The sequence below is a fragment of the Cupressus sempervirens genome, chromosome 3 (genome assembly GCF_028749045.1).
Source record: "Cupressus sempervirens isolate cs-2001-9-10 chromosome 3, ASM2874904v1, whole genome shotgun sequence".
Lineage (NCBI taxonomy): Eukaryota > Viridiplantae > Streptophyta > Pinopsida > Cupressales > Cupressaceae > Cupressus > Cupressus sempervirens.
The window spans coordinates 851,054,158-851,198,336 of record NC_143120.1 but is presented as its reverse complement, the minus strand read 5'-3'; the positions used below and the strand labels follow the sequence as shown (position 1 = coordinate 851,198,336).

At 34.2% G+C, this 144,179-nt stretch overlaps 1 protein-coding gene across 2 annotated transcripts; it reads right to left on the bottom strand.

The window, feature by feature from the left end:
- Positions 1–24,995: 24,995 nt before the first annotated feature.
- Positions 24,996–132,873, bottom strand: LOC149569454 (uncharacterized). Of its 2 annotated transcripts, XM_089822156.1 has the most exons (8): positions 132,498–132,873; positions 105,793–105,992; positions 105,622–105,694; positions 69,496–69,576; positions 69,309–69,372; positions 25,817–25,904; positions 25,562–25,646; positions 24,996–25,403 (listed from the first exon to the last, which is right to left on the bottom strand). In XM_089822156.1, the coding sequence occupies exons 2-8, from the start codon at positions 105,915–105,917 to the stop codon at positions 25,314–25,316; spliced, it is 606 nt and encodes a 201-aa protein (XP_089678282.1). In that variant the 5' UTR covers positions 105,918–105,992; positions 132,498–132,873; the 3' UTR covers positions 24,996–25,313. The 2 variants fall into 2 exon arrangements, 1 of the variants encoding a protein (XP_089678282.1); XR_016362747.1 differs by lacking the exons at positions 24,996–25,403; positions 25,562–25,646 and adding an exon at positions 46,922–47,208 and having other exon boundaries at positions 25,653–25,904.
- Between the last annotated feature and the right edge of the window lie 11,306 nt (positions 132,874–144,179).

Here is a 144,179-nt window from a genome sequence, read left to right as displayed (position 1 = left end):
TATGGTTTGGGCTTGAGGAGCTGAAGCCCTAAGGCATTAGTAGTATTGTATATATAAATATATGGTATTTATGAGACTCTCTTTGAAATCTTCAGGGGTGGTTTTTTTTTTTTTTTGAATAAAATTAAGATTTCTGATGGGGTAAATCTCAAGAGTGATGGTTTAAAACTCAGACTCATTACCAGCCCAATGCCAAATCATTTAGTAGCCAAATTTGAGGTATTAAGTCCAAAGGATATGATCAGTGATTAGTATTATTTATTTAGTTTATGTCTTCAGTGATAATCTTTCTATTTGAGACTAATCAAAGATGTTCAGATAGCAATTTCTAATCACCTCATTTGATGTGTACATTTAGCATTTCTTTTCATGAAAGTTGTATCCTTACATAGATATGGAGAGTAATTTTGAAAATGTAGATTGGAAAACTAGTTCTCTTATGTTTATTTCAGCATTTGCATCAAAGAATAGCTCTCTATTTTCTTATACCTTTTCAAAAGGGTATGAGGAATTAGGATTTAGATTCATTGTTAGTCCAAGGAAAGATAATTAAGCACCCTGGCTTGAGGTGTAGAGTTTAGAGGTGATGACTAATGCCAAATAATCATTTATTTAGTTTATGTTAATGTAGATCTATGGATTTAGTTCGAGACCATTTAATGATGCTCTCTATTCTCTGGCAGATTGAAACTAACTATATTAAACTTGTTGAGAAAATACAGATTCTTGGGTTTCTATTTGCATATTATAAGTATTGGCTTAAGGTTTCTAAACTAATATATCGAAGTTTAGATTTATCATCAAAATACAAGGTATTAGGCATTGCTAGGAAGCTACCCAACATCTATAACATCGAATTTTTTAAGGAGTTAGTGAAGGTATGAATATATTTATCATGTTGTAGGAATTTTAAATAATTAAGGAACTATTAGAAACATTCGGTTATTTTTTTCAAGGTTATTGTTAACTAATAAAAATGTTTGTAGTTTTTTCACTAACCATGTTGATTGATAAGCCAAGAAGGAGGGATGAGTGTTTCGCTTAATGTGGGAGGAGCGTAAAGCACAATCACAAGATTGGTCCCACTAAAATGGTCACAAATTATTTTCATGTACTATTGACAGTCAAACCAATCAATTTTGTAATTGTCTTTGTTGTAATAATAAAATATGATTTGACTGGGGTATGCCCCTTTTATGATGTAATAATAAAGGACGTTAGTCCCAAGCTAGACTAGAGGTTTTCTTCTCCATTCTTTCCTACTAGTGCCCGTTTGAACGAAGAAACATTGTTGTAATTTATTATTTTGATTTAATAAATATAATCAAGGCCTTGGCCATTTATCAATCAAAAAAATTAGATATATAATTCCATAAATAAACTTTTAATTAAGTTTTTTTTTTTAATTTAATAAAGGTATCTAATTAATTTATTACACTTAAATATTTTAATTTTTAATACCCCAATATTCATAAGACTTCATTATTCCTAAGTCATAATTAATCTTAGCAAATTTATTTGACCAAGTAAACATATGATAAATCTCACATGACTGAACCATATGGAAATAACTTAGAGGATATCATGCTCAAGGTTAGGTTCAAAAAGTCACATCACATTGATAAATTCAGATAACTATTTAGATAGATACTTGTTTGTATTTTGGGGCAATGATGGCTTAGGATAGGATTTGAGTTTATATATTATCTCACCACTTACCATTCAGCTATTTTGATAAGGCACACTCTTCCTTACAATCCAAGGAAGTTGATGTTGAGAACCTACAAACCTACACAAAAGACAAACATGTAAAATTATATTATATAACAAAAAATGGAAGAAAGTGGTACATCATGTAGATCTTGACTCGAATGTAACTATGACTGCCTCCCTTAACCACAGCAAATACGTCAAGAAAAATGTAAAATGAACACACACACACCATACACATGCAAGTATGGGGTAATTAATCCATAATCATAAGCATCATCATATGAAAATAAAAAATATATAAGTCATCATGAACACATAACCATCCACACATCATATTTCACCATATCTTATAGCTCCTAATAAAAACAAAATCATACTATAATTTCATACATCAATAACCTCCAACATCTCTAAAAAAAACAACACACACATGAAAGTGGTCTAAAAGAGTTTGGCAATATAAATAAAAAGAAAACTATGGGGTAGGTACTACAAGTCATCACTAAGTTGAAGACTAACTCTTGTTTGCACCACTTTGAGAATGTCCTGTCCTCTCATCTTAATTGAAACATTAAAGTATTGTCTTGAAAATATCCCAAAACTTGATTGGAAACCCAAAACTTGACCCATTTGTAGATGTGAGAGATTGGAGACTAACATTAAGACCTTAAATACTAACCTAAAAGGAATTGGGGGTGCTCATTTTATGTGGAGTGATGTATGAAACATGAGAGCATTTAGCACCAATTCAAATAAATGTTACTAAACACTTCAATGATAAAAATACTCCATGCCAGAATCTTTGGAAATTTCCTTCCAACCAAACAAAAGGCTAGAAAGTAGAATAAAAAAGGAAGAAGAGCCAAGTAGTAAGTCAAAAACTCTTTATTTTTTATTAGCTAGGAGTAAAGAAATGAATTTATTCTTGTTTTACAAATCCATTAAAATTCCCTAAGATTGATTGTAATGAGCTACCTTAGGCACCTTACTCCATAAGAATTGTAGATAGAACCTCAGTGCCAATCAAATATCCATATCTATGACGAGGTTATCATTGTAATTATCATGAAGATTTGCTACTCCTAGAAAATTCTATTTTAATAATTATAATAGAGATGTCCATAAGCCTAAAGCCAAATAATTGTGTTGATAACTTTTGTAAGATAATTATGGACGATAATTATCAATAGAATGGTGTAACTATATGCGCTCGCGCGTGTGTGTACATGTATGTATGTATGTATGTATACATGTATTCATATATATATATATATATATATATATATATATATATATATATATATATATATATATATATATATATATATATATATATATATATATATATATACACGTATTTATATATATACATGTATTTATATATATAGTGTATACTGATATATATACATACATATTTAAAATATTGAATTAATATCATTATATTGATCTTATTTGTAAATCCAGTTATCATCCATAAATAGATTGAATTATCATTTATTTTGTTCCACGTAAAATATGGAGTTTTTGGTATGCATTATGATTGATGTTGATTAAATATTATCATTGCAATATATAAGTATCAATGTCAAATCAATAGGATAAGTATAGTGTTGACTAATAATCAGATTTAATATGATTAGCATTGTAATATATATGTGCAAGCACGCACGTGTGTGCACACGTGCGCGCGTGCACACACACACACACAGGATAAGTATAGTGTTGACTAATAATCAAATTTGAATATGATTAGTATTGTGATTTATATGTGTACATGTACACATGCACACACACATGTATTAATGTACACATACATACATACATACATATATATATATATGTATATGTATATGTATATCTATACGTATATGTATATGTATGTATATGTATATATGGATATGTATATGTGTGTGTGTATATATATATGTGTATATGTATATATATACATGTATGTGTGTGTGTGTGTGTGTGTGTGTATATGTATGTATGTATGTATGTATGTATGTATACATTAATATATACATATATATATTATGTATATTGATATATACATACATATTTAGAATATTAAATTAATATCGTTATATTGATCTTATTTGTAAGTCCAATTATCATCCATAAATAGATTGAATTGTCATTTATTTTGTTCCAAGTAAAATATGGAATCTTTGGTCTGCATTATGATTGATATTGATTAAATATTATCATTACAATATATAAGTATCAATGTCAAATCAATAGGAATAAGTATAGTGTTGACTAATAATCAGATTTGAATATGATTAGCATTGTGATAATGTCAATAACTATTGGGCGCAATAGAAATCGTTATCTTCTTTGAAATAGTTGCTATCTATTTTGAAATGATGTATGTATTGCCACCGATAATGAAAGAGTATGTTTATTGGTGGATATCTTCACATGGAGAGAAATCTCTATCCACCAATACATTTATCCATACATGTACATATAATCCAATGCAAATTAAATGTATACAAGTATCAAGATCCATTAGTATAAGTCGAAGAATTTGATTCATATATTTAGAAAGTTTTTATAAATCTAAAATAACTAAAGTGTTATCAAAACAACAGTATTTTTATTGTGAAAACATTGTTGCACTCCCATTATGATTGTAATCTGCAATAAAACATCAGTCAATAAATATATATTGTGCAAGAAACAAAAATTAAAAGAAATGCATATTCAAATATTTCATAAGTCTAATCAACTTTAACATGGTATCAAAACCTTTCTGAGGAAGGTTTGATTAGAAATGAGAGTACAGGTTATTTATAATATAAATTTTCTCTTGATGCCCTTGCTCATCTACTCCCTTCTCGGGAGGAGTTGAACGGGCATGTCAAACTTGACATTTATAGGAAGTATATCACACGGACCTGGGTGGATCCTCCAGGGGGACTACGTCCAAGGATGGCTTTCTACGCTGAGCACTTCTTAGTTATCTGAGATGGGATTATTGTACGCCTTGAGTACTTACATAGATACTAGACTCACGCCTTGCATATCTCCCTTGGCTCCTTTAGGGTGGGCTCGCACAAACTTCAAATTTAGGTCAATCACCATATTGCTAGAGAGGATCGAGTGTGTACACTTTGTACCTTAGTAGAGGCAGAATCTGAGATTCATTTTCTTGAGGGAGATTTTACTATCTGCTTAGAGATAGCAGATCCCTCTCAGATTTTTTTAGGTACACCGATCAGCGTTGCATTGCACTCTATCTCCGCGAGTCCTTACAGCTTCGTGACCATACTTTACAGCTTTCATTTCCCAGGGGTCAGACCCAGGCACAACTTATTATGACCTTCTTCTCGCCCTTAACTCCAGCTCGGGGTATGAAGCGACCGTATAGTTTCCCTAGCACAGGTTGTTCCAGATGGTGAGACCCCGCAGGGGACCTTTTTGCCAGCGACACTCCTCTCGTAGCACTCAGCTTCATCACAAGGCTTTTGGTAGCCGCACAAATCAGTCACTGTTGGACTTTTTCCCTGTGATGACGGATATCTAATCTTTTCTGTGATGTTTCTTGCTTTCTTCTTCTTTTGTTGTGCTTGTTCTTTTTTGGACACCATTTGGTGCTCCGTTTCTCTGCTTTTTCCTTGTTGTAAGCTTCCAGTCCCATAGACCCACGTTGTGGTCTTTTGTTGGACATTAATAAATTCTTATCTTATCTTATCTTATCTTGAAAGAGCAATCACATTCGATTCTTCATTTTATCAAGTCTAATAAAATTTGAGGAACATCTTCAAGGAGCATCCAACTTTGTATCTTGGAAGCTCAAAGGTATGCTAATATTGAAAGAAAAATGGATGAGATTCATTTGTGAAAGGAAACACATATGAACATGAGAATGATCCTTAAGAAAATTTAGTGGATCAAGAGCAAGGAAAAGGCTATGAAAATAATTGTGGATGCAATAAGGGACCATATAACTCCAATTATAGTAAAATGTGATACTGCATGCCACATGTTTAAATCTATTGAAAATTCATAATAAATAAACAACACTAGAAGAACCCTCGCATTGAAAAGACATCTTCACATGGTGAAGATGAATAAGAGAAACTTTCATGGCATAATTTATGAGAATTACTATATTAAGAGATCAACTTTTGGCAATTGGTCATCATATTAACAATAAGGAGTTTACAATGATAGCTCTAGGTGGCCTCTCAACATCATAGGAATCATTTATTCATGGAATAAGTGCATGATCAAAACCCACTAAATTTTATAGGTTACAAATGGATTGCTTAGAAGAAGAATCCAAATTAATAACCAAAGGGAACAACCAAATCACTATAAATGAAGATATTCATGCATTAGACACTAATTCTCATAAGAAAGGAAAGAACAAAAAATTTCAAAAGGAAGAAAGTACCTATGGAAAAGGCTCATCCAAGTAGAGGAAGCACATATCTCACATACAATGGTTTACATGTGATCAATATGGACATTATACCATGAAATTTTCTGATAGGAAAAAATAACAATCTTCCCTTGTTGAAGTTGGAAAAGCTAGTAAAGAAAATTATTCAGAGAAACTTGTCTTCTACTCAACCTTGTCAAGTCAAGTTTCAAACAAACTCAACACCTGGGTAATTGATAGTGGATCCTCATGATATATTATAGGATTGAGAGAACATCTAGACAATTTGGTGGAAAATTATAACGAAGAAGTTACTATTAGGGATGATTTTAACTACCCAGTAAGAGGGATTGGAACCTCCACCATTAATTTGAAATCAAACATATCCCTTCAACTCATAAGAGCATTATTTGTGCCCCAAATAAAAATAAATCTAGTCTCCATTTCTGCACTTGAAGAAAAATGGTATAGAATAACCTTTGTAGATGGAAATCTCTAGCATGACCAGACATTTCCACTATAAAGAAAGCACATACTAAGGAATAAGACATGGATTCCTTTACAAACTTTACACTGATTCAAATCAAGCTCTAATCCATGAAACTTCTAACTCAAATGAGATTTGGCATAGAAAACTAGGTCATCTTCATTTTCACACCCTGTCTTTAATAGGGAAAATGGTGATTGGATTACCCAAACTAAATCTAAATCATGGAGGAGCATGCAAAGGTTATGCTATTGGAAAGAATACTAAGGGAGCTTTTCAAACTAGTATTAGTTAAACTAGAAATGTACTACAACTAGTTCATTCTAATTTATGAGGATCCATGTTTGTAACATGCATGGGAAAATTCTTGTACTACATAATTTGTATAGGTGATCTCTCTAGGAAAACTCGGATATACTTTTGTAAGTGTAAAGAGTTCGAATAAATCCTTAAAAAGCTCAAGGAATTGAAAGATTTTACAAAAAATATGTTAGAGTGGGGTTTTCATTGCACCAAAAGATCGATCTATCAATGCCCGATATAATCACTCAACTTATAGCACATAGGAGGCAATTAAGCCCTTTTCACGAATCCAAAGTGGAGAGTTGAACAAATTTCCAACAATCTCCCCCTCAGTGTTACCCAAGGGTTTGAGGATTTGAACATGGGACTAAGCTCTGATACCACTTTTTAAACTGGGGTTATCATTGCACCAAAAGACCGATCTATCAATGCCTAATACAACCACTCAACTTATGGTACACAGGAGGCGGTTAAGCCCTTGTCATGAATCCCAAGGGGAGTGTTGATCAAATTTCCAACAAAACATGTCTAAAAAATCAAAACACTAAGAACATATAATGGTAGAGAATATACTATTACAGAATTGAATGTGAACGTTCGGATTAAGAGGGATTTTACTACACGTTATAATCCACAAAAAAATGGAGTAGCTAAGAGAAATAATGGGATCATTGTAGAAGTTGTTAGAGTTATGTTGTATGATGAGAACATAGAAACTTCATTTTGGGTTTAAGCCTCTAGGACAATGGTCTACATCCAAAATGAATTTCCTCATTCACTTCTAGACAATAAAACCTATGAAGAAGCATTCACCAAAATCAAACTTGATATAAATCATCTAAGAATTTTTAGGTGCCCTGTCTATATTCATGTTCCTAATAAAAAGAGGTTTGAGTTAGAACTCCCAGGAAAGAAAGGAAATTTGTGTGCTAAAGTGAAACGTCTAAAGCCTACAAAATATACATACTTGGAAAAAAAATTGATTGAACTCAGTAGAAATGTCATCTTTGAGGAAGAAATTACTTTTAGGAGATCCAAGAGCTCTTCATATAGAGGAGGATCATGCTCCTAAGGTTCAGAGGGAGTCTCTTGAAGAGACTATAAATGAAAATTAGACTTCCCAATAGATGAACCCAACAATAAAAAAAAAAGACCACTTTGGGCCAAAAAGATGATTTAGCAAGCTGAAAAATTATGCAACACCCAAAGGAACCTTCAGAGAAAGTAAGAGAACCTATAGATTCTCTAGTTATGTTGCCTTAATGAGTGAGATCATAAAATCAAAACCAACCTGCATTGAAGAAGCTCTCAAACATCAAGAATGGAAAGACATTATGTTAGAAGAGTCTCAATCCATTGTAAAAATGATGTGTGGGATGTAGTACAAAGACCAAAAGGGAAATTTGTTATTTCTTCAAAATGGCTCTTCAAGATCAAAAATGTTGTAAATAACAGTATTGAGAAACACGAAACCTGCTTTGTTGCTAGAGGTTTCTCACAAAAAGAGGGTATTGATTCTAAAGAGACGTTTTCTCCTATTGTCTATTACACCTTAGTTAAAGCAATGATAGAAATTGCAATATCTAAAGAATGGAAGATCCATCAAATGGATGTGAAGAGTGCACTCTGAATGGGACGATTGAAAAAGAATTTGATTTAGAGAAACTCGAAGGTTTTGTCATACATAATGTTGAATCATATGTATGCAAATTAAAGAAGGCTTTATATGGACTTAAACAAGCCCCTAGAGCTTGGTATGAAAGGATTGATCACTATCTTGTGATACTATGATTTTCCCAGAATGATGTTGATCCAAATCTCTACTTTAAGGTAATCAATAGTGATATGTTAATATTTATTTTATATGTTGATGAATTTCTAATCAGAGGACAAGATTGCCTAATCTCTTGATATAAGAGGAATCTAGCTTCATAATTTCACATGAAAGGAATTGGGCATTTTACATTACTTTCTTGGAATAGAAGTCTGTCGGGAATCAAATGACATCACTCTTAATAAAGGAAAGTTTAATTCTGACATTTTGAAGAAATTTGAAATGTCGGAATATAGACCCACATCTACACCCATGGAAATTAATTTGCACAAATTGAATGAAGCAGTAGTAGGCTTGAAATTCACAGATCCCTCTCTCTATAGACAGACAATTAGATCATTAATGTATTTGGTCAACACAAGACCAAATATATGTTCCATAGTGAATTATCTTAGCCAGTTTATGTGTAAACCAAAGGATATACATCTTGTTGTTGCAAAACATATTATGAGATACCTTGGAGGTACAGTTGGATATGGTCTTAAATACAAAAATATAGAATTAGATCTACATGGATACTCTGACTCAAATTGGGTTGCAAGTGTAATTGCTCAAAAAAGTGAGACAGGATGTTGCTTTAGCTTAGGATCGACAATGATCTCATGGATCAACGGGAAACAATCATCACCTATACAAAGATCTATAGAAGTTGAGTACATTACAACCTCTATGGGAGAAACATATGCAATATGGCTCAGGAGATTGCTTGTGGGATTATTTGGTGAGCCCCTAAATCCTTCTATTATCCACTGTGATAATCAAAGATGCATCAAGCTTTCAATGAATCCAATAGTGCATGATGGATCAAAGAACATCAAGATTCCTTATCACTATGTTAGAGACATGCTAGAAAGAAATGTAATTCAATTAGATTATATTAGTACAAGTGATCAAACAACAAATATTCTCACCAAACCTCTCTCGAGGGTAAAAGTTGAACACTTATTGAATAAACTTGGTATGACTGAAAATGAAATTGAAACTTGAGATTGAATCTCAAATTATTCTTTAGTTGTACTAATTCATAAAATATGTTTAATGTGTAAACTCTTTTGTTGTGATGTGTGTGAATCCATAACTTTATGGGGCCTCTGTGGACATAATTGAAAGGTGATGACTTTTCAAATATTGAACACTTGTATTTAAAATCGTAAAGTGATGACTTTACAATGATTTGCTTCACTATAATGATGGATATCACGTGACTTGATATATGTGGACATGTCATGATAGTTATTATCTCTTAGAAATTTCGATAGATATCATGAGACTTCATATCATTTGAAGATCGTAATGATCTTTAAGAGATAATCATGGTGGATATTGTATCGATGGATATACTATGATTTTGCATCCATATGGTAGACATCCTGAGACTTGATGTCAGTGCACATACCATGGATTTCTTGAGTTATGAAGGATGTCATATGACTTGATATTCTTAAGTATCATAGCTCTTGATATTACAAATAAGGTGATAGCTCTTCTCACAATAAATGGATTTTTTGGGATATTTACTTCGATAGATTCTTATCTTCCATGGCTAGGAGGGAGTGTTGAAAATGATAGCTTCAATCAGATAATTATAGATGAAAATTATCAATAGAATAATATAATTAAGTACATGTATATATCAATATACATTGTGTATATTTCTTTTTTGATATTTTTTTTTGCCCATATATATATATATATATATATATATAGTTAGTTAGTTAGTTAGTTAGTTAGTTAGTTAAATGATTAAATTAATGTCATTATATTGACCTTATTTGTGAATCCAATTATCATCCATAAATAGATCGAATTATCATTTATGTTGTTCCAAGTATAATCTAGATTTTTGGGTCTGCATTATGATCAATATTGATCAAATATTATCATTGCAATATATAAATATCGATATCAAATCAAAAGAGATAAATATAGCATTGACTAATAATCAAATTTGAATCTGATTAGCATTGTGATAATGTCGATAACTGTTGGGCATAACAGAAATTATTATATTTTTGAAATGATTATTATATATTTTGAAATAGTGTATATATTGCCACCGATATATTATTTTGATAATTATTCATTGGATCATATATACATGTGTGGAGAGATGTATTAGTGGATGGACATGTATCTCTATAAATAAACATACTTTTTCATTATCGGTGGCAATATATACACTATTTCAAAATATATAATAATCATTTCAAACATATAATAATTTTTGTTATGCCCAACAGTTATCAACATTATCACAATGCTAATCAGATTCAAAGCTGATTATTAGTCAATGCTATATTTATCTCTTTTGATTTGATATCGATATTTATATATTGCAATGATAATATTTGATCAATATTGATCATAATGCAAACCCAAAAATCTAGATTATACTTGGAACAACATAAATGATAATTCGATCTATTTGTGGATGATAATTGGATTCACAAATAAGGTCAATATAATGACGTTAATTTAATCATTTAACTAACTAACTAACTATATATATAGTTAGTTAGTTATGTGTGTGTGTGTGTGTGTGTGTGTGTGTGTACACACACATATATATATACATACATAGATACATATATACATATACATATATATATACATACATATATATATATACACATACATACATACATACATACATGCATATATATATATATATATATATATATATATATATATATATATATATATATATATATATATATATATATATATATATATATATATATATATATATATACTAACTAACTAACTAACTATATAGTTAGTTAGTTAGTTAGTTAGTTAAATGATTAAATCAACATCATTATATTGACCTTATTTGCGAATTCAATTATCATCCATAAATAGATTGAATTATCATTTATCTACTAACTAACTAACTATATATATAGTTAGTTAATTAGTTAGTTAGTTAGTTAAATTAACATCATTATATTGACCTTATTTGTGAATCCAATTATCATCCATAAATAGATCGAATTATCATTTATGTTGTTCCAAGTATAATCTGGATTTTTGCGTCTGCATTATGATCAATATTGATCAAATATTATCATTGCAATATATAAATATCGATATCAAATCAAAAGAGATAAATATAGCATTGACTAATAATCAGATTTGAATCTGATTAGCATTGTGATAATGTCGATAACTGTTGGGTATAACAGAAATTATTATATGTTTGAAATGATTATTATATATTTTGAAATAGTGTATATATTGCCACCGATAATGAAAGAGTATGTTTATTTGTAGAGATACATGTCCATCCACTAATACATCTCTCCACACATGTATATCTGATCCAATGTAGATTGAATGTAGACAAGTACCAAAATCCATTTGTGCAATTCAAAGCATTCGATTCATATATTTAAAAGTTGTTCATCAGTCTAAAATAACAAAATTGTTATCAGATCACGAGTATTTTTATTGTGAAAATATTGTTGCATTCTCATTCTAATTGTAATCTTCAATAAAACATTAGCTAATAAATATATATTGTCCAAGAAACATAAATTAAAAGAAATACTTATTCAAATCTGCCATATGTCTGATCAACTTTAACATATTTTGATATTCCTTTCTTTTCACTTACTTTACTTTTGAGTTTTAGTTTCTTTTTTCCTTTGATGTTACTTTTTAATTTTATATTTTCAATTTTCACTTGTGAGTAATGAAGCTCATGAAGGATGTGGGAAATTACATTGGTATTGAAATAAGAGATGAGATTTTTCACTAGCCATTACTATCTCTAAGAAACTTCAATAAATTGGGAGAATTAATTATACTCGAGAGATATAGTAGTTATAGGATTTGAATGCTAAGACACAATAAATGATTAAACTATCAAGTTGAAACACATGTTACCCAAGTGATAAAATTAAAAAAGAAGAACCTCATATTTTAAAGAACTTCACAAATAATTATCCAAGAAACGGGTCAAACATAACTAAGTATAGATGCTAGATTGTGCTTAAGATGCACCACTTTCTCACAAAATGTGAACCCTATGAAGAAAATTAAAGCTGAAAGGAAACCTACTCTAACATAACAAAATTTTGAATGGACAAGAATTAAAAGGATCAAGTATATACAACTCCTAACGTGATTTCTCTAAATGTGCAATAGCCGCATAACATTTATCATAGTTTGACATCTTCCAAATTTATCTTTAAAATCAAAAAATAAAAAATAAAAAATGCACATTTTAGAATCAAGCAAAACTTTGAGAAAGATTAGCAACTGGGGTGATTCAATTGGACAATGATTAAAATCCATAAACATGTTTCCCCTCCAAGGCCTCTTTAATCAAATTCATAACCTTCAAAATCAAGAGAAAGTAAGAGACAACTTGGTGTTCTTTTTTTTCAAGAGAGAACTTTTGTGTGTCATTCGCCACTTCATCAAAATCTTGAACTTGATGAAATATCACCCCACTTGCATCCAAAACATGTAAATTCTCTTTAAATTTCATAGTAGCTTTCACTATGATGTGGACTAGATTCAATTAGAAATTTGGAAATATGGAACGTCCCACTAGCTATTGTTGCTTGTACCTTTAGTGCTTGTCATAGCACCAACCCAAATTGTTCTTTATATCATGCCTTTGTCATCGAAATCTTAGCATCACCTAGTGTTTATTCTTATGAATTCTACTAAAATCTCTTCTTGGAACTTGAGTAGTGAATCTATCGCCAATTTGAATTGGTTGTGCAATTTTGCTTGCATTCTAGAAGTTTGTCCATAATATGATATTTCTTCTTATCTCGAGATGCTTAATAGTACTTGTATCGTATCAATATGTGAGTTACTTCTTTGTTAAGGATTCCTTCTTTTGAATACTCCTTTTGTAGGAAGCCCAAACATTGATCATTTTTTTCTCTTTCGTGAGAGGTACTAAAATGATTATCTATATCTTGCAGTTGTCTATCTTTACTTGCAACAACAATGTAATCCTCATTTGTTGATGCTTCTAAGCATTAGATACGACTTGTCAATTCCTTAAGGTCTTCTATGGTTTCTTTGATATTGACTCCTACAACTTCCTTTTTAGATGTGATGTAGGAATAATAATCATCTACTTAAGCTTGATCAAATAGTATTGTCTTCTTATACTTACCTTCCTTAACAACTTGATGGCATAGCAATGCTTTGTTCTTTTATTGCAGAACTAAGATGTTCATTCTAGATGTATTTTTTTTGGCAATTTTGATAATTCCAACTAACATTCAACCTAATTGATGGCCTATCCACATTTTGGACAAACGAATTCTAAGTGAGGTGCATTATAATCTAACACTAGTGAGGAAGCAAAACACCATTGGGTTGTATATTACCCCTCTCAATTTGATTTTGAATCCTCAACTTGAATCGCGAGAAGGGATCATTTCAATTACAATAATCATTGGGCCTTGCAAAAAAATTCTTTTGAACATCCCAAAAGATCTTTCCTATATCCTTCACAAGAAGGTCAAGAAATTTGTATCATCATTCTAGGTAGTCTCATGACTCCAACACCTTCCTAGTATGGCAAAGTAATACAAATTCTTGAGGTGCAATTGTGTGTTCAAATCCTTATGAATCTTAACAATATCCACAAGAAGTTTGTCTTGATAGACAGAAATATGAAACCACTCAAACCATTAAGAAATCTTTCTTTTTGGATTTTCTATTATCTACTCTCTTTCTTTAATTTTGTAATTTTTTCACTTTTTAACCTTTTCACTTTTATTTAGAACATTTGAAATATAAGAGATCTAACATATATCTAATTTGACATTTTAAAGCTCATACAACTTCTAACCAACTAAAATTCTTCACTTGAAAGTTTTGATTTCGACAAACAATATTGCAAAATGAACAGTTTGATGTTGCCCTCCTAACATCAATTTTGTTGGTGAGTGTTTTGTGACAACACCAACAAGATGTTGCACTCCTAGCATCAATTTTGTTAGGGAGTGTTTGTGACAACACCAACCCAAAATAAAATACCAACGTATATTATCCTTTCTTTAGAGAAATCTCATGTATGTTAAAATTGTGAAAGATTATACATCTAACTCCAAGGTTCTTTTCTATCAAGTCTTAACATGTGGATAAGCTCAATGGTCATTGTGATATGTTGGTAACATAAAGGGACTTATGTTTGAATTGCTCTTCAGTTATTTTGCAATGTCAGTTGGAACTTCATCAAATATTGCAATGTGGTAATGCTTCTTTGAAATGGACACACATCAAATAAATTAAAATTAAAAGGGAAAGAGTTAGAAGGGTCTAAATCTACTCCTAAGGAAAATGATATTAATGAATAGTGTTCCAATGGACATATTGCAAAATAACCAAGTTCTGCTTCACCAAAATCAATAACTTTGGAAGAATCAGTGAAATCTTCACGTACCTACCATGCTAACTTCACGTACCTAGTACCCACCCATGCTAACTTCGCATACCTACAACTCCTAATCCATACATTGAAATTTACCAATTTTTCCAATGAACCTCCATAGGTGATTAAAGAGCTTAAAGCTAAGGTTTAGATGTTTATGCATTTGTAGAGCTCCCTATAGAGGCCATGGACTGCGAAATAGTTGAGAAATGTCATTTCAAAATGTTCACTCAATACCCATTATGTTCACCCCCCAATAGTCGCTCACTCAAAAAATAGTATTTTTGGCACAAATGGACCAATCAAAAACCAAGAAAGCAAAAAAATGATCAAATATTAGTACATGTGTGATTGACTATTAGTACATGTGTTATCAACTATTAGTACATGTGTTATCATTTTTGGGGCTTTTTTAAAAGCGATAAATGTTAGGTATCTATAACGATACCATAACAGTCATTGGACACTCTGCTGACTACTCTCTTCCCTTGTATTGGTAAGGTATCCAATTGCACTCGTATCACATCCAAGGCTTCAATGTATTGGCTGAAAATATTCTTCCACTTGTCCTCTTGCCTGTAAAAATTGTTTATGTAGATTATAAGGGAAAACATGTCATCTAGTTGGCCTTCTTTGAAAATATTTTTCCACTTGTCCTCTTGCTTGTGAGAATTGATTACATAGATCATAAGGGAAAACATATCATCTAGTTGGCGTTCTGGAAAGCTTCCATTTCTTTGAGATACACTTGCCTGTGAAAATTGTTTACATAGATCATAAGGGAAAACATGTCATCTAGTTGGCCTTCTGGAAAGTTTCCATTTCTTTGAGATAAAATTTTCCCAGATTCTCCTTCAATTGTTATAAGTTCCAGCCATTTGCATCACTTCTACCAATTGTACTAAATAGCCTTTTCTGACAATGAACAATGCAAAATTATATGAAATTGGTGTCTCGGCCCTTTTTCCATTTAGATGACATTTAGGATTTTAAATAAAACCATCTAAGTGCCTCTTTGTGTGTTCTTTCTAGATTGCAATGCCACAAGGCTTCAATATATTGGCTGAAAATATTTTTCCACCTATCCTCTTGCCTATGAAAATCATTTACGTAGATCAAACGGGAAAACATGTCATCTAGTTGGCCTTCTGGAAAGCTTCAATTTCTTTGAGATGCACATTTTATACATTCTCCTTGAATTGATGTAATGCCCCGTCAAGGGATCCAAAGAATTAATCTAAAATATCACTAAGTTTGCCAAACATTTTTTTTTTTAAAACATGAAAGATAAACCATTCACAACACTTTGCGGAAGCAATAGTAAAATTCAACTGAAAGTAAACATAACATATATACATAACAGGCTACATTCTTTAAAGATCCCTTAACGTTGAATCACATCTAATCATAACTTATTCATCTAACATCACATCCTTATGAAATAACAATGATACAACCAACATTCTTAAACCATATACAAGTGTCCTTTTTAGTAATTCCATTTTAGATTGCTCAATCATCCACTGTACATGTTACAAGGTATGAGAAGCTTAAAAGAATAAATATTCATGTAAATAAAGTACATCATCATCCAATATTAATCCATGATGCAATAAAAGTAAATGAAACCATAAACAATACATGATACATCATCATAGAGATATAAACATCCATCATAAAAGATAACCATATATCACAAACATAAATAACTAAGTGCATAATTCCTCCCAACCGTAAATAGCATCATTAGACCATCGTGGATCCTAGCCATCCCTCCGTGCGTAACATTCCAAATTACCAAAGAGATCATCGGTACTAACATAGTAGGAATGTCACTCCTAAAACATCCTACTAACATGCAAAGTAAACATATACAAATCATCAATGTAAGAAACATGCCAGTAAATACATCCATCATAAGGTATATCATCTATCATAATGCTCCAAGATCATAATGAAGATAATACCAACCAAGAATACTCCAGCCACGGTGTCTCGGATGGATCTCAAATGATAAGAGTGGAAAAACACTACCACTCGACCGCGTGGAATCTAAGTGGTCCACTCTCACCGTGCTGAGGAAATAATCTCAAGTCCCAAACAAGATATCAATTCACAAAGCATAAATCTCTATAAATCCAGGAATCCTAAAAGTATACTACTCAAGGGTTCCATCACACAAAATCGACATCTAATTCCCAGAGGCACACAAAGACATGTAGGAAACCTACTATGCAAGCGAGAAAGTGTCATCGCATTTATCACGTACAAGTTACCCTGGCAGTTAGCTAAACTCTACGGGTCCATACTGATCTCATGCGGCCACTAGTATCCTCTCATACTGACGAGGCATACTACAGAATGCAAAGTCGCAACCATGCATTCTCACTACTCCCATCCTAGCCTGTACAAGCACTCAAGGCATGGACGAGAACCAAAACAATTATCTTTTTAGGTTCATTTAATCCCCATTTAGTGTGTAAATGTTATCACTTATTAACCAAACTTACAATGAGTTACCCTGGCAGCCACTTAGGGCCCCGGCCCCCATTGCAAGCCACTTCCCGACACTACAAGTAGATAACCTACCCTAAGCTCATGGAATCATAAAATCACCACAGTCCTGTACAAGCGACTGTAAAGAAAATTCAAAAGATAATCCATAAAAAAAATCATCAAATATTCATAATAAAAGCATCAAATAACCATAATAAGAATCATCAAATCTCCAAGATAAGAATCATCAAATCTCCATGAGCATCTAAAAAGCATCCATAGAAAATCATAACCACAACAGTTCTCTATTGGCAACTGAAGGCATCAATGATAATCATAAGTAACCATTGGTTCTCAATAACCAAAATATATCTCAAAATAAATCATCATATCCATTGGTTCTCAACAAGCAACCAAAATTATCTCAAAATCATACTGATCAAGACTCCAAAATAGTTGAGTCAAACATGTCACAACATGACATCATCAAGAAATAAATCCACATTTCAGTCTCATCATGGTGACTAGAAAATAATCCAAAGATAACTGATCGATAACTCAAAAATGATTAGCTCAAGTGTCTCATACACATACATCTCAGCTTCACACATGAAGACTGATGAACAATAACAATCAGTAAATACAAACATTTCATAGAGCATACGATCACATTACCACGGTTGGGCTTATAAAGATCGAGACCAAATAAGATCAACATGTCAACACATCTCGTAACCCCCGAGCCTCTGGTAACAACCTAAGACTGGTCAACACTAATCAACCCAAAACTCAAAACAAGAAGCATAGAGAATACACGATGCAAACACATGTTTTGGTTTACTAAATTCACATAGTTGAATAATGTGTAGGGGTTTTTCCAGTTTTCTATTTGCAAGTATATTTCAAGTGTCTAAGTTTAATCATTTGACTTACAAGTCAACCCATTTTCCCTGATAGCATTTTTCTTTCCATTATTAAGAATTATATTCTAAGAATAACTTAAGGATAAATATTCACTAAACTGATCATCATTGACCTTTAATTAAATTGTTTTCTTTATTTAACTAAGATCCATATTCTTATTGATTAACTCTTCTTTAATGTTACTTCAACTTTTCAACATAATCAAAGGATCATTATTCATTTATAAAAGAACCAATTATCATTCTTCCAATAAGAGATTATAACTTCATTAGAATGATCAATTAATATCGATTCACAATCCTTAACTTTTTTTCATTCTAATAATTCTCAATTATATATTACTAAATCTTCACCATTAAAATATCTAAAGTCGTTATTCAAGTCATAAGAATAAGACCTATCAACTTGATATCAATATTTCTACAATCTCATTAAAAGAATTATATCAATTAAATCTCTATTACATAACTTAATTATTAATTAAATCCAATTAGCTCTAGTTAATTGATTTAATTAATAATTTCACAACCAAACCATCAACCCAATGAGTATTAGTTGACTAACAATAGTTTGTACATCAAAGTCAACTTCAATCCAATACACAAATATTAATATTTTAATAATAATAATATTAACAAGTTATTTTGGAAATCTTATCCATAATAACTACATTCATCTTTCTTAACGATTTCGTATTAATAATAATCATTTCAAGTTAAAACTCTATCGCATAATATAATTATATTGACAACTCAATGAATATCAATTGATTAAAATCAATTATAATCCAACTCCAAAAAATTATTATCTTTTACAAAACTTCAATCAATAAATAATCTCCACTAGATTAACTCTAATCAAATTTGTTGATATCTATTTAAATCATTATTTATTAATAGTTTGTTAGTCCTTACAAACATTAATGAATAATAAACTCCTCAAACTATAAATACTCGATCTATAGAATCCTTCTATAAACTCATTAGTTAATATTTGGCTAACTCTTAACTTCATTAAGGTATTCAAACGTATTAACCAATAACATAATAATTCAATCTTAATTCAATATCATTCAGAGTTTCTAAATTTAAATCAACATAATATAAATTATCATCTTACAATTATTTAATCAATATTAAAATCAACCATTAGACTTCATTTTCTAATTGTTCTAATAATATTTTTTCTATATAAACGTTGTTTGAAAAAGATCCCTATCACAAACCAATAAAACTCATTGTAGATTTTAACATGAATAATCTTCAATTTCTTAACATTATCATCTTCATTAAACAACTCTAAAATTGTTTAATATATATTAAATAGTATTCAATATACATTATAAAAAGTCCACTATATAAACTATATTAAAATATCTTTTCTTTTAATTTTCTCTCATTTAAAAATCCATTTACTTAGATTGACTAATAATTAATTACACTTATTCTACTATTAACTAATCTTAATTAAATTTGATTTAATTAGATTAGATAATAAACCATATAAAATTAATGCATATTAATAAGATTCTACTAAGGGAAGATTGCAATAATATCTTTAATTCATTCCATGCTTTGATATATTATTTTTGTGAAGTTTAAGCATAAAGAACTCTTAGTTATGGGAAATGGAGAAATATCTGTCCTTGAATAAAACAGTCTCAGTACGAGGGTCATATCTCTCTAATGAACTGTTGGATCAAGCTGAAATTGAAATATGTTGGAGAGGGTCAAGTTGCGCCAATTTTGACCGGAGCGATCGAATAAATTCGATCGCGATAAAAAGTTATGAACGCGACAGGACAATTTGTGATGAATTAAAAATTTTCTCTTAAAATAATTGTTCTCTAAATTTACCCATTCATCCATTTAATAGGTTTGTCCATACGCATCTGAAAATATAATTTGATAGAAAGATTACATTTAACTATTCAAATTTTTAACTTAGAATTTCTATTTTAGTTTCAAATCTTGTCTATCTAATTTCACAATATAAATTCGAACCCAACCCCGATTAAGATCTAATTTCTTTCTCATTTGAAACTAGGGTTTTTCTATTGTTTTCTTCTCAACCAAATAAAATATCTAGATTCCAATTTCAAATAGTATATTCAATCACAGAGAGTATTTAGACACATAACAAACACGATGAAGACAGGAAGAGAAATAGTGCAAAGAGAGTATGCAAATATCACGAGTGTACCTGGACACTGATGCTAACTTTGTCATGCCTCAGAAGTCCATAGAAAATCTCTTCCTTCTCCAACATTCGCAATTCCTCCAAGATCCAAGCCAACCGAAAACCTCCAAGTGAATAAAAGTGCTAGAAGAAGCATAGAAGCATATAGAAAATATATGAGCATGTAGAAGCATATAAGCTTCTCAATGAATGTAAGCTTTGAAGCTTCCATTTTAGCTTGAAGTTTGTAGCTTCCATTCAGCTTTCATTTAAGCTTGTCCAAACACACTAGGAGAGCCTCTATTTAAAAGCTTCTAAGATGCATCCAGAGTGTCTCTAGAAACAACTAAAAGATAAGCATAACAACCAAGCATGAGTCTTTTCTAACCTTCTAGATGAGTCTTAAGGTTGTAGACATCATGTGCTCAAATAAAATGCTAACTTCTAAGTGTAAACAACTTATGCATTCTTAAAGTGCAAATTCCAATGTTATCTACATGACAACTCCCAAGAATTTGCAAACTCCTATGTGAACAAATATTAATATAATATTTAATTTATTCTTTCCAATTTAATTTATTTATTTATTAAATCTCATGCACTAACTTTAATATCTCCACTTTTCAATCTTAATATATTTATATTTTAAGCACATGAAATCTAGAATCTTTTAATAATTTAAAATATATTTTTCACTTTTAAATTTCATTTTCCAAAACTTAATTGCTAAAATATTTATTAGCTTTAATAATAATATTATTTAGTCATTTATTTAAAAATAAACTCCAAATATATTATTATTAAAATAAATATTGTCACATTCCAAATTTAAACTTTTAACTTTTATTTTCAAATTTAATTATTTTATTTAATTAATTTCTCAATTAATTAAATAAAATAAATATTAAAATACCATATTAATTTTTTATTTAATTAAATCTTTTAATTAAACTTAATTAATAGAAAATACATCGAAAACTCTCAAGGTAAAAATATGAAAACCCATCATAGCCAAAATACATACAAAATCAAACCAAGGGTTTAAATCACGAATTTATCTGACGCCTTCGGAAGGTACTCAACTCGGATACTTGTCCTAATTTTCCAATTAGAACAAATGGCTTAAAGGGTTGAGATTTGGACTTGAGAATTTATCTCCTCTCTCTTATCATTGAGATAATGTGATAGGGTACGCTCATCTTGGCAATTCAGGGAAGTCGATACTCGGTACCTGCAACCTGCATAGAAATCATGCATGTACAAACATAATATATACTAAATTAAACAGAGAATGGCAGGAAGTGGTGCATCGTGTAAATTCCGACTAGCAGGTGACTACGACTCCCTTTCTTAACCACATCAGACACGCCATACATAATAGCAAACACACAAAGCAAACACGCACACCATACACATGCAAGTATGAGGTAAGTATCCATAAGAAAACACATGATAATAAATCATCTTACTAATCATCATTAATAACTGCAAACACTGAAAATAATCATCATGCATACATGAAATGCAAAATCTAAGTAATCTCATCACATAATAAACTGAATCCATAGCACAATATCTGATAATCTCATAACAATGTTGTTAAACATCAACATAAAACTAGCTCTTAAAAGAATTCAACAATGTTAGCAAAATGCGAACTAGGAGCAAGCACTACAATTGATCTAAGTTCAAGCCATTTGCATCACTTCTACCAAATGTGCCAAATAAGCTTAAATTATTTGAAATTGGTGTCTCGAGCCTTTTTCCATTAAGATGACATCTAGGATTTTGGATAAAAACCCTTAAGTGCCTCTTTAACTTGTTCTTTCTTGATTGCAATGCCATTATTTCTTGGTGTAGACATAGTACCAATACAAAATTTGTAATTAGTGACATTTAAAGGTTGCAAAAACATTTAAGGGAGAAGAGTACACTGTTATTCTAATTTTATTGATAAGTTTTAATAGTTTAACCTTCATAATCAGAAACAAACAAGTGAAGACAAGAAATTCAATGAAGTTTGCAAACGCCATTCCTAAAATCTTTCAAAATGTTAGAATTGCCACTCAAGAAAATTTGACAAACAATCTATGATTTGGTACTAATTATTAGCCATTCAAGTTGAATGAGGGTTTAGAAATTGATATTCCACAAATAATTGATGAATTTGATCATGAAAGCTCTTTGTTTTTCCTTTAGGGTTCTGAATTTCTTCAAGCTGCTCTAATTTTGAGTCAAGAACATGTCCTCCTAACCTACAAGATGACTCATGTTGAAATGAAATTCAATTTATATTAATGCCATTTATAGATGATGAGAGCTTTCTTTACAAGGTTGGACTTACTACTTTTCTTTACTTTTTCTTTTTTCAAAAAGAATGCTTTATTGTTTTCCTTCCCAATAAGCAACTCATCTTTTTTTTTGGTCTAGTCAATAATTTGACTTCACTTCAATTTTTATTTTTCCTTGACCTCTTAAGAAGTTTCAACCTTGTGTGTCATTTACCTTCCATCTTTCTTGTATTAACTTTCAACATTTGGACATTTTTAAGCCTTTGTTGAAGAAATCACTTATTGGCATCTCTTCAATTTTTCACATCAATTTTCAACACTCCGGATTTTCAAGAACTTATTGAGGAAATCAATCTTTCTTAAACATAGCAACCTAACTAGTTCACCAACTCAAAATTCCTTTTAGGAAGCTCTTATTAGCTATTTCATCCATTCACCGAGGCTTTGATACTACCATTTCTTCTTCTTTTTTAATTAGAAAAAAAATCTAAAAATAGATGTTTCTCAAATCAACCCAGAAATACTAAAAATGACACTTTCTAAAAATGAAAAAAGAAAAAAATGACACTTGAAAATTTATTCCTAAAATAGAAAGTTGCCAAAATAGGTCCTAGAAAATTGCATTATCCCTCCCTTGACCTCTCCAAATGAATTCCTAGCATCAAAATAATCATCCACCAAGTTACAACTTAAGTCGAAGACGAAGACTTGGCCATAGCACTACGAGAGTGCTTTGTCCACTCTTCTTAGTCAAAACAATTCAATATTATCTTGACAACATCCCTAGACCTGGTTGAAAACTCATGACTCGAGATTAGAGACTAACACTAAGACCTCTAAACACTAACCTTAAATAAAAACTGGTGGTCCCCATTTGCTATGAGGCAATGTATGAAAACATCACAACACAACACATTCCCCAAGCCAGTAGGATGAGATCGACTTGAAAAATTCCTCAAGTGTTTTCACAACAAGACACATTCCCCTAGTCAGTAGGGTGAGATTGACTTGGAAATTTCCTCAAGCATCAACTAAGTGTTACAAGTCTAGCAAAAAACCACGGCAAGGGCAAGTAACAGTGGGAGAACAAAAACTCGATGAAAAATCACAACAGGACATTCCCCAAGTCAGCAGGGTGAGATCGACTTGGAAAATTCTTCAAGCATCAACTAATTGACAGTTTTTATCAGTGTCCGTGAGGATCATGGCAAGGGCAACTAACATTTGGAGAGCAACCCCTCCATGGAGACACATGTATTCTCCCTTCCAAATTTTGAGTTATTTTCTGTTATTCATTGGAAGGATATTATGCATGAATTTGAACTACCACCAATTTTGAAATAGCTGCAAATTGTATGCCATGAAATAGCTGCAAATTATATGCCAATCATGCCATTGTGGTAAAATTTTATTTCATCCCTAACTTTATCCTATTATTTCAACAGGGTGCTGGCATGTATTTCACAAACATGCTAAATCAATCACTTCCAATTTTTTTAAAATATAAAAACAATCTGTCTAAGCCTAGTCAACGTTTAGTCTTACAGACAAGTCAAGAATATAATATCAAATCAAGACCATGTAGAAACTGCAAGTCAGCTCTTTTGTTTTAATATGAAAAGCACAATAAACTATTATTGATTTCTGGTTAACATATTCCAGGCTCAGCTTGTTAGCACATACCAATCTTGGAAGCAAACGTGTAACAACCACCACCCTATGAATTATAGTTGATTAAAATTAATCAATTCCAAGTGAGAAATGAGTTATTTACACGTTATAGGTGAATTAAATTCATATATCTGGGAGTGAGTAATAATTGCAGCAAAGTTATAAACACTAACGTACAGTTGAATAAGATTTATATTTTCATTGTGAGTGAGCAATGCTTGAAAAACATGCATGTAAGGCAGCTACTCAGCACATAACCAATCTTACTGACATTTTTTTCCAGATCTATCCAACATTCACCATTTGATCAACTCCTAGATAGACTAAATTCATTTATCAGCACAGTGTTGCGGTGATATTAGCGACAATTGTAGTCTTTATGTAAAGGATCTTGTTTTCTGTTTTTATGTAGCATTTGAGTCCAAGACATATGATGCTCCCATAAACATGAGATAATGCTTAATGGACTAATTAGCTAACTAAAATATCTAAACACAGCAGCACTAACATAATAACAGTGCAATATCAAGCAATTGGCAAGAGGACCTAATGTCAGTTTATCATTTTTTACAAGTGGAAACACTAAAATTTGCAAATACCATTACCAAGAGTGACAAAGCCTAGGTGAACAATCTGCTAACTCCTAGAGCTTCTTGTGGCTCTCTGTATGGATGTAATGAATATCTTGATGTTTGAGCAAATCCCCAAAGCTGCAACACAAACTTCAACAATTTTATATTCTTATTCACATAGCTTCCAAGACACTCAAATTAGCCAAGAAGTGCATTCTATGACGATCATGGTGAGTAATCAAAAGGCAGTCCACAAGCAAATTTTAACATCTGCAGATAATGGATGAACTGAGTACCTCTACATCTGTCACCACAAAGTCCTCTGTCTGAGCAAGGCAAGAGTTTCCAAATGTTTCAGACGTAGCACTGGATCCATTTAATCTTAACCAGGTAAACATTACACAGCACATCAGGCAGCTTCGCCATATTTTTATTTTTAATTTATTGCCAATCATACTCTAAATCTTCGAACACAGCTTCTATTACAATATCCCATTGTTCCCTCTTCCTTTTCTGAATTGAGAAGAATTGCTTTTAATAAACTGACTTACAGATCTTCATCCAAGTAGAGTGCAAAATGTCCGCCCCCACCAATTGCTAGTGAGTCATTTGTACATAAAATATAATATCGATTAGCACCTGCAAGGAAAGCCCTGAAAATGTGTTACTATGAAACAAATAAACATACTAAAACTTTGATGGATGAGAATTGAATGAGTAATAATATTTCTATTAATATTATTAAACTGCAGAATATCCAATTGTATACCTTAAGAATTCAAAATTCTTGTTTTCTTTAAATTCTACAGCCAGGATAGGGAAATTTCTGTTTATGACACAAGATTCCTACAACTATTAGAATTATAAATTATAATAGTCACAATGTGAACTAGACATAATTTTATATTCTATGAGATTTTCAAGTTTTCCGCAAGCCTATGTTCAAGATAGTAACTCCATATCATTAGGGAAATGGGAGAGTTTAGCATTATCTTTCAATACAAATTTATTTTTAGTCCCATAAAGAAAAAGGATTGTAGCAGATAAAACTGTATTAGGGTCTTACAAATGGACTTTTAGCATTTACCTTTTTTTTAATAATTCCCTCAAAATGGGAACCTGGAATTGATAGGTGTCACGGGATAAGAATATGTTCAAGATAATCAACTACAGATTACTAGGGAGATGGAAGGGCTAAACAAAAGCTTTAAATACACAATTCAAACTCATAGAGCAGGACTACTGGAGATTGAGCAATTCCAGGACGTATCAGATATCCTTAGTGTTAAGGAATAAGGATAATTATCATTAAGTAAATTCCCTTAAAAGTGGAAAATTAAACGTGTCATGAAATATCTTCTTCTACAAATATTGTGTCTTCCTATGTGGACTTATTTCCATCATTAGGAAAGTTGGTACATTGAGTATCTATTGAGTTATTCATCTATTTATGGACTTTAATAGCTCCCCTCTTAAGATTTTATTTTCTTTCCTCATTTATTTGGCTCTCTTCTTGAGAATATAGCATAAGATCAGTGCAATTTTGTAGACTTTAAAATTTTAAATACATGGGGTGTTTAACCGTCAAATGGTTTATTCACTTGCCCACTTCTTGTCTCAAAAGGTATGGGTTGTAAGGTAACTCGTACTTTTATTATACACTTTATTTTTGTAGCTGGTTTAGAATACAATAGTGTTAAATAAATCAGACAAAGTTGGCATCCAGACCATTGCGATTATGTCATTCTGTAGTGAAGATATTTAAATGTGAAATCATCATCAAACTGGTGTGTCGGGGATGTTAACAGGATTGGTGCAAGCCAAGGATGATACATGATTCATTGGTGTTATATTCATCCAAACTATCAATCTCAGAAATTAACTGCACAAGTGACATGGTGAATTTGTCAGTTCAAACAAGTGGTGAATGCTCCATTTGCCCCTAAAAATTATAGTGTGCCCTCATGAATGCTCTGATGATGAGCAGAATTTGAGATGTTGTGGTATTTGAATTTCCACAGTGGCAATTCATCTTTCAAGTTCATGTATTTAGAAGGGAAAAAAAATCTTTCAATCAATGGTGATAGTCCATTGTTGGACTGTTACAACTGTTGTAACAGTTTTCCTTCATGTTAAAATTAAATGACACAAGTTCTTTATTGAAAGTTGGGGCTTGTGAGTCCTTAAACTCAGTTTTCTCTATAGCTTGGGCATGTACTGAGCAATTATCTTGTTGATAGGTAGAATAGTGATTAGTCCATTTTTCCATATATTTTGACGATTATTGTTCATTCTATTACTGTAGCGCAGGTTGTAGGTATTGGTTGGTGCCGAGGCATTTCTTGCACTATAATTATTTGTTGACATCAAGGCAATTACAAGTATAGTGATCTAAAACATGCCATAAGGACCTCTTGTATTAGCCCATGAGGTATGTAATAATTTGTAATGGCTGTCATATAGTTGCATGAAGAGTTATTCTTATTGGATTTTCTCCATTCGAGGGTTTCCTCCAGTAGTATTTATTGTCTTGTAATTTGTGTTTGAGTTGCAAGGTTTTATGTATTTCACATTTGGATCCCTGATTCTCTACTCAGCAATCTGCCATGTTGTGATTTCCTTTGCATGTCAAAATTCCATTGTAAATGCCCAATGATAGGTAAGGCAGGTGTGTAACACGTAAGGTAATCATGTTTTTTGTAAATAGGGACAAGGACAATGAAATGAGACAATGTTTGAATTTATTTGCAAAGATGATGACAGATGTGAAGTGTTGTGATTACAGGAGAAGTCAGTGCCATTGCATGTTGTTTATGGTATGCAATGTTATCACATATGGCATCCCCAAAAGGTTCTCAGTCTAGGATTGGGAAAAAAAGAGGAAGAAGAAAGGGAAAGAACTAGAAGCATGTTTGAGAGAAAAATGCGAAGCAAAGGAAGAGGAGGGTAGGAGACCAACAAATGATAGTGAATTTTATGGTGTATGTCAAGAACGAAATTTTAAAAAACAGGAGATTTTTCAGTAGGTGGTAAGAATTTGGGATCTCGTAAAGAACATGGATGGGGCACTGACTGTGAGGATTTTCTTGGATGTGGAGAATTTTCTGCCTGACCTTGGGCATACATGGGGACGGAAAAGTGTTTTTGTAATATCCCTGCACAGACATTATTATCTCATTAAACTATTTTCATGTCTGGTATTTAAATAAATAATCTTAATCACCAAAACAATTATGAGCATACTGGTGTCAAGCAAATAAACAATATTAATAACATGTTCACAATAGTATTATTAATAATGAATAAAATAATATAATACTAATTTTCTAATGATACCTTACCCTAGACAAAAGCTTATTCATCAAGAATAGCTTATAAGTCGATGGATACATTGATTAAATAGAAGGAGAATAAATTTGTCAACATATTCAACGATTTATAACACACATATATATATTCGAGTGGCTAATACAGATCTCAGATGGTTAGAGTCAACCAATAACGATGGCACCCACTATGCCGAATACCCCATGTTAAAAAACAACAGTGACAATTCAGCACAGTATGTACATGTCAACAGTTATATAACCATGTTTAGTACAAAACATTAGCAATTGAGATGGAGAGTTATTAGGAGATCTGTTATTAGAAGGACCGCAATTAGCATATGACTTATTGATAGTATCATTTCAATCATATATACAATGATTGGGAATCATTAGAGAATGTGATGGATGAGCATTTGATAAGATACGATTATGTCTAATTGGTAATCATAATAGTACTGAATGGTCATGACCTTTGGTACCATGACTTAGCATTCCTACTTTAAGATATAAATTAAACTCGCAATCATTCCAGTAGAGGCATCAAATAGGAGAATATATAACATATCAGAGGAAGAGCCCAGAAAGGAAGATACACACACACACACACACACACACACACACACATATATATATATATATATCATAGATGGACCACTGGCAAAGTACTCTCCAAGTTACAAAAATTGGTCGAGTTTAATGGCCTGGCAACTTTTTATGACTTTTACTAATGCCAAGAACTTGTCAATTTTTTGGCGATAACTCATCGAGTACTTGCCAATTTTTCACCAAAAACTCAACGAGTTTTTGTTAAAAACTCGGTTGTAGTTTTATAACAGCACTTGCAGACAAAAAATGGCCCAAATTAATTCCTTTCTCATTCTGTAACTTATATTTTGTTGAGAGGGGGAAATAGTCTTCCAAACACTTGCAAACTGATTTGTATCGATTCAAGTGTATTTGAAGTGGAGTTTTCGAAAAGGATGACATCAATGATTTGGAGAGGCAAACTATGGAGGAGGGCGGTGGATTTGGTTTCACACTAGATGACACTAAGTTGAATGAGTAGTCATTCCTAGTGCAAGGAAAAGCTAGAGGCACAACTACATCCAGGATGGAGAATGAGCCACATACTGAGTCAGACATATCGAGCGAAGAGGCAAAGTCATTCCCAATGTAGATTCTGTTGGAAGCATGAATGGTAATGATATTCCTATGGGGGAGTATTATAGATACATGGCTAGATCATTATCATAATGATATGTTACATTCATAATTGTGCTTGTCACTGATGTCAACATAGCAGTTTTCTGTGGTATCTGACAGAAAAACAGCAGAAAGATCACAGGTACGGACAAATTGTTGAGTACTTTAAGTAGCGAGGTTAAAAGGAGATTATACTATGTGTCTAGCATACGTAGCTAACCTCAGAAGCATAAGATATTAAGTCTGGAAGAAGTTATACAAGTTTCGGTGAAGATAGTTCTGAGATAGAGTTTACAGAGGCATGTTCTGGTAAACTTAGTATATCTCTTAGCAGAGTTATTATTCTAAGAAGCCAAAGTTACAAATGTGAAGAAGACACGTTGGTGATGACGTAGCTAAGCTCACTCATCATAATATTGCACATACAAAAAGTTACTCAAGTTGCAAAGTAGAAGATTAATGTTACCACTAAGTGTAATGTGTTCTTAATGTGGTCCTATAATAATTAATTGAGAAGGTGTAACAGCCGACTCAGGGAATTGTTTTATGGATTCGGTATAAAGAAAGGACATTTTCCTTTATCTTAGAAGAGACATATAAGAGGATTGCAAGCAGCACGAAGACGGGATGTGAAGTTAAGCAGAGCAGAGTAGAAGTGAAAGAAACTTCTTTGCTGAGGTTTTATTGTGTGATCTGAAGTTGGATACTTGGATCCAAGGTTCGTGACCTGGTCTACAACGTCTGACAATGATTGGTCCGGTTGACAGGACAGAGGAAGGAAGTTACAGTGCAGTACACACAATTATTCTGCAAGGAATAGTTGAGAGATAAGTTGAATAGTGAGTTCAGTGGTCTTGCCCCAAAATTTGTTTGGATAGTGGGTCCTTTTGTCTTCTACAACTCCTAACAAGGTTGGCACAACTCCTAACAGAGATTCAAAGTCTCTTAACAGGGACTCTTACGTACTAAATGTTATAATAGACTCCTAATAGGGTCCATCCTCTAACAAGGAATATTTATATTAGTACATCATCTTGTGGGCATCATTCCCACTAGGGTTTTCCCTAGTTAACATATCTGATGTAATTGTCTATGTGCATCTTGTTATGGTTGTTGTTTACTTCTATTGAATGGATAAGATTGCTTAAGGTTAATAAATTTTTAAATTATTGGATAACTGATCCACACCCCCCCCCCCCCCCCCTCTCAGTTATCTTAGTGGACTATTGTTTCTAACAGACTCCTAAGACTAGAACCTCTAGTTCTACCTCTCCTTTAGTTTTTGCTAGAGCTGAGAAGAGGAAGATGTAATTGGAATGATGTATTACTTTTAGTTTTACATAAATCATTATCAGCATTCCTCGCGAGAATACAATTTTGTACCCACTTTGTGTTTAAATACATCTAGACTAAGCTTGTTGCTTTTGTTTTCTCATTTATTGACTCATTGGATGCATCTTCTTATTGAATTTTGCAAGAAAAATGCATTTCTAATTAAATTTAAGCAACTTTTTAGTTCCCAATTCTTTGCCGAAAATTGGCTGAGTTTTCCCCGAATTGATCTTTTAGACCTTGGCGAGTTATTGGCATTGGCAAGTTTTCCGGCAATGATATATACACACACAAATATATATATGGAATAAATATATTTATTGCTAGCAAATATCTTGTGATAGCAATTTATCATGTTGAAGCTTATCTATGAATCAATATTGATCCACATCAATCATTCATTATATATGAATACTATAAGAATAAATGGCCAGTATACATGTGGTCACACACACACAAAGTTGTCAATTTGGATTCGGGAACAGATTTGGATTTAAGTTAGCAAGTTTAGGCAAAACACAAAAATTCCATTTGGGTTCGTGGGGGATTTGTGAGTATGTAAACATGCATAATTGCAAAACTAAATCATTTTGTTGTCTTGCATTTTGTCACTACAAAATGTAGGCAACAGTATGAAATTTTTTCAACTTAATTTCGCATTTCTCTAAGTTTAGGTCATTATTTAATTGGTTAGTATTGAGCAATCAATCAACCCCAATTAAGAATCATTTTACTTAAGGCTTTCGTCAAGTCTTTAATTTTTCTATTTGTCAAGCCTATACTTGATTTTTGAAGCCTTGAACATCCATTTTTCGCATTTTTAAGTGTGTGTTTGTTGGCTTTGGTCCTTTGGTTTTGCTCAAGTTATTGCTTTTGGTTTTCCTTTTGATTCGGTATATCTTAAGGCTTAATCAGAGTTGGCAATCAGAAGATATGACCATTTTAGTACTCAAAAAGTGGACCTTTTAGGTGCAACTGCACGAATTAAAAATATCATGTTATATTTTGAAGTTTACATTCACTTTTTGAAAAATATAACATAAATTCACTTTATGTTATCTTTTTAAGTTACTTTATCCTTTTAATTTTTCACTTAAAGTAACTATAGAGCACTTTATGTTATATTTTTAAGTTGAGTTGTTTTTTATTTTTTATTTACGTGGCTATATTAACTATATAGTTTAATTAATTTTTGAATTTTAATTCAAACTTCTTAGTAAATATTCCTTTTTTAATGACATTTGCACATTTATATATTTATCTATATAGTGCAAATATTATTTATGACCCATTTGAGTAATATTTCTTCATAAATTAAATTGACATGTACTTAATTCATCACTTAAGTTATGCATAATATGTCTACAGGCACATTTTCATCAAAATATGCAATTGCATCCAAAAGGTGCAATTTTGAAGGAAAGAGTCAATTTTAAAACACATAAAACATGTCATTACATGTGTTTTAAAATAATGCAATGACTCCCAAAAGGTGAGACATGCATAATTGAGTGTTTTCAAAACACGCAATGACCCCCAAAAGGTATGATTTTGCTTATGGAGTCTGTTTTGGTGATTTTAAAACATGCATTTGCATCGAAAAGGTGCAATTGGCTTTCAAATGCATGCATATGTCTTCATGAAACAAGAAATTGAAGATTCAAGGGCAAAAAACTTGATGTTTTCCTCCTCTAAGAACATGTTTTTCATCAAAAATGCTTAGATCTGCCCATATAATGGCTTGAAATCCATCACAAGAAGGGCATTTTTGAGTTTTAATGTAGGCATTTGAGAGTTCACGATTTTGCATATCCAAAACAAATATGACCCAATTTTTTTGCATTTTTGAGCCACGTTTTTCGTGAAAAGCACCCAGATTTGGGCTGTTTTGATCACTTTTTGGCTCAAATATAAGTCATCTTGAGGTTTCAATTCATATCTATACTATTGAAGAACACATTTTTGCCTTTAGATCTTTAAAAAGCTTCATTTCATGCCTTATATGAATCACGTTTTTGTTAAAAACGCCCAGAAAATTGGGTTTTTATCCACTTTTATGCAATTTGAAGTCACTTTTTGCATTTGGGTACATGTATATCCATTTGGGGAAGACATTTTTGCATTCCCAAATCAAAAGAGACTCAAATACATGTATTTTTTTAGCCACGTTTTTGCCAAATCAACCCAGATTTTTGCATGAAAAGGGCACATTTTTGTTAAAAAAACACAAAAAATGGCATTTCCAGCACATTCCTTTGTATCAATAGGGATTGTTCTTGAGTTTTAATGCATGATATTGCCTTTGGAGACCTTGTTTTTGGCATTCTCATGTCAAATTCGACCATTGAATGTCCATTACTTACAAGTGTGGAGAAAGTCAAAAAGTTGTTTTAAAATCTGAATTTGAGGGAGAATTGGTCTTCTAGTATATAAAACCTGTTATTTTGGCTCTTTGATCTCCAACTAAGTGGACATTTTCAAACTTTCTCATAAATTCACGCTTATCTTGCTACTTCCATACATATTATGGCTTTTTATTGCACATTTGTCCAAATGTATGCCATGTAAAGTGCAAATTCTCTTTAAATAGGATGAAAACAATCATTTTTAAGAGTTTGGAATTTCCTCAAAATCCAATTTCGAATTTGCACATGAAAACAACGTGCTTGTTGGCATGTTTAGTCCAAAACCAAGTATGTGTTTATTTTGTGCTTGTTTTCATTGTTTGCTTACTTGCTTTTTCATTTTTCTTTTTTTGGAAGAAGTTGCAAATTCTTTTCCAAGAACTTAAGTGTGTTTCACTTCACTCCACCTTCCACCATTTTATGCAAGTGCATCATTTCATTCCACATCCATCATTATATGTCATAGCATATTGCATCTCATTCCCCACATGCGATTACATGTAATCTCTTTCTCCATCCGCAATTACATGTAATTTCATCCTTCATATGCATTTACATATAAACCTATTTTCCAAACCCTCTTACATAATCTCATCCTTTGAGCCTAATTACATGTTTGTATCAAGTCATAACTACATGTAAATCACTTTACATGTGATTGCATATTGAGAACCCGATTTCGGTAAAGGTCACTCTTTTAAACACCAAAGTCGCCATTTGCACACATCCATATACATCCTAGCTGTTAGGATTAACCTCAAACAGAAAAACAGTTGCATGCAAATATATCCAATATCAGAAAATAATAGATCGCAAAAAGAGAACACAAGACACAAAGATTTAACGTGGTTCATCCAATCCCTGCGCCACATCCACCAACTACAAGTTCAATATTATTATCATCGAGTGATTACAATCCGCAAACCCTTACAACTCAATACCACTGCAAGAAGCTACAATATCACCATACATTATGAAATCCCTAAGCTATTTTATACAAGCTTTTGCCACTTACAAAATTAGGGCTAGAATAAGTCATCCAATAGAAAAATAGCAACCAACGCCTTTTACAATAGTGGGTCATTTTTGGCTTCAAGGGCACTACCCTTAAAAACCCCTGCATGGGCATTGCCCCTCGACCCCACCCTGTGCTGAAACAAGGAACGCACCTAGGGCACTGCCGCTACCCCTTGATCCCGTCTTGGGGTTGCTGCCCCCAAACCCCTGTAGAAATAATTTGGAGAGAAACTGCGCCGAATAAACCTCCGAGTCTAATTAGGCTCCACATCACAACACTAACTTGCATTCTCGGCCATACCCACAAAAACTCATCAATGGTCACATGCAATTCATCCTTCCAAGTCTGACTTTGGCCCTTTCCATCCAAATACATATGCTTTCCGGTTCATTTCAAAGCTTTCATGGATTCAATCCCATTAGAACTTTCATGTTGCAGCAAGTCAAGCTATGCCAGAATTTCTTTAAAGAATGAAGACATCCAGTAAAAAAGGCATGCTTCAAATCAAAAAAAACAGTAATTCATTTGGTCTCCATTTTCCCAATGGTTGTCTGAGAACTTGAGTTCGTGTGGGAATGCAACAAGCACTTTGTTTCAAAAAAAAAAAATTAAAGGTGTTGATGGAAAGTTGTTTCGAGTTTACATCCAGACACCGTCGAGAAAGTCTTCAAAGTGTCAGAGACTCCATAATGTGCAAATCTACAAAAGAGAATTGATAACAACTCAAAAGAGAAAAAGTTTGATCACATCAAATTTTCAAACAATAGATAATTCATCAAAGAGAGTCAAAGGCTATCAAATGAAGCAACACCATGGTTGTCAAGGCGAATGCAGTGGCACAAATACAAGAACTCCCAATTTTGTGATCATCCGGAATAGCATCACCAAGTACAAGTCCCTTCAGAACAATCCCTAGGATTGCTTTCCTTCTTTTCCATCTTCTTTCTTCTCTATTTCATGTTTGTAGATTGGAGAGGATATATTACATGAAAATGTGTAATTACATGTAATACAATTTACATGTATAATGACATGTAATCCAATAATTTCTCTTGTTAGTTAGACCGAGTCAAAGTTGGTTGAGTTGCTCCCACTTTTTCCTCTACTTTTTTCTCAACTCCTTTGCCTATATAAAGGAGTGCCCCCTCATTGTAAAAATCATCTTTGTTGTATGCATGAAAGCTCTGCCAAACTTGTACAAGCACAATTTTGATTGTGTAGTACTGATTTAAGAACAAAGTGAATAAAAAAAGCAATTGGATTTGAAGCTTTGACTAGAACCAATTGTGATAGAGAAAATTAGAAGCTTTGACTATAATTTGTGCCTATTGTCTTTGATTCATGTTATTATTTTGTGTTCAATAATAGAGCGTGGTGAGTTAAGAAGCAATCGAAGCCGAAGTTTTGACTAGGAGTGGCCGTGGTAATACACAGACTAGAAGCTTTGAGTGCAACTTGTGTTACCACCTCAAATTCATGAAAAATAGTTAGAATTTCTTTACTTTTGGAAGTCTTTACTCCCCAGTAGTAGTGATTTTTCTTATAAATTAAACAAATAGGACTTAAAGCCAAACTGGTATGCTTCCAATCAGCCTTTGAGTTGGTGTTGGTTTATCAGTATCATTGTTTCTAGCTACTAGATAGAAGTGTAGTTAAAAGATTTCATCTTGCCCATTACTCACTCCGCGGGTAAGTGGATTCTTTCCTAAAAGTTAAAGAGGAAAGAATATTGGTAACACCCCTTACAAAATCTCTCAAATTCTTACTTGCCTTGAGTTGATCCAAGGAACAGTAAAAAGGGGAGCCTTCCTTTTAATGTAGGAGAGACTTGGTCTCATACGCTGTGGCTGGTCTACCTATTTTATGACTAGATTTTACCCAAAATTGTCGGTTGCAAAATATCCACTTAACACATTTCATAGTATGAATATATGTTGATTTATCACTAATCAATGCCAAATGTCAAAGATACACATTAAATATTGTCTCATTAATTTATGTTCACGATTCTAAAGACGATCATACACTGAATTACTAAATTGCAAAATGAAATTTTAAAACATAGACTAGTTCATCAAATAACAAAATTTGAAACATAATGATAAATGATAATCATAACGACAAGTGTTTAATAGTTTATCATTCTATCAATGCCCTACAACGGTCAAATGGGTTACCGAAAAAGGAGGGATCAATGGTTGTATCCCCGGCTGCAACTAAATCAAGATTATCATTGGAACCCAAGCTAGTTCCACCAGCCCAAGACAGTGCTATATCATCAACCTCTAGCAAGGTAGCTCTAGCAAGATCCTAGATAGTCATATCCAAGTCAGCAAACTCAGGTGCTACATCCCACAGCTTCTTTGGCCCCTACTTGTATTTTGGATCTTTGCGTGATAGGAGGGGCCATTGTTGTGAATATATACCAAGTCCTTTGCTTTCTTGGAACCCAATCAGTTATGCTTCACTGAGTGGATAAAGGAGTATGTACTCCAATTCCGCTCAGCAATAGAAGAACTTGCAACCTAGAGAAACATCCAACAATTTTATTTTTTAAATAGAAATACAATAGAAATTTAAAAGTGTTAATTCTAAAGCTAAGTGACCATAGAAAAAAGGAAAAGAAAACTTAAAAACTTACTTTTAATAGGATCTTAATGACAAGAGGTTGGAGGTACATATAGTCTTGCCCCATGTAGGTACCACCATCTAATACCACCCATTCTACTTTGTTTATTAATTGCATCAGGGTTTGCATTTTTTCCTGAGACAAACTCTGCAAACTGTCTCCTAACATTTGATGTCACCTCAAGATCACTAAAGAGCCTACTGAAGGCCTTCTAATACCCACCAGCAACCTCAAGATCTCTCTATGGTGGCACTCTACCAAGAATAGCAATCATTTCAGCGCTATAATACATGGGGGATAGTGCATATGCCAGGAAATGTACAGGTGTAATTATTTTGTTCTAGCAATGAAGAACAATTGACTCCACTTTTTGGCACAATGTTCCCTTACAATCATGCTTTCCCCTATGAATGACCTGGGATGTCAAATGATGTTTATGTAAGTTATCTTAATGTAATGTTAACTAAAAATTTAAAATTTAAATCTCTCAATAAACAAGGATAGAGGATTGTATTAAACTTACTGATTTCACTCTCTCTAGCATGGAGTACATGGCATCATAGATGTCCACCAAACAAGGCTCATCAGTGTTGACAAACATAAGCATAGACATGATGGGCTCGGTGAATGCTAATACAAAATTCATCCAAGCCCACTAATCATTATCATCCAAGATCATTGCTTTTACCTTTTGTTCACTTGTATACAATTGCTTCCAATCACTCCATTGGTTTCCAATAATCCTCTAGGACAATGCATCTTTCACCCTCACAAGTCATCCAAAGACAAATTGTGTGTGAAGAAAAACAAGTTTCTATCACCTAATAACATGTTCATTGTAAGTTAATAACACATTTTAGATCTGTAAACAACATAAACACCATTTTATTCCATTATGTGAAGTATGCCACAAAATAATAAATGAAACTAAATTAAATTTACAACTTACCTTCAATAATATCAACTCAGAGAAAGTTCTGAAAATTGTTTGTGATATATGGTGGCTTGTCACAAACATTTGGATCTCCTCACCCACATATAATTTTTTCACCCAATCAATTTGGGTACCAACTACCAATTGCTTTCATCACCAAATTTAAGGAGTGGGTGGTGCATGGTGTCCAAAAGATGTGATCATATCGTGCTTCTATTAAAGCACCTGCACCCCTACAAACTTTTGCAATCTTCGATACTACTTGGACAACATTATCAACACCCACAGACTCTATGGATTCAATGAGATTCTGGACAATAAATTCAGCATCTTTTACCTCCCTTTCACAATCAAATGCCTTCAAAAACGTTGTCCCCTTGGGGGAGAATGCAATTACATTTATTCATGGTCAATTTTTGCAATCTCCTCATCCATCAGAGACAATAGTCACTCCCATTTGGATCCAAGAATCTCTTATTGGTTTGAGGAGGTGGTTCTCAACTTTTCATATCCAAGACCTTGGTAACCATTAGGCGTTTGTTTTATTGCTTGCACCGTCTCTCTCTAATAAAGTGCTCTAACTAGATTGAATGGAAGAGCATTCACAAAGAGGCAACGCCCAACCTTCATATCAGCAATTTCTCTTAATTTGTTTTGAAATGCCCTATCAAATGCGCCTCTCTTGCCAGTGGTGGTTTTGGGGGTTTCCACATCTGCTTCATCCCTAGAAGCCATAGGTAAAAGAAATGATGTCTAGTGGTTGTTTGAGGGGGTGGTGTTGGTGGTTTGCTTTTTTTTTCTTTTCTTGATTCCCCCCAGAAACTAACCTATCAGCTCCTTTTCGTTCTTTAAAATGGCTACTATTTGAGAAGCTAACAACCCCTGCTTTTCTTTCTCTGAGCCCTCCCACATACTGATCCCTTTATCCACAGGGCCTAGAAAATGATGTTTTTCTGGATAATAAGAGCTTCTATATTGGGATTTACAAAAATTACATTTCTATAAAACCCCGCCCCCCCCCCCCAGACATTCTTGAATTCTTGTTGTATACTTTCATCAAGGAGAACCTTTTTCAATCTTAGATTTTGGGACCCCTCCCAACCCATTGAGCTCTAACTACTCATTGTTGCAATCTATAACAAAAATGAAAAAATAACATATTTCATTACTTATACAAAAACTTGAAAAACTTTAGAACAATTTAAAAACATAAAACAAGCTATCAACGAAGCAAAAGAAAGGATCAAATTCATACCTGTAACACTCAATATTGATTCTTTGAAGGATTTGCGACTCCAAAATCAATCTCTACAACCTTCTCTTCAAACTTGCAAAATTAGCACACAAAAATGAGATGGTTAAACGAGAAACAAAATAAGTGATGTATTTTAATAGGCTCCTTTTAGGGTTAGAAGAAAAAAACATAGTTTATGTTTTTTCTTTTTTGTTTTTTGGCCTCCATGGTTGTGGATTTGCACGAGGTCCCAATGGGTTCACACAGGGTCCCAATTGGTTCACCTAAATCCTCTAAAAAAGAGGTGGGTATGCCGCAGGTCCCCACAGGGTCCACACCATGGACTATGAGGACCCACCACAAACCCCAAGCGAATCTGGACCCACCTCAGACCCAGACCTGGACCTACCTAGCAGGGTACACACACACACTCAATCCCATTTCTATATGGCTTACAAAAGAGTTGTAATGTTACCAAGGAGGGGCTTGTATAAATCCAAGCAATGGATATCTATCCCAAACAGGTTAGGGGTCAGTGTTCCAGAAGCCTCGAGGACAAGACCCAAGATGGGATACAAACTTGGACCTATAAACTTTAAGGGAATCCATTACAATTGGTATCTAGGCAACTTGGTTAATACCTACTCCTTTCGTCATTAAGCTAAATGGTAATGGAACTGGAAATAGGGGTATTGATGTTAGATATAGATAAATTGACATGATTAAATATTTTATGTTACATATAGATAAATTGAAATGATAAAATGAATTAATTATTATTATTATAAATACCCTAGCATGAATTATTATATTTAGGATATGCAATTTAGAGTTTGAATCAAATATGTAATGATTATGTCTAACCTATCAGGGGGCATTATAATTGGTATTAGAGCTTGGATCTTGCCATCCTACAAGGTAAAGGGATTAAGGGAGGAATAATTCTATTCAATGAAAAGAAATCTAACAATGTGTATTATATGTATGCTCTGTCTTCATGCGTTGATGTGTATACTTTGTGTCTTTATCTATTCAGGCATACAAATTTCATATTTTCAAGTGTATATCCCATGTATAATATTACTTTGGTTTATCTAATGGAAGAGCTAGAAAGGAATAAATTTGAGACATAATATCACGCAAACAAGATTTTGACAAATTCAATTGGCATCATTATAAAACGCTCGAAGATCATCTCTTTAGAAAATGAGAGAAACTTATGACCAAAAGTTACTACCAAATAATAGAGAAACACGTAATTGCTTGAGGACAAGCAATTTTAGAAGGGTGGGACTGTAATATCCTTGCATAGATATTATTATCTTATCAAAATATTATAATGTTTGGTACTCAAATAAATGAATTATTATCTTATTATACTATTTTAATGTCTAGTATTCAAATAAATTAAATAACAAATAAATAATCTTAATCTATAAAACAATTATGAGCATGCTGATATTGAGCAAATGAGCAATATTAATAATAATAATATGTTCATAATATTATTATTGATACTGAATAAATTATATATAATAATTTTCCAGCAATACCTTACACTAGACGAAAGCTTCCTCATCAAGAATAGTTTATAAGCCAATGGATATATTAATTAAACAGAAGGAGAATAAATTTGTCAACATATTCAGCAATTTATAACATACATACATACATTCATACATACAAATATATATACATATACATATACATACATACATACATACATATACATATACATACATACATACATACATACATACATACATACATATATATATATATATATATACACACACACACACACACACACACACGAGCGGCAAGTATATTTTTCAGATAGTCGCTTAAAGTCAACCGGTAATGATGGGACCCAATATGTCGAATACCCCAAATTAACAAACAACAGTGACAATTTAGCACAGTATGTACATGTCAGCAATTATATAATCATGTTTAGTACGAAACTTCAGGAATTAAGATGGAGAGTTATAAAGCGATCTGTTATAGGACTGCAATTAGTATAGAAAACTAATTGATAATTTCATATCAATTATATATGCAACTATTGGAAATCATCAGAGAATGTGGTGGATGAGCATTTGGTAAGATACAATTAAGTCTAATTGATAATCATAACAGTAATTAATGGTCATGACCTTTGGTAACATGACTTAGCATTCCTATTCCAAGATATAATTGAGACTCACAATCATACCAGTAGAGGCATCATATAGGAGAATATATAATATATCAGAGGAAGAGCCCAGAAAGGAATAAATATATATATATGGAATGAATTGTATTTACTGCTGCAAATATCTTGTTTATCATGCTGAAGCTTATCTATGAATCAGTATTGATTTACATCTACCATTTATTACATATGAATACTACCAAGAATAAATGCCCAACTGTAAAAATAGAGGAGCTGCAACAGTTGGGAAGGGAAGAGTTCTGACAGCATCAAGGACTGGATTATGGTGGATGATCCAGATGGAGCCGGCCTTTCAATCGCAGGAATCAGCCACCTTTCCAAATATCTCAGCGGGTGTACAATACTGGTGGCATCAAGTCTCATGGCTCCGGATCAAAGGCTCTCTCAGCAGCAACAGGGAATGGAAGGGGATGCGATAACTCTCAACAGAAGTTTGAGTTCCATGGAGGGCTTTTCCCAATCCAGAAGAACTTCAACTTTCAGCAGATTGCCAAGAAGTTCTGGCATCCAAATCGCAGACTGTGGTTGTGAACAATTCCCAGCCGATGAGTGATAATGTGATACACGTTAGGGCTTCATCTCTATTTATCAATAATAAGAAATGGTTGGAATCCATCACCTTTTTACAAGATAGTGCCTTTATTTTGAAATGGACGAGTCCTTGGCCCTCCCTCAGTAAAATTAAGAAGTGGTGTGCGGAACAATTGGGGAATGACTGCACTTTGAAAACCACGGCAAATGATTTTCATCTGGTTACATGTTCCTCAAAAAATGGTGAGGATTGGATCCTCAACGGAGGCCCTTACCTATAGATGGGAAAGGACTATATCTAAGGGATTGGACCCCTAGCTTTGATCTTTTTAATGAGAAAGTAAAAGAGCTCCCTATTTGGTTTAAGCTCCACAATCTCCCACGAGAGTATTGGGGTGGAGAAGCACTCAAAATAATAGGGGATGTTCTAGGAACCTGTCATGTCCCCTCTTTCGCGCTAGTTTTTTTAGCGCCTAGTTAATCTATCTCCACATCCGAATAGATTAACGGCATTAACAATAAGGATGCCTGCCAGTCACAAGAGAAGATTTGTCTTAAGTTCGTCATTTAATGTCTTAAAGTATTTTAATAAAGTTACTTTATGTTTTATTAAGACATTCACTTTATAAATTGACTTAAGTGACTAAAAGATGAAATTGGTGTTTTATACCACATCTCTTATTCCAACACTCTTCCCTCATTTTGAGGTTATAAATAAGAGGCTCAGTCTTGGGAAAGACACAATGAATATGGGTTATTAAACAAATCCAAAATTTTGCTCGATGTGAGTTGGCTATTTTCTTGCGGACGAAAAAACCTTGAGAAAAAAAAGTGGAGCTGGACGCAAACCTGGCTTTCACATTGTGTTTCAGAAACTAAAGATTGGAAGGATATTTGATTTAGTTAACCATCACGTCAAGACGTTAACTGGCAAAATGACAGTTGGATGACAAGCGGAGTTGAAGAATCCATCTACAACAGAATAGTAATTACCCTGTGAGTATCTCTTTCAAAACTCAGTCAGATTGAAAACAGCGTGGGTTAGTATGGCAATGTCAAGATGAGAACGCAGTAGATATAATAGCAGTCAGGTTGGCATCATGTTTAATGCCCATACGCGAGTAAGCACACACAGAAATTGTGGGGACGGGAATAATAACAGGTCTACTTCATAGAGGATGACGTGTCTGCAAGGGGTATTGTGACACTTGGTGGTAATACCGTAATACTGAATAACAGCGGGCGTTTTGAACAACATCACCTGCAAGCCAGTCTTACCTCAGTACTCCAGCCACGGTGATAACAGAGGAAAAGGGATTGATCGATCAAGGCAGACAGGTTCACATACTACAAGTGGCATGTAATGAACCTGGATTAATGTAGATTTTTAATATATTAAATTTAAAATCTCTAAGAATTATTTCAATCAAATTGTATTAGTTAAGACAAGTATTATTTTAATATATGTTAATATGTTGATACTACTTTGAAATGTTTCAAATATTATTTTAAATCATTTTTCCATTCCTTGTGAACAAACATAATCTTAAATGTATTATTAGTTCACAATACATTAATACATAAACCTTATTAATATTATAAATGTTATTTAATTCCATAAACCTAAACCTAATATAATTATTCAAACCACTTCTAACTCAAGAAACCCTAATTATTAATTATTATCACTGGAACTTATACATAATTACCAAGATTTACTATGTACATATGCCCAAGCTAAATATAATCTAATACTAATCGATGCAGATAGGAAACTAAAATATAACTAAGTTATATTGAATAGACACGACACAATGTGGTGACTGCCGAATAGCATATTAATACCCGTCTTAGGGTTAGGGCAAATGGAGGAGAAAAATAGGAATGAAGGGATAGCATCAAGCAGCATAACCAATATATCACATTTAGGAGAAGAAGGAATGATATATAAAACCCAACGTTGAATACGTTATAAGAATATTCCACATTCTATGGATAGACGCTAGATATATATAATTACTTCAAGACATCACGTTGTAACCCGATTCGCAAGACCACGTTGACAGCGCAGTACATTTGCAATCCGGATACAGCTAATAAGCACACTGCCGAACGTACAGTCATCCTTACGGCATCAACATTAGTATTGTACAGAGGAGTACGAGTACCATCATACACTGCACGGATACTACTGACAAGCCCGCGGTAGGGATATAGGTACATTTGACCCTTTGTACGTTCTGAATAGCAGATGCAATAATGTTAAAAGATATATAAACTATCTTTGTTGAATCATGCCATATGGTATTAGCAACGAACTATGTGTATTGTGTGGTTGCGAATTATGAATATTGGAATTCAGTTTAAGACCATTTTAATTATAGTTTGAAATTAATAAGTATTCCGCATGGAACTGAAAATACATATTAAATAGAACGAAATCAATACATGTCACTAAGCTTTTATATATATATATATATAGTGATGAAATATGTTTAATTAGATGTCAATACATAACTTATTAACAAATTATGTGCAATCAAAGGATATTGGTATCATACATTAATATATATATATATATATATCATAAAGGCTTGAATAACATTGTGAAGTATTTTGAATTATAGTATGGAAGGTTCTATCTTTCCCTGAACTATGAAATTCTGAGATAGGGAGTTGGTGGGGGGAAAGGCAGAGTAATTTCGAGGACTTGTCGGATACGCTTGGACCTTGTTTCACGCACCCTCTACATCGTCATTCTACCATCTCAGAATGATCATAATTAGGAAGAAAGATTACTTGATACTATGAGGAGAAATCTTCCATGGAAACCCATAAATTAATGTTAATGCTCAACTCCTCACATAACTTAATAGCAGAAAGGATCTTAGGTTGTTTTTTAAAATTGATGATTTCTTAATTTATGCCTAAAATTGAATATCAGGTTAAAATTTTGAAAAAGGGGTCATCACAATTGGTATCAGAGCCTGATCCTGCCATCCTGAAAATATAGTAAATGACAAAAGGAGCAAAAATGAGTGAGCAATTATCTAATGAAATTAGAAATGTTATGGAACAGACAAACCAAAACTTAGCAGAGCAAATAGAAAGATCAAATCAAGCACTTCTTCAAGCTTTGCAAAACATGGGAAATTCCATAAACAATCTTAAAAATAATAATTCTGGTGGAAGGGACATAAGTTCAAACCATTCAGCAAATAATGGAGCTTCACCACCTCAAGTACCCAAACCTACTTTCTTACCCAAGGAAGGCCCCTCAATGGAAGAAGAGGGACAAACAACCAATACTGCTATTGAGAATGCCAGAGCTTATGCCAACCTTGAACCAGAAATCAGAGAGTTAATAACATTCAGAGAATTTTGTAAAGCCAACAGACATGAAACACATAAGAGAGAAAGGAGCCTACAAAATCAAGACTTTAGAAGTAAAGTAAATAAAGTGACACTTCCAAATTTTGATGGGTCAGAAAAGTTCACTGCACGTGCCTAGTTACAAAAATTAAACACCTATCTGACCCTTAGTCCAATGACAGAAGAAGATGCACTCCAATTTGCAATCCTCCACCTAGAAGGAATAGCGCATGATTGGTGGCATCACGGTCTTATTACTCAAGGGCACCAAAATATTACCTCCTATGAAGAATTCTCTCAGAAACTCATTAAGAGATTTGATAGAAAGCATCCTCAAGAGAACTTTAAGAAACTAACTCAAATAAGACAGCAAGGAACAGTAGAGGATTATATTAAAGAATTTCAAAAGATTTCAGTCCAAGTCACAGGAATAGATGATGAAAGCTCTACCTACTTGTTCATAGAAGGATTAAAAGATTCATTAAAGGGTCTAGTAAGTGCCCTAAAACCTTCATCCTTAGACGATGCTTTTGAAATAGCACTAAGATTGGAAGTCTCAACCACAAACAACAAATCATGGAATAAGTCCAATACAAAATATCACAAAGAAGATAAATCATACAAAAAGTTCATTCCTACGAAGGATCAAGAAGAACTAAAGAAGAAAAATTTATGCTTTAAATGCCAAAAGCCATGGGAACCAAGCCATAATTGCAGCCAAAAAAGAAACACTTGTCGCCATTGTGGAATAGACTGGGTACCCGGACATAGATGTGAAAAAAGAGGCCGCATCCAAAGAATGGAAAAAGACCTTGAAGAAGAAAAGGTCAATAAAAAGGCAAAATGTGACAAAGGCAATGAAGAAGAGCTAGAGGGAGAAGAATATGGAGTTAATCATATATAGTATTCTTAAAATTAAAATTAAAATTATTGATTTAAGAATGAATAAAACTTAATATACCTATTACGAATAACTCTTAATATTATGATAATAGAAATGATCATGGAAATAATTTTCAATGTCATTATTACAATAACTCAAAAGAAAAAATTATTTCCTAATGAAGGAGATAGGACATAATATAAATTATTGATTTCTAAAAGATAAAATGAAAAATTCTATAACAAATGATTTAATGTCTTGAAAATGGGGATATTACAATTGTGCATCAAGAAACTATTAGTGTCCTTTTTAATCTATCGAATCCACTTTCTTAACATGAAAAATGTATGTTTCCATTGCTTTTACAGTGAAATAAATCATTGTCCTCAAGCCATCCTAATAGAAAAAATGCTCCCCTATTTGAGCTTGGGACTTTCAAACTGTTGAGTTGGACAAAGTTTGAAGGTAACATTTTCAAATGTGAACTATTTTCAAAAACAAATATTTTAAAGAAATCAGATTCCCAAAACTAAAAGTTAATGCGCTTAATGAGCTAAGGCCAAGAAGTAACCTGTCTATTCTATGACCTGCTGCTAGAGAAACCCGTCTGTTCTCACCCATGCAGATTGTTGGAGAGGCACACTACCGAACAGCCTACTTAGCCCTCATCTCTACCACGGAGATGATCTTGTTCCAGTTCATTTGACCACTCTATAAAATCTATATAAAATCTCTGCAGACTTTTGAAAATTGTTCCATCATTATACTTGGTCTCATGGGGGAGGGCTTGATTTTGTAAATGCTCTGGAGGAAAACCGGATGTAGCTTTCTTGCATCCGAAAAGCACAGAAATATTATCTAAAATGAATGGTAATTGATAAATATAAATGCTTTATAATAATATATAAATATCATAGCAGCTACTAGCATTAAAAGTTAAAGATGCATGCTATATATAAACTCCATCAGCAAGAAAACTTTGTTAAAAGTTTGCTAGATCTTAATTGTTGGTCCATGCATTTCACCACTCCCAGTGTGCAATTAGAGTTTGTTGAAGTGTGTTTTTTTTTAATTTTAAATTAGACGACTAGTGAACAAAGCCATCCTATGCAAATACAAGAGGAAACTGCAAGTCAAGAAAATGGGTGATCCAAATCCTTGAAACAAGGAAAATCAAAACTACATTTCACTGGAAAACACATATTACTAGAGGTCTAGATCCTCAATGCCATTAAAACAAGTCTAAAAAAAATATAAGCAAACCCAGTCTTATAAATTCACGTGTAATGATTTTGTGACTGATTTTTAAAAGGACTTTTATCATCATCATTGAGTTTGATTCATCTGCAGTAGGTTCTCATCCGAAATCCACTGAGCTTTCATTGATCTTTGCTCAGGTAGTAGTATTTCAAACAATTTTCTCATTGATCTCTATTTATGTAACCTGACATCAGCAATAGTTTGCATTAGAATTGAGCTATTTTCATTTGGCAAGGGTTTTTGTTTTACACAAGGGAGTTACTCAGAAAATTTACTTCTATATAAGACAACCCAGGGTTCTGATTGACAATCAGTCTTCATCTTGAACCTTTGGCTGATTGGCACCAACAATGTTCTAAAGCCCCAAACAAGATTTTAAATAAGGTTTGTGAATAGATATTGTCCTTGCGCAATGACTTTTAAGAATATTATTTCCTCGGTTGTGAGTTGATTTGTTAGGATTTGGGCAGTTGGTCATTATCACATTGATCTTTATCAGCAGTATACAAGTTTCTCCAATAATTTCATCACAACATATAAGACAAGGGCTCTCTATCAAGACCTAGAGAATGTCAGAGCATTCAAAGTTGTGTATTCAGTTATGGTTTGGTGCAGAGAGTACTCAATAGGAAAGAGACAAATTGGATTCAGGTGACTAAGATAGTTGAATTGTTAGAGTTCAGATTTCCATTAGAGGATCTGAGAGAAAGTCATCAAATCATCAATATGTATAGAGATGGGACAATCAATAAAGAAAATATGAATAATGATCATACCTTGTAAAGGACAAGTGCATAAGACCACCACCAATGAACAAAAAGGATACATCCTAAAATAAGTATATATATACACATTCAAAAGATTTATGAAGGAAATTATAAATAAGAACTGATATAAAAAATAAATTAAAAAAAAGAAAGAAGTCAGCATTGCTTGGGGACAAGCAAAATCAAGAAGAGGGGACTGTAATGAACCTGAATTAATGTAGATTTTTAATATATTAAATTTAAAATCTCTAAGAATTATTTCAATCAAATTGTATAAGTTAAGACAAGTATTATTTTAATATATGTTAATATGTTGATACTACTTTGAAATGTTTCAAATATTATTTTAATCATTTTTCCATTCCTTGTGAACAAACATAATCTTAAATGTATTATTAGTTCACAATACATTAATACGTAAACCTTATTAATATTATAAATGTTATTTAATTCCATAAACCTAAACCTAATATAATTATTCAAACCACTTCTAACTCAAGAAACCCTAATTATTAATTATTATCATTGGAACTTATACATAATTACCAAGATTTACTATGTACATATGCCCAAGCTAAATATAATCTAATACTAATCGATGCAGATAGGAAACTAAAATATAACTAAGTTATATTGAATAGACACGACACAATGTGGTGACTACCGAATAGCATATTAATACCTGTCTTAGGGATTAGGGCAAATGGAGGAGAAAAATAGGAATGAAGGGATCGCATCAAGCAACATAACCAATATATCACATTCAAGAGAAGAAGGAATGATATATAAAACCCAACATTGAATACGTTATAAGAATATTCCACATTTTGTGGATAGATGATGGATATATATAATTACTTCAAGACATCATGTTGTAACCCGATTCGCAAGACCACGTTGATAGTGCAGTACATCTGCAATCCGGATACAACTAATAAGCACACTGCCGAATGTACAGTCATCCTTACGGCATCAACATTAGTATTGTACAGAGGAGTACGAGTACCATCATACACCGCACGAATACTGCCGACAAGCCTGCAGTAGGGATATAGGTACATTCGATCCTTTGTACGTTCTGAATAGCAGATGCAATAATGTTAAAAGATATATAAACTATATTTGTTGAATCATGTCATATGGTATTAGCAACGAACTATGTGTGTTGTGTGGTTGCGAATTATGAATATTGGAATTCAGTTTAAGACCATTTTAATTATAGTTTGAAATTAATAAGTATTCCGCATGGAACTGAAAATACATATTAAATAGAATGAAATCAATACATGTCACTAAGCTTTTATATATATATATATATATATATATATATATAGTGATGGAATATGTTTAATTAGATGTCAATATATAACTTATTAACAAATTATGTGCAATCAAAGGATATTGGTATCATACATTAATATATATATCATAAAGGCTTGAATAACATTGTGAAGTATTTTGAATTATAGTATGGAAGGTTGTATCTTTCCCTGAACTATGAAATTCTGAGATGGGGAGTTGGTGGGGGGAAAGCCGGAGTAATTTCGAGGACTTGTCGGATACGCTTGGACCTTGTTTCACGCGCCCTTTGCACTGTCATTCTACCGTTTCGGAATGATCATAATCAGGAAGAAAGATTACCTGATACTATGAGGAGAAATCTTCCATGGAAACCCATAAATTAATGTTAATGCTCAACTACTCACATAACTTAATAGCAGAAAGGATCTTAGGTTGTTTTTTAAAATTGATGATTTCTTAATTTATGCCTAAAATTGAATATCAGGTTAAAATTTTGAAAAAGGGGTCATCACATGGCAGGCGGCATTTGAGATCAGGATGTGAATGTTGGGAGTGTTTGCTGGGCCAAAAACAGTACTCTAGTTGATACACACTCCAGTAACATGGTTGTATGTTAATCACCCTTCACTCTCAATTACGGTATGTTCATAAAAGACTGTCATTAGAACATTGTATCACAGCTGCTTGAATGGTTAGCATATCTATAAATCCCTTGTTTCAGTACTGATGTATTGGATTCCATCTAGAAATTTGATTGAACTGGGTTTTTTCGTCTTAGTTTAGTAATCTGCTATATACCATTTCTATTAGTAATTACTACAGTAGCATATCGGTAACAACTTTGTACAAGGACTTGGTTTCATGACAATTGTTTGACGAAATTACCTTTAGTCCAAATTCAATATTCCTATTCCAATCTAGCATGTTTGACGAAATTACCTTTAGTCCAAATTCAGAATTCATATTCCAATCTAGCAGAGATTATTACAGAACCTATGTTAAATCTGAGTAGGTTGTAGATCAGTGGGACTTTTTTGTTTGCCCAAGGATCTTGGTTTTAAGACAGGAGTGCTACAAGCTATTAAACTATATTGTGCTAGGATTTGAGAAAGGGAAGTGGAGACAACCCATTGTTGTGGACAAGGGAGAGGAGGAGGTTCAAAGTGAGGATAATGGTGGGTTAGTCAATTGGATAAAGGTTAAGGTTTGGAGTGCAAAAGGCTTGCTGATGAGATCACCAAACAAACTGAAATAAATGGTAGCAAGGATCAGATGGACCCTATTCTTGGGGAGGAGATAATGGTTACAATGATCTCTCAAGGACCCCATGATGAAATGCTAAAACGGGCAGCAGACTAGAAGGAGGTGATTAACCAGATTTTTTCTCTGGGTTTGGACTGCTGGACAAGAGGAAGTTGTTATTGTGCAGGATCTCTGATAGAAATAATGATGGAGATATAATTCTGACTTACCTTTTTTTTATGCATTAGTTCAGACCTCTAGATTTGTCTTCAATGAATCAAGTGCTGTTGATGTATTTCGAAATCTGCAGGTGGTACAATCTTGGGGACTGCAAGTATGTTCGGTAATTGATATTGCTTTGTCCACTGATGTGCATATTATATTTATATTCTACCAAAAGACATGGCCCCGTAGAGGCATGACTCTACATGGCCATGACTAATCAAAACTGTCTTAAACACCGACAGTAACTAATGTGCCTCTTCATTAACATGCCTGATACAATAAGCAAACTCGGCAACTATGCAAAGCAAGTTATATGTAAGATAACTATGCACAACCCAATGATTAGCAATCATCCATATGAAAGCCCGATACTTAGATTATCGGCAGTGATACTAAAGCCGATCCCTGATCAGTATGTTGAACTATAGCAGATGTCTTCAACCCAATATGAATCGGTAGAAATATATATATCAAAGAGTTTAATCTTTAAGATTTTATCCAACAAAAGCTCTAACATTTAACACTCCCTCTTAGCTAGGGAATATAAACATACGATCATATATCACTTCAATATAAGAATATCGTTGATCAGAAGATTTTCAACATTTAAATATCACGAGTATTGGCCTCCCAGAATATCAAAATCCGATATTCACCAAGTACTCAATTCAGGTTTTGATATCACATCTAGTATCATGAGTAATGGTCTCCCAAAATACCATATGATATTCACCATTTACTCTAAAATAAGGTTTGATATCACATATGATATCAAGAGTATTGGCCTCCCAGAATATAAAAGATATTCACCAAATACTCTAAGTAATGGCCTCCCAAAATGTTGAGATGCAAGACATTCACCATTTACTCAATTTGTTTGATCTCATAATACAAATTATTGTAAGATCGTCACCTTACAATAACTTCTCCAAATACAAGTGACATCATTTGGAAGTTGTCACTTCCTCATGATGTACATAGGGGTAGGCCCATCATTTTTATATATAAGGATGTTTTCAACTCCCTCTAAATATCAATCATTGGAGCTCCTTATAAACTCCCTCTTCCTGTAATAACATTCTAAAAATAGAAAGGTCATGGCACATAGCAATAATGATTAAAAGTAAATACACATAGATAGCATAGTGCAATAATTTGATATTCTAAGACTCCATCTTAGAAATTTTAACAAGCTTATTTTACACTTCAATGAATATATAAAGAAAACTCCCTCTTAATCCATTACTTCATACATGTTAAGGGTATTCGAAGTTTCTTTAGAATGGACATTTCTCTGGATCTGTATCAAAATCACTGACTTTGGCAAAAGTTGCTTGATGTTTCAGTCTATCAGGGCATTTGAATGTTGAGTGACCATAGTTGTCAAATCTAAAGCATTGCATCTTCGAGTAATCAACATGTCTTCTTTTCCTTTTGAATTTAGGTTTCTTATTTTTATCAACCTAGGCTGTGAGAGCCTGAATGACACCTTCAATAGGAATATCACCTTGAGATATTAACATGCCCTCCTCTTGTATACAGTCATCCTTTAGTCAACCAAGTTTAGGAAGCTTTGATCGAGCACCTACCCCTTGTCTAAAATATTTCCATGATGATGGCAGACCCTTGAGAGCTATCATTGTTAATTCTTTTTCATCATAAATCTGGCCAATTTTGGAGAGTTCGTTTCTTAGTTCTGTTATCCTCATAAAATATGAGGCAACAGATTCTCCTGTTTTCATTTTAATGTTGGAGGGATTGTCTTTCGAGGTTATAATTCTCGTTGTATTGTTTATCTCAAACATTTCTTCAAGAGTTTTAAGCATTTTGTGTGTTGTATCTAATTCGGAGATAGTAAGGAGGAGATGATCCCTAACGCCATCCACAATTAATTTCATGGCTTTAGTGTTATCTTTTACCCATTTAATCAATTCGTCATTCCCTTTTGGTTGGTCAGATTTTTCAATGAATTGCTTTAGGTCATTATCTTTTAAGGTTAACTTCATTCGTAATTTCCCTGCTGCATAATTTGAATTACCGTCTAGTCTATCCTCCACTTTTATACTGCTCACCATTTTGAAGGAAACAAAACTTTGAATATTTTAGGGTGCTTTAGTAAAATAAATCTAATCGGGATTGTCTCTTAAACCTGCTCTGATACCATGTTATTGTGTAGGATCTCTGATAGAAATAATGATGGAGATATAATTCTGACTTACCTTTCTTTTATGCAGAAGTTCAGATCTCCAGATTTGTCTTCAATGAATCAAGTGCTGATGATGTATTTGGAAATCTGCAGGTGGTACGATCTTGGGGACTGCAAGTATGTTCAGTAATTGATATTGCTTTTTCCACTGATGTGAATATTATATTTATATTCTACCAAAAGACATGGCCCCATAGGGGCATGACTCTGTGGCCATGACTAATCAAAACTGTCTTAAACACCGACAGTAACTAATGTGCCTCTTCATTAACATGTCTGATACAATAAGCAAACTCGGCAACTATGCACACCAAGTTATATGTAAGATAAATATGCACAACCCGATGATTAGTAATAGTCCATATGAAAGCCCGATACTTCGAATATCGGCAGTGATACTCAACCCGATCCCTAATCAGTATGTTGAACTATAGCAGATGTCTTCAACCCAATATGAATCAGTAGAAATATATATATCAAAGAGTTTAACCTTTAAGATTACATCTCATATTTTACCCGACAGAAGCTATAAACATTAACAGAAGTGAGGAGAGCAGATCCATCCAAGTGGTAAAAGAGAGTCCCTGCTCTGTGGACGAAGGTAAATCTAAGGTGAATGCAGATAGGACGGGCTGTGAGGACGGTTTTAGTGCTCAAAGATCAGAGGATAATGATAAGTTGGATGCACAGGATGGCACAGGTGATACATTCGGACACAAGGCAATCTCTGATGAAAGAAGAGAACAAGAGGGTAAGATTTTAACGAAGGTTGTTCCTGACACTTTTCAAGGGGAGGATTCAACTGTGAAAGGAACTGGTAATCAAATGTGGAATAACAGAGGCTCCAAACCAAGGGAAGAATCTAATCTCACTCTCCAGATAGAGGAAGACAAAACTCTCTCATCAGCCTTGGATGCGACTAAGGATGCCAGGGAATCCTTAAAGATATCAAAATATCACCCATTAGAAATCTGGACAGCTCCTTTGATGATGTTAGGGACAATGGAGGCAATATTGTGGCTTCGGAATCAGAATATAGCTCTCATGAGGAAGTGGGGAAAAAGGATGATCTAGGCTTTTATGAGAATCCGGGCATTTTAGTAAAAAGAATTTTGGGGCATACCTCCCTCATCTCTCTTACAACTAATGATAGGGGAGAAAAGAGGAAGAGGAGCTCGGCACAAGAATGAAGTTGGCATTAGCTGGAAGTCCAACAGACCAAACCAAGCTATTGAGATCAGAAAAAGGCATAGCCTTTTCCCAGCAGCAATGAGGGTCCTCTTGTGGAATCTCAGGGGCAGCAATGCCCCTGACAAGATCCGCTTGATCAAGAGATGTCTTGATCAGGCTAGGCTGGATATTGTGTTCTTCCATGAAACTAAGGATATTGTGTTCTTCCATGAAACTAAAATTAAAAATAATGATGTGGAGTCTTTCAAAAGAAACTTTGCTTAATGGAATGGGACCTTTGTTGGAGTTGATGGGGCTTCAAGGGGTTGGGGGTCCTGTGTAATGAGACTACAATTAGCAACTAGCAATGGATAGAGGTTAGCTCAAAATAATTATTTTCTAAATTTTTGCTGTGAATGTATATGGACCTAATAGTCCTACTTTGAAAAGAGCCGTATGGCAGGACATTTCCATCATTCTTGGTAATCAGGAGGAGGATCTTTTTCTTTTGGGTGGGAACTTCAACACTATCCTCAGCCCTGTGGAAAAGGGCAGATATGGATGGGTTGGGCAAAGTCAAAGGGATTTTGCGGATTTAATTGTAACTAATGGTTTGATGGATTTTGAACTTCGTAATAGGAATTTTACTTGGACTAATCATAGAAGTGGTTTCCTCAATATTGCTGAGAAATTATACATGTTTCTAAGGGTTGGGCACTGGAATAGGATGGACTAGATTTTTAGTGTGGAGATATTACCCTTTTCAAGATCAGATTATTTTCCTATTTGTATGAGGATTCAAGAGGACTCTACTCTAGAGCGGGATCCTTCCAAATTTGGGGCTATGTAGCTGTGTGCTAATAATTTTTTATAGAAGATTGCTCAATGGTGGATGGCTGCACAAAAATAACAGGCAACAAAGCCTTTATCTTTTTCAAAACACTTTAATTTCTTAAAGAACAATTAAAAACTTGGAATAGGAAGGAGTTTAAGAACATCTTTGCTGAGAAATTCAAGCTGGAAAGTGAGCTAACTGAGCTGAATTCTAGAGTGATAGTCGCTGGGATGGGAGAGGAGAAATATAAAAAGTAAAAAGAGTTGTCAAGCAATATGCTGAAGTATTGGTTAGGGAAGAAGTTTTTTTGGCGTCGGAAATCTAGGAAGACATGGTTGAGGGAAGGATATGGAAATAACAAAAAAATTCACAACTCAATCAAGGAGAAGAGGTTACAAAACAAGATTTTTTCCATTCAAGATTCCACTAGTAACATTCTTTAGGTTGCAGAAGCTATTAATAGGGAAGTGGTTAATTATTTCTCTAACATATTTGTTGTTGATCCTACCAACCTTACTACAGATTTTAGCATCTTGGATGTCATCCCGAGCTATATTTTGGATGCTCAAAACCATGACTTAATGCAGTCTGGCTCCTTGGAGGAAGTCAAACATGCCCTTTTCAATCTTGGTAGGGATAATGCCCCTGGGCCAACTAGTTTCCCTACCATCTTCTTTCAGAAAGTGTGGGCCACTGTTAGTAGTGATATGGGGGAGGTTGTGGAGGAATCAAGAGCTGGAGGCTTTATTTTGAAGGACCTTAATAATACATTCATGGCCTTGATTCCAAAACAGAATGACATGGTAACTTTGATGAGTACAGGTCAATTGCTTTGTGCAACACCATTTACAAGGTAATTGCCAAGGCAATGGCAAATAGACTTAAGCTTGTGGTCAAATCCATTATTTCTTCAAAGAAGAATAGGTTTGCACCTAATCCAACTATTTATGAAGGAGTAATTGTAGCTCATGAGGTCATACACTTGGTAAAGACAGCTTGGACTCAGAGGATTGATCAAACTGGACATTAAAAAGGCCTATGATAATGTCAACAGGGACTTTTTGCTAAAGGTTCTTGAGAGATTTGGTTTTTGTGCTCAGTCCATTGAATAGGTTGGGGATTGTATAGAAACTCCAAGGCTCTCAGTGTTGGTGAATGGGAGTCCTCGAGGTTTTTTGGACACCACGTAGGCCATAAGGCAAGGAACCCAATTTCTCCTTTCTTGTTTATTATCATGGTGGCAGTTCTTGGAAAGTTGATTACAAGAAAAAAATTGAGTGACCAATGGAAAGGTACTAAAGTAGTAGAGGGCATTGATCCATCAACCCACCTACATTTCTTGATGATACTTACTTGATGGGGGAAGCCTCAACCCGGGAAACTAGAATTGGTAAATCTACGATTGACAGATATAGTGATGTTTTAGGTCAAAATGTTGATTGGCACAAATCTGAGGTTTACTATTTTAACACAAGTGGTGAGCAGCAAAGAAAGATTTGTAGGATCTTAGGAATGAAATTGTACAAATTGCCAAGTAAATATCTTGGAATTCCTTTGTTTGAGGGGCATGTGAAGGATCTTACTGACAGTTGTGTCAAAAGATTGGATGGGTGGAAAAGAAAATGGCTGACTTCGGCTGGTAGAATTCTCATGCTGCAATGGATTATGTCAGCTCTTCTGGTTTACTGCCTGAGTCATCTCAAAATCCCTAGGAAGATTATTAGATATTTGGACCAAAGGATGAGGAATGTATTTCTGAATGGTGCAAATGATGATGACAAGATCCCTCTGTTGGCATGTGATAAAATCTGCATGGCTAAGGTGTACAGCAGTGCTGGCATAAGAAACTGACACATAATGAATTTGGCATAGGGCTAAATTCATTTGGAGCATTTACACAAACCCACAAATGCTATGGGTCAAAATCCTTCGAGAAAAATACTTGGACTGTGAAGACCAAGAAAGGATTTTAACAATTAGAGATCCACCAAAAGGTTCTACACTGCAGAATTTCATAATTGAATGTAGGAAGATTGTGACTGATCACTTGACTTGGCAAGTAGCCAATGGGAAGAAGGCTTTCTTTGGAATGATTCATGGTAATGTCCCCTTTTTCAGGTCAGTCGGGATTGATACTTATTTAGTCAATCATAATGAATATATGTCCATAATAATAATTCCAATTATCCAATCATGTTAATATTTAATTTATGGATAGATGGCATAGATACAATCCAAGTTGCCTTGACACCAGCTACGGACTCTCTCAAGTTTACAAGTTAAGTCTGCATCCCTAAGGGTTACAAATTACTGACCTCTACCTTCTATTGGGATATGATCCCTCCTGATTTGTTCAAGTTTAATAGGATGCGTTAAATTTATATAAGTGAGAAATCTTCACCTACATTCACTCCACAAAATAGGGATCTAAGATTATTAAGTTGGTGTAATCCTTGTTATTATGTCTTTTGGTTGTTAAGAAAGAGATTTTAGATGTAATCAGGTTGCTTAGACACCAATCCTCAATAAGTGTTCCCCTAAAGTTTACAAATCCAAGCTATTGAGCCTTTCTTGGTACAATGCCTCAAGGCATTCGGGATCACTAATCCCCACCCTATTTTGGGAACAACCAATTGGTCAGAATTTACTCAAGCCTTGCTTTGATTGCAACCTAGACTCCCCTCTTAAATCCAAAAATGACAATGATAATAATATTAGAAATTTAGTTCTATTTTTTTAATAATTATCTATAATAATATTGAGGTGACATCCTTTCATTATTTTAATCTTTTAAAAAAAAATCTCTTTCTCATTTTCTTCTCATTATTTTCCTCTTCCATTAATCCTTCTTAAATCCTCTCTTCTCCTCTTCCTTTTCTTTGTCTTTCAAATGAACTCTCCTCCCTTTTATATCTTAATTTGAAGGAGTCACATCTCTTTAGAACATATATCTTGACGTTTCAATAGATTTAGTTAATTTATATTATGTTATTTATTTCTTTTATGTTTAAAATAATTTATTATTAAATCCTATTTAGAAAGGTAACATACTTTCTACTATATTCTCTCTCGTATTCAATTTTATTTATTTATTCATCATTATTATTTTATTGTTATTTAATTATTTTAAATCTTTTTTTTTTTTTTTTTAAATTATTGATAATAGACCATAAATGTTATTTTTATTTTTTTGATTGGTAAAAGGCATAACGCCCTATATTTATTATATATTTAAATTATTTACAAGAGTTTTACCCTGTTCAAAGTGCAAGCACTGGGAACGGGGAAGGAAACCCCTAGTGTTGCCCAGAATGTTTAATTTCCTGTGTATGTATTTGTACAATTGCCTTTGATACTAATCCAAAAGTCTTTGAGAGGGTATTCCCTCCCTCACATAATATCTTCCTTACAAACTTTGGAAGCTTTAGGAAGACATACCTTCCATTACAAATTTTATAATTTGAGAGCTTTTATTTTGGTTATATAGTAGATTTACAATTTCTTGCATGCATTTTATCTCGGCTTCTCTTTCCTTTGATGCTTTTTCTTAAGGATTTGTTTTCTAATTATAAATTCCAGTTTCTTTCCTGCGATCCTTTTTTTGGGAGCATTCTCTATATTAAGCTTGTTCAAACCCATAAATGGCAAAATGTAGAGCTCCTTCCCCTACCTTGTTGTATCTGCAAAACATGGCTCATCTTAATCAAGATCATTATTAGATAAAATCCTTATCATATAAACGAAATTCATAGCTTTTTTTAGAAATTTCATAACAAAATTACAAAAATTTCTTTGATGTTTGTCATGAGTTATTACTGTTAAATTTAGATGTGTAAGTTAAGTTTATTGTATTATTAGTTTTATAGAAGGGCTTTTTAGTTTATTTAATTGTTGCTAAATTGTACCTTAACTAGGTCCTAATTTATTCTAAATTAAACCCTTAATCTTTGTTAATTTAGATATAATCTACACTTTCTGCCCCTATATTTGCCAGAGCATCTGTCTCCTTATTCCCCTCTCTGTAGATGTGCCCAGTTCTAGTCTCCTAATGTTTATCCATTAGTTGGATAGCTTCTTCCAATTTAGAGTTTAGAATCCAATTAGGTGTGCTTTTTCTTAATGCATTAAGTATGATTTGAGAATCTCCTTCAATAATTAACTTAGAAATACCAGCCTCTTGGTTGAGTTTCAAGCCCTCTATAAGGGTTTTTGATTCAGCTAGGTTGTTGGAGGTTGTGCCTAGGAATTTAGCTCATTTAACCAAGCAAGACCCCGATTCATTCTCAATGATGCAACCCAATCTTGCATACCCAGGTTTATCCCTCGAAGCACCATCAAAATTTAGTTTAAACCATCCTATTGGAGGAGGTTCCCATTTACAAGTGGCCCTTGCCTACCTATTGGCTTTAGAGTATGACATTGGGGGGATGATCAAGTTATACCAATTCTTCCTCATATCTGCATCCCAACAAGAAAATGAACCTTCTTCTTTGCAGGAGTTCATTAAATGATTGTTGGCGACTTCTAGAATGCTGGCCTCCACTTTATTCAACAAAGATCGAATATCCATCTTTGTATTGGTAAAAATTCTTCTTCTATTTCTTTCTTTCCAAACTTCTCAAAGAAGGGTGTAAGGGGATATTCATAGCTTACTATATACTTTAGAGGATCCATTTTGGGGCGAGCTTCTTAGAAATTCCAAAGGTTATTTGTTAAAAACTGTATTCCAGTTTAGCTTGTTGCATAACCATTTCCAGCATTGATTAGAGAAAGGACAATCATATAATAGATGCCCAACCATTTGAGAATCATTTTCACATAATACGCATCTTGACAACCCTTCAAAGCCAATTTAGTGAATCTATCTGTTGTTAAGATTCTATCCTACAATATTGCCCATAGAAAGATACCTGCCTTTGGAAGGCATGTTGGGTCCCAACATAGGTTAAGGGGAATTTCCATTTCTTCCCATCCTTGTGAGTTGATAATAATCTCATAACCTTTCTTCACACTGTAGTTCCCATTCTTAGCTACTCCCCAAACTAGTCTATCTCTCCTTTCTTTATGGTTTGCTGATCTATTACTCAGAAATTGATCAACATAGTTGTGTTAGGGTGCTCTCAATGTTGGCGGGTAAATTGGATTTGTCTGTCGAGGGAAGACCATCCCATGAGTCTTCCCAGAAAAGAGCATCCTAGCCATTGCCTATGTCCCAAGTTAAGTTGTTCAAAATAAGATGTTGATTTTGCATCATAAAGTTCCAAACTTTTGAACCTTTAGGGGGTTTCTAGTTGGAAAAAGAGTTATGGGATCTGAATTGTTTAGATATTTGTGGTATAAAAATTTAGCTAGCTTACTATCATGTTTCTAATACATTCTCAATACTAGTTTGGAGACCATCCCATGAGTCTTCCCAGAAAAGAGCATACTGGCCATTGCCTATATCCCAAGTTATGTTGTTCAAAACAAGATGTTGATTCTACATCATAAAGTTCCAAACTTTTGAACCTCTAGGGGGGTTTCTAGTTCGAAAAAGTGTTATGGGATCTGAATTGTTTAGATATTTGTGGTATAAATTTTTAGCATATTTATTATCATGTTCCTGATACAATCTCAATACTAGTTTGGCTCCTAATGCCTCGTTCTGCCAACTTAAGTTTTGATGCCTAGGCCTCCAAATTCTTTGGGTTTACATATTTGATCCCATTTTATCATATTGCTAATTTCTTCTTCTCTTATGTTCCTTGCCAAAAGAAATTTCTTAGTTTTTTGCCTAATTGTTTTTTGACACCTTTGGAAAGAGGTAAACAAGACATCTGACATGTAGCAATAGCTGACAATATTGCTTTGATCATGGTTGATCTACTTGCCTTGTTTAAGTATTTCCCTTTCCAGCTTTCCACTTCTTATCAATTTTTTCAGAAATCAAGTTGCATGTTTTGCCCTCTTTAGCTCCTCTCTCTATGTGAATCCTGAGATATTTACACAAAAAGGTTCCTTTTTTATAGCCCATGATATTTCATATATTTCTTTTTAGATCTGCATGTGTATTAAGGAAAAAGATCTCAGATTTTTCTGCATTAACTTCTTGAACTGAAGCCTCCATATAAATTTTGATGATGTTCTTAAATTTGCAGGCTTCCTCCATGTTACTTTTCCTGATTTTATCATGTCATCAGCGAATTGTTGATGTGTGATCCTAGCCACATCATCAGCTACTATAACTCCTTTGATTTTCCCTTCTGCTTGGGCCATTTTATGGCCCTCCCAAATGCTTCAGCCATAATAATGAAGAGAAAGGGTGAAATTGGGTCTCCTTGTCTTATTCCTCTTGATATATTAAAAAATCCTTCAGGAATGTCGTTGATTAGTAGGGATATCTTTGGTGTTGAAATGCAATTAAATATTAAATTGACCCATTGATGGGAAAAGCCAAATGCTTTCATTGTTTTGCAAAGAAATCTTCAATCCACCTTATCATACGCTTCGCAGATATCTAATTTCATTAACATACATGAGTCCTTATTCATTTGTGTTGAGTGAATTAATTCTTGGATAATGATTATTCCATCATATATAGACCTATTAGGGACGAAACCGATTTGTTCTTCTGAAATTTATTTGTGAATTCGGCCTAAAGTCCCCTAGAGTTGCTTGGGTTGAATTCTTAGGAATCAAAGCTAGGAAGGTATTATTAATTTCTGTTAATAATGATCTTGAGTTCATGGTTGCTTCTATAGCTTCCCATAAGTCCCTTCCTAAAGTTTCCCAACATCTGTGAAAGAAGAAGGCCTAAAACCATCGGGTCTCGGGGATTTATCGAGATTGAGAGGAAAGAGCTTCTTTTATCTCTCCTATAGTAAAAAAAATTTTGAGATATTTATTGTCTTCATCCATTACTACTTTAGGAATTGATTTTAACATTTTGTTTTGAGCATCAAGATCTGAATATTCGTAATTATTTCACGTATATGAGTAATATTTAGCAAAGGTTTCTGCTATATTATTTGGATTTTCTATTTCTTGACCTGTATTGTCTTTTATTCCAGTAATTCTATTAATATTGCGTCTCTTGACCGTACTTGCATGAAAGAATTTTGTATTTCTATCCCCTTCATTTAACCATGTCTCTCTCGATTTTTGTTTCCAGAATACTTCTTCTTTAGACAAGATTGTTTCTCATTTGAATAATAATTCTTTTTCTTTCATAAATTTTTCATTGTCCATTCCTTTTTTTATTACTTCTTCATTAAGTTTTTTAATTTCTTCTTCATTGCCTAGTTTTTCTTTGAATATATTGTTGAAGTATTCATTATTCCATTTAATTATTTTTTCTTTTAAAACCTTCAACTTTGCCAGAAAACAAAACATTTCACGACATTCAAATTCCTCTTCTAATCATCATTGCTTGATTTGCAGTAAAAAGTTATCATCTAGAAACCATTTTTCCAGATTTGAAGGGATTTCTGGTAGGCTTCTGTTGTTCGCCGGTCTCCAGTCGAATAGGGAAATGGAATGAGCCTGCATATGGGAGGATTGATGCATTCAAGGAGAAGTTAAAAGAACTAAAATCACCTATGTAAATAAATCTTTCAAGTCTTTCTGCAATCACCTTTGATGCTATCATTATCTCTTATTTATTCTTTTCCATTAATCCTCTCTTCTCCTCTCTTTTTTCTTTCTCTTTCAAATGAACTCTCCTCCCTTTTATATCTTAATTTGAAGGAGTCACGTCTCTTTACTACATCTCTTGACTTTTCATTAGATTTAGTTAATTTATATTATATTATTTATTCATTTATTATTAAATCCTATTTAGAAAGGTAACATACTTTCTACTATATTCTCTCTTGTATTTAATTTTATTTATTTATTTATTCATTATATTTTTATTTTTATTTAATTATTTTGAATCTTATTTTAGATTTTTTTTTATTGATAATAGATCATATGTGTTATTATTTCTATTATCGTAATAATAATTTTTTATTATTTCTTATTATTTCTTATTTTTTATATTTTATGTTAATTTTGATATGTGATTTTATTATCGCTGTTAATTTAGTAATATTGTATTATCTAATTATTTATAAAATTCTATCCTAGAATGCGGGCAATGACATTCACGGAGTGGCTTTCCAGCTATTAAGGACAATGAGGAGTATCATGACTTGAAAAAAAAATTTATTCAACAGGTATCAAAATCAAACAGATCCAATTAGTCAGCAATGGGAATGGAAAAGTGCAGGTCACTTGGGACTTATGGATCAGCAGATGGCATTAATGAATAACATGTTCCAGAGTAGGGAATTGATGATTACTGGTAAGGAGGATAGTCTGATTTAGTGTGCTGCTAAAAATGGGCAGTATTCGGTGAAATTAGGTTATCAACTGTTGGACAACTCTAATGAACTACTGGGATGACCAACCAAGCTGTGTTGGGGAAAGGATCACCTCCCCAAGGCAGGCTCTTTCGCATGGTTAGCCATTCAAGGGAGAATTTTGACAGGGGAGTGCAGGAAAAAATATGGCTTCATTGGGCCAACAAAATGAGTGTTATGTGAGGGTGTTGTAGATGTTGATTATTTGCAACTGCAGTTTGAATTTGCCAAAGAATGTTGGGCGATGCTAAGGGCTAAGCTGGGTTGGTCAGGGCCATTGCAGAATACTATGAAGGATGATTTTATGAGTTTGCAAAAAGCTTAGAGAAAGTTAGTATTATCTAAGGTGTAGCAGATTAGTCCCTCCGTTGTGGTTTGGGAAGAATGGAAGAAATGTAACCAAAACAATTTCCAAGATAAGGTGGGTGTTGTAAGAGTTGATGGGTGTTGTAACAGCACATCTTAATTCAAATGTTCCTTATACTACAGAGGGTAAGCCTGTTTAAGCAGAATAGCCTGGGATTAAGATCAGATCTGGAAACAATGGGAAGTTGAATTTAGCTCAAGGGAGAGGGAAGGATGAGGTTATTTAGGAATTGCCTAAGTGTGGTTCGATTAAACTCAATTTTGATGGGGCTACGAAAGGGAATCATGGTCCCTCCAGGAATGGTGTTATTGTTCAAGATTGACTCAGCAACACTTTGCCCTTTGCAGCACAAAGAGGGAACAAATAACATGGTGGAGGCTACAGCTTCCCTTCTTGCTCTCTATGTGGGGAGAAAGTTAAATATGCATTAAATTCGTTTGTAAGGAGACTCTCAAGTTATTGTGTAGGCTATTCAGAAAGGAGAAATACAAGCTTAGCATCTACAAAGAAAAATTTTGCTATTAGAGAGTTGCTTTCATCTTTCGAGGAATTCAAAATTAAACATGTGAGGAGAAGTGGTAATATGGAGGTAGATGTATTATCAAAATGGGCACTAACCTTGGGTCAGGAGAATGAAATAAGGATGGAGGACTTGCAATCCCTACATTTTGGTCTTTAACATGGTTTTTGGCTTTGTCCCTTAACCTGATCAGGTGTCCTCATGTGTGTAATTTATTCCCTTGTCATTCTGGAAATATGGTTCGTTGATTGGATGGACGATTCATAATGATGATGGAAAGATTTAGTTAATCGGTTTCCAAGCCTTCAAGGAAGGTCGCACATGTGAGAGGACGGACAATGTCATCATAACTATTACCTTCAATGAATTGATTTGATAAGCTTTCGTGCAAATTTATTGTGGGCTTTATAGGGAAATTTGGGAAGGTGAGCAGTGAGGTGTTTAAATAGAAAGCTGAAGTGCCAGAGATGCTGTTTGAGTATTGTGGTGTGTTGAATTTGAGTTACAAAGAAGCTTTTCTTTGAGATGGAGGTGACCTTCTTGGTTCACACAAACAAGCAATAGAAAGGATTTAAGGGCCCAGTCAACAAGGAGAGGCTAATGGGTCTGCTTAAAATCAAAAAAGATATGATGAATGTGTCTTTTGGTGTTATTGGTAGGCAATTCATGGAGAGAGAAAGGAAATCAAGTGTGACTTTAGACATAATCTCAATGATTATTGTGTGGAGGCTTGAGATAGGTGAAGAAACGACAATGATTAAGTGGGTAGTTACTAATTTGTTCAAAGAGGATATGTTGCTTGGTTCAGACTCCATCTTGGAGTGGGCAATCCTTGGAATTGGGTTGGACATTCAAAATGATTTGCAGACAGAGATGACGCGAGGGTCTATGACTCATTATTGTTCGTGAGGTGCTGGGGGAAGGTGGACGGAGGAGCCTATAAGGTAAATATTGTCATGGCCTAGTGCAAGATGAAATGGGCAATTTGGGGCAATGAAAGGACTGATGCAAAATTGCCTAGAGTTTTCTCAACCAAGATACCAAGAATGATGCGCAACAGAAGCGGCAAGAAACACCGCCGAAGTCCTTGATTTTGAATGGAAGAGATGGGACGTTTTTGCAATTTTGAAAGATAATGATTGCAAAGTGGTCTTTTTCAATGTCGAAGGAGCATGCTTGCAAGGCACTGAAGCCCTTCCTTTCATGGCATTAGCAGGTTGAATGGACGAGTTGTAGTGGAGGCAAGCTCGAGTGGACGAACGAGTTGATTGGGTTGAGGAGGATGATCATAACATGACCGATATTTTGTGTGTCTCTAGTAGTTAAGGTGTTACTAAGGCTTTGTAAAGACTTAATTAAAAAGTGATATAGTCTTACGTGATAGGAGTTAGTGTGTTATGCTTCCTTAAAAGATTTTGGTTGATTGGATAGTTAGGCATCTTTTGGTGGCTATGATGATCTTTTTGTAATTCTCATGTAAACCTTTATTTTACTAATAATAAAATTATATTGCTACTGATCAAAAAAAAAAGAATAAATGGCCATTATATATATATATACACGCTATTAATGATAAAGATCATCTCAGAAATATATATATATATTTGTAATATTGATGAATAAAGACCATCACATGTGAGAGGACCAGCAATGTCATTATAACTATTTCCTTCAATGAATTGATTTGATAAGCTTTGGTGCAAATTTATTGTGGGCTTCATCATGAAATTTGGGAAGGTGAGTCGTGAGGTGTTTAAATGGAAAGCTGAAGTGCTAGAGATGCTTACTCTGACTCCATTTTGGAGTGGGCAATCCTTGGCATTGGATCGGACACTTCAGAATGTTTTGCAGATGAAGATTGTTTACCGTACAAGGTAAAGATACTTTAACACATATAGTATAGCATGATACAACACAAAACAGATATTTTATTCATATATGCAATATGGACTCAATGCTTACAATCCGAATACAATGATTACAATGATGCTTACAATTCCATTCCGGATGGTGTACGTATACCTTTCCGAAGGGTTGACTCAAGCGTCACACACCCGTTCGGATGCTATTCTACCTGTTGGCTACACTATAGATTTTATCGACAACAAAGATGATGCGAGGGTCTATGGCTTGGTGTTGTTTGTGAGGTGGTGGGGGAAGGTGGACAAGGAAACCTATAGGGCGAATATTGTCGTGGCCTAGGACAAGCTGAACCAAGCAATTTGGGGCAATGAAAAGGCTGATGTAATATGCCTAGGTTTTTCTCAACCAAGATCCCAAGAATGATGCGAACTAGAAGCGATAGGAAACACCACCAAGTCTCTGACTTTGAATGGAGGAGATGGACTTTTTTGCAATTTTGAAAAATGGTGATTGCAAGGTGGTCTTTTTGAATGTCGAAGGAGCCTTCTTGCAGGGTAGTGGAGTCCTTTCTTTCATGGCATTGACAAGTTAAATGGACGAGTTGTGGCGGAGGCAAGCTTGAGTGGACAAAGGAGCTGATCGGGTCAAGCGGGGTGATCCTAATGTGATCAATAAGTTGTGTGTCTTTGGTAGTGAAGCCATTACTAAGTGATGTGCTCTTAGGTGATAGGAGTTAGTGTGTCATGTTTCCTTACTTAAATGATGTTGGTTGATTGGATGGTTGGGCATCCTTTAGGAGGTAGCTATGATGGTCTTTCTGTATTTCTCATGTAAACCTTTATTTTATTATTAATAAAACTATTTTGTTACTGGTAAAAAAAAAAAGAATAAATGGCCAGTATATATAGTTATATATATACTCTGTCCCATTACTATTTGACTTATAGAGGAGTTGTAATGTTACTAACGAGGGGCTTGTATCAATCCAAGCAATGAATATTTGTCCCAAGATAGGGTAAGGGTCAGCATTCTGGAAACCTTGACGGAAAGACTCAAGATGGGACAAGGATTTGAACCTTTAAACTTTGACGGGAACCATTGCAGATGGTATCTAGGAAACTTGGTTAACAGCTACTCTTTCCATCAGTAAACTAGATAGTAATGAAATTGGATATAGGGGTATTGATGCTACATATAGATTAATTGACATGATTAAATGAGTTAATTATTATTATTTATAATATCCTAGCTTGAATTATTGTATTTAGGACATGCAATGTAGAGTTTGAATTAAATATGTAATATTTATGTCTAACCTATCATGGGACACGACAGTTTTCGACATGGCCTCAGACTTTGTCTTGTGCTTCATTGCTATCAACTGTGGCTGGTTCATTTCTGATTTGTTACAATATGACATGGTTCCTTGATCACTTACATGCCACAAAGAAAGGCAATAATGTTTGCAGCATTCAGTGAAGGGAATTGTGAAGAGCTTGAAGAGAGGATTGCTTGTGGATACAATTCTGACAGTTTCTGAATGTCAGGACAGTGATGCTTTAAATAATGTGGTGGTTGTGGCTCTGCGTAATAAGGTAGTCTCTTGCGATAAATGTAAAGGTAGTCTCTTGACACCTCCATATTTTGTGCAGCACCCCCTCCCCCCAGCCTCCCAGTTTTTATTCTTAAAATGTTATGGTTCTCTGTTAGGGTCTGGTATATTGCCAACGTTTGTGTTAGTTATGGTATAGCTATTTTAGTTCAGTTATGGGATGCAATGGCTGGGTATTTTGTTTCTTGCTTTTGGTTCAATACAGTGATTATATCTTATGAGGCAGGTTTGTATGATTTTTCTTTCTCACAGCAGTCAATATCAAATTGGTTAGGCATGGTCATGTATCTCTAATCTCATTTTTTGGCTATGTACCTGATGGTTGTAATGATGCCAGCATCAGGGATATGATACCCATTTTCTTACAGTTCCCGGCCCTTCCAGGTTTATTGTCAAAAAGTATAATTGTAGGTGCTAAGAATGGGTGTAAAGGAGTGTAGAGAAATCTGGCCAACGCTAACCTGTATGCTGATTTCTGCATTTTGTGGAATATCTGCCCCAATTTACGGATCACAGAACATCTGCAATACTTGTTCTTAAAATCCACTTGCAAGATCTATTACACATCAACGCCAATTATGTATTCACCCACTTGCCTCCAGATGGACAAGAAAGAAATAAGAACTGCCCTGCCTGCCTATATGCCTTTGGTACAGGCTAATCTCCCACAAAAAAGTACCAAAGACAAAACAAAGTCAAACTTTTTTTCCCCAGATTCACGAAAACATAGTGATTTTTTTCCAACTTTTTTGTTGTTTTTGACTACAAACTATGCAGGTCATGAAGACCAAAGGCTGAAATTTTAAAAAATAAATCCATGATGTTTTCGGTCTTTTGAAAATTGGTCAACTGTACATTTTTGTGGGAGGATAGCTGCGTCCTATGCCTTTCATCCCTATCTATATATCTGCCTACTAGTTTATCTATTTTGATCTCTCTTTTTTTTAATCTATTCATGTATCGACTATGCTCAGATGCATGCCTGTACAATATGCCAAAAATGAAAAACCACATATTTAACAAATGTCAAATGCATATCAAGAAGACGAACAACAATGAAAATAGGACCAAACATAAAATTCAGACTTAAATGCAGTGTTACAAATGTGAGTAGAAATATCCTCTTTAAACATATTAGAGGAGATTGTTGCATGTGCAATCTACATTAATTTACAATTTAAATACAGGATAAGGATAGTCATATTTACCTGTTGGACGAAATATGTCTGGCTTTCCAGAAACATTTGTGAAAACAAAAGTGTTATTTGTTCCCTGTTGACATGTTATTGACTCTTAGCATTAACTAAAAAAACAAAAATGTTCCAACCATCAAAAAATGAATGATGATAATGCCAATTACAAAGTACACAGAAACACCAGAAGATCAAATTATACCCGATATCTTTTTTTAGTGGATGGCTGAAGGGGTGCTTCTAATAAACCACCCAAAATAGTACCTTCAGCATCCCTTGCTACCTGCTCAATTATTTTGGGGATGAATTAGGAAAATAATTTATTGTAACAATTTCACGTATGCGGATCAAGAATATTACCTCAAGCGCTATGACTACATGAAATTGAAATTAATTTGTAGTTGCACATTACTTTCCAAATTGCTCTACAGTTGTATATTGGCAGCACAAGCAACACTTAGAAGCACGGATATAGGTCATAATGTTACTAGCCCAATTATATGTTCATTTAGGCAATGCAGATCACTTGCATAATCCAGCTATTGGAGGAGAGGCCAAGAAAAACATGTGACTGGAGATACAGATTAAGCCCAATATTGGTTGATGACAAAATGAAAATACTAATGTATATGACATGAATTTGTTATTGAAATCCATTCAAATGAAAATACTAATGTATATGACATGAATTTGTTATTGGAATCCTAGGCTGGTAGGCGCCCTCTTCGAGAAAGCGAAAGCCTGGGGATATAGGTAAGGGGCCGCCCATGACAATTGTTGAACTATCCTGTCCGATTTAAAGTTTAAAACCAACATAATTAAGTGAATTGGTGAGTACATTAACTAGGGGCACATTAACATATAAAAATAGTCTTCATTGGTACATCAATCAGAAAACGTTCACTCAAGGCTTATGCTGCTATTAAAGATAGAAACACACTCATCAGAGGTAGGTAACATTCAAAAAACTTAGCATGCAACTCAACTGCTCGTGAACTGGTTGACTCTCCATTGTCTTATGCTCTTGATGACTGGTGTATTTCACCAAGGAATTACTTCATCGACTTCATTTTTCTACATTAATTGTGGGAACTGTTTTATATTCTCCATACATCAAAAACTTGCTGCATAGACCAGATTCTCTGTTGTTTGAGTAGCAATCTTTTGCTTAACTAAGAAAACCAAAGTTGTTACATAACTTGATTCACTTAAAAAATCTACAACTATACTCACGTTTGGCCATTAGGACTGTAGCTGAATATGATAGTACTCTTGTTAACTAAATCAACTGACAACTGAAATGGTTCTCCTATACTCTGCTGAACAAGAATCAGAGTCAACACTACCATAAACCCTCCTATTATAAAGGATTTACATGTCAGAGCTAGAACACAATGTGGAAAAAACAGATAAGGTAAGAAATGGTTAAATTCTAAGTTGTCAATTCAGGTTCGGGGACAGATTTGGATTCAGGTTCAGGTTCGGGTTTGTGGGTTTGGACAAAAAAAAACCATTTGGGTTCATGGGGGGGGTTCATGAGTGTGTGTGTGTGCGCATGTATGTATGTATATGTATGTATATGTATGTATATAGAAAAAATAAGAGAAACGTGCATAATTGCAAAACTAAAACATAATACATTTCATTATGAATATATGTTGCTTGATCATTGACCAATGCCAAATGTCAAAAATAATTATTAAATACTCGCTCATTAATATATGTTCAGGATCCTAAAGAAAATCATACATTGAATTACTGAATTGGAAAATGAAATTTCAAAACATAGACTAGTTCATCAAATAATAAAGTTTGATACATAATGATAAATGAAAACCATAATGATGTGTTTAATAGTTTATCGTTGTATCAATGCCCTTCAAGGGTCAAATGGGTCATCAAAAAATTAGGGATTAATGGCTTCATCACCGGCTGCAACAAAATCAAGATTCTCATCATTGGAACCCAAACCAATTCCACTAGCCCCAGACGATGTTATATCATAACACTGATGCAAGAGCATCCAAGGTGTAAGGGCAATCTTGCATCACCCAAAAATATTTATGTTTTTGTCATTTCAATAAGGGTGTTTCAGTGCAGAGTTGCTAACTGTGGAAGCTTACTAATTTTAGAAAGTTGGTCAATAGAGCTCAGAAAGTTCTAATTTCAGAGGTGGAGGCTCATCTTAGATATATCAGTCTGTCAGTTGACTTTCATTGCCATATCATATGTAATGGTGAAGTTATTGAGGATTTTCGGTATTAATATTTTGGTATAAAAACATTGAGCTCAATATTGAAGACTTTGGTGGCTATGTTTAGGTGTCAAACCTCAATTGACTCAAACTTGCGCAACTCAAGCATTGTAGAATAGAAGTTGTCGTTTTCAAAAAGTGGTTGTAATAGCCAATCGTGTCTATGGTTTAAAAGTTAGGGCCTTCGTAAATTGAGCTGCCTAAAAATACAATTTGTAATTACCTTGAGCTGATTCTATGTAATAAAATGTAATTTTAGTGTTGGTCGGCCTCAAGAGTTTACGACAAAACATCGAGAACCTTCCCAGGCGGTGGAAATTTGCCTATATAAGAAAGGCTCGTAAGGTTGTCTAGGGAAGTTCTAGATGGTTGTTTGTAGCTCTGTCTTGCAAAATATTGTAAGGAAGGTGCCCATGTGGCTTTGCATATTGTATTTCTGACATTTGTAATTTCATACTTTTGAATGTAATAAGAAGCCCATTTTTTGTTCTCGCAAATTGTTGTTGTTTATCTTTTTTTGTCATGAGTTTGTGGTTTTAAAGGGAGAACCCTTATCAAACATCCAACACGGTAGATCTAGCTAGATCCAGGATCATCATATCCAAGTCAGCAAACTTAGGTACTACATCACATAACTTCTCTAGCCGCTTCTTGTATTTTGGATCCTTACATAACAAGAGGCACCAGTTGTGAATATATACCAAGTCCTCTACTTTCTTGGAACCCAAATGATTACGCTTCACTAAGCGGATAAGAAGTATGTACTCCAATTCCACTCAACAACAGAAGAGCTCCCAACCTAGAGAGACAACCAGCAAAATTTTAAAAAATTTAAAAATACAATATAAATTTAAGAGTGTTAAATTGTTAATTCTCCATGGTAAGTGGCCATAAAAAAAGGAAAAAGTAATCTTAAAAACTTACTTGTAATAGAATCTTAATGTAAAGAAGCTAGAGGGACATATAGTCTTGCCCATGTAGCTAATACCATCCATTCTACTTTGGTCATTAGTTGCATTAGGGTCTACATTTTTCCCTAAGACAAATTCTGCAAACTCTCTCCAAACATTTGATGCCACCTCAAGATTGCTAAAGAGCCTATTGAATGCCTATATATATTCACTAGCAATCTCAGGATCTCTGTACGGTGGCACTCTACCAGGAATAATATCTCAATGCTATAAAACCTGGGAGATAGTTCATATGCCAGGAGGTGTAAAGCTGTAGTCATCTTATTCCAACAATGAAGAACAATTGACTCCACCTTTTTGTACAAGGTGTCCTTGAGATCATACTCTCTCCTATGAATGATTTGCAATGTCAGATGATGTTAATGCAAGTTACCTTGATGCAAAGTTAGTTAAAAAATTAAAAATTAAAATTCTTTAATAAACAAGGATAGAGGATTGTATAAAACTTGATGATTTCAATCTCTCTAACATGGAGTCCATGACATCATACATGTCCCCCAAACAAGGCTCATCAAGGTCGGCAAACGAAGGAGAGACATGATGGGCTCAATGAATTCTAATACAAAATCCACCTGAGCCCACCAATCATCATCCAAGATTATTGTCTATACCTTTATGGCCCTTGTTGTATTTCATTGCTTCCAAACACCCCATTGGTTGCTAATGACCATCTGAGACAATGCATCATTGTAATAACCTCAAGATCAAGATAGATAACAACAATAATTCTCAATTTTTAATTATTAAATAATAAATTTATTTATTTTATTTTATTTTTCCCATCAAAATAATAATGTTTTACTTATGAAATCATTATCATATTGATTATCACAAATAAATAAATAAATATATATATATATATATATAATTAATCAAACAAATATTATCAAGATATTTTTATAATGTTATTATAATGTTATATATATAAATCAAGCAAATCAAACAAATATTATAAGTTTTATTACTTAAATATAAATATAAGTATATATAGGTATAAAATGAATCAAACAAACATATAAAGTATACAGATGATCAAATAAACTATTACACAAGATTGGAAAGACACGACCAGGGGTCGTGACTCACGAGCAATCAAGCCTACTTAAACCCACACTACGGTGTTGGAGGGAAGGAAAAAAATTCGAACATGAAGACAAATAGAGAATTGCAGACGACAAACATGAAAAGATACCTAGCAGTTACATCTAGAGTTCACGGCAATTAGATCCCAAGCCTCCATCAAATGCTCACTAATTCTAGACTCAGGAGAATCCATGAAGGAACGGAGGGGGAGAGAGTAGTAAGTGATAACGCACAAGCACCATCAAAGGGTTTATTAATTCGGTGAAACACAGAAGAGGCTCAAGTCGGATTAGTGTATGCTAAAGGGTGAGGTTGAGTTCAAAGAGCCATTCAAGACTCAATCTCGTAGTAAAAATCCACACAAGAAAAAAGGATCAAGAGGGGAAAATAAAGCATGTTACTTTTGCAAAGAACCACGGAATCTAGGGCATCAATGTCGAGGTAAAGAAACGATGAAGAATAAGGACGAATTATCTAAGAAAGGTTTGTGCTTCAAGTGCAAAGAGCCATGGGCTCAAGACCACCAATGTAAGAGGGGACAACTTTATAGAATGGAAGAAATAAATAAGACACCAAACAAAAGAATAAAGGCGGATGAGAAGGAATTTGGAACAGTAGCTGTAGTCACCCAAGAGCGTGGAAAGAGACCTTTTCAGGTAAAAGGAACATTAAAGGGCCAAAAGGTGATTGCCTTAATAGACTCCAGAGTCTCACAACTTCATCAACAAGGATCTAGTAGTTAAAAACACAAAAATTTAAAGGCTTCAAGGTGATAATGGGCAATGGTACCATTGATCAATGCATAGAGATCATTCCCCAATTGAAAATTTCTCTAAATAACTACACCATAAAAGCAGATTTTTTTTGTTGTGAAGCTACAAAATGACATCATCCTTGAAATGCCTTGGATTGACTCCTTAGGGTGTTTCAAACCCAATCTGGAAGTATGTTTCAAACATGAAGGAAGAGATATAACATTAAAGGGACTACCTAATGGATCACCCAAAGTAGTATCTAGCAATAGAATAGAACGCATCCTTAGACATGATCAAGGAGAGTGGATAGCCAAGTGTATGATTCTTGATATATCACTCACTAATGAGTCAACAATACATGTCGATATATGTCCCATCCTGAAGAAACACAAGAGGATTTTTGAAGACATTCTCTTAGGTTTACCACCCAAAAGAGGCTTTGAGCATTCCATAGGATTAGAGGAAGGGGCCAAACCAGTCATAACCACCCCTTACAGGCACCCCCATAAATACAAAGAGGAAATTGAAAAACTATTGGAAATGGGACACATTCAACCTAGTAGCAATCCATTCGCCTCTTCAGTAGTACTTGTCAAAAAAAGGATGGAACTATGAGAATGTGCATTGATTATAGAGCCTTAAACAAAAAAACCATCAAGAACAGATATCCAATCCCTAGGACAAATGAATTAATGGATGAATTACATGGCATGCAGTATTTTTTCAAAAATTGATCTAAGGTATGGATATCACCAAATCAGAATGAGGAAGGAAGATGTCCCAAAAACCGCATTCAAATGTCATTATGGGCACTTTGAATTTCTAGTACTCCCTTTTGGCCTTACAAATGCTCCAGCTACATTCCAATCATGTATGAACCATATTTTTAGGCAACAATTAAGGAAGTTTCTCCTCATATTTTTTTATGACATACTCATTTATAGAAAAACATGGGAAGAACATTTTCAACATATTGAAGAAGTCATAAATATTCTAGAAACAGAGTCATTATATGCCAAAATCTCAAAATGTGAATTTGGGCTAAATGAAATTCTTTACTTGGGACATAAGATCAATGCAGGAGTGAACGTAGATGAAGAAAAGATCAAAGCCATTAAAGAATGCCTGAAGCCAAAAACCTTAACTCAGCTTCGGGGATTTGTTCGATTATGCAGTTACTACAGACAATCTGTAAAAGGATTCTCTAAGGTTGCGGCCCCCCTTACAAACTTAACTAAGAATGGTGCTTTCTCATGGAACAAGAAGGCTCAACAAGCATTTGAGCAATTTAAAGAAACAATGAGTTCATGTCCTATTTTAGTCATACCCGATTTTACGATACCCTTTGAACTACAATTTGATGCATTGGGGGAAGGGATTGGGGCAATTCTCATGCAAAGGAAACACCCCTTAGCGTTTGAGAGTCGCAAAATCACATAAGCATAAAAACACTATTCCATATATGATAAAGAAATGCTGGCCATAATGCATGCTTTAGCCAAATTCCGACAGTATCTAGTCTATGGGAAATTCACTGTTAAGACAAACCATAATAGCTTATGTTTCTTCCTAAGCCAAAAAGATCTTAATGATCAACAACAAAAATGGGTGAGTAGAATTGAAGCATACGATTTTGATATAAAATACGTTAAAGGGGTGAATAATGGAGTTGCAGATGCTCTATCTCGACGCCCCCACCTCAATATGGTTACTAGTATTTCAGGAAATTGGAAAAAAATATATCATTGCTGAGTATGCAGAAAATCTAGAAGCTAATGAAATATTAGAAGGAAAAAATCCAAATGAAGACTTCAAAACCCGAGATGACATTATATTTTATAAAGGAAGAATATTTCTAATTTCGCAGTCAAAAGTTAAAAACACAATCCTACAAGAGTATCATGATAATCCTTTGTCTGGCCATCAAAGGTATTTCAAAACATATAAACAGATAAGAGAGAAATTCTCATGGAAAGGTCTAAAGAAAGATGTCCTAAAATATGTACAAGAATGCACGATTTGCCAGCATAATAAGACAGAACAAATACACCCTGCAGGACTACTACATATTCCGCAATCAAAAGTTAAAAACACAATCCTACAAGACTATCATGATGATCCTTTGTCTGGCCATCAAGGGTGTTTCAAAACATATAAACAGATAAGAGAGAAATTCTCATGAAAAGGTCTAAAGAAAGATTTCCAAAAATATGTACAAGAATACATGATTTGCCAGCAGAATAAGGCAGAACACACACACACCCTACAGGACAGCTACAGCCATTACCCATTCCTAATAAAAAATGGGAAAGCATTTCGATGGATTTCATAACTGACTTACCCAAATTTCAAGGGAAGAATAGTAATTATTTAATAGTGGATAGACTCACCAAATACGCTCATTTCTTTCCCGTCAGTACCGAGTCATCAACACATCGAATGGCTGAACTATTTTTCAAAGAAGCATTCAGACTCCATGGAGTCCAACAAAATATAATCAATGATCGAGACAACAAATTCATTAGTCAATTTTGGCAAGAGTTATTTAAACTAGCAGGGACCAGTTTAACCCCCAGCACGAGTTGCCACCTGCAAACAGATGGACAAACCGAGTAGTAAATAAGTGGTTAGAAGGATATTTGAGGAACTATGTAATAGGGCAGCAAAAAGCACAGATCAGATGGCTACACTTAGGTGAATTTTGCTATAATACAACCCATCACATGTCCATTGGAATGACCCACTTCAAAGCTCTATATATCTATGAGGCGCCTACATTTGGGAATTTGATCCTACAAGGGAGTCAAGTACCAAGCGCATTGGACATCATTCAACAAAGCACAAATATCTTAAAAACTCTTAAGAAAAATCTACAACAAGCCCGAAATCAACAAAAGATCTATGCGGATAGAAAACGCATTGAAAGAACATTTGAAGTCAGGAATTTAGTATTCGTAAGACTACAACCATATAAGCAAACTTCAATTAAGAAAAATGGAGCAAAAAAATTAAAGCCACAATTCTATGGGTCATATCGAGTAATAAGGAAGCTTGGAGAGGTAGCATATGAACTACAATTACCCGAGGGTAGTAGAATCCATAATATATTTCATGTCTCAAGACTTAAGAAAGTATTAAAGAAACAAATAGAACCTTGTACAGAATTACGACCACTGGACGACAAAGGTCAACTTATTTTGGAACTAGAAATTATTCTAGGCACACAGAAGAAGAAGTTGAGGAATAGAACTATTACAAAATAGTCGGTCCAATGGAAAAATCTATCTAAGGAGGATGCCACTTGGGAGAAGGAAGAAAATATCAAATTGCTTGAGGACAAGCAAAATTAAGTAGGAGGGACTATAATAACCTCAAGATCAAGATAGATAACAACAATGATTCTCATTTTTAATAAATAAATAATATATTTATTTATTTTATTTTATTTTTCCTATCAAGATAATAATGTTTTACTTATAAAATCATTATCATATTGATTATCACAAATAAATTTATATATATATATATATTGAATCAAACAAATATTATAAAGATATTATTATAATGTTATATATATATATATATATATAACAAATCAAACAAACACTATAAATTTTATTACTTATATATATATATATATATATATATATATATATATATATATATATATATATATATATAGGTATAAAATGAATCAAACAAACATATAAAGTATACAGATGATCGAAAAAACTATTACACAAGATTGGAAAGACACGACCACGGGTCGTGACTCACGAGCGATCAAGCCTACTTAAACCCATACCATGGTGTTGGAGGAGGGAAGGAAAAAAATTTGAACAGGAAGACAGATAAAGAAGGGCAGATGACAAACACGAAAAGACACCTACTAGTTACATATGAAGTTCATGGAAATTAGATCCCAAGCCTCCATCAAACGCTCACTAATTCGAAACTCAAGAGAATCCAAGAAGGAACAAAGGGAAGAGAGTGGTAAGTGATAATGCACAAGCACCATCACAAGGTCTATTAATTCGGTGAAACACAAAGAAGAGGAGCAAGTCAGATCAATGTATGCTAAAGGGTGAGGTTGAGTTTGAAGAGCTATTCAAGAATAAGTCCTACAATAAGAAACCACCAATCAGGATCAGTATAAAAAGGGATCACTTGTAGATCATTATAACAAGGACAATTACTTCCCGTGGAAGCTCAGCTGCTCACAAGGGCTCATAGCACAAATAAGCCACTCCGTAAAGCAACTCAAGAACTTTAATAAGAGAAGACAGAGGTATTGATTCTCTGAGGACCAATATTAATTTAAAGTGAAGATACCTATGTTAGTTCACAAGGCTTAGGATGGCAGTCATCTCTTTTAAGAAGGATGGATGTTGTTGATCAAACATCCATAAGGCCTATTAAGAGGGAAGATTGTGAAATGACGACACTTAGTAGAGAGTTGTTTCAATATTGGAGCTCCAAGAGGCACTCCCCCAGGAGCTAAGTGTCTAATTACAACCTCTCACAAAAGGATACACTAAATATGAAATAGAAATGTTCTATAAAAGTATTGAGAACTAACACACTTGCAAGTGGTTAGCCAAGAAATTGTGGAACCCCGTACCAAGAGACATTACAATCTTTCACCCTCACATGACTCATAAGGATGATTATTTGTGAACCAAACCAAGTTTCAGGCACCTAATAACATGTTAATTGCAAGTTAATCACACATTTTAAATATGTAAACAACACAAAAAACATTTCATTCAATTATGTAAACATGACAAAAAATGTTAAATGAAACTAAATTAAATTTTAAAATTTACCTCCGATAATTCCAAAATCGACAAAATTCTGAAAATTATTTGTGACATATGGTGGTTTGTCACAAATATTTGGATATCCTCACCCTTCTCATACTTTTTTCACCCACTCAATTAAGGTGCCAATTGCTTTCATCACCAAATTCAAGGAGTGGATGGTGCATGGTGTCCAAAAGATGTGAACATATCGTGCTCCTACCAAAGCACCCACAGACCTACAAACTTTTGCATTGTTCATTACTACTTGGATAACATTAACAACACCAATGGACTATATGGATTCAATGAGAATTTGGGCAATAAATTCAGCATCTAATACCTCCTCCCTTCGCAATCAACCATCTTCAAGAACATTGCCCCCTTGGAGGAGACAACAATCACATTTGTTGATGGTCGGTTTATTCAACCATTCTCTCCATCAGAGACAATAGTCACTCATGTTTAGATCCAAGAATCGCATATGGGTTTGACGAGGTTATCTCATTTTTTCTCTCATTATATAATAAAATAGTTCTCGCATTTTCATATCCACGACCTTGGTAACCATTAGGGGCTTGATTTATTGCTTGCACCACCACTCTCCAATAAAGTGATCTAACAAGATTGAATGGAAGACCATTCACAAAGAAGCAACACCCAACCTTTATATCAGCAATTTCTCTTAATTAATTTTGAAAAGCCCTATCTAATGGCCTCTCTTGCAGGTGGTGGTTTCGAGTGTTTCTACATCATCTCCATCTCTAGAAGCCATAGGTAAGAAGGGATGATGTCTAGTGGTTGTTTGAGAAGGTGGTATTGGTGGTTTTCTTTTTAATTTTTCTTGATTCTCCTAGAAACTAACCTATCAACTTCTTCTTTTTTTAACATGGCTTCTATTTGAGAAGCTGGCAAACCCCTTCTTTTCTTTCTCTAAACCCTCACAAGTATTGATCTCTTTACCTCTAAGGCCTAGAAAATGAAGTTTTACTCAGTAATAAGAGCTTCTATATTGGAAATTACAAAAATTACATTTCCATATAAGGGTGTTTTAGTGCAGAGTTGCTAATTGTGGAAGCTTACTATTTTTAGTAAGTTGGTCATTCAAGCTCAAAATGTTCTAATTTCAGAGGTGGGGCTTCATCTTAGATATGTCAACCTGCCAATTGAGTTTCACTGCCATATCATATATATTGGCAAAGTTGAGGATTTTTGGTATTAATTTTTGATATAAAAACATTGAGCTCAATTTTGAAGACTTTAGAGGCTTCATTTAAGGGTCAAACCTCAATTGACTGGAGCTTACATGACTCAGCCATTGTTGAACAATAATTGTCATTTCCAAAAAGTGGTTATAGCAACCAATTGAGTCTACGGTTTAAAAGTTAGGGCCTCCGTAAGTTGGGCTACCTAAAAATATAATTTGTAATTGTCTTGAGCCAATTCTATGTAATACAATGTAATTTTGGTGTTGGTCAGCCTCAAGAGTTTGGGGATAAACATCAAGAACCTTCCTAGGCGGCAAAAAATTGCCTATATAAGAAAGGCTTGTAGGGTTGTTTAGGTCAGTTTTGGGTGGTTGTTCGCACCTTTGTCTTGCAAAATATTGTAAGGAAGGTGCTCATGTAGCTTTTCATATTGTATTTTTGAAATCTGTAATTCCATACTTATAAAGATAATAAGAAGCTCATTTTATGTTCTTGCGAATTGTTGTTGTTTGTAATAACCCCAATAGGTTATAACTTCTTCAAACACCAAAAATCTTTATATTTCAGTTGTTTGACATTTCGTCAAACACTTTCCAAGCAAGCTCTGATACCACTGTAATGACCCTCCTCAAATCTACTCTCAAAAAATGCTGATGAAAGCTCAAAGAATTTCATCAAACAATTCACATGCAAGGGACGTATGACTGATATAGTATTTTAGCTGGCTTTAAATGACTCTTTCTTCAATTTGCATCAATGAGAATCTTGTGCTAGAAGACTCCAAATGGACTACACAATGACCTAACATGAGTGTGCTACTAATTTTGACAATATTCAGTACATATATATGATCAAAGCATGAGAAATGAATACCTACAACCAACTGACATTTTTACAAACAGTTGGTATGCAAACTAACTAGCTAATAAATAATGATATTGAATTGCTTAAATGACACCAACAACTATTATCTTCTTAATTTGCAAATGAAATTTCTAATACAATGCTCATGAAATATGGCCAAGACTTTTGGCATTTACATGGATTTCAAAATGATAATGCTGGTGTAATGCACACTTACAGCTGAAACTTATAACACCCTAAAAAGCAATATTAACAAAAGAACCTGGTTGTAGGTGGCTGTAATAATTTCCTTCAATGCTGCCCCCTCTGTTTTGCTTTTCCGATTTGCTTTTTCGACTGCTTTTTTCGGATCCGCTTTTTGAACTGCTTTTACGGATTGCTTTTTCCGCCTGCTTTTTCGATTCCACTTTTTCAAGTTGCTTTTTCGTATCTGCTTTTTCCGACTGCTACCATGTTGAATCTCAAGACCATATCTTTCAATGGCGTCAAGATTTCCAGCTTGATGGGATTTCATCCTTCAAACTATTGAGACATAATCTCCAAAAAATTTCCCAATTTCTTTGATATTTCCAAGCATACTTAAAAGAAGCTCTTCCATTTCTTTTATAGTGTTCTCACAAGGGCTCCATCCTTCGTTTTCTCAATGTGGGACAAAACATAACTCCCTTAATGTAACTTATGTCTCCAATATGTTATAAAATAAAGGGGACTCTTTTAATTTAAATATTTCCCACAAACTATAGTCTATGCATTAATAAAGTTAAATATTTAAATTTAACTTTATAAAATAGCTTTATCAATGCATAACAAATCTTATCAGTGATAAACAAGTCTTCTTGTCGATTTTAAACAATTACCATCAACATATCGTTGCCACTGGATGTCCGCTCATGCCCAAGATGACTTACTATAAATAGTAAGTATGCCCAAACTTGCCTCAAAACCCCTCAGAAAAACCTGCAACTGAAACTATCTAGGCCAAATGGCCTCTAAGTCCCATTAATGTCTTGGTTAGTCTACAGGACTGTGGGGAAATAGGCTAACGACAACATCATGCTATGAATGCTAAAAAGGGGACATTACATTGTTTCTCTATTTTTGTTATTTGTTTGTGGTTTTAAGGGGACTATCATTCATCAAACATCCAACAAGGTAGCTTTAGCTAAATTCTGGATGGTCATATCCAAGTTAGTTGACTTGGGTGCTACATCCCAAAGCTTCTCTAGCCCCTTCTTGTATTTTGGAACCTTATATAAAAAGAGGCGCCAATTGTTGTTTATATATACTAAGTCCTCTACTTTGTTGGAACCCAACTGATTATGCTTCACTCAGTGGATAAGGAGTATGTACTCCAATTCTACTCAACAACAGAAGAGCTCACAACCTAGAGAGTCAACCAACAAAATTTTCAATAAAATAAAAATACAATATAAATTTAAAAGTGCTAAATTGTTACTTCTCCAAGATAAGTGGCCATTAAAAAAGGCAAAAATAAACTTATGAACTTACTTGTAATAGGATCTTAATGGAAAGAAGCTAGAGGTGCATAGAGTCTTGCCCATGTAGGTACCACCATCTAATATCATCCATTCTGCTTTAGTCATGAGTTGCATCAGGGTCTACATTTTTTCCCTAGGGCAAATTCTGCAAACTCTCTTCAAACATTTGATGTCACCTCAGGATCGCTAAAGAGCCTACTGAATGCCTTATATCCACTAGCAAACTCAGGATCTCTGTATGGCGGCACTCTACTAGGAATAGCAAGTATCTCAGCACTATAATACCTAGGAGATAGCCCATATGCTAGGTTTCAAATAATGTTCATGCAAGTTATCTTTATGTGAAGTTAATTAAAATTTTAGAAATTAAAATCCTTCAATAAACAAGGACAGAGGATTGTATTAAACTTACCGATTTCAACCTCTCTAGCATGGAGTCCATGGCATCATCGATGTCCCCCAAACAAGGCTCATCAAGGTCAGCAAACGAGGCAGAGACATGATGGGCTCGGTGAATTCAAGTACAAAATCCACCTAAGCCCCCCAATCATCATCCAAGATTATTCCATTGCTTCTAAACACACCATTGGTTGTTAATAACCATCTAAGACAATGCATCTTTCACCCTCATAAGTCGTCTAAGGACAATTATGTGTGAAGCAAACCCCGTTTCAGGCACCTAATAACATGTTAATTGTAAGTTAATCACACATTTTAAAAATGTAAACAACACAAAAAAATATTTCATTCACTTATGTAAACAAAATGATAAATGAAAGTAAATTAAATTTTAAAATTTACCTCCAATAATTCCAAAATGGAGAAAATTCAGAAAATTGTTTTATACATATGGTGCTTTGCCACAAACATTTGGATCTCCTCACCCTCCTCATAAACTTATTTCACACATTCGATTGGTGTCAATTGCTTTCATCACCAAATTCAAGGAGTGGATGGTGCATGTTGTCCAAAAGATGTGATCATATTGTGCTTCTACCAAAGCACACGCAGACCTACAAACTTTTGCACTATCCATTACTACTTGGACAATATTATCAACACCCACACACTATATGGATTCAATGAGAATCTGGACAAACATTTCAGCATCTAATACCTCCCCTTCACAATCAACTGCCTTCAAGAACATTGCCCCGTTGGGGGAGACACCAATCACATTTATTAATGGTCAATTTTTGCAATCTTTCCATCCATCAGAGACAATAGTCACTCCTATTTAGATCCAAGAATTGCACATTGGTTTGAGGAGGTTGTCTACATTTTTTTGCTCATTATGTAATAAGATAATTCTCACCTTTTCATATCTAGGACCTTGGTAACCATTTGGTACTTGATTTATTTCTTACACCACTACTCTCCAATAAGGTGATCTAACTAGATTGAACGGAAGACCATTCACAAAGAGGCAACACCCAACCTTTATATAAGCAATTTCTCTTAATTTGTTTTGAAATACCCTATCTAATGGGCCTCTCTTGCGAGTGGTGCTTTCAGGTGTTTCTACATCTTCTTCATCTCTAGAAGCCATAGGTAAGAAGGGATGATGTCTAGTGGTTGTTTAATGGGGTGGTGTTGGCAGTTTGAATTTTAATTTTTCTTGATTCCCCCTTGAAACTAACCTATCAACTTCTTGTTCCTTTAACATGGCTGCTATTTGAGAAGCTGACAACCCCTTCTTTTCTTTCTCTGAGCCCTCACACGTATTGATCCCTTTACCCGTAGAGCCCAGAAAATGAAGTTTACTCGGTAATAAGAGCTTCTATATTGGATATTACAAAAATTACATTTCCATATAAATTTAAATTTAAATTTAAAATTTACCTCCAATGGTCCAAATTGGAGAAAATCTTGAAAAATTGTTTGTGACATATGGTGGTTTATCATAAACATTTGGATCTCCTTACCCTCCTCATACTTTTCTCACCATTCAATTAGGGTGTCAATTGCTTTCATCACCAAATTCAAGGAGTGGAGGGTGCATGGTGTCCAAAAGATGTGATCATATCGTGCTTCTACCAAAGCATCTGCAAACCTACAAACGTTTGCATTGTCTATAACTATTTGGACAATATTATCACCACCCACTGACTATATGGATTCAATGAGAATCTAGACAAACATTTCAGCATCTAATACCTCCCCTTCACAATCAACTGCCTTCAAGAACATTGCCCCATTGAGCAAGACGCCAATCACATTTATTAATGGTCCAGTTTTTGCAATCTTTCCATCCATCAGAGACAATAGTCACTCTTGTTTAGATCCAAGAATCGCATATTGGTTTGAGGTGGTTATCTACATTTTCTCCCATTATGTAATAAGATAGTTCTCACCTTTTCATACCTAGGATCGTGGTAACCATTAAGCGCTTGATTTATTGCTTGCACCACCACCAATAAGGTGATCTAACTAGATTAAATGGAAGACCATTCACAAAGAAGCAACACCCAACCCTTTATATCAGCGATTTGTCTTAATTCATTTTGAAATGCCCTACCTAACGGGCCTCTCTTGCGGGTGGTGGTCTCTAGAAGCCATAGGTAAGAAGGGATAATGTATAGTGGTTGTTTGAGGGGTGGTGTTAGTGGTTTGTTTTTTATTTTTTCTTGATTCCCCCTAGAAACTAACCTATCAACTTCTTCTGGTTCTTTTAACATGGTTGTTATTCAAGTAGCTGGCAACCCCTCCTTTTCTGTCAGTAAGCCCTCACATATTGATTCCTTTACCCCTAGGGCCTACAATATGAAGTTTTACTCGGTAATAAGAGCTTCTATATTGGAAATTACAAAATTATGTTTCCATATAACTTCCTCCCCCTCTCCAAGACATTGTTGAACTCTTGTATACTTCCACAGAGGAGAACCTTTTTCAGTTCTAAATTTTTGGGACCCCTCTCCACTTACTGAGCTCTAATTACTCATTGTTGCAATCTCTAACAAAAATGGAAAAAACATATTTCAAAATTTATAAAAAAAAATTAGAACTAAAAAACATAAAACAAGCTATCAAAGAACCAAGGGAAAGGATCAAATACATACTTGGAACACTCAACACTGATTCTTGGAGGGATTTGCGACTCCAAAATCAACTTGTTGTGCCTTCGCTTCAAACTTGTAAAATGAGATAGCTAAATGAGAGAGCAAATGTGAAACAAAATGAGGTTGTTGTATTCTAATAGGCTCCTTTTAGGGTTAGAAGGAAAAAAATATTTTAAAAATCATATTTTGCATTTTCTTTTAGCTTTTTGGCCTCTAGAGCCATGGGCCCACCCGAGTCCTTATGCGTTCGCACAAAGCCCCTGGGTTTGCCTAGGTCCACCAAAAAAAAAGGTTGGTCTATGGTGAGTCCTCATAGGACCCACACTACAGACTATGGGTCTACGCACATCCGTCTATGGCATAGGCACTGTGAACTCGCCGCGGACCCTAGGAAAATCCACACCAACTATGGACCAAGTGAGAAACCACCTGGTAGGGTCTAAACCCTAAAACTCAAGTTAAATTGATTCAATTTATTGTATAGTCTCCAACAATGTCCTATGGTGTGGTACTAGAATGACTTTTTTGTGTTGAGTTTAGGATTTTCTAAGATCTGGATTGTTATATCTATTATAAGATGAACAGTGATTTATTTATTTTTGCCATTGATGAAGAGGTTAAATAGATTTAGTTTATTGTATAGTCTCTAATAATGTCCTAGGAAGTGGTAATAGAAATGTGACTCTTTTGTGTTGGGTTTAGGATTTCTAAGATTTGGATCATTGTATCTATTATAAGATTAATAGTGATTGATATCTTTTTATCACATTATACATTGATGATGTGTAAGCATGCAATTTATGATTTTAAGTAATAGCTTTCAACACAGCTCAAGATGGAGAACTTGGTGGATGTTGAATATTCCTTGGTTATGGAGATCATATGACAAAAAGGGAAAAAAATGATTTGGTTATATGATCTCCATATAACTAGTAGCATTGATCGTTTTTGGCATTTGGCATTGATCACTAACCAAAAGCTTTTGGAAAACAAAGTTTTGGATTTTTCCTTTAGAGGTCAAAAAGGCTTCATTTCATGCCCTCTATGAATCATGTTTTTGCTAAAAACACCCAAAAAAATGGGTATTTTTTTTAATCCACTTTTATGCATATTGAGCCACATTTTAAACTTTTGCATTTGGATCCATGTATGAGCATTTAGGGAAGACATTTTTGCATTCCCAAACCAAAAACAACCAATTTATATGCATTTGTGAGCCACATTTTTGCAAAAAACGACCCAAATTTTTGCATGAAAAGGGCATGTTTTTATTAACGACACCCAAAAATTAGTATTTCCGGGATATGTTTGGATCAATAGAGGTCATTTTTGAGTTTTAATGCATGCTATTGCCTTTGAAGACCACGTTTTTGGCATTCTCATGTCGAATTCAAGCCTTCATTGCTCATTAATATTTGTTGAATGCAAATACGGAAGAAGTCAAATTATTGTTTGTAAATCTAGATTTGAGGGAGAATTGGTCTTCGAGTCTATAAAAATTTCTATTTTGGCTCTTTGATTTCCAAGTAAGTGGACATTTTCAAACTTGCTCATCAATTCATGCTTATCTTGCTATTTTGTTGCATATTTTAGCTTGATGTTGCACACTTGTTCGTATATATGCCATGAAAAGTGCATTTTACCTTATAATATGATAAAAACTCTCATTTTTGCACTTTTGGATTTTCCCCAAACTCCAAATTCGAATTTGCATATGAAAACAACTTGCTTGTTGGCATGTTTGAGTCTAAGACCAAAGGTACGTGTTTCTTTTGTGTTTCTTTTCTTGCTTTCTCATTTTTCTTCATTTGGATGAAATTGTGCATTTTTTCCCAAGAACTTGAGCACGTTTCACTTCACTCCACCTAGCCTTCATTCCTCAAGGCATCTTTATAAGAACTCATCCTTCTCCCATATGCATTTAAGTCCCATCCATTTTCCTAAGTCCCATTTTAGCCCTCTGCATGTACTTTCCAATCACATCCAATTCATTACGTATGTTCCATGAGTATCTAATCAATACCCTGAATATATTGTTCCTCAAAGATTCATTTTGCCAATATTTTCATGGAATCAAATTCCACATCTTCGAATGATGGATTCAATCCCATTGAAACTTTCAAGTTGCAGCAAGTCAAGATATGCCAGAAATTTCTATAAAAAGTGAAGATATCCAATAAAGAAGGCGTGTTTCGAATCAAAGAAGTGAATATTCATTTGGTCTCCATTTTCCCAATGATTGTCCAAGAACCTAAGTTAGTGTGGGAATGCAGCAAGCGCTTTGTGTCAACAAAAAAGAGTTAAAAGTGTTGGTGGAAAGTTGTTCCGATTTTACTTCCGAACATCGTCAAGAAGGTCTTCAAAGTGTCGAAGACTCCATAATGTGTCAATCTACAAAAGAGAATTCATGACAACTCGAACGAGAAAAAACTTGCTCACATCAAGTTTTCAAAAGACGCAACACCTTGGTTATCAAGGTGGATGCAATGGCACAAAATATAGGAACTTCCAATCTTGTGATCATCCGAGATAGCATCACAAAGTACAAGACCCTTCAGAACAATCCCTAGGACTGTTTCATTTCTCTTCCGTCTTTTTTCTTCTCCTCCTTTCATGTATTTAATTGAAGAGGATGTGTTACATGAAAATGTATAGTTACGTGTAATACGGTTTACATGTGTAATGACATGTAATCCAATAATTTCTCTTGTTAGTTAGACCGGGTCAAAGTTCGTTGAGTTACTCCCACTTTTTCCTCTTTTTTCTCAACTCCTTTGCCTATATAAAGGAGTGCCCTCTCATTGTGAAAATCATCTTTTGTTGTATACAAGAAGGCTCTGTCAAACTTGTGCAAACATAACTTTGATTGTGTAGTACGAATTTGGGAGAAAAATGAATAAAAGAAGCAAATGGATTCAAAGCTTTGACTAGAAGCAATTGTAATAGAGAAAATTAGATGAGCTTTGACTGTAATTTGTTCCTATTGTCGTTGATTCATGTTATTATTGTGTGTTCAATAATAGAGCATAGTGAGTCAAGAAGTAATCAGAGTCAGCTTTGATTGGGAGCGATTGTGGTAATACGTAGATTAGAAGCTTTGACTATAACTTGTGTTACCATCTCAAATTCACGAAAATTAGTTAGAATTTCCCTATTTCTGGAAGTCTTTGCACCCCAATGGTAGAGGTTTTTCTTATAGATTAGACAAACAGGACTTAGAGACAAACTGGTACACTTTCAACTAGCCTTTGAGTTAGTGTTAGTTTATCAATATCACCGTTTAGAACTTTAGATAGAAGTGTAGTTCAAGGTTTCATCATACTCGCTCTACGGGTAAGTGGATTCTTTCCTGAAAGCTAAAAGGAAAGAAAATTGGTAATACCTTTTCAAATCTCTCAACTTCTTGCTTACCTTGAGTTGATCCAAGTAACGATGAGAAGGGGGAGCCTTCCCTTTAAGATAGGAGAGACTGTGTCTCACACGCTATGACTGGTCTACCTATTTTGCAAATGAATTTGCAAAACATCCACCCAATATTTTTATTGGCTTAGAAGCCTACTCTATGGGAGAAGGTTTTATTCACCAACAACTTGTGGATGATATTATGTTCTTTGTTGCCCCCATTGTCAGGGTCAATAGAATCACTAGAGAAATTCTTAATGAATGAACTTCAAAAAAAACGAATAGAGAAAATTCTAAATTTTCTTCCTAAAGACGACGAATCAGATTTCTTATGCAAATGCCTTTCCTTCAAAAAATGTTGTCTATCAATCACCTATCTCCTATCTAATTTTTCGTCCTCTCATTGAAAGGAACAAAAAATATCTTTAAGATTTTATTTTAGAAAGCTTTAATAGGATTCTAGAGCATTAAAGGTTTAAAGAGAAAAGTTTAGCTATCTATTTTACTATTTTTGTATCATATTTTTGCACTTGTATGCTTGATGTTCATAGTTTTTTCTCTAGTTTATACTTTTATTTCATTTCTTATTATAGGAAGAAATTAGATTGTATTGTGCAAGAATGGCAAATACCAATGGAAGGGCAAGGAGCCGATAGTTTCATAATTCATGTAGGATCTCCTTTATGGAGACATACCATAAGATTATCGCAAGTTTCAATAAGTGGTTCATATCTTTGGAAGTGTAATGTATGTCAAAGTAACAAAGGAAAACCTTTCAATAGCTCATATTCCTAAGTCAAACTTCATTTTATGGGCCTAGCTAATAAAGGAATGGGAATGTGCAAAGGCAAAGATGGGAATGAGATGTCTAATGCACAAATAACTTGATATATAAAGGAACAAGAAGCTGCTAATAAATTGGTTAAAACATCAAAACAAAGTTCTTAACAACATCCATTTGGGAAAAAAAATGCAATTACTCATGGAACCAATTGTATCCTCTAAACATCCATTCTTGCAATAACCTGTACTGGGAGAGGAAGAAAAAGGTGTAGAAATTACTACCCACAAAAGAGGTCGATTGAACACTGCACTTAAAATGAAGGCAAGAGAGTTTGTTGATCAAGCCATTGCATGTTGCCTCTGCGCTAATGATCTTCCTTTCAACTTGGTGAGATCACCATATTGGAAGGAAACGGTGGCAATTGTCAATAAAGCATCTGCTGATTACACAAGTCCCAAGTATGAAAAGGTGTGTACCACTCTAGTGCAAAAAGAGAAGACTTCTATAGAGAGAGCTTTTCAATGAATTAGAAATTCTTGGAAAGCTATGTGTTTCATTATTAATTTATTTCTGATGGATGGAAAGATACAAGAAACCAACCATTAATTAATATGATTGTAGTGTCTCCCAAAGGGGCAATGTTTTTGAAGGCATGTGAATGTGAAGGAGAAGTGAAAACTTCACAGTTCATTTCTAGAATTTTCATTGAGGCCATAGAGATGGTGGGTAGTGAGAATGTGGTCTAAGTGATTACAGACAATGCTAAAAATTGTAGGGGTCCAGGTGCTTTGATTAAGCGTTGGTATGAACGTATGTTTTGGACATCATGCACCATACACTCCCTCAACTTAGTTATGCAATAAATTGGAACTTAAATAGATTGGGTGAAGCAAATATGCCAAGAGGGTGAGGAGATACAAATGCTTATGACAAACTATCACATGTCACAATCAAAATTCAGGTCATTCTCCAAATTGGTATTATTAAAGGTAAATTGTAATTGCTAAATTTAATTTATTTATTTAATTTCAATAAATTTTATTTCATGTTCAATTATCAAATTGTATATAGCTTTTCTTACCATTTGTTGACAGTTTTTTTTAGCTTTCTTAGGTTGTTGAGACCCGGTTTGCATCTCATACTATCATTATGAGACGACTCGTCAAGACACAAGTGGCATTGAGTCAAATGGTTATTTCTAACCAATGGGATATATGTGTAATAACCTTGGCCAGGTTATAACTCAACAACTCCAATTTAAAGTTTTATCAGTTGTTTGACATTTCGTCAAACACTTGGCTAGTAAGTTCTATTAGAACTGTTTGTTCTCTTTTTTAATATATATGATTTTGTAAACTAAATACATTCAAATCTAAATTCTGGAACTGAATACTAAACTGCAGACTTTACCAAATAAGATTCAATGGCAACTGATTTCTTTATTCAATTTCACAATTAGAATGTAACAAGTTTTAAAACTGATTTTGCATTGGCAATAAACTGTTTCCCCATACGGTTACAAGTAAACTTTAATTCTGTAACTCTTCTTTGACCATCCAAATGCTCAAGGAAATATGACTTCGTATGAAAGCCCTAGTATGGTTTTACTTACTGCAGATCACCCATATTATAAACGCAGCACCTTTGTATTTGCATCAACCGTCTCAAAACTGAATGGCCGCCCTTCACACCATGAGACAATGGATCTAACATGAATCACGAGGCACATAAACAAATCACAAACCTGCAAGGAATTAACATAGGGCTGCCAGTGAAACCGCAGGGCCAAGGAAAGGGTCCAATTCACCAATCTACCCTTACACAAATGCTTGCAAGGTGTCATCCAGCCTCTACAACTCCAAATCGAAACACCAAATTCCCTACAGCTGCTCAACGTGGCCACTGGAATAATGATGGCATAAATCGCACCTTCCCAGATATATTCAGAAATTGCAGAATAAATGCAATTAAATCCTTTCACCAATTTCGAATGTTAAAATCAATAACTTCTCATTAGACACAAGTTTACAGTAGAACAATACAAATTATATACCTCAACATAATTTGCAAACACCAAATTCAGAATTCTCAGAATGATAATGTCAATCTCCTAGTCACTGATCATCACAGATACGAGATTCAACCAATGAAACCACTATACATCAGCAGCAACTTCAAACAATCTTCAGAAACCCTTATACTTCAGCAAGGCTCACTGTTCAGAACTCAAAAAAAGCCACAAAGGAAACAAAAGCAAATATATATTCAAGCATGTCTTTCCCAATGAAATGAGCTCTCATTTATAATCTTTCATTGACCAAAGTTTCCAAAAAAACTCCACTTTAGATCTTGTGGAAGTTTCCCAAAAGAACTCAACACTAGAAACTTTCCAACATACTTTTTAGAAATATCTCTTAATGTCATTATTATAATAATATAAATATCATAATGATAATGCAACTTGATAATTATCGAATAAATAATAGCTCATGCAATTATTAACCTTATTTACTCCAACAGGTGACGACCAACTGCCAAAGGCACCCACTGCACTACCAAAAATAGACTTACTTAAAAATAGCAAGTCCACAACTGGGACCCCCAAAACACCCTATCAACTTACAAGGGGTGCTATGATGAGCTAACTCTATCAACTGCATAGACTTGACAAAAATGGGGACATTACAGTCCTCCCACCCTGAAATTGCTTTTCCTCAAGCAATCCAGCATCATACAAAATCCTCCACCGGGATCCCATAAGAAGCAAGCGATGTCTCTGTCCTCATTGAACCAACTGAATGCCAATACCATCATCAGAACCAATAACATGACATACAATATAGTGCCAAATACCTGTGCTAGTGATGTAAAAGTCGGAACATCACTAATAGACAAATCCATAGGAGATCTCAACACACTCTCCTTCATTATACCTACCTAGTCATCTTGTAGACAAACCAACTTAGGCTCAAACTAGCTTTGTACCCGATGCAAATCCTTAACATGTGAGTCAAAAACCAAACTATAAATACTCATCACAGTATAAACTCTATCATCGATATGATCATCTGCATCAACATCCTCATGCGGCTATGATGACTCATCCTCAATCACATCAGTGTAAACCCACATACCACGATTCGTTGCTCCCTTTGGCCTCAATGCACAGGTATGACCTTTAAAGAAAGTCCCCTTGCACCAATAGCAAAGCTAACGCCTCTTCAAATCCTCTCTAGAAGTGCCATCAAATCTTCCCACTGACTTACCCTTGTCCTCTACAACTGGTGGGGGCTCATCATCGGCTGGAAGAGCAAAAGACTTTGAAGCAACCTTGCTTCGAGAAGATGACTTGAAGTCTCATGCCTTCCTCGTCACTACCTGGAGAGCAGATGGGTCCAAGGACTTCACCCATCCACGGAGTGGCTTAGTCAATCCCTCCATAAATAACATCACTCAAATCTATGCTCTGAAATATTATAAACCATCTGGAAGCCTCTGGAACTCACTGATGTAACTCTCCAATCCACTAGACTGCTTCAACTGAGCCAAATCACGGAAGTACACCTCTGAATCCTTCCTATCAAATCTCTCGATCAAGCAATCCACAAACTCTTGATAGGAAGTGATCTGATCATGTTGCAAAGAAACTAACCCATGGTATCACCAGTCATGGACAACTCCATCCAAATGCAGCACTCCAAATCTAAAAACGTCCACCTCTGACATAGGGCACAAAGCCAAATATGTGTCGAACTTATGAATCCAAGCTCGCGTTATAACTCTCCCAATACCATCAAAGTGCTCCAACGTCATCTTACTGACAACTTGTTGTAACTCTGCTTGTTGAGGTTGTTGTCCCTTAGGTGCCGACCTTGCTTTGGAATGCTCCGTTTTTTAATCAAGAACCTATCAGAATTCAAATGATCTTTAATAGCCTGTGGTAAAGCATCCCAGTCTGTAAAGTATGCCAAGATGTCATCAGCAACAAGAGCAGCCGCAATCTCAATATTGACCGCATTCACATCAGGTCTCAGAAACGTGGGCCTTTGCGGCCTATCATGAGTGCCAGTATGTATGTCAGCTCTGTCAGCTAATCCACCACGATCCTCAACTCGAACCCGATATGCATCTTTGTACCTATCACCATCTCGGGTTCTATCCTTGACTCAAGATCTATGAGAATCAATAGAAACATCTCGAGCTCTCTCCCTACTCCGTCCTCGAGGAAGTGCTATCTATTGCAGAGTATTAGACAACTACTGCAGTGCACCTGTCATTTGTTGTTGTCCGGCTGCCAAGTTTGTAATGTCCCTAATCCTGGTAATGCACGAAATAAGGACAATCCCCTTTATTTGTTATGATTATTTGTGTCTAATATAATCCTGTGACATCATAAGTGTTTCTTTGCCTATTCTCTGATTTTCTTCCAATAAATAATTCTCTTTTGATGATTTCCCAAGGAACCCTATTATAAATATCTACCTTGTCTATTCCACTGAGTTAACTTTATATATGTTTTCACTAATGGTCGTTGTTCATAGACGTCTGATTATGATCATCGTGCAGCCTCAGGTTGTCAAAAATATACCCTTTGTATACATGATATGCCCTCTGTTAACATTGACTAACTTAGATTGCAAATAGACCTATTGCAGTAAAAATTGGATATATAATGAAGGGAAGGGCAGTTTCTCTTCAACATGGTAAAACTGTAAATTTTACTTCCTTATTGGCTCTCTGATGTAAACAGTATAAATGTAATATTTTGATCTCTCCTCTTGCATGAATGAATATGAGTATGTATTTATCCTGCTCTGCTTCTACTTTTCTTCGAAGAGTGTCAACATGCCTTATCTCCAACAGAGTGTAGATTTAAGATCTAATTTTCGTTTCAACATTTATAAACCATATGCCTATTGTCTATGTATTTCCATTTGCAGTGTGGTTGTCTGCAGTTCAATCCATTTTACTCTTTATTATAATCTTCCATACTAGTGGCTTTTCCCACGTAAGTGCTGAATGAGTTGGAACTAATCCTACATTCATAGCCATGTAAATGTTGCTGATATATATGTGGACTACTGTGTATTTTCCAAACTCATTTTAATGTCATTGAGAACTTCACTAATTTCATTGTTCGACCTTCTTGTTTTCTCGGTGATAATCTGCATATGCTTTCTCTACCATAGGTATGCTCCGATGTTCGTTGTGATCGTTGATTGTATCTTATGTCTTTTTGGTGACAATCCAATATTGGCTGTAATATCCCATCTATGCATGAGGATCCATGTCCACACTCACTGATTTGGGCTCTAATATATGCCGACTGTATCGGCTGAGACTCTCGGTTGTCATTTTCTTTGCTATTCTTCTTTGCTGATATTCGTAGTCTATTTTTTTACCAAATCTTCCTGCTGTCCCATCCTATTCCCTATCTTTGAATGTATGGAGTGGTGGTTAAATTGAAAGGATGCAACCAATCAAGTATGACTATATTATTATATAAATTCTTTATTAATATAATATATTATTAATATGATCTTTTAAATGGTTTGTAATATAAATAATAATTATTTTATTATATAGATCATATCCATTTCTAATATTAGAATTATTAATTTATAATAGAATATAATATTTTATTTTTATTATATTCATCTTATTATTATATTAATTATAGATGATTGATTCCCAAAATATTATATTATATGTTACTAATCTCTTTAATATATTTATTAATATAATAATAAATTACATTATAATTTATTATTATTTATTCTATTATTAATTTACTTATTATTAAATTTTATAAATATGGGAACATGACAGTCTACCCTTCCTCAAATTGCTTGTCCTCAAGCAATGCAAAACCTTCAGTGTAAGGGTGTATTGACATGTAATTCAATATCCAATAGAGCAATCCTAAAATGACAATTTCAACTTAAGGTTAGAATTATAATACATTCATGAGTATTACTTATCAATTTGAAAACATATTCATTGTGATAAGACTTATCTTGATGTACTGTAGCATTTGTGATTCTCTTCTTGCTAAGTGTTTCTTCCTTTCTAGATCAGTAAGCCTTCAAAGATGTAGGGTCTTTGTCTTAATCCCTATCTAAGAAGTAAAACATTCATTTAGAATGTTCTCTTAGTTTCAACACTCACTAAGAATGCTCTTTATCCAATCTTGACAAAATGTCATTAGTCTTCACATTTTCTAAAAATGTTCATGATGCTCAATACTCCTTAAGAATGTCCTTCTGACACTCATTGAGAATGTCCCTAATCCTTGGTACTCACTAAACATATACTAGGATATATGAAAACATAAAGCATGCACCAAATATAAATAATTAGTGTATGAAGACACGATACAGACACAAAGTATACACATTGATGCATGAAGACACGATGCAGACACGAAGCATACACATGTTAGACCTGCATCACATGTTAGTACTTCAAAAGCCATGATAAGAATATATTCAATTTGTAAGTCATTTAACTTATAAGAACCTAATTGCCAATTTAAACCCTTCTTAAGGAGAGGTGATCACATGCTTAGCTCCTGGGGGAGTGCCTCCTAGGGCTCTAATTAATAGAATAGCACTCCACTAAGCACCGTCTTCTCACAATATCTCTCTTTAAGACCTTATGGATAATCAATCTTGATGTATCCATCTTTCCTAGGAGAGAGTTATTTCTCGTCCTAGGCCTTATGGATACCCGCTCTAGGTGTATCCATCCTTACATATGCATATGATTTTCCTTAACAGTATTAATTGTCTTTCAGAGAACACTCGATGTCCCTGCCTTACTTAAGAATATTCAATTATGGAATATCTTGTGAAGTCTTTTAGAGAGGTTAGCTCTTTGCCTTAATTCCTTACTAGGAATTATTATTGTCGTCTCATTAATGGCTACTTAGAGTAGTCTATTTCTTCCTTCCATTGATCTCAATAGATTTCATGCTCTATATGAATTTATCATTGTCTATAAGAAATAGAATGATCAATTCCTCTTACTTGAATCTTTCTCTTGTCTATTCATTTCTATTGATGTTCTTTCTTTCGTATATGCTAACGAGTACATGTTGTCTTGCTTGATCTAGTGCTTCTTCTTTCATATGTCTTCAATGACAACCCTTTTTTTCTTATATATTGCACTTATTAAAATTCACCCTAGGATGGCAAGATCATGCTCTGATACCACTGTAATGTCCCTAATCCTGGTAATGCACCAAATAAGGACAATCCCCTTTATTTGTTATGATTATTTGAGTCTGATATAATCCTGTGATATGATAGGTGTTTCTTTACCTATTCTCTGATTTTCTTCCAATAAATAATTCTCTTTTGATGATTTCCCAAGGAACCCTATCATAAATATCTACCTTGTCTATTCCACTGAGTTAACTTTATATATGTTTTCACTAATGGCCGTTGTTCATAAACGTCTGATTATGATCATTGTGCAGCCTCAGGTTGTCAAAAATATACCCTTTGTATACATGATATGCCCTCTGTTAACATTGACTAACTTAGATTGCAAATAGACCTATTGCAGTAAAAATTGGATATATAACGAAGGGAAGGGCAGCTTCTATTCAACATGGTAAAATTGTAAATTTTACTTCCTTATTGGCTGTCTGATGTAAACAGTATAAATGTAATATTTTGATCTCTACTCTTGCATGAATCAAATGAGTATGTATTTATCCTACTCTGCTTCTACTTTTCTTCGAAGAGTGTCAACATTCCTTATCTCCAACATAGTGTAGATTGAAGATCTGAGTTTTGTTTCAACATTTATAAACCATATGCCCATTGTCTATGTATTTCCATTCACAGTGTGGTTGTCTGCAGTTCAATCCATTTTACTCTTTATTATAATCTTCCATACCAGTGGCTTTTCCCACGTAAGTGCTGAATGAGTTGGAATTAATCCTACATTCATAGCAACGTAAATGTTGCTGATATATATGTGGACTGCTGTGTATTTTCAAAACTTATTTTAATGTCATTGAGAACTTCGCTAGTTTCATTGTTTGACCACCTTGTTTTCTCGGTGATGATCTGCATATGCTTTTTCTGCCGTAGGTATGCTCCGATGTTTGTTGTGATCGTCGGTTGCATCTTATGTCTTTTTGGTGATGATCCAATACTGGCTGTAATATCCCATCTATGCACGAGGTTCCATGTCCACAATCACTGATTTGGGCTCTAATATATGCCAACTGTATCCCCATGCCTAAGACTCTCGGTTGACATTTTGTTCGCTATTCTTCTTTGCTGATGTTCGTTGTCTATTTTTTTTCCAAATCTCCCTGCTGTTCCATCCTATTCCCTGTTCTCTCTATATAAATATCTTTGAATGTATGGAGTGGTGGTTAAATTGAAAGGATGCAACCGATCAAGTATGACTATGTTATTATATAAATTCTTTATTAATATAATATATTATTAACATGATCTTTTAAATGGTTTGTAATATAAATAATAATTATGTTATTGTATAGATCATATCCATTTCTAATATTAGAATTATTAATTTATAATAGAATATAATATTTTATTTTTATAATATTTTATTTTATTTAATATAAATAATAATTATGTTATTATATAGATCATATCCATTTCTAATATTAGAATTATTAATTTATGATAGAATATAATATTAATAATAGATGATTGATTCCCAAAATATTATATTATATGTTACTAATCTCTTTAATATATTTATTAATATAATAATAAATTACATTATAATTTTTTTTTATTTATTCTATTATTAATTTACTTATTAAATTTTATAAATATGGAAACATGACAAGGTTCCTAAATGTTTGCATAGCCTCTCTGTCAACATCAGCATCTCTAACTCCGGACCCGCCTGAACCCCCTAGACTACCAACAAAACCAAACTGTATCCCAGCTTCACCAGGTGGAGTGGTACATCCTCTTTGGGTATAGTGCATACTCGACGCAAATCTCCTATCATCAGCCATGATACTGAATAGAAAATAACGGATCAAATATTGATTGCAATTCTAACCAAGCAATAACCACTATCATTTGATTCGAAGCCCAATTCTTACAGGCTGGCAGGAAACCGCTCTAATATCCACTATAATAACCCTGGCCAGATTATAACTCAACAACTCCAATTTAAAGTTAAAAATCAGTTATTTGATATTTTGTCAAACACTTGGCAAGTTCTATTAGAACTGTTTGTTCTCTTTTTTAATATGTATGATTTTGTAAACTAAATAAATTCAAATCTAAAATCTAGAACTGAATTCTAACCACAGACTTTACCAAATAAGATTGAACGGCAACTGATTTCCTTATTCAATTTCACAATCAGAATGTAACAAGTTTTGAACCTGATTTTGCATTGGTAATACACTGTTTCACCATATTGTTACAAATAAGCTTTAGTTCGGTAACTATTCTTTGACCATCCAAATGCTCAAGTAAATATGACTTCATATGAAAGCCCTAGTATGGTTTTACTAGTAGATCACCCATATTCTAAACGCAGTGCCTTTGTATTTGCATCAACCCTCTTAAAACTGAATGGCCGCCCTTCACACCATGAGACAATGGACCTAACATGAATCGCTAGGCACATAAACAAATTGCAGGCCTGCAAGGAATTAATGCAGAGCTGCCAATGAAACTGCAAGGCCAAGGAAAGGGTCCAATTCACCAATCTACCCTTACACGAATGCTTGCAAGGTGTCGTCCACCCTCTACAACTCCAAATCAAAACACCAAATTCCCTACAGCTGCTCAACATGGCCACTGGAATAATGATGGCATAAATTGCACCTTCCCAGATATATTCAGAATTTGCAAAATAAATGCAATTAAATCCTTTCACCAATTTCAAATGCTAAAATCAATAACCACTTCTTTGTAGACACAAATTTACAGTAGGAGAACAATGCAAATTATATATCTTGGAATAATTTGCAAACACCAAATTCCGAATTCTCACAATGATAATGTCAATCTCCCAATCACAGACAGGAGATTCAACCAATGAAACCACTATACATCAGCAGTGACTTCAAACAATCTTTAGAAACTCAAAAACTCTTATACTTCAGCAAGACTCACAATTCAAAACTCAGGAAAAGCCACAAAGGCAACAAAAGGAAATATATATTCAAGCATACCTTTCCCAATGAAATGAGCTCTCATTTATAATCTTCCATTGGCCAAAGTTTCCTAAAAAACTCCACTTCAGAAATTGTGGAAGTTTCCGAAAAGGACTCAACACTAGAAACTTTCCAACATACTTCTTAAAATTATTTCTTAATGTCATTATAATAATATAAATATCATTGTAATAATACAACTTGATAATTATCGAATAAATAAGAGCTCATGCAATTATTAACCTTATTTCCTGCAAGTGACGACCAACTACCAAAGCCACTCGCTGTATTGCAAAAAATAGCAACTACCAAAAATAGACTTACTAAATATAGTAAGTCCACAACTGGGACCCCCAAAACACCCTATCAGCTCACGAGGGTTGCTATGATGAGCTAACTCTAGAAACTACATAGACTTGCCAAAAACGGGGACATTACAATATGGAAGCCTTGGAATTTAGAGAGGATCCAAAAGATAAGGCATTGACCTCAGATGACAATTGGTGGGCTTGTGCAATTTTTGTTTGATTTCACCAAGCCTATTATGACTATACTCCGGTTTGCTGATACATATCAACCTTGCTTGGGGGATGCCTATGATGGTATGGACACAATGGTAGAGAAGGTAAAACTTGTCATACAAACACATTAGAATGACCCCATAGAATGTGAAGCCTTATGCAATAAGGTGGAAACAATCATTCATCATCATTGTGAAATGATGACTACCCCATTGCACTCCTTGCATATGCTAATCTTTGAGGTACTATAAGCAAGGAAATATTTGCTATGCCACATAGAGTAGCACCATATGCCGATGAAGAAGTTGCTAATGGGTGCTACAAAGTTTTTGCAAGACTCTTCCAAGATGATGAAGTGCACAAAAAAGTTAGGACAAAATTTCGCTTATTTGCTTTAGAAGCAAAACTTTGTCCGATTGTAATAAAGGACCAATGGCATGGGATCTACCACATGGTGATATGTCTATGGTCAATTGTTCCCCTTGCAATCATCCTCTCACAAGCAAGTTTTTTTTCTTTGCATTTACTACTTGTATATTAATTTTGTGCTTAACATTCTTTAATTTTCTTTTCATGTTTATGTTTAATTTTGTGAACATTGTCCACGTTGCAAGTTCTTATGTTGCAGAACGGAATTTGAGAACATACTCCTTTATCCATTCAATGAAGCATAACAGGTTGGGATCAAAAAAAATTAAGGACTTGGTTTACAATCATACCAACTTGCATCTTTTATCATGAAGGATCAATACAACGGGAAGCCAAGCTTTGGGATGTAGCCCCTAAGTGTGCTAACTTGGATGCAACATTTCAGGATCTTACTACAATCATAGATGATGATGATGATGATAACATCATGACACATGGTGCATCTAGCGCAAGTGGAACCCTTTTGGGTTCAAATGATCTTGAACTTGCAGAACTTTGAGATGATGAGAATGTGGATTTTCTTGAGACTCCTTACGATTCTAAATCTGATTAGCGAATCTTGAATATTGATTGATGAATGTTGAATCATGAACTAATTTTGATTTTGTAATTATTAGATATTGGACTTATTTCAATTTGAATATTTGTGAACTATCAAATATGAATTATCTTGATCAATGGTGAAGTAACATATTATCAAATTACTTAATTTTGTATATTCCTGCATTTCTTTGCATATATATATATATATGCCCGATTCTTGCACTTGCATCTGCATCCGCACCTGAATCGGTAACTTACTCCTAAAGGAGATCTTTCAAGTTATTCTTAAAGACAGATTTCTGAGGACCTAGCTAGTGTCCTTTGTGCTTCATTCAAGAAGGAGATTGTTGTCAATTAATCCTCCATTGTGATTATGTCAAAGGTATATAGGATACTTTTTTGATATTTTCAATCTTAAATACCTGATTGGAAGATCCTTCAAAGATTTTTACAATTATTGATCACGCCAATCACTATAAATTTTCTTCAAGAATTATGCAACTTAGCCCAAAGCTAATAGTTTTGGAATCTATGGCTTGAAAGAAACAATAGAGTTTGTAATGGTAAAGGGAAGGGCCCCAAATAAGTGAGAAAGAAATTATAATGGCCTACTCTTACTACATAATTACTTCTAAAATGGCTAAACTCGAGAAAACAAATTCTAGAGACACATTTATTTTGAGGAGCTAGCTAGAAGTCAAGAAATACTTTGAGGTAATTTTAACAAAAACTATGGCTAAAAAGATATCTAGGAAAGAGTGTCCTCCTTCATTTGGTGGGATTAAATTGAGTTATAGTGGGGATTCCAAGAAAAATCCCAATTCCTCCAAGTTGGAAGCTATTTTGAGGAACCATATGAGAGAAGTTCTTATTTTTGGAAGTTACTTTACCAAGATAGTTGAAGTTGAAGGGCTATTTTAGGACTCAAAACAAGAAGCACAATTTGAGATCCTTAAGCTAAGTATTGAGAATGACTCTAGTGTCTTCATCAATGGCATGCAAAATAGGAACCTTTCACAATTGGTGTAACTTACAAAATCTTCTCATAAGCTTTTGTTGAATGCATTTAGCAACTTCTGGTTTCTACATGCTAGTAGAGAAAAGAATAAACCAGCTACTTAGTTACCAAATCTGAGTTTGAAGAAAGATTTCCAGTTTTTGTCTCAAGATGGCTACTGTTTTGGACCAAATGAGACCTTCAAATATTTCTCTTGCCTTAGCAATGAAGACAAGCCTTATTCCCAACCTTTCTGAATGATTTTCCTATTAGTAATGCCCATTAGTCTTGTGTCAAGGTGTTATCTAGTCTTCTTTCCCTTGCATCTAAGTTTGCATCATGGAAAGTTCCATTTGAGAAGACTCAACCTTCTATTTTATAAAGACTAGAGATAAGAATCAACATATGGAAGTTTCCTTACACACTATTGAGTTGTGCAAATTCAGATGTTCATGATAACTCTTTCCATTCACAGGTCACTAGTATTTGTTGGTGTAAATAAGTATTTATTTATTACACTTACTTAAGTTTACTTAGGTTAATGCATTATTTAATTATTTTGCATTATTTTATTATTTATTTAGGTGAGACACTTAAGAGTTTGTGTACTCTCACAAAAGTACGCAACCCTAATTATGCACATGGTGTCTACAACACGAGAGTTCGCATTATTCACTGAGTTGTCATGTAGACAACACAGTTATTTGCACTCCTAATTTAGCACATGTTGTCTACACCACTGATTTGCGTGATACACCATTGTAGGCTTATCCTCACATCATCGCACTTAATTCCGTGCTTAATGGAGGATAACCCATATCTGGTGGATATATGCCTGGTTGTATGACTTATCATGATGCTGACTTCTATGCATTCTAGAAGCTCTCCTAAAGCCTTTATATACAGGCACTCCTAGTGTACTCATGAAATGGCTGATATAGCATATTGAATGAATATATCATCATTCTGATCATACTCTCTCTATTTGGTCTACTATTTTGCTTGTGTTTGAGTTCCTTGGTCTTGGGTGAATTTTGGCCTAAGCCAAATTCTTACAGTATCAAAGAAATTTTCACAAATCAGTACAAGTAATCAAGATTCTTTTGTTGGAATAACTGGTTTCATTGTTTGTAAGTCATTTGAGAGTTAATGTGAAAGATAAATCTATTGCAAGTGTGGTTGTTGTTGCACCAAAAGCACGACTTGTCAATGCCCGATACAACCACTAGACTTACACAATCCATAGAAGGCAATTAAGCCACGTCACAAACCCGAGTGCTACATTGCACAACACACAAGGGGTTTGAACCTATGACCAAGCTTCGATACCACTTGTTAGAAGTGTGGTCGTCATTGTACCAAAAGATTGACTTATCAATGCTCAATACAACCACTAGACTTATACAATCTGTATGAGGCGGTTAACCCATGTCACAAACCTGAGTGCCGCTGCTTGGCACAAGAAGACCAAGGACACACATCTTGCAACAAAATCTTGTGAATATCTTGGTCCACAGTTAAGTTTCTCTTGTGAACTGAGTAATCTTTTTGTGCCAAAGTTTCAATCAGAATGTGTCCTTTCAAAAAGCACACAGCTTGGACGAGTTTGTGGGATCTTGCACTTGTATTATTGTCATCTATCTTTGTGTTCTGCTCAGCTGGACATCTTTTCCCTTACATTGTTTTGCATTCTCCTCTCTTTTCCAGCTATCTGCTGTCTAATTATGTGTTGGGAGATGAGTCTCCGATAGACAGTGCCTTGACTTTCCAAGATCCTCACTAACCCTCATATCAATTTGGATATTCCTGCAGATTACCCTATGCCATACTTCTCAGAGATACAGAAACCTATGGTTATAACAATCAGGATCGAGCTTATCTCCTTGGAGAAGAATAATAAAAGGAACATTGGCCCCTGGACTCACAACTCAGTAAACATATCCATGAAAGTTCCAACTGGTGATCTAGCCAGAGCTTTGGAAGACATCAATGCCGTAATGGTAAATGCGATACTGTAACTGAAAAAGATTCTACAGAATTTAAGTGTCTATCTGAAGTAGGAAAAAGACGAAACAAGAGAACTCTTTGATTGCTCTTGCTGTAACCGGCAGCCTTAATTTGCACCTTCAAAACATGAGCACCAAATCTCTGGAGGACACTAGCAGATTGGGTATTTGCTTATATACTTTACTGTCCATTAACAGTAGTACTCATGAGCCAGAAATCATATGTGAGTGTATGCACTTCTTAATGATACAAGAAGCATTCAGTGCCACCTGCATCACCATTTTTGCATTCCAATTCAGGTAAGTGATCGAAATTCTAGTTACCAGGTCATCTATATTGATGTGAAGGGAACAATGAATCCTAGATCTTTCTCCTGCCCTAGTTTTGCTTTACCGGGCATTTGTCTTTGGACTGCAATAATCAGACTTTGTTCTGAACATGATACTGCTTGCTTTTTTATATAAGTAGAGTTTTAGAAAATTTCAAAAAATATCTTCAAAGTTTCCTAGATCATTCTCCTGCCCTGGTTTTGCTTTACCGGGCATTTGTCTTTGGACTGCAATAATCAGACTTTGTTCTGAACATAATACTGCCTGCTTTTTTATATAGGTAGAGTTTTAGAAAATTTCAAATAATATCTTCAAAGTTAAAGAATTCAAGGAAACTTCCAGAAGAGCATTCCGGTGTTTTTTTACCAACCCATTTTGCATGCCTATATCAAAGATGCATCGTGGGGAGATTCCTCTCCCAGTTACTCTTAACTTTTTCAGAAAAAAAAAAAGATTAGAATATAGAATGATGAAAATTATTTTAACACCAGAGATTCTTAGATTGATAAACCGCTAGAAATTGCTCAATTTCAACCGTGGAACAAGATATAAGTTGAATACTGAATACAGTCACAGTGAGAACTAGGAATGTATTCAAATTTTCAACAAGAAAAACAAATAAAATGAAGAAATCATGTAAAGGCTAAACTCACCAGCAAACATGGGCCGGCACAAAAGTTGCTTCTCCGATATAAAGTTTGAAGTGAAAATCCATGCCTCTGTGTACTATTCTCAAGAATAAGATAAAGCAGTCAACAAACAACAAAAGAAGACATTATGCAGTGTAAAGTCAAGTAAGAAGAAGCTAGTGCTGAATTTTGTACCTGTAAAGCAATACCCAACTCAGTCCCTGAACCAAAGTTGGAAGTTCTGGATTGAGGAAATTGCAAAGATTTTCTGAAAGAAGAAAAGAAGTTCCGCACATTTCTGGATGTTGGAATTGAGACATACTCTGTTTTTACATGTCAATGTGATTCAAGGGTTCTTCAAAACTGAGTGTGCTGGCTCTTGCTAGTAACGTTAACTGTCACAACAACAGATTTATTTGGATGAGCATTCCACTTCTCTATCATGCATTTCATGTTCATATTAAGTCTAAATAACAAACATTTCTCTGCGGCAAAAACAGCAAGACAGTGATTCTTGCCACTCAATTTAAATGTGCATCAAACTGGCAAGAGACATTATAACACCTGGTTGTAAACTTAGAAAATGGCAAGATTAAAATCACTTATCCCACATGTTATCCTATATTTTATTATTGAAACAAAAGTGTCAACTAAACCAAAACTAACATATATTAGCTAAGATTACCACTCCTTCAGTTAAAGTCAGTAAACATACCTTTGACAGCGTGCAAAAGTCACCCAGACAATATAGAGTACAACAGAAAGCAGTGTAGGTGTAACGCATATACTTAAGAAGAGCAATTAAATTTCTTCCAAGACACCCAGGTTCACAACTTCAGATCAAGATAAACATTAAAAGTAAGCAGTTGAGCTAGTATTCACCCAACTACTGATGAAAATGGTAATGTCCGTATCTCTTTAAGTTGCTATGTCCAGTTGGTGCCAACAATAATCTCCAATTATCACTTAATCGGGACTCTGAACTAATCCCATTACTCCCATTCAAAACTATCTAAATGTTACCGTATGAGACGAGAGATAATATAATCAATTTTGAAAAGAAAAGATGTTGGAAAAGTGAAAAAAAAATTTCAAAAGACACTTTGATGAACAAGCTAGCTGACTGTACATACCTTCTGTTACATGATCTGTACATACCTTCTGCCAAAACAATTTAAGAACTGTTACAGATGTTCAGTTTCCACAATCCATGCAATAGGAATAACAGCTGTTATGCCAATTCAAAGGATACCAAATAGGTCTAAGAAGCTTGGGGGTAGCTGGACTAATTGAATGGGGCACATCCATGAAAAACAAAAAGAAATATCTACCCTTAAGGTTTCTTGGGCCTTAGTTTTTATGATATATTTTAATTAATATCGTCAATGTTGGTTGCAAATCTCAAACTCTAATATTAAACTTGTTATATATGAAATTTATCTCCAAAAACCTATAAACCAAAATATTACTTTTGGTAGTGACTTCTTCCAATTCTACTTTGTGCTTAGTGGAATGATCGGGGCACTTAATTTCTGGATTCCACTGTGGGAACTTATTTGCATCAATGTTTTGAATCACACCCTATGATCCATCATTGGGATGAGAAAGCTGTAGAAAGAAATAGTGAGGATCGCAAACGAATGCAAGTTAAAGAAGAAGAAGAGGAAGCATGGAGGGTGTTAAGGAGTAACACAGAGTTGAAAGAGGTTGGATATAGAAGATCAACTCAGAGTAGAAAAGAGACAATACTATTTCCTTCTAAAGCTTTCTCATCCTCATAATGGATCAGGAAGTGTGATCTCAAACGTTGATGCTAACTTCAACTAGTGGAATCCCAAAATTAAGCACACTGATCATTATGGACTGGAAATCTCATGTTTCTGACTTTATAAAATGATCAAATATCTTCTATTCGCAATTCACAATAGCTTTAGTTTTGATTTTTGTGTTTTTCAAGTTTTGGATCTCCAAATTGTTAAAATTCTGAATCTCTCAATCATTGTATGGTTTTGAATACAAAATGAATATGTATATTTCCAGAAAAATCTAGCCGTCACTTAACCTGTTTTTCCAAGAAAAGGTTAAAAATGAAGTAATTGATCTTCCCTCTTTTTTCTCCATTGTTTTCCTTTTAATTGTTAATGTGGATACCATGTACTCAGGTGTAATAATCTCAATCAACTTGGTCCTTGAGAAAGAAGACTTGAACCAATTGGAGATCACGATATGCAAAGGGCATGCATATTGACTATATTGCAAATGAAATCCATAGCATGATGCTAATTCAATTGGCTAAGCCTACCCTTAGAAACATTTTTTAATGCATGGTTATTGAAGAAACTCTACAGTGCACTATCAATGCATATAGCAAAGGCCTCCCAGAAGAATCAAACTCATGAGCAATCATCGACAATCTCGTGATGCAACTGAACTAAAGCCAGGGACATTGAAAAACTGGCCAGATTTTGTAAAACATCCATTTCTTTACCTCAAGATTTAATTATAAAGATAAGTGTGACAAATTAAAGGGAAGCCACAAAGTTCAAAATTAAGAGTTTAAAGGATCATCATCATATGATGAGGTGAAGTGGATCTACCCAACTTCAGATGCCATGTTCAAGATCGAAATAGCCCATTTACTGCCATTTGCACACCATAACCTAAAGTAAAACCAAATAAGTAAATCAATAAAATGATATATCTATCCCTCCAGAAATATGTTCTCTTTCCTCCAGCGATGGTGATGATGGCAGTAACAGGTTCATTTTCTACTACAGGCTATGGATATTGAAAATAAGAGTGCTTTCCCCCAGCAACAATAAGCAATCAATTATGTATTGAGAATATTACTAGTTACAATGTAAAATACAGTCATGGTTAAGAACAGCCACCTAATTGAGACAAGCAATCAAGACCAGTAATTAATGCCAACAGTCATGGTCCATTCAGGAGAAGTTGCCTCTCTTACAAACTGATGAAAGGTATTCCCCTTGTTAAACCAAACACACACAACATAATAGATAAATAAATAAAAAATTGCAAGAACAGAAACAGCTTCAATGAAACAAATTGTCATTACAACATTCTGGAAAAATAACTTGCCACAAGTATGGACCTCCTTATTACAATAATCTGCAAAAGAGAGCCACAACCTACACTTCTGGAACTGAGTCTCGAAACCCTCTTTAATCCCTGTATATGTAGCACCAATAACTGCCTTATAATATTCTAGAAAGTGATAGATCATTAGTTCAATTTCCTACCTAAATGATTTTTCTCTCTTCATCTTTGTATCGAACCTTGAGTCTTGATGGCACTTTTGGAAGACATAACTTTTGACTTGGGCATTTCATTTGCTTATATAATATAGCATTGTAAAGCTCATGAAGAGATGTACAACAAAACATACATTTAAAGATCTATGTGTAGGGATTTTGAACCTTTATAGGGCCACTAAGGTCTTCAAATTTGAGTTTTAAGCTTCATTGGAGAAATTTTTCTGGACAAAAACATTAGTATCTTTCAAAACACTTAGGATCTTGAGGGGATTCTTTCACCAATCTTTTAGTTTTTCAATTACACTCCTTAGGACCAATTTTCGTATCCACACAAATACAACGGAAAAGTCCTGAAAACATGACCCCAAATGGAAAAACGTCCCGAAAATAGCATGTGACAGGATTTCGCTATTTAAGCTTCTATACATCATATAATGCATCTGCAAAAATGGGTTCCCCGAAAACTAAAGAAAACTACAAAACAAACATTTCCCTTCCTAATCATGGATATTATCATCCTATGCGCCATCTCCTGTTTCTAGCAAGCATCCTTCGGGGGATGTAGGTGAGGCTGGTGCTAAGTCCCCCAAAACCTTAATGTTGGTTTCTTTGGTGTGGATCACGAGCAGTTGTCTGCTGTTCTTAGGATGGCTAGAGTTAATGCAGTTGATTCTTTTAGTATGTTCAAGTAGGATTTTCATGAGCTAAAGGAGTTGCAAGTGAAACAGAGAGTCATGAACAGTAAGATGGAGGTGATGGAGTCCTCTGTACCAGGCAAGAACGCTAGGGAGGATCTTAAAGCTACTAGTCAGCAAGCAAGCTCTGTTCAGTAGACAGAGATTGAAAAGAAATCAGTTGTGGACCGTCTCAATAAAACCTTAGAAGCTACTGAGAAGTTGGAGGAAGTTTATGGGGAGAGGCTTTCTAAGGTTGAAGATGTTAAAAGCATTCAAACTTCCCTCCAAACAATCATGAACCATAGCCACAGAATCATAAAGAATACTACTGAATCAATAAAGATTATGGTGGATAACTTGGACAAAATTCAACAAGAGAAGGTGGTTGTGGAACTAGATGCTGAAAATGAAAAAGCCAGAGGAAGTCAGGGACTAGTAAGAGAACTTGGACAAATTTAGATAAGGCCCAGAACCCCTCGCTTGACCTACGGGAACTGAAGAAAGCCACTCTGGACAAAAGCCAACTAGAAGTAGAGGTGGCAAACCCTTAAAGACCTAGCTTGGTGATCTTCTTCTCTGGTTTCTGGTTTTCTTGTTGTCTTTTGTGTTTTTTGTTAGTGCTAGGCTAACGTTTTCTCTGTGTTCTCTATTGCAGCCTATTTTGTCTTGGTTTAGTCTTTGGTGCTTATTTGTTATATCTAATTATATGCAAGAATCTTCTGTAAATAGGGTTTAAAATCCCCTTGAAACCTTTTTTCCCGTAATGAAAAACATTTCTTTTTGGGTGATGCAAGATTGTTCTTGCACCTTGGATGCTCCTGAATGTAAAGTAACCCCCGTATTCTAGACCAATTTCAGTGACTTTTGATGACATGAAGAAATAGAAGTTTTATTAGCCCTTTTTGTGAACATTTGTCTATAACATACTGAACTTTATCATCCTTTAGTATAAATGTTTTGAACTTTTGATGTATAAAGTATGGACATAGGGCATAAAATAATCGGAATTATATTTAAAAAGGGGTTCATTTTCTGGTAAAAATCTTTCTTCATGAATGTTTGATATGGGTAGATCTTCCTGCAGCTGAAGAGATTGCAAAAACTGTTAGTTGAATAATTAATGCCTTTTCTTTATAAACTCATAAATGAAAATAAATGTTTGCGGGAAGTCTTGTGTGTATTAAATGTTGATCGCAGGATACAAGCTGAGCGGGAGTTAAACAAACTACGAAGGAATAGCGCTAAGGCATTGATGACATTAAGGAGAAGCGTTATGACACCGTTGCAGCTAGAAGACTTGGCGGCAAAGTCAGAAGGGACCTGTTTTAATGAATAGCAAAGTGGGACCTGATAAAGCGGCTGAGCAAGGAAGTAAGCATCAAAGCAATCAGTTAAACATACAACGCATGATACCTGGATTCCTGGAAGCTGTTTGAAGACAGATAAAAGAGCAAATCTAGCATTTGCTATGATCTATATTTGTGAGAAATTTAAGGGATAATTAATGTCTTTTAAATTGCATGTATGCAGTCTTAAATTGTAACTGACTTTCCTTCATGAGGAAGTCGTAGTTTTAGGAGTTTGGTGTTCTTTCCTATAAACGTTTGTATCTATAAGGCTAAGTAGTGAGTAGACAGACAGAGTTGATAGACATCTTATTGTTTTTCCAAGTTATTGTAATACTGCATACTAGATGAATATATGCCGTTGCTGAGTTTCTACACTTTTATCTGAGTTTGTCTTTCCTTCATTCTTCCGTGGGGGCCCACGCGGAAGGTGGAGTTTTCTTTAGTAAGTAGGAGTTAGACTCAGTTTTCTAAGTTAAAGTTAGAACTGCTGTTCCTGCAGCCACTGGAAACAGAACCAGTCACTGTTCCTGCAGCAGTAGGTGCATAGATGTATGGCTAAATAATTAGAATTTCCTTCCAAGTATTTGATAGTTGTCTGTGCTTTGGATAAACTAGATTTCCTTAATGGTTATTGCATTCAAAGTAGTAGTGACTTTTAGTGAAAACTAGAGCATATACTTTGCAAACATCATCTCAAGTTCACGCTCCCGGATTGACATTTAATGAAAATCAGCATAGTACTTTGGTAGTAAGGGATGTCCAATCCTGCAACTAAAAGGGTGTTATATTGATTAGACAACTTTCACTAACTGTAATTTTGTCAAACAATTTACTAACAAGCTGATTACTGATTTGTTCTCAGTTTGCAAATGTATATGTTTGTTTATTGTTACTAAGATAGGATATGAGTGTATATAATAATGTAGGATCCAGAGTATACAAACTTATTTTATTACTGAATAAATTGAAGCTAACAGCAGATGTAACTATCATTCAACGCACCAGCAGTTCTGAAATAAGTCATTAACAACCAATGTCTAGTTCGATTCCAAAAATAAGTAAGAATAACACATTGTTTGCATACCAATTTTCTGCTCCAGCATAATAAAGATATTCAAGAATACAATAACATATCTGAACCTTGTCTTTGCACCTCCAGCACTATATGGTATCCCGGTCATTGCATTGCAGATTTGTATGGTTGCTCTCAGCTGCTGCTAGGGATGATCATGTCACTGTAGCAACTCATTGTTCACGCTACTGTAGCGGATTACTGTTCATGCACCATAGCGGATTACTGTTCACGCACTGTAGCGATTCACTATTCACCATTCACTTTGCATATTAGTCTTTTGATTTGCAAGCACCAAATAAACCCCCAAACTGTATATTGCAACAGCGTAGAGATTGATAGCTGAGAGGGATTTTGTCCTCAAAGCCCCAATAAGATTATCTCCAAACTAAACAAGTAATTTCTTCAATCAACCAAAACATGCCTCAATGGAAGCTCTTCCACCTCTTTTATAATGTTCTCACAAAACCAATGCCTTTGTTTTGTCAATGTGGGATAAAACATAACTCCCTTTATGTAACTTATGTCTCCAATGTATAATAAAATAAAGGGGACTCTTTTATTTAAATATTTCCCACGAACTATAATCTAAGCATTAACAAAGTTAAATATTTAAATTTAACTTTATAAAATGGCTTTATTAATGCAAAATAAATCATATCAATAATAAATGAATCTTTTTGTCGATTTTAAACATTTACCATCAACATGTTGCTGCCATAGGATGTCCAATCATATCCAGAATGACTTACTATAAATAGTAAGTATGCCCAAAACTACCTCAAAACCCCTCAAAGACACCTGCAACTAAAACTATCTAGGTCAAATGGCCTCTAAGTCCCTTTGATATTCTGGTTAGCCTATGGGACCATGGGGAAATATGCTAACGATACATCATGCTATGAATGCTAGAAAGGGGACATTACACTAAATCAGACCCCTAGGGTAAGAAGTGAGCTTGTCACATCTCAGGTGCTGAGCGAAACCAAAGTGGTCAACTTTTGCTTTTGATAGCCATGATAATTCTTCAACAGGTCATCCTTTCCATTTGACCAAGTACTCTTCATATTGTTTGTTTCATGTGCATCTACGAACATACCTATCCAAGATATCCTTTACCTCTTTTGTAGCTGAAGTAGGTGTTGGGATATTCCACTGTGCTTCAACTATTTCATCATCAATACTTCCTTCTTGATACTTTGTCAAATCTAAAATATTATACACATGTGAAATATTGAGAATACTAGGCAATTGTACTTCATAAGCATTTCATGATTCATGATTCATGCTTCTTTAAGATTTTGCATGGTCCAAAATTCTTCATCTTAACTTATTATAAATTCTCGATAGAAATCTCTCATTTTTCAAATGAACCGTGTCTTTCTATCCAATATGAAATTTCTTACATCTCCTTTTCTGATCTGTCTTAGCCTTATGTTGAAGATTCATTTTGTTAATATGCTTTCACACCTCTTCATACAAATTCTTTAGATGTTTTGCAAAGTCTCTAGCTTCAACGCTACTCTTTTCTCCTTTGTCCAACTTCCTTAATTATGAAGCATTTCTAGGACTACTTCCATACGTACTATAGAATGGTGATTTACTAGTGCTCCTACTTACTACTTGCATCTCAACCAATTCCCCAAACTACTATTCACCACTTTTGTCTACCCAACAGTTTGTGGATGATGCGTTGAACTAAACTTCAAATCTATTTTTAGATTTTTCTATAATGTCCTCCAAAAGTACTCAGCAAACTAAGTGTCCCAATCTAAAACTTTTAGAGAACCTATTGTTAAGGATGTTAGCATTCAGTGTGTTGCCTGTTGTTTCATAAGTGTTGACAGTGTATATATATATATAAAATACACCTGTCATTCTAAATGCAAAAACATAACTATATATATGTAAATGTTATTCTATCTATGTCAAACGATCTTCAGATCAAATGACATGATTAACTCTAAGTTTTGATGCCTCATGTAATCCCGATTGTATCGGATGTATTAAGTATACTGTTAGACCGATTGTTATCGGATGTATTACTCTCACCGATTATATTCAGATGATCTGCATTGTAATTACTCACGCCGATTGGATAATCAGGAAAACATTATTATTGTTAAGGGTTTATCATCTAGTGTTATTAGCATCTGTTAAGGATTAGTTATAAACAAATGCAAATTAGTATCGTATACATTGAGGCGTGACCACGTAGGGTCATGCCCCTACTTGATCATGTTTCAATGTATATATATACCAGATTCATTTCTCATCTGCAAATCATATCAATAACACTGGCATATAGATCTCAGACTGAAAATTGAAAACAAGTTTTAGATAACATCAGACTCAGAATTCAAACTATCATTCTACATCTATCATGTCTGTCATAGGAAGGATATTAATCAGATATACATTACTTAGTCTCCACCAAACAAGGTCTATAAAACTTTACATGGTATCAAAACCTAATTGGTAGAGAGACTCTCATTCTGATTTTAAAATAAAAAGGACAATATGTCAAATAATGTAAGAGTAGAGGACAGACTCGAAGGAGCAGTGAATTTCTTTTCTTGGAAATTTCTTGGAAAATTTGAATTACTACAATTCTTGAAGAATTAGAACTTGAATCTTTTATTGAAAAGACGAAATAATAAAGCCAAGAAGATCATTGTGGATTCTATAAAAGATCATATCCTTCCATCTATATCAGATTTAAAGAAAGCATTTGAAGTATTCAAAACAATTAAGGATACGTTTGAGATTAACAACTTGGGTAGAATGATTACACTGAAAAACAACTAATGAATACTAAAATGAGTAAAGGGGATACAATCTCATCATATTTTGGAAAGATTTTTGAAATTAAAAGTCATCTAAATGCTATTGGAAGCAAAATAGAAGATCAAGAACTATCGACAATGGCACTTAGAGGATTGCCCTTATCATGGGAAGCATTCATCCAAATAATCAGCAAACCTACTATACGTCTTTTTGATCAACTGAAGAATGATTGCACATCAAAAGAATCAAGGCTAATCTCTAGAGGGATTATATCAAATCAAGCGGGAGAAAATCAAGCCCTTTTTTCAGATTCAAATTACAAAGGGAAAAAGAGGAAATTTAAAGGAAAGAAATATGACAAAAAGAAAGAGAATCAAATTATTAAAAAAAAAAATTCTAAAGTTAAATGTTATAAGTGTGAGAAATTCAGACATATCTTCAGCAAATGTTCTAAAAGGGAAAGAATCTTAGCCTCAATAGCCGAAAGTAAGAAAGATGAAAATCTATTATTCTACACTGCTTTATCAAATGAGATAAACTCAAATGAAAGTGTGTGGATAATAGATAGTGGTGTTTCCCAACATATAACAGGATTCAAAGAAAAATTTGAGACACTTGAAAATTACAGATCTGAAGGAGTCACTATTGGAGACAACTCCACTCATCCAGTCAAAGGTATTGGGACCTGTTCTATACAACTAAGGATTGGAGTTACACTAAATTAAAAACTGTTCTATTTGTATGAGGCATAAAAAGAAACCTAATTTCAATTTTTGGACTACCTGATGAAGGATTCCAAGTCACCTTCAATGAAGACAAAGTTTTGTATTGGCCTAAAACTCAAATCTAAAAAATGCCATTACCATGGGAACCAGAGATGGGACCTTATATAAACTATGCAAAATCCAAAAGCAGGCTCTTAATCTCGAAGTGACAAATTCAAATGAAGTATGGCATAGAAGACTTGGACATATTGGATTTAGTTCACTTCCAAATGTAGAGAAAATAACCTCTGGAACACCGAGTCTAAGCTCAAAACACACAAGTATATATAAAGGATGTGCTCTAGGAAAGAACATTAAAAAACCTTTCCCTCCTAGTGAACATAAGTCTAATTCATTCCTGGAACTAATTCACTCTAATTTTTGTGGGCTCATGCCAACCCTCTCTCTAGGAGGTTACTCCTATTACATAACATTCATTGATGATTACTCTAGGAAGACTTGGATTTTCTTTCTAAAAGTTAAAGAATCAAATGAGGTGTTATCAAAATTCAAAGAATTGGTGGAAAATCAAGTGTCAAAGAAAACTAAAACTATAAGATCTAACAATGGGGGAGAATATACTTCTGAAAATTTCAAAGTTTTTGTACAATTGTTGGGATTAAGAGGGAGTATACAATACCTTATAATCCTCAACAAAATGGGATAGCAGAAAGAAAAAATAAAACTATTGTTGAAGCAGCAAAAGCTATGCTCCATGACCAAAACCTACACTTCTCATTCTGGCAGAAGCCACAAATACTATTGTATACGTACAAAACAAATGTCCACACTCCATTCTAGAAAATATAACACCTAAAGAAATCTTTACAGGAAATAAATCTAACTTAAGTCACCTCAGGATTTTGGTTGTCCTGTGTATATACATATACCTAAAGAAAGAAGAACTAAGTTAGAACCATCCAGAAAGAAAGGAATATTTGTTGGGCATAGTGAAAACTCGAAAGGATACAGAATTTATGTTCCTGGACAAAGATCAGTGGAAGTGAGCAGAGATGTCATATTCGAGGAGAACATTACCTTAAAACTATCTACAAGCACAAATGATGAGCCCATTATAGACTTAGATGAAAATCCACAAACTGAAATTCAGAGGGAGAACATATCAAAAGAAAATGAACTATTACTAGAGATAGGAAATAGAGACATCTCCAATATCAAGAAAAGGCCATTATGGGCAAGAAAAATGATTGAAGAAAATGATACTGAACCAGATGAAATATCCAAGGAAAGCAATAAAGCTAGAAACAAATCTTGTTATACTACATTAGTAACTGAGCTCTGACTTGTCAAGCATGGAAAGATGCTATGGTTGAAGAATATCAATCAATACTACAAAATGATGTCTGGGATATTGTACCTATACCAAAAGACAAATCAGTTGTTTCTTCCAAGTGGCTATATAAAATCAAATATGCAGCAAATGGCAGTATTAAGAAGCATAAAGCAAGGTTTGTTGCTCAAGGGTTTCCCCAGAAGGCTGGTATTGATTGTACGAAGAAACTTTTGCCTGGTTGCTCATTTCACTTCGGTCAGGGCAATTATTGCAATAGCAACAGCACAAGGATGGAAGGTGCATCAAATAGATGTGAAAACTGCATTCTTAAATGGGGTTATAAATGAAGAAGTTTATATTGAAAACCCCAAAGGTTTTGTGATAGAAAATAAAAACCTATATGTATGTAAACTAAAGAAAGCTCTGTATGGCTTTAAACAAGCACCTCGAGCTTGGTATGAAAGAATTGACAGCTATCTCACTAAATTAGGATACTCTAAAAATGAAGCTGATCCTAAAATCTATTTTAAAATTTCTAATGGAGATATGATCATATTGGTCTTTTATGTTGATGATCTCTTAATAACAAGTGAAGATCATCTTTTTGCTAAATGCAAACAAGATCTTGCTGCTGAGTTTGACACAAAAGACCTAGGTTTACCACATCCAGTCTAGAAGCATGTCAAAAGGAAGATTACATATTCTTAAATCAAGGAAAATATACTCAGGATATTCTGAAATGATTTGGGATGAGGGATAGTAAGTCACTTGCAATTCCAATGGAAACTAATCTACACAAGCTAAAAGAGGAAGCAACAAATTCAGAATCTATTGATCCTACCCTTTACAGACAAATCATTGGATCTCTCATTTTTTTGGTAAACACTAGGCCTGATATCTGCTATTCCACAAATGTACTAAGTCACTTTATGTGTGAGCCTAAGAAAATATACCTAATGGCTGCAAAACATGTTTTGAGATATCTACGCTGCACTGTTGGTCTCGGAGTAAAGTACAGAAATGTTGAAATCAAACTTGAAGGCTATACTGATTCTAATTGGGCCGGTTGTTTCATAACCTGTAAGAGCACCACCAGATGTTGCTTCTGTCTTGGATCAGCAATGATATCATGGTTCAGTAGAAAACAACCTACAGTTGCCTTGAGTTCTACTAAAGCAGAATATATGGCAGCCTCCGTGGGAGCATGTGAAGCAGTTTGGTTAAGGAAGCTATTATTTGGATTATTTGGAAAGAAGTTAGATTCCACTGTGATTCATTGTGACAATTAGAGCTGCATCAAACTTTCTACAAATCCAGTGTTCCACAATCGGTCAAAGCACATTGAGACTCCTTACCACTATATCAAAGACATGGTTGACATGAATGTGATCAAGCTGATCTATGTTAACACAAATGATCAAAATGCTGATATTTTCACTAAACCTCTTGCAAGAGTGAAAATAGAGTATTTTAGAACTAAACTTGGTATGACAAATTTGTAATTACATTTTTTGTAAATTTACTCATGAATATTATATTAAATTAAATTGTTTGCAAACTTGTTGAATGAAAGGTGACGATCTTTCATATGTGTTTAAAGGTCTCTATTGTAAGGTGATGATCTTATCAATAGATGACCAACCTTCCAACACCAAAAGTGTTGAAGGTTATTAGTGTCATTGTTATTAGGCTGGATTTCGTCGGACATCATGAAAATCATTTGTTATGGTTATTAGGTCGGATTTTGTCGGACACCATATTCTATCAGACATAATTGAGTCACACTTAATTGTATGAAGACGTTTCAAACACTCATTGCTAAAGAGGGAGTGTTAACAATGTTAGCATTTTAGTGTGTTGAAAAACTTGTTGTTTCATAAGTTTTGACAATGTATATATATATATAATACACCTGTCATTTTGAATGCAAAAACTTAAGCATATATATGTAAATGTTATTCTATCTATGTCAAATGATCTTCAGAGCGAATGACATGATTGAAATCATTTGACATGATTAACTCTAAGTTTTGATGCCTCATGTAATCCCAATTTTATCAGGTGTATTAGTATATTGTTACACCGACTGTTATCGAGTTTATTACTCTCGCTGATCATATTCAGATGATCTGCACTGTAATTACTCACACCAATTGGATAATCGAGAGTTCCTTAAATAAACGTTATTATTGTTAAGGGTTTATCATCGGGTGTTATTAGCATCTGTTAAGGATTAGTTATGAACAAATGCAAATTAGTACTGTATACATTGAGGCATGAACACGTAGGGTCATGCCCCTACTTTATCATGTTTCAATGTATATATATAGCAAATTCATTTCTCATCTACAAATCATATCAATAACACTGGCATATAGATCTCAAACTAAAAATTGAAAACAAGTTTCAGATAGCATCAGACTCAGTATTCAAGCTATCATTCTACATCTATCAGGTCTGTCATAGGAAAGAAATTAATCAGATATACATTACTTAGTCTCCACCAAACAAGGTCTATAAAACTTTACACCTATTACCACTACAACAATGAAATTATGTCCTCTTTCAGTCCTTGGTAAACAAAGAACAAAGTTTGGCCTAATATCCTCCCATAACCTCTCTAGTACGGTACAAGTAATGGCTGATATAACCCTATATTTTGCTTTGTTCCTTTTGCTATCTAGCATATTCTACAACTTTGCACAATCATAACATCTTCTTGTTGTTGTGGCCAATAATAATGCTCACCAACTAGAGCAACAATTCCCAAAGTGTCCACCCAATCTTCCATTATACTTCTCTTTGATTGGGTTCTCTCCCATGGAACTCTTCGAGAATGCACAATAGGTTATCTTTGAATAACATAACATCTTGGATTATAAAATCCAACCAACTAATCTTATATAGGTTATGTGCAAGTTCTTCAAGCTTTGCCAAAATCAATATCCTCGGGTACAAACTCTTAAGTTCCTAGAGACCAACAACTTTGATCTTCATCTCTATCAACAAATTTTGCCTCTTCCTCAAGGCATCTGCAACCCTATCAGACATTTCACTCGTGCTTTAAAACATAAGTGTAACTCCACAAAAACTCAACCCATTTTAAATACCTTTGATTCAATTTTCCTTGGCTACTCAGATATTGTAAGCTTGATGATTAATAAACAAAACAAACTCTTTAGGAAAAAGATAATGTCTTCATTTCTTCAATGTCTAGACTATAGCATAGAACTCTTGACCATAAGCAAAATATTTTCTTTTGGCATCATTCAACTTCTTGCTAAAATAAGCAATGGGTTTATCTTTATGACTCAAAAACAGCTCCAATAGCATTGCCACTAGCATCATTGTCTACTTGAAATACCTTATTAAAATTCAGAAGTGTCAAAACAAGTAGTTCTATAAATTTTATTTTCAACAAGTCAAAAGTCTAAGTTGCTCCCACGGTCTGCTTATACTCTTTTTTATCCCCTCTCATTGTTTTAGTTAGGCATCCACCTAAGTTGTCGATTTGGGTTCAGGGACAAATTTGGGTTCGAGAATTCGTGGATTCATGGAAAAAAAATCCCATTATGATTCGTAAGGTTTCGTGAATATATATATGCCTTATATATTCTTAAAAACACAAGAAATATACATAATTCTAAGACTAAATTATTTCATACTATGAATCTACGATGCTTGAACATTCATCAATGCCAAGTGTCAAAGGTAAACATTATGATTCAAAAGAAAATCATCACTTCAATTCATAAAAATACGTAGACTTATATTTCAACAATGGTTGAAACATGATTCAATAACCATGAAAATGTTCTCAATCATCAATTGGATTATCTAAAGAATGTTGATCATTGGGGTCTTCAATGGCTACAAGCAATAGATCCTCATCATTATTTGAACCAAAACCAATTCCACTAGCAGTAGAGGGTATTGTGTCATCCTTCTCATCATCTAAATCAAACAATGTGGCTCTAGCAAGATCCTAAATCGTCATATCCAAGTAAAAAAATTGGATGCCACATCCCAAAGCTTCTTTGCCCCTTCTTGTATTTTGGATCCTTATAAGATAGGATGCACAAGTTATTGTGAATAAACACCAAGTTTTCTACTTTTTTGGAGCCCAATTGGTTACACTTCAGGGAGTGGATAAAAATTTATATACTCCAATTCCACTCAACGGCAGAAGAGCTAGCACCCTAGAGAGAAAACAAACAAAATTAAGTGTTAAAATATACATTGCAAGAGGCCAAAAAATATATAAAATACTTTTAAAATTAAAATTAAAAACTTACTTGTGATAGGACCTTTATAGCAAGAGGCAAGAGATACACATAATCTTGCCATGGAGGTACCACCATGTAATACCATCCATTATGCTTTGATCATTCACGGCAATAGGATCTGCATCTTTTCCTAAGATGATCCAAACTTTGTCCTAACATTTGCCCCCACCTCTAGATCGTTGAAGATCCTAATGAATGCCCTCTTATGCCTACAAGCAACGTCAACATCTCTATAAGGTCCCTACCCAAAATAGAAAGTACCCCTGAGCTATAATACCAAGGGGAGAGAGCATAAGTTAGGAGATGCAAAGGTGTAGTCATCTTATTCTAGCACTGAAGAACAATTTCTTACACCTTTTTGTATAAGGCGTCTGCAAGGTGATTCTCTTTCCTTTGAATGATCTAGGATATGAATAACAAACGATGTTCATGTAAGTTACCTTGATTGAAGTTATGTAAATGAAAACTTTTTAACTTTAGCTATCTCTTAATAATAATAAACTAAGATAGAGAATTGTATTATAACTTACCAATTTGACTTTCTCCAACATGTTGTCCATGGCATCACAGTTGTCCCCCCAAGCATGGCTGATTTGTGTTGGCAAACCTAAGCACAAATACAATATGCCAGCGAATTCTGATAGATAATCCACCCAAGCCAACCAATCATCATCCATATCATTGCCTTATTAACCTTTGGGCTCTTGTTGTATTGGATTGTTTCCAAATGCCCCATTTGTTGCCAATCACCACTTGTGACAATGCTTCATTTACCCTGATAAGTCGTCTAAGGACAATTGTGTGTGATGCCAATCACCACTTGTGACAATGCTTATTTTACCCTCACAAGTCATCTAAGGACAAATGTGTGTGATGCAAAGCGTACTTCAGCCACCTAAAAACATGTTAATAGTAAGTTAGTAACACATTTAATTACGTAAAACATAACATAAAATGATATTTCATAAATGAAACTAAATAAATTAAATTTTAAAATTTACCTTCAATAATTCCAATTTGGAGAAAGTTCTGAAAATTGCTTGTGACATGTGGTGGTTTGTCACAAATATTTGAATCTCCTCACCCTCTTCATATATTTGCTTCACCCAATCTATTTAGGTGCCAATGGCTTGCATCACCAAATTGAGGGAATGGACGGTGCATGGTGTCCAAAAAATGTGACCATATCTAGCTTCTACCAATGGACCCGCAGCCCTACAAACTTTTACAATGTCCGTAAAAACTTGGACAACATTATCATTACCCACTGCCTCTATGGAATAAATGAGAAATAGAGCAATAAATTTATCATCTTTTACTTGCTCCTCACAATCAACCGTCTTCAAAAACATGGCCCTTTTGGGAGACACAATAATAACATTTATCAAATGACGAAGTTTGCAATCTTCCCATCCATCTGAGACAATAGACACACCTGTTTAAACATCGTGGCCTTTTATCCAAGACCACCAACACATAACAATCTACAATGAGCTCACCCAAGAACTTGTCTGAAGATTTGACCAAAAACATGCCAAATACTACTTTGGGGAATATACACTACTAAGGCAACAAAGTTCCATGAAAGAGTATGTCACTAAGTTCCAAAGACTTTTTGTGATGGTACCACGAGTATCTCAAAGAAAATTGGCCTACCTATTTGTCCAACAATTAAAAAACTCTACCCAAGGCTTGGTATGTGCCGTCAAGCCTACATCAATTAAAGATGTTATTGAAAAAAACTAAATGTAGACATCACATCTACAAAGAACAAGTACCATAGAAACAGCCAACCTCCTAAATCTTTTAATAAAAACTAAGGTTAAAAACCCTCCGTACCTTATAAAGAAAGGAAAGGGTCTTAGGAAAAAGGATTATATTTGAAGTACGAAGAAAAAAGGGAATCAAGACATGTTTGTAAGAGACAACGAGAAGACTAGAATTTGTGCTTTAAATGCAAGGAAAAATGGAGACCATGACACAGGTGTGGAAAGGAAAGTCAAGCATTCAATATGGAAGCATTATCAAGAGAAGTGTGGAAAGGATGGAATAAAACCCTAGCAAAAGAAGATAGGGTGAAGAACAAGAAGAGTATAGAACCTTGGCATCCATCTCTCAAGCCTCCAAACATCAACCATTCCAATCACGAGCACTCTCAAGGGCCAAAGGGTAATCACCCTCATAGATAATGGGGCATCCCACCACTTTATCAACAAATATCTGGCTGCAAAATTGAAATTGGAGACTAAGAACATTAAGCTTTTTTACAATAAACTAGCTAACAGAGTTATGGATGAATGTACCAAGATGATTCCCCAACTAGAAATCACCCTAGGGAAATGCCTAATGAAAGAGGATTTCTCTATCATAACATTAGACATTTGAGAGAGTTACCCAAGAAGTCATTAGGTCCATTATGTTGGAAATGCCTAATGAGATCTATTTCCAACATAATGGACAAGAAGTCACTTTGAGAGAGTTACCCAATAGGTCCCAAAAAGTAGTCTCATCCAAAAGGGTCGAGAGGAACTTTAGACACAGGCAAGGAGAGTGGGCTACACAATGTATGAATCTTGACAAGACTTCCACCCAAAGCAAGGCAATTAACATTGATATACAACCCGTGTTAAATAAACATAACAAGATATTTGGTGGTATTCCCCCAAGACTACCCCCAAAGAGATCATTTGAACATACAAGTGAATTATAAGGGACTAAACCAGTGATCTTTACCCACTACAGGCACCCTTGGAAGTTCAAGGAGGAAATTGGGATAACAATCAAAGAACTTCTGGAAATAGGCAATATTCAACCTAGTTCCAACCCTTTTGCATCCTTTGTGTGTTAGTTAAAAAAAGCAATGGCATTGTGAGGATGTGTGTAGATTATAGGACCTTAAACAAAAAATAAATAAATAATTCATAACCCAACCAAAGAATTGATGAATTAATTCATGGGCTACACAGAGTAAAATATTTCTTCAAGATTGATCTACGATGCAAGTGCCATCAAATAAGAATGACAAAGGAAGATATTCCCAAGACAACTTTTAGGGGTTACTATGAACACATTGCATTTTTGGTTCTACCCTTTGGCTTGACCAACGCACCCACAACATTTCAATCCTTATTTACGGAAAAACATAGGAAGGACATCTTAAACATATCAAGGAAGTTCTTAGCATCTTGGAACAAGGATTACAATATACTGAATCATTCAAATGTGAATATGGGTTCGAAGTAATCCTTTATCTTGGTCACGAGATCAATGTGCAAGGAGTGGACATGAACGAGGAGAGCATTATAGCCACTAAGGAATGGCCGCTCCCAAGAACCGAAAATGCATCTAAAAGGCTTTGTTAGATCATTTAGTTACTACAGACAATTTTGTAAAGGGATTTTCTAAACAAGTTGCACCACTCACAGACTTATACAAAAAGCTAGCTTTCGTGTGGAATGAAGTGACTCAACAAGCTTACGAGAAACTAAAAAAGGTAATAAGCCAATGCCCTATCCTAGCCACTCTCAATTTTATGTTTCCTTTCGAATAGGAGAGTGATGCATTCAGAGAAGGCATTAGAGTAGTCCTTACACAAAACAAACATCCAATCGCAGTTGAACGTTGCAAGCTCACCAAAACCAAAAGACATTACTCCATCTATTAAAAGGAGATGTTTTTGAATGACAAGGATCGCTTCTACAAATGTAATAACACTCATAATTTATTGGTGTGTTCCAAATGCAGATTTGAAGACTCATAAATATGAGAGGGGAAATGTCTCATAAAGAGACATGTCTCTATAGTTAGCCATCATTAGTTAATATATTAATAAAACAAATAACCATATATATATATATATATATATATATATATATATAAGAATATTTATCTAAATGATGAGTTACTATCAACAATGTATCTCATGATTGAATCAATCCGACTGAAGCTACAAACTTAACACTCCCTCTTAGCTAGGGAGGACTGTTATAGAACACATTATGCTCTCGAGTATATGAAGAGAGATCATCTAAGTATGATATTCTTGGAATAGCATATTTAAGGATATCAACATATATCCATCAACTTAGATGTTATCTTTCAATATAATCCGAAGAATGTTTCAACAAGAATTATTAATCATATGGTGTTCACCATACTTATATTCTTTTGGTATGTGCATTGGCATCAAATCCTTGATGCCTACCAAAAGCATATGTTATATCCTAGTAGGATATGAGTTATCTGATTTTCGACACTCAGGGACAACAACTTCATGAAGTCAATCAGATAACTAGTAATCAACATGTCATGATCTCTATCATGACAAGTATCATGATCTTCAGCACTCTAAGACAGCAGGTTAATGCAGTTTGGTCATGGTACATTCGTTATCATGACTACCAGCACTCTGAGACAGCAACTTGATGTAGTCTATCATAATAACAGGTCAAGCTATTGATAAGATTGTCACCTTACAATAGCAACCCTCCAAATGTATATATCAATGAAAGATCGTCACCTTTCATGACATAATCCACATATGCAAGATAGTAACCACCACGAACCAAGTCAGAGGGTGGAACAAGGGCTTTCACCTCAACTTCTCTCTTTTGATAGGGAGTAGGGATGTATATAGATATTCTATTGCATCTAGTCTATGCTCCAAAAGGATGCATCCCCTGTGAAATTCCACCCGCATCCATCTCAAGGACGATATAGGGGCACAAGGATGGGAATTTTTCGTCCCCAAAGGCGTCCCATTTTCGCCAATTCGCGTACCATCCCTAAAACACCACTTTGAGAGCAGCAGGGTACAGTTGTACAGCTAGAAGTCCTAGGACAATTAGGGGATGGATAGAAGTTTCCTACCCATTCCAGGGACTTCTAGCTGTCCCCTATGGCTCAAGCCATTTTTGGACTACTAGTATTAAAAAATAAGGCATTTTTTAATTTGAGAAAAAGATTGGTTGGCCTACATGGACGCCCAAACCATATTTAACAATATGAAAACCTAATCTAAGCATAAAAGAACCACAAAGAAGAAAAAGAAATTCATTTTCACATTCACAAAGGATAAGAGCAGCAAGAGGAGCAACTAGTCAGGGAGTGAACAATAGTTGAAAGAGTATGTTATGGCATCAAATCTACTCGATTTAGAGTCTTAGACCTACCATCTACTTATTATGGACAGTTATATATTATTGTGAACTTCTAAGTTTACTGTTTAGTAGTTTAGTCATAGTATTTACATTTGATATTATTATGGACAGCTGATTATGGAGTTGGAGTTATGTTATTATTTATTCTTTAGTGTGCTAGTTATAGACTTATAATAGTATGTCTATTGTTTGCATTTCAATGTTTCATGTTGTTTCATGCATGAAACTTGGAGCCTTTGGACATTTTTGCTGTAAGTATGTACACCATATATTTAAAATGAAAGTATTTGAATTTGCTATGTGTTGAGCTTCTAAAATGTCTACGATGAATGGTTTATCAATGTTATGATATGCATATTTGAAATCTCTCCTCTATTTATAAAACTTCTCCTATTTTTTTAATAGTTATCCCCTACCATCCCCTGTAAACTGGCCTTGAACCATATGCCCATACCAAAAACGTGTTCATGTCCCATAAAATATCCCTGTCCACAAAACTCCATGGAGCATGGCTTCTATTGTATAATTAATAATGGAGTAGGAATACATGCATAATTAATGTTGATGAAGATTCTTTTGAGCTTATCGCCAATCCGTCGCTCCATTATAGAGGGAAGAATGTACATACAAAGAGTGCAAGTAGATAATAGGTCATTTCGAGTGGGGTTAGGAGGCCAAATGGTAACTATTCTTTCCATGCTCCTGGGCTTGATGGACAAGCTCGATGTGCCTTGTATGATCTCTCATGGTGCTTCATATTAAGAGTTTTTAGCTGTGATAGAAATCTTTATCTCTGGGCATTAATTTCATTATAGTCATCTTCAGTTGAAAAGGATGTTTATGATAATTATAATATTAAATATAATGGCATGCGTCATTCATCATGCGCTAAGGCATGAAAATTCAAAGAGTTATATTTGTAATAGAGAGTTATATCGTTTGAAATTTCAAGAGACCTTTCATTATAACGAGAAGAGTCTCTCTTGTGTAATATACATCACATCTAGCAAATGGCATTGTACAGTTGAATTTTATTATCAATTAAATGATCTTTTGTTGTGTGGCTGGGTTTTTCCCCTTTGTTCTCTAAGGATTTTCCCAAGGTATTTATGGTGTTTATTGTTTCAATTTTGGCTTTTGATGGTCTTTTGTTGGACATTAATATCATTATCTTATCTTACCTTATCAACACTAGGTTTTGAGAACAACATACAAGGGTTCTTGTGTGCCTTTACTGACGTGTTGGATGGTATATGATTGCAAAAACTTTGAATTTAGAGCTTATGGCTCCTTCATCCGTACAAATCATGGTGGAAAGAAGCGAATTTCGATATAAATTTGGGCAGTATGAAAGAGGCCATGACAATTGTGTTAAGACACGGCATGTCATCACGAGTTCAAAATGCCTAAAGAAGGGTGGCCTACATGCAAATACAAGACAATTGGTTTAGCATAGTCATTTCATACAAATCTCTGTAAGTATCTCTTTGTAGTCATCTCTAGGCCGATATATTTTCTTCTATTGATCCCATCGTAGGTGCATGCAGCAATTATATGATTTTGTAAATATTTTTTGTGTTGTTTTATGTTATTCATTTGCTTCCTTTTCACCTTGTGTTTTATCGACAATGTTTAGAATTTTTTTGAGCACGTGGGATCTTATAATGGCGTCCATTAATAAAGAATTTTTTTTGTTCATTAGTTTGTGCATTTTGTAACCAATCTATAAGTATTGATAGATTCGATCTTTCATATTTGAACAGTATTCTTCTTTTGCCTCTTTTGTCTTTGATCTATTCCACAGAGAAAGAGACATGCATATTTTATGTATGATGTCTTGAATTTTGTGAAGCTAATAGTTGTGTCGGCAGCTTGTCTTGAGGTTTTTGGAGATGTCTGTTCATGGCTATTCTTGGTCATCCGTCTATAATTTGATTTTGTTGTGGTCAATGCATTCTCTTAGTGTTTGTAATCATGAAAGATTCTTAATGTCTCTCATTATTTGTCAGTGGTCTTCAAGGAAGTTACATACACTCAAATCTGATACTGGGTGTTATTTTTCTTTTCACACATGGATCGAGTCTTATCATATGAAGAGTGGACAAGGAGGTTGTCAGAGTTGGAGCCTGCAATTTCCACGACAAAGATAAATTTGTTGTTTGTTGTCTCCATTGATTGGAAGCCTCTAGCAATACAAAGTAGAGATATTTGTTTGGCTATAGCAGCATCAAAGGAAGAGATGGACATTTCTTTAAGTGACATTGATCACCTGCTCTTCTTTGAAGCAGTATGTAAGACTGCGGAGTTCAACTTTATCATAAATTCTCTTGATGCAAACCAAGCAATCGGGAAAGGATACAACGATTTGTACAAGTCAATAATGGCTGCACCCTTAAATTTCTCTCAGATCGTGCAAGCCATCATCTTTGTAAAGGCAAAAGACTACTCTTTCATCGAAGTTTAGAAAAGGAGCAGTTTTTTAAGAGGAACCATCAGGTGCAAATTTTTCATTTGGGACAAGAGACTTCAATTTGGAGAGAGAAAATTATAAACAGAGTTTTTTGGGAAGAGAAGTATTTCAGGTGCAGTTTTGGTATTTGTTTTGGAAAGTATTGGTTTTGATTCAAAATGGTCTTTTCAGTTCTGTTAGTGCCATCAATTCTTGGAGTGCAGAATTCTTCAATATTATTGTGTTATTCTAAAGAGTTTTTTGTGCCAAGATTGAAGATTTGGGTTAGATACTCGAACTGTTTGTCAAGCTCAACCTCTTCATATTCATATACAACTGATTATTGTTTCTATTTGCATCAGCATCAGGTTTTGAGCATCCCATCCTTGGTGGCCATCTATGACCACATGGAATCATACATTTTTTGGCTCTGGATTACAGCTTCATCCTCTTAATGAGCGAGCTTGATCTTGATGATATGTGTAGACTCTACATAAACTCTGGCCTGGGTACAAGTTGCAGAGATAAGTATTGCATGAAATTGTTGAGATAAGTATCCTATGATTTTTGAACTTATGTTATAGTTGAAAATAGTGGTTACCTTTCAATATTTATGAATGTTGATTATAAATAGTGATTGATCTTTTATCTCTCACCGTTGCAAGATGCAACACACAAGGCAATAGGTTGCTTTAATCAAGAGGGAAATGTTGAAATTTAGAGGGATATTTTAGCTTCAGAGGGAGGCTTCATAATTAAGAGGGAGTGCTTATGGAATTCCCTTCATTCTCATATATGCTTGTGATGCTTGTGGTATTTGTAAAATTTGAGACTTGAATGGAACTAAGTCTTGTTTTGTTAAAATGCCTATTTCTAGTCTTGTGTGAATAAATGACATTGTAAGAATCAGCTATGATAACTCTTCCACTCTGGGAGTGATCATCATGTGGAGAGAATCCATGATGACATCACATAGAGAGAATCCGCGATGGGAGTTTGGATGTCATGTTGAGCAATTCCATGATAGTTCACGTGGAGAGAATTTGTGATTAAAGACTTAATTGGGATTCTTACAAATCTATCGTGTTGAGTGATTTAATGATTATTAATGAGTAAATTGCTCTCTTAGGATTCCATGATAATTACACGAAAACTGTTTGTGTTTCCTCCAGGGTTTTCATGTTGAGTGATTCCATGAAATTTTATAGGATCTATGTGTTTAGATATTATCATTGACATTTTGGTTCCAACCTTGTGTGACTGTTCAGCTAAAGATTTCTCTCTCGCTGAGAGAGAGTGTTGGAGTCTGTAGCCGCGATAGAAATCTCTCTTTGAACGTTAATTATGTTTAGTCATTGTCATCTGAAAATGACATTTATGATAATTGTAGTATTAAATATAATGACATGTGTCATTCGTCATGCATTAAGGCGTGAAAATTCGAAGAATTGTATTTGTAATAAAGAGTTATATTGTTGGATATTTCAAGAGACCTTCTGTTGTAGTGTGAAGAGTATCTCTTGTGTTATATATATCGCATCTAGCAAATGGCATTGTACACTTCAATTTTATTATCAATAAAATGATCTTTTGTTGTGTGGCTGGATTTTTTCCCTTCATTCTTGAAGAGTTCTCCCAGGGTATTCCTAGTGTTTGTTGTTTCAGTTTTTGCTCTTACTTATTGCCTGTTTATCTTCTTAATTGTTGTTTATGAAGATTCTTTTAAGCTTACAGCCAATCTGTCACTCCATTATAGAGGGAAGAGCATACATACGAAGAGTGCAAGTAGAATAAAGGTCAATTCAAGTAGGGGTGACCTCAAGTGGGAATGGGAGGTGTTCTTTCCATGCTCCTGGGCTTGATGGACAGGCTCGATGTGCCTTGTGATCTCTCCTGGTGCTTCGTAATGAGGATGGGTTCTTGAAAAAAGCCTTAGAGATTATAATAATGATTAGAATTCTCTTTAGAACATTGTTGAAGTATATCTTTATTTATCTATTGATAACTAACCCAGTTGCAGACTCTAAATCAAAGCATTAATTCAGGCCTCCTCTAGGAAAACTGGCGAAAATTAAGATAAGTCCAAATAGGGGATATTACATTTAATTAAGATAAGCCCTAATATGGCACATCACACTTACTTCCAAGAGAACAAATCACCGTCTATTCAAGCTGATCTTCCTGTCCTCTAGCATGTATAAGATTAAATTAAGGCTCATTGCTGGTGTCATTTGTGACTTGATCCAGCCTGAGGGAAATGTGGAGGGCAATCTAAGAACTCAAGCTGGAGGATTATAAGCCATGTTCTGCTAGGGCAAGGATAAGTGACCTTTTAAAGTTCAGATTGTAGCTGTGGATTTCATTTTAAGGGATTTCATTCCCTGTACATTGAATCTTTATATCCCTTTGCCCTTGTCATATAATAATCCTAACTCAAAGAAGTGGACCCTAGGGAACTTCACGTGAAAAAGAGGATTGGGAAGAAAAGTGCAGAAATCCACCATAAGCAAGTACAATAATCAGCTCTTGTGGAGCATTCATATTAAACTGCATATCCCTTCTGCATTGAGGAAGCCAGAAATAATCATGAGGGAGGTTCATATTTTGAAAAAATTGGAAGCAATTTGAAACCGAAATATTTCTACACAATTTTATTTTTAAATAGAGAAAAGCACCTGGATTTAAGACATTCTCAGAGATTGTCCATTAACTCCGAAATGACACAGTTAATAATTGAAAATAAAATAAATTGAGCAAGAGAGCTTCCCATAGAAACTATGCGTGTTTCTTTTCACTAGCATTTCAGATCACTCCATGACCAATTCTTGACATAAGAAAATGTGGAAATTAATAAGTTGTTATAATTTAGTTTGAATTGAATATGCCTCTCGTGCTTATAAGGAGCTCAATGTTGAGATTCAAACTCATCATCATCTTGTTGATATATCCCCAAGTGTCATAGGAAACATCCATATCCTCAATAATGTGTAAATTTTTATTAAGCAAAAATAACTGCTACAACTTTTCAATTATAAGGTCAATCAAATGTAATTATTTTTCGAGTTCATATAGCACATTTTCATGGATTAATCGATTAAATCTGATAAAACGTGAAATTTACCGGAAAGCATCTGAGTTTGATTGTTATAAAACAGTAAATAATATCTCTATAACATATACGATTCCTAAAAGTCTTCATTGTATCATAGGGTGCTTTATGCAAAAATTCGGCTGACAGATAAGATTAGTTGCAAGAAAAAATAATCAGTAAGATAATGGCCTTTCGATGCGAGCATATCACTCCATTAGTATGCAATGAAACATGGAAAGCAATTACATACCATCTGCAGTACATATATATATATATATTTATTTATTTATTTATTTATTTATTATTATTATTATTATTATTATTTTTTTTTTTTTTTTTTTTTTTTTTTTTTTTTTTTTTTTTTTTAAATATTTATGTTTTCATTTCTTAAAACTTTTTGAGCAGCCGGACTCACTAAGTCCTAGGAATTCAGACAAACAATTTCCATTCAAAGCGTTTATGCTCGTAGAATTCACAAACGCATAGCATGCGACTATTCCCTAACCATCGCACTAACAACATAACATTCAAACCCTAATTATTCACCATTATTCACGAGAAGGAAAATTAGAATGCTCGCAAACTCGGCATCTGCACATATTCAATTAATTGCTCCATTTTTTCTACAAAAGTACTTAATTTTTCAAAATGAAATGCTGGTAAATACGTAGTGGCAACAAGACGCGGAGAATACCTCGTAGTTTAAGATATGCAAATTGCAGCACCCGCCATAACGAGGAATTTCGAAAAAAGATTGTAAATTAATGGTAAAATAGGTAGAGAGGGCCCTGGTTAAGGTTACGTTTGCCATTCACCTCCGCGTCAAACTTTTATGGCTGAATTGACACCTTTTTTTTTTTTTAAACAACAATCGCTTTCGGTATACAGAATATCTTCCAGCCCAAAAGGGTTTTCTTCATTTCTTTTTATCTAAAAAGCATAAGAATTTCGATCATCAGTGTGCCTAAAAGAGGAAGAACGTATATCTTTGTTTTCTTTGCCACGTTTGGCTGAGACTTCTCATATGTTCGCTTGTTCTTTTAGTAATTTTTCCTTAAATTTTGTTCCCTAAAATAAGTGTCACATAGCACGTTTTCATGTAGCTGTTAAACTATCTAGACTACAGCTATTCTTAATATAATTTGTGAAACTAATAGTTTCATGAAAGTAAAATTTACTCTCTATTTTTTAAGTACCGTTCTTAAATGAATTTTGTGAATAAAATTTCAATATTATCTGTTATAAATAAAATGGAGATACAAAATTGTAGTTCAATGAAAAAGGGGATTTTTTTTTTTATGAAGAATGTGTAGCGTTTTTAAATAAGTAGTTGTTGTTTATTTTAAGCCTTCTTTTCTCCTATAGCTTATTTTCAATTCCTATACAATAGGTGTTCAACTAACATAGGAAAATATTACAATTTTTTTTTTTTTTTAATTAAAAGTTTGTGTGGTAACACATTAACTGCGTAAATTTAAGCAGAAATTGCACTTAAGCAGTTGTATGGGAACATGAGATTAGGGACTAGTAATTATTGCTAATATAAAACTAGCGCTTGCACCAAAAGGAGGTGCAATGGTTGCGCTAATAATGATTATACTCTATGATTGGTTGTTCAAGAAAAATAAGAAAAGTGAATTCTAAATCTTAGTAGCTCATCTTGAATATGTTCTTTTTGTGAGTGAACAACTTGAGGGTTGAATATGTGCATATCCTCGAATAATCACCTTTCATAAGACGACATCTCTCTAGGGCATGATGTCATGTAGTGCATATGCCTTGTAGTGTATGGCATGTCCCCAAAACTTGTTACACAATAAAAGAAAAATATTTTACTTGTTGAGAAATTTTTAGAGAAATTATTAGTTGTGTAATGTAAGGTGGACATGGGGAAGAGTTTTGTACGTTGATTTTTTATAGAGAGAGTTGTTGCAATTATGCTTCCTCTTTTTTCCTATTATTGTGTATGGGTTATTTTGCATTTTAGCATATCTCTTCAAGGTGAAGATTGGTTGAATGCAAAGGTTGTTTAACAATCTAACTCTAGATATGGCGGTGAATGTCAAGTCTTGTCTCTATATTTTTCTAATGTCAATTGTATCTTTTTGTAGTGTCGGTCCTTGGAATTTGTAGATGGTTATAGCTCATGTCATTATGAGTGGTATTTGCCTTCGACTTCCCAAGGATACGAGAATTATGGGCACAAGTTTGGAGTCATTTTTGGTTCCATGATGGCCCTTTGTAATTTTTAATCCTCGCAACTACATACATTGGAACATTAGGTGGCCTAGAGTTTTAGCTGTAAATAATGTCAATCACTTCACCAAGAGTTCTATTTACAAGTATAGCTTGTGTCCATATGATTGTTGTGAGCATAATTGTTAGAGTAATTATTTGTTTACACTTATTAATTAGATTGCTTGGATTTAATTAATTAAGTTGTTTATTACTCTAGTTTTCTTAAGCTATCTCTTAGGTGCAAATAATTATTATTTTATATTAATTATAATGTGCAACCTAGCTTTTTTAAGCTTTAGGGTTTTCGTTCACCTTTAAGGTTGAACTCTTGTAATTCTTTATTCATAACATCTTGGAATACATTATTTTCTCACTCTGTTGAGATTTCCAAGCTTTGTTTTTTCCTCTTTGGTTTCTTTTCAGCAACAGGTTGTTTTGCACGCAGGTGTTCTTAGCGAACTCTGAAGTTAGTTTTCTCAACTTCTACATGGTATCAGAGCTTCCTTGTTGTTGCCTGGTCTAGAGATCTTTAAGTCATGATTTGAAGACAAAAAACTCAACTTTTTATTGTTGTTTTTCTTCAATCTGGAGGGATCACTGATTTTCAGAGCTGCTTGAGGCCAAACTGACCTCACAGGTAGATCTAGAAAGCGTCAAAACCCCTATTTCCATTTAAAGTTTATCCATTTTGGACAATGTTGATCTGGGAGGCAAAAAAAATTGCTTAGAAGGTCGTACAACCTCCTGCATGCTCTCTAAGGTGATTATTTTCAAACAAAAAAAAAAAAAAAAAACCCACCCACAGGCCATTTTTTGACATGTGGGGCCATTTTTTGCCAGCGACCGCCATTTTCCAGACACAAAAGGTCATTTTCCAACTGCAACCACCATTTTACGGGCATGAAAAAGCTTTTATCAAGGGTGAAGGTTTTTTCGACCACCATCACCGCTATCCCAACTGTTGTCACCGTCGTTCCAGCTTCTGTCACTAATTTCAACTACCATCGTCGCCTCAGCTCTGCCAACCACCATGGCCTTAGCTCTACCAACAGTGCCTCTGTGGCGCTCGACCTCCATCGCCCTTCCTCGCTCTACAGCCACCACTTTGTTGCCCCTGCAATTTGGTCCTCCTCCCCACGTGGCATCACCGGCACCTACCATGTGTCAAGTGCCACGTCACCATTTTTGGGGCCACAACCATGTGCATGCCACATGGAATTTTTTTTTGTTGTGACAGATGGCAAGCTATCAAATTTTTTGTAGTGATGTGTTGATGTCAGCACTACATAGCTCTCCTACATGCCGTTTAGGTCCTTTTTTGATCCAATGTCAGCTTTTTGGTCATAACTTGAGCATACGGAGGTCTTTTTTTATCCAAAAGAAGTGTCAGAAAGCTGGTTTTAAGACAAAGATCATGGTATAGGATTTTTTTGGTTTTGATGCAGTTTGGTTACTTGTTTTGATAGTCAAAGCCAGATGTTCAACTTTTCTCTCCGGAGGGCATATCTCGAGCATCCCATCTCTGTTTTTTGCAAATGTTATATTTTTGGAAAGTTGGTTTAGTCCTCTTTTCAGAAATGCTATAATTTCTTCTAGATTCTACTCCATGCTCTTTCTATCATGTTTTTTGCTTTATTGCACTATGGTGGATATCTTGCGTGTTTCAGGTCTGACAATCGTGTTCATGGTATGGGAGCGCTTCTTTTGGGTTGTACTATCTGTTGTATCAACTCTTTGCCCTTTTTTATCATTGTTGATATCATTTGTAAGCATTTTTATGCAAACATACTAAGATAAAGTGCCATATCGCATCTGTGTTTTTGTTTTTGTTATTTGCCTTGTTTTGTCTTCTGATTTGACTAGTGTCATTTGAGGACACTCGTACAAATCATTGTATACTTGGGATTCATTATGTCTTGTGCAATATTGTACATGCACTACTTTGATAAAGTGCCATGGGGAGGTTGATATTTGCCATTGTTTACCATCTTCCTTTGTCCAGTGAGTGTCCCTTCTATGACATTAGCCTCATGACGTGTCTGAGATTGATCACCTCAATACACACTTATGTACTGTTTTGTGTATCTTGATCATGGTTCCTCGACATGTAGTTCTTTTGGACCTCTTTTTCATTTACTTGTCACCTCACCCTTGTCTACATTGGGGGGTTCCTATTGTTTTTCATGCTTCCTTGGTTTGATTGATCAACTCTTTAGGCTTTCATACCTGATCAAGTTTTATTTAAGAGGAGGTTCTTCAAATCAACAATTTCTTTTTTACAATGTTTGCGGCTTCTTCATGCTTTAGTGGTTTTCTTCATGATCACTCTTTGTTCCTATTTTTTGGAACATTCCTCTAGTTGGAGGCTTCTCTGTCCTTCACTAGCTTTTCTGCTATCTCTTTTTGGAGAAGGGTTTTTCCCACTGTGTTTTCTCTATTTCTCAGTTTCATAGAGATTTTGATGTGATTGGGTACCTCATCAGGCCTTGTTGCCAAAACCCATTTTCCTGCTTTCATAGCTGTGCTAGGTTAGCTTACCTCCTGAGCTTCACTTGAGGGGAGGGGGGTGTTAGAGTAATTATTTGTTTACACTTATTAATTAGATTGCTTTGATTTAATTAATTGAGTTGTCTATTACTCTAGTTTTCTTAAGCTGTCTCTTAGGTGCATATAATTAATATTTTATATTAATTATAATGTGAAACCTAGATTTTTTAGGCTTTAGGGTTTTCGTTCACCTTTAAGGTTGAACTCTTGTAATTCTTTTTTGATAACATCTTGGAATAGATTGTTCTCTCACTCCATTGAGATTTCCAAGCTTTGCTTTTTCCTCTTTGGTTTCATTCTAGCAACAAGTTATTTTGCATGCAAGTGTTCTTGGCAAACTCTGAAGTTGGTTTTCTCAACTTCTACAATAATGTGTTATCCTTTGTGAAGCAATACCTATTTTCAAGTTGTTCATCATTGACTACATTGTTTACTAAGTTACAAGTATTGGCCACCATACTTATTTCAATTGGATAGTTTAACAATTTCAACTTCCTTTTATTACGTAGCCTCACCAAATCACTGATAGAAAATAGGTGTATCGAGTTGTCAAATTCTTTTTTTCACTTAATTTAATATGTTTATCTATGTGATTCATCAAAATTTTCATGTCAACCTGGTATGGCTTTGCATTTTATATATTTTGTAATACTTGATGAAATTGTATTTGTGTTGTATTTTCACCATGTTGTTGAAACATTGGTTGTAATGTGATAATTGTTGTGAATTTCACCCACAATCTCCTAGTACGTGATTGAGATATATAGATAGATTATTCATTATGGGTGGCAATTGTGTGAGGTCACCTACCAAGATTATGGAGACACCAAGAAAGCATAGGTGCAAATTTTGCATAAACACCTAACATAGTCTATTGTTTATTTTTAATATTAACTTTGGTCCTATGAAGCTCATTTCATCAATAAAATTGTATATAATGCCCTTTAGTTCCTCTTGAAATATTGTCAATGATTTTCCATAAAGTGGTTGCATTTCTCTGATAGGAATCCTAAGCATTGAATGTACCATTATTGCACGTATGTTGAATATAATGAACCTTGTGGGAGCTAGTGTGAGAAGCTAACTTTTTTGTTGTAGTATCTTACTGTCAAGTGCACTTTTATGCATTCTATTAAGTAGTATTTTCTTGTATTGATTGTTCCTTGAATGATAATGTAAGGTGGTTTATCAAAAGGGCATGTGCTATAGTTTGTTATTATTTTGAGTGTTGACTCTTGCTTTTTCTACTAGTGTATAGATTGGAATACCAAAGTTGGACATCATGGTCTTATCATGACTGCATACCTTATTTCTATCAATGAATGGTGTTTCAATTTCATATAAATGTTGGGATACCATATTCTCATCTCATCTATTTTGGTATCAAAATCATGCTTTCCAAGAATGTCTTGTTCATTTATGCTAATAATATTTGGGGGACCCATTTTTGAAAACAACACCCATTCATTCATCTCTAATGTGTCCCCCATATTTGTGTCATTCTACTCTCTTCTTCTTCTTCTTCCAAGTTTTTTTTCCTTCTTGGGTGATGTGATTGTTGTACCATACAATGTATTTGGCTACATTCATTTGCTTCCAATTTGTCATTATTGACTCTTTCATAAATCCTATGCCATTTTCTATATAGAAGCAATTTTTGTTTAAGAATAGTTTGCTCCAACAAAATAATTCAAAGTGTTCCAAGTCCTCATCTTAGATGGAATAGAACTTTGGATAAACATTTACAATGGGTTTCATATGCTTTTCTTTCTATTTTTAATGCTAATGATTCATAGAATAGGAGAAAGATCTTACAAATTCAACTAATGTCACCAACTCAAGCTCTAGAGGTCATTCCATGTAGGTGTGTAAGTAGTTGGTATGGATTTGGCTCTCATCTATTGTCCTTGTTATTTGGCAGAACACTTCTCTTCTAACATTCAAAGATGTGAAAGGGTGGTTGCAAACAAGAGAGGCAATTTTTGAAGCATGTGACATATTCCTTGTGCTCCTATATCACGCTCTACTACAATCTCGGTCATGAATTTTTAGTATGTTGCAAGGGTCGTATTGTTAGAATGTTCATAATAACTTGAGGGGTGAATTGATTATTTTTAGTTCTAGATGTACCAATTCAACTTTTTCTAACTTCAAACGACTTAAAGAAACTCATAAAAACACTCGATCTATATAGCATCTCATCATCAATTTAACATATCCATTCATCACTTAGCTCTCTATTCAATATATAGTGACTAACAATAAATAAACAATAGTAACTAGCATGCATCACACATATAACACTCACACATGTTTGATACCAAAATTTAACATGAAAATACCACCAAGTAACATGCTACCACTTCTCACTCTTCTCAAGTGAGCTTGATTAAGAACCAACCCTATCAAAAAGGTTACAAAACACACTATTATGCATGATCCTATTAAAGGATTTAATCACCTTGCTAGGAGTGGCCTAGTTAGAGAAATTTGGATCATTCCATTAGAATGTTACCTTGATTAAAGGATTTACAAAATGATTGTTAGGTCAACCTTGATTAAAGAATTTTCACTACGACAATGGTTAGAAAGTAACAAAAAATTTGATCTGCAAAGATACAACTCACTTTGTAAATTCATATCTTCATTCACTAGTTCATTGACTATACTTCATTAACATCTCCATCTCTTATTTGATTGAAAACCCTTCAAGTAATCACACTTCACCAATCTTCTCACTTTTCTTCTACTACTCTGTTCTTCACTAATTCTCCATAAAATCACCAATCAATAGTGAACCAACCTTAGAAAACATCTCTTATACCTCCTTAAATAGATAGCCTTGATCTTTTACTGCTTAAACATCACCATAGATCTTAGGGTTTAGTTAGACTCAACAAATCTATCCATCATTTTGTCCTTCTACTCCTTTCTTGATACTTCTAGAATTTTATCCTTAAATCCTTGCCTATGATCGCATAACAATTTCATACATTAAATATGCCAACTCATCAATCCTTATCATCTACACATTTTGACTAATCCAAAAATTCAACTATGTCAGCCTCAAACTTAATTCTTTCACAAAATGTTATTTGATGATACTCGGCCATCATTGTGTTCTTTTGCTCTGTCAACACTAGGTCACTCAATTTCTACTATTTTGTCTTGCTTAGCTTTCACTGACTTGCTTGGTCTTTACTACACTTAACCATTACTACATTTTCCTTCTTCAACTTGTTTGGCCATAACTATCACTCCACTAATACAATTTACTCAACGAATTCTTAAGTTCCCTGATCTTTTGCTTCATTGGCCTTATAAAATTGTTACTCAATCAATCTTAGGGATTTACCCAATTGCTTATCTTATCTTCTAAGCATCAATTCAACTATGTTCTTCACTTCATAAAATGATTAAACAATACATTATCTTTTCAAAGACCAACTAGTCATGTGCCTATTGTAATTCCAACATACTTGCTCCTCTTTAATCAACAACTTCACCAATTTATCTAGTTATCTCTCTTTTTAAGTCATCTTCATCAATTAATAGATATGGAACTCTATAATGTTAATAAATGTCTATCTATTAGGTTTAACATTAATGACAACACAACAATTGTTCCTATTGTAGTTTCCAACACATATTATCTGCTTGTTATACTGCATATATGTTTGATAACATTTTGGTGCAAGTTTCAAATATTCTTTCTACTTTTGATGCATACTTGGAAATGCATTTGAGAACAAGTGCGTATAAGACTACAAGTTGGTGATCTATGTTGGCTCTCTATATGTGCAACTTTTCTTCATTTTGTATGTTTAGTTTATCTTCATTTCTTGTAGGTGCATATTTTTTATTACCATCATGTCACATAACAAGGTGGATATTTGCACTTTGTGTGCCTTTGGACACAATTTACCATCTCTTCATAGTCATTATCAAGATGTGCAACAAATATCTCAATTATTTTAAGCATGCATCAATCATCTAGTAGAGACCTGGACATCATTTTGTTGTTGTGATGTGCATCCTAATCAAACTCGAAGATTAATTTTTTTCTCACTTTATTCAGCATGGTTTCCCACCAAATTATTACTATGGGGTTTGGGAGTAGTGCTTCCAAGACAAGGTCAAGGGGCAGTGCCCCTTATGGGGTCATAAGGTAGAGCCCCGAGTAGTACAAGGTGGGGTCGAGGGACAATGCCCCTATAGGGATTTTGGGGGGTAGTGACCTTGAAAGCCCAACTAACTTTATTATTATAAAAGGCATCAACTGCTATTTTTTCTATTGGACAACTTATTCTAATCCCAATTTTGTAAGTAGAAAAAACTTGTATAAAATAGCTTAGGGTTAGGGATTCATAATGTATGATAAGATTGTAGCTTCTTGTGGCATTATTGAGCTATAAGGGATTGTAGATTGCAATCATTTTGTAATCATTGGATAAGAAAAATATTGGACTCATTATTTACTGGACATAGCCCATGGATCATGTGAAGCATGTTAAATATTTGTGTCTTGTGTTCTCTTATGTGTGAGTTATTATTTTCTGATATTGGTTATGTTTGCATGTAATTTTTATTTCTATTTTTATTTTTATTATTTTCAGAAGAACTTTTAGTTATGGAAAATGCAAATGAAGGACAATCTTTATTAGAAGGATTTATGGCACCCATTGGAAGTAAAATCCAAGAAACCTACAACTATGATAGATGAGGATTAGGATATTTTGGATAGAAAGACACTTGGAAGTATTTGTTTATGCTTGGCATAATCAGTGACATTTAATATTATGAAAGAGAAGACAACTGAAGAGTTTATGCAAACCCTAACAAGGTTGTATGAAAAGCTCTCCACTTAAAACAAGGTATTTCTCATGAAGCATTTATTTAATATGAAGATGACATAAGGTGGGTCTGTTGTAGATCATTTAAATGAGTTCAATATAGTTATTGATTAATTATCTTTTGTAAATGTTAATTTTGATGAAGAAATTAGGGCTCTCTTGATTTTTTGTTCTTTGCATGAAAGTTGGAATGGCTTGGTAATGGTTGTGAATAATTATTTTTCTAGATCTAATACCCTAAATTTTGATAATGTGATTAGTGTTATTCTAAGCAAGTAAACTCATAAGAAAACCTTAGGTGGATCACATTAGGAAGTGTTTTGAATGCACAAAGAAGAGGTAGAATGAATGAGAGAGGAAACAATTTTGGAAATCATAGGAAATCAAGAGAAAAATCAAAGGAAAAGAGGCCTCGATCCAAAGGACCAAGAGATTGCTAGTACTATGGAAAACCATGGCATAAGAAGAAAGATTGTTGGACTCGAAAGAATAATGAAGGAGACAAACAAGATGGAAACAAGGAGGCAAATGTAGTAAGTAACAAATTTGAAGAGGATGTTTTGCTTCTTTCTTTAAAAAGTGTTGATGATTCATGGGTTTTAGATTTAGGGACTACATTTCATTCTACTCTCCTTAGAGGTTATTTTCTTGACTATGTCCAAGAGGATTTTGGGCTTGTTTATGTGTGGGATAATGAACCCTGTCAGATTGTTGGAAAGGGCAAAATTAAGATTAAGTTGTAGGATTGGAATCATTGGCTACTACAAGAGGTAAGACATATCCCAAGGCTGAGTAGGAATTTAATTTCAACAAGGTAGGACATGTCACAATTATTTTTAATGATAAAATTAGAAGGTTTCAAAAGGCTCCCTTGTGGTAGAAAAATGTGTGAAAGTAGGCACCTTATATCTTTCCATAGGTCATATTGTTCATTCTATTTTAATTGTTTAAGAGAAAAATGAATGTTTAGGATTAGTTGTTGCACTTGAACAGGGAGAACAAACAGATGTTGTAGATTTTGATACAACAATATGACACAACATACTTGGGCACATAAGTGAGAAAGATATGAAATTTCTTCATTCAAAGAAAGTTTTACTAGGTCTTAAATGTGTCAATATGGATTTTTGTGAAAGTATTGTATATGGAAACAAAGGAGAGATAGTTTTGTGAATAGTGGGAAGGAAAAGAAAGATGATAAATTAAAGGTTGTGCATACAGATGTATGGAGACCAACTCATGTATTTTCCCTTGGTGGCTCTTGTTATTATGTTGTATTTATTGATGATGCAACTAGAAAAGTATGGGTTTATTTCCTTAGACATAAATATGATGTATTTAAAAAAAAAATTAAATGAAAATTCTTGGTTGAGAATGAGGCTGGTAGAAGGTTGAAATGTCTCAGATTTGATAATGGTGGTGAGTATTGCAACGAAGAATTTGAAGATTATTGTTCCATTGATGGTATTTGTAGACATAAAACTATTCCAAGGACATCACGGGAAAATAAAGTGGTTGAATGTATGATCAAGGCAATGAGGGAGTGTACAAGGAACATGAGGTTGCATGTTGGGTTTCCCTTAAACATGTGGGATGTGGTATTCCAAAGGAAGTGTGGACTGGAAAGAAGGTGAGTTATTATTTCTCAAAACCTTTAGTTATAAATCTTTACCACATATAGATTATGAAAATAGAACCAAGTTGGAAGCTAATTCAAATAAATGTGTATTTTTTGGATATGGCATTGATGAATTTGGTTATAGGCTTTGGGATTCTGAAGATTGTAAAATTGTAAGAAGCAAGGATGTCATATTCAATGAGAAAATGTTGTACAAAGATCTATCGCAACCACATGAGAAGAAAGAAAATGATTATGTGTTGTTGGATGATACACAAAAGGATGATGTTCTGGCAGTCCCTAATGCTTCACAATAACAAATGTTAGACAATCAACAAGGCCAAGTAGACCTTCAGGTAGATTTTCTCCCTCTTTATATTATATTTTATCAATAGATGCTGGTGAACATGAATTTTATGATGAAGTTGTGCAGGTGGATGCCAAGATTCAGTGGGAACCTGCAATGATAGAAGAAATGGACTACTTGCTAAAAAATTAGTCTTGGGATTTATGTAAGTTACCTACAAGTAAAAGGGCTTTATAGAATAAATGGGTTTACAAGTTGAAAGAAGAGGATGGATGTAAGAAAAATATTTGAAGTCAAGTTTAGTGATAAAAGGATTTGCATATAAAAAGGGCATTGATTTTGATGAGATGTTTTCTCATGTTGTTAAAATAACTTCTATTTGTACTATTTTAAGTATTGTAGCTACTGAATATTTGTACTTGGAGTAGCTTGATGTTAAAAAAAATTTTCTTCATGGTGATTTTGATGAAGGAATATATATGGCACAACCATAGGGATTTGAGGTCAAAGATAAGAAGAATTTAGTGTATAGATTGAAGAAAAATTCATATGGCATCTTAAATTTGATAGTTTTATGCATGAGAATGGCTCTAACATGGATCACTTTAGGGGGTTGAAACAAAAATTAGTACATTCATTTTCTATGAAGGATTTGGGGATAGAAAAATAAATTCTTGGTAAGAAAATTCACATAGATGGGAAGAATAGAAAATTAACTTTATCTCAGGCTGATTATATTAAGAAAGTATTGCATGATTTCTCTATGGAGAATGTCAAAGTTGTCAACACACCTTTGCTTGGTCATTTGAAATC

What these genes read in the sequence shown, in the direction of transcription:
- LOC149569454 (XM_089822156.1), bottom strand. Translation starts at nt 105,917, where the DNA reads ATGTCTCAATTCCAACATCCAGAAATGTGCGGAACTTCTTTTCTTCTT. An exon ending in CCACTAAAAAAAGATATCGG is followed by an intron (nt 69,373 to 69,495) that starts GTATAATTTGAT and finishes ACATGTCAACAG; the next exon opens with GGAACAAATAACACTTTTGT. An exon ending in AGACATATTTCGTCCAACAG is followed by an intron (nt 25,905 to 69,308) that starts GTAAATATGACT and finishes CTTTCCTTGCAG; the next exon opens with GTGCTAATCGATATTATATT.